The sequence below is a fragment of the Cherax quadricarinatus genome, chromosome 7, assembly GCF_038502225.1.
Source record: "Cherax quadricarinatus isolate ZL_2023a chromosome 7, ASM3850222v1, whole genome shotgun sequence".
Classification (NCBI taxonomy): domain Eukaryota; kingdom Metazoa; phylum Arthropoda; class Malacostraca; order Decapoda; family Parastacidae; genus Cherax; species Cherax quadricarinatus.
The window spans coordinates 13808794-13952972 of NC_091298.1; the positions used below are offsets into that span (position 1 = coordinate 13808794).

Sequence of the window (144179 nt, forward strand, 5' to 3'; positions counted from 1 at the left end):
CAATTTTAACCTTAGCAATGATGTATTACTTAACACAGTTGGTTGACTCTTCTGCGCTATGAATTAATCATTATTGGAAGGGAAACTGTGACTATTTCCTTTGTTTTCCTGTTAATATGACCTATTTTATGTGTTTCTAAATAATAATATTACCTATGAATGCCGGTTAATAGAGGAATCTTCAATCAAATGCCTGTACAATGTTCAGGACCCCAATGGAAATAAGTCACTCTGTCTGACTTTTTTAGGTTATCCCAGGTTCTCTACACATATGCTGCTATGTATGATAATTCTATGTAACTGTATTTGTGTATACCTGAATAAACTTACTTACTTACTTACTTACTTACTTACAGGCACCTTTAACAAAACAATCCCACCTATATATATATATATATATATATATATATATATATATATATATATATATATATATATATATATATATATATATATATATATATATATAATATATATATATATATATATATATATATATATATATATATATATATATATATATATATATATATATATATATATATATATATATATATATATATATATATATATATATATATATATATATATATATATATATATATATATATATATATATATATAATCATTGAACGAGAATTAAGCATTTTACATAATATATTCTTTCAATAAATATTAACAGTCTAACTCGTGTTTTTTAGCCTGTAGATAATACAAAATGTGCTACAAAAATGACCCAAAGTGAGTAAACTGTATTGGGTGACATCTTGTCACAACAGCTGGGTCGTGTTTTGCTTCTCAGTGTTCCTGCGCAAGGGTAAATAATTTATAGTATTTATTGACTAATTTGGCATATATTGCTTAGCATAAGTAACATAAGTTAGTGGCAGTGGCGCAGGTATATTGTAAGCCAGAGGTAGATGTTATAAGTGACCCTACACATGGCGTGGTTACTCAAAAAATTTTTGGAAATTATTTTGTCTATTGCAAATAATTTGTGTTTAGCAACTGTATGGGCTTTTCCATTTAAGAAAACTTTTGTATCAAATGTATCTTGTTGGAAAATAAAATTATTATTATTAGTAGTAGTAGTACTATTTTTTTATTTCTATTATTATTGTTAGTACTGTTATTATTATTATTATTATTATTATTATTATTATTATTATTATTTATTATTATTATTATGATTATTATTTATTATTTATTATTTATTATTTATTTATTATTTATTATTATTATTATTATTATTATTATTATTATTATTATTATTATTAAAAACTGAGTTTGGAGAGTTGAAGGAGGAGGTCTTGCTTCTCCAGGAGGAGATTAGGAGGCTGAAGGTCCACCTCAATGGGCCTGGGAGAGAGTGTGAGGTGGTTGGAGATGTGGGGAATGAGGCTTCTAGCAGTGAGGTGCAGTCTGTCTCTCACTGTGAGGAGGCTGTAGGTGGGGAGGTAGCAACGGGTACCAGCAGTGAGGTGCAGCCCAGCACCTGCTACAAGTGGCGAGTTGTTCACAGTAATGGGAGGCGCATCAGAGTAAGGAAAGTTAAGAGTGAAGATCTGAAGGTAGGAAATCGCTTCTCTGTTCTCCAGGATGAATGTACTTCAGTGGCCAGTGAAGGTAAGGGTACTACTGCCCCTGCTAATGAAGGTAAGCGCATTCTTGTGGTTGGTGACTCTCAGGTAAGATATGTTGACCGTGCTTTTTGTAATAGGAATAAGAAGATGAGAGATAGAGTGTGCTTCCCTGGAGCTGGTGTTGGGGACATTGTCAACAGACTGGATAATATCATGTCAGGTAATGGGAACAAGCCCATTATCTGTCTCAGTGCTGGTGGAAATGATATTGGGAAGGGTAGGAGAGAAGAGCTGCTAGATAAGTACAGGTCAGCTATAGATTTCATTAAGTCTAAGGGAGGGATCCCAATCATATGTAGCATCTTGCCTAGAAGGGGAGTAGGAAATGAATGGTTGTCTAGGGCAATTGGTGTAAATTGCTGGCTAGACAGATACTGCAAGGAACTTGCAATCCCATTCATTGACAACTGGAACAACTTTTATGGCAAACATGATATGTATGCAAGGGATGGGGTTCATCTCTCTGGGGCAGGGGTGGTAGCACTTGCAGACTCGATTGAGAAGGCCATTGGTGAAATGCCTATGATTTTAAACTGATGGAAGATAGAGGTATGGGTGTGTGTGGGAAACAAGCAGGTTGCAACACTAGGGTTGGAAACAGTAAATGTATAAAAGGCATTCAGCATGAAGTTATAAATAAAGACAATAGAACAGGTCAGAAAACAAAGGGGGACAGCAGAGGGCAGCAAGGGACTAGCTCCCTTAAGGTTTACTATACTAATAGCAGGAGTGTTAGAAATAAGATAGATGAGCTAAGATTAATTGCAAGTGCAGGAAACATAGATATTATTGCTATAACAGAGACCTGGCTCAATCTGAAAGATAGAGAGATGCCCTCTGAATGTCACATACAAGGCTATAAATTATTCCACACTGACAGGGTCAACAGGAAAGGTGGTGGAGTAGCGATGTATGTCAGAGACAATTTAAATTGTTGTGTTAGACAAGATATTAAATTAGAAGCGTCAGCCACTGAATCTGTTTGGTTACAGCTTCTCGAGGGCCGAGAAAAACTAATTTTGGGTGTGATTTACAGGGCCCCAAATCTTGATAGGGAGTGCAGTAAACTTCTATGGGACGAAATTCGTAAGGCATCTACATACGAAAATGTTGTGCTAATGGGAGATTTCAACTATAGACAGATTGACTGGAGCAATTTGACAGGAAATTTAGAGTCGGGTGACTTTCTTGATACGATCCAGGATTGTTTTTTAAAACAGTTTGTGACAGAGCCAACTAGGGGAAATAACCTCCTTGACTTGGTTCTTGCCAGTAGGGAAACACTAATTAATAATCTTGAGGTTAATGATGAGCTTGGGGAGAGTGATCACAAATCACTCAGTTTTAACATATCATGGAATTCCCCTAATAATGGCAATCAAGTCTCCGTCCCTGACTTTCGCTTGGCTGATTTCATAGGACTGAAAAATTACTTAGGTGGGCTGAACTGGAATGACCTGACTAGGGGTCAGGTAGGTGGTGATGGTTGCCGATATGATGCTTTCCAGGGCATAGTTCTAGCTGCTCAGTCAAATTATGTTCCAAATAGGGAAATCAGATCAAACAAAAATGATCCTAAATGGATGAACAATAGATTAAAATATCTGATTGGTCAAAAGAGAGGCATATATAGGCAAATCAAAAGAGGAGAGGGGCAATTAAGAAATCGATATATTCAGTTAAAGAGAGAAATAAAAAAGGGAATTAGAAAAGCAAAAAGAGATTATGAGGTTAAAGTTGCAAGAGAATCGAAGACTAACCCAAAAGGATTCTTTCAGGTATACAGAAGTAAGATCAGGGACAAGATAGGCCCACTCAAAAGTTCCTCGGGTCAGCTCACTGACAGTGATAAGGAAATGTGTAGAATTTTTAACACATACTTCCTCTCAGTTTTTACACAGGAGGATACCAGTGATATTCCAGTAATGATAAATTATGTAGAACAGGACGATAATAAACTGTGCACTATTAGGGTCACAAGTGACATGGTCCTTAGGCAAATAGATAAATTAAAACCTAACAAATCCCCAGGCCCTGATGAACTGTATGCAAGGGTTCTAAAGGAATGTAAAGAGGAGCTTAGCACACCTTTGGCTAATCTTTTCAACATATCACTACAAACTGGCATGGTGCCAGATAAGTGGAAAATGGCAAATGTGATACCTATTTTCAAAACAGGTGACAGGTCCTTAGCTTCGAACTATAGACCAATAAGCCTAACCTCCATAGTGGGAAAATTTATGGAATCAATAATTGCCGAGGCAGTTCGTAGCCACCTTGAAAAGCATAAATTAATCAACGAATCTCAGCATGGTTTTACAAAGGGACGTTCCTGCCTTACGAATTTATTAACTTTTTTCACTAAGGTATTTGAGGAGGTAGATCATGGTAACGAATATGATATTGTGTATATGGACTTCAGTAAGGCTTTTGACAGGGTCCCACATCAGAGACTATTGAGGAAAATTAAAGCACATGGAATAGGAGGAGAAATTTTTTCCTGGATAGAGGCATGGTTGACAAATAGGCAGCAGAGAGTTTGCATAAATGGGGAGAAATCAGAGTGGGGAAGCGTCACGAGCGGTGTTCCACAGGGGTCAGTGTTGGGCCCCCTGCTGTTCACAATCTACATAAACGACATAGATGAGGGCATAAAGAGCGACATCGGCAAGTTTGCCGATGACACCAAAATAGGCCGTCGAATTCATTCTGACGAGGACATTCGAGCACTCCAGGAAGATTTGAATAGACTGATGCAGTGGTCGGAGAAGTGGCAGATGCAGTTTAATATAAACAAATGCAAAGTTCTAAATGTTGGACAGGACAATAACCATGCCACATATAAACTAAATAATGTAGATCTTAATATTACGGATTGCGAAAAAGATTTAGGAGTTCTGGTTAGCAGTAATCTGAAACCAAGACAACAGTGCATAAGTGTTCGCAATAAAGCTAATAGAATCCTTGGCTTCATATCAAGAAGCATTAATAATAGGAGTCCTCAGGTTGTTCTTCAACTCTATACATCCTTGGTTAGGCCTCATTTAGATTATGCTGCACAGTTTTGGTCACCGTATTACAGAATGGATATAAATTCTCTGGAAAATGTACAAAGGAGGATGACAAAGATGATCCCATGTATCAGAAACCTTCCCTATGAGGATAGACTAAGGGCCCTGAAACTGCACTCTCTAGAAAGACGTAGAATTAGGGGGGATATGATTGAGGTTTATAAGTGGAAGACAGGAATAAATAAAGGGGATGTAAATAGTGTGCTGAAAATATCTAGCCTAGACAGGACTCGCAGCAATGGTTTTAAGTTGGAAAAATTCAGATTCAGGAGGGATATAGGAAGGTACTGGTTTGGTAATAGAGTTGTGGATGAGTGGAACAAACTCCCAAGTACCGTTATAGAGGCCAGAACGTTGTGTAGCTTTAAAAATAGGTTGGATAAATACATGAGTAGATGTGGGTGGGTGTGAGTTAGACCTGATAGCTTGTGCTAACAGGTCGGTTGCCGTGTTCCTCCCTTAAGTCAATGTGACCTGACCTGACTAGGTTGGGTGCATTGGCTTAAGCCGGTAGGGACTTGGACCTGCCTCGCATGGGCCAGTAGGCCTTCTGCAGTGTTCCTTCGTTCTTATGTTCTTATGTTCTTATATTAGTCTGTATGATAATTGTAATCACTTAAGTTAGTAGTATAACTTATGTGTATCTCTTCATACTTATCATAGATTAAGCAGATTTTCTCTATTTAATGTTCACGCAAACTGCTCAGTTTCATTATTCCTATTATACATCTTTATTGTAACTGATTTTTATGCATTTGAGTTACATAATTGCTTTAATTTTTATGTTTATAATTATGACTGATTTCTACTGTATCTAATTTGAAAACTAGGTGGAAAATAATAAGATATGATAAGGACTCCATTGGAAATAAGTTACTTTGGCTTTTATTTTAGGGTTATCCTCTGTAATTTACACGTTCCTGTGTAAAACAGTTGTAATCACCTAAAACTTATGTATTTGTAATTGTACTTATTTGTAATCGAATCGAATAAGATGACGAGAGCTGTCGTGAGATGGGAAGGAAGAAGGATAAGGAAGGATGGAAATGACTGGAAAAGGATGGGAAGGAGGGGAAGATGAGGAATCAAGGCAAGTGGCCCAACCACTTTGGGACATGTGGTACCGAAGTACTGGAGACGTAGATGGAGAGGCTTGAATGATGTCGTTACTTGGCTCACTAGGAGAGGATGGTGAAGGCAGCGGTAGGAGCTGGGAGTGTCAGAAGGCAGCAAGCAGGATGAATTGGTTATTGTCTTGAACCGTTTTTCAGTGCATTGAATTTTGTTCGAGAGATTTGTATCACACGTATGGGAGAGCTGTAGAAGAGTTCGTTGGTTTGGAGTTGGTGGAGTATCTGGTTGAAGGTAGGATATGGCCTTTTGTCGCTTTGGTACGTTGTAGTGTTGTACATAAATAAACTTACTGACTGCTAAGGTCAGCCTGAATCTGAAATAAAAATAAAAATAATAATGATAAAAAATAATTGTAATCTTTATTTCTAAAAGGTATATTATAGAATTGATACAAGATTAGGTAACATTATTGCCATACCATATAGAAAGCCCCTGTTTATGCAAAGCATTTTGGGCAGCCTTAAAATTTACTTAACACTACTGGATGATTAATTAAGCTGGTTTTACAAGTACGTACGTATGTATATCACAGTTTGCAGTCTTTGACATTAACGCAGACATTTCAGCTTACAATTATGACTTCTTTGGAATTTTTGCCTCCCATTCATTCTTCATGCACTATCTAACCCTTGCTTGAGTACATTAATTCAGATTTTGTTTAGTTTTATGAATTCAGCTTTCTTATAAAGCTATTCTATATAGTGTGATGTTTTGGGATATAATTGAAAAAAATGTATCTAAATCACAGAATGGGAGGGACTCAGACCCATGAGTTTCAGCCTCATCCCTTTTGTGATTTGTATGCAATTATATTATTGATTTAGCAAGTCATGAAAATGTGCCTGAGATTGAATACCATGCATGTTTTGTTTGTTATTCTTTATTCAGTGGTGCTTACAAAAAATGCACTATATAGAGCATCTTGTATATAGGCAAGCTGTATACAGAGGTATTATAGGGAATGAGTAATTTGAAATTTGAATTCATTAGTTACATAAATCACAATCATCACAGATATACTAATGTGAAATTTTGTGTTGACTTTAGATAGCGCTATATATCTTCCAACACTGGGCGACTTTAGCGTGATGGCGAGGTTTAACCAAAAATTTCACCCTTTCATCAAAATCTTCTGTTGTTATTTGTGATTTGGAACAGAATAGATGTAGTTTTGAATAATAAATGAAATGATACTTGTTTGCATAATACTGTGCTTATGGCAACTGTAATATGTCAGTACACCACTCTTGTTCTGCTGCTTACACTGTCACCAGTGATGTTGATGCTAACACCACTGATGCTGTTGATGTCAGTACCATTGATGATATCACCATTGATGCCAACACAACTGATCCTACTGCTGTTGTTGTTATGAAAAAAAAGGCCTCTTTGATGATCCCGTCTTTAATGCAAACTCTCACTATGAATTCTTAAATATTATTAATTTATTTATTTATACTGTATTTAAAAAGGTTCTAAACCCATATTGGTCACACAGGATTTCTTAACTTCTCTGATTTCCTACATCAACTGTAATCCTCTTTTTCGTTCTGCCGATGTCCTTTCCACTTTTGCCTCTCCCTCTCTGCAGTTTCTTTCATCTTTCCTATGTAACTTAGTGTATTCAGTTAATATATGCACAGTAAATCCTTGCTGTTAGAAACCTTTATTTAATGGATTTCTGAAATAACGGAGAAAATCCACTGGGTAAATTGCACTTTTAATGCATTTTTAACCCTTTCAGGGTCCAGAGGCCAAATTTCAAAGTGCGCACCAGTGTCCAAGAATTTTCAAAAAATAATTTTGTTATTTTTTCTTATGAAATAGTTGAGAATCTTTTTCTGAAGGTAATAAAACAAAAAGTACGAAATTTGATGGAAAATTGATGAAATTATGCTTTCGTGAATTTTGAGGTGTCAGCGATACTTATGCATCGGCGATTTTGGCGAATTTGACTCCCATTTTAGGCCAACTACCTTATTCCAGTCGACCAAATTCTTAGCTATTTCACTAGTATTACTTCTGTTCTATTGACTGAGCACAAGAAATTGCCAACTCAACTGTTTCAACTACAAAATATGTAAAGTGATGGGAAATTGGTAATTTGGCCAATTTAGTGCAAAGTTCAAAGTATTCCAATTTCAAAATAGGGTCCAGAATAAACAATGCAGTCATTTCTGGCACTAAACTAACATTTCCTCTATTCATTAGTTATGTTTTCAGGCTTTACAAATGAATTTCATTTTGATTTTTAATTCACATAATGAATTTTTATTCAAACCAAAAAATAGAAGATTTATTGTCATGCAATATTGTAATAATTGTATAAATAATATCAGCACATTTGTGAACGTATATTACACCCACCAGCTGGCGTGTATTAGACGTGTGAGGTCATTTGTTTACTCTTGAACATCGGAAAAAATTTAACGTTTCCGCTAATTTGAGCTCGGTTTCAAGCCATTTTCAGTACTAAAACCAATCAGAATAATTTTTATTTCTGTAATATATCTTCCATTCTATCAAGAGAGACCAAGTAATCGTAAATACAACTGTAAAAAACATACGAAAAAGCAAAGCAAAGTTGCTGTTTTAATCGACAATTACAGTCTCGGTTTTCTTTCTCTCATTATGCACTGTGTGCTGCAGGATTTGTTTTATGTGGTGACACACATACCACATAGATGTATTCTCTCATATCTAGGCCCAAATTTACTGCTCACAGCTTATCAGAGTGAGCTGAGCTCATGGCGTAGATCTACGGTTTGGACCCTCAACGTAAAGCCATAGATGTATGGCACGGACCCTGAAAGGGTTAATGTTTATTGTAGTACATATATCTATAAATAATATATACACCTGCTGTCCTACTTGTGACCTACTCGACATACGACCACTTGAATTATGACCATATTTTTTATGCCAGATTTCTGGGAAATAACCCTTTGACTGTCGCAAGCCCCTTTCTGAAACTATCATTCTATGTCGCAAAATTTTTGGAAAAAAGAAATTATTTTTTCTTATGAAATGATAGAGAATCTTTCCTTGATGGTAATGACACCAAAAGTACGAAATTTGGTCGAAAACTCACTGAATTACGCTCCCGCGAAGTTAGCGGTCTCGGCGACATATACACATCGACGATTTCGCCAACTTTGAGCCCTGTTTTTGGCCAATTCCTTTGTTCAAGTTGACCAAACTCATAGCTGTTTGTTTGGAACTCAATTTTTTCTATCAAGAAACCACCCATTTACTGATTTGAACTACCCAATAAACCGGTCAGAAATTGGCAATTTGACTAATTTCACGCAAATTAGAAAAGATGCCAATTTCTAAATAGGGTCCAGAATAAATAATGTAGACATTCTTGGCACTAAAATAACATATCCTCTGTTCATTAGTCATGTCTCTAGGCCCCTCTTATATTACTATTGCTTTATATTTTGATTTTTTATTTATACAAAAAATACAATATTTACTGTTATGCAGACTACTGCATTATTGTAAAAATGGTATAAATAATATCAGTGCTCTAGTGAAAGAATATTAGACTTACCAGTTGACGCGTATTGGACGTGTGGTGTGATTTGCCTACTCCTGAACATTGGTAAAAATCGAACATTTCCGCTACTTTGAGCTCAGTTTCAAGGTCGTTTTCATCGTGAAACTAATCAAAATCGTCTCTATTTCTGTAATATGTTTTCCATTTTATCACGTGAGACCATGAAAACGAAAATACAATGATAAATACACAAAAATACACCTCAAAGTCAGCGTTTTAATCCAAAAAAACGGTCAGTTTTTTTTCTCGTTATGCACTGCATGCTGCAGGATTTTTTTTTATGTAGTGTACACTGACCACACAGACCCATTCTCTCACATGTGGGCCTACCAGCTTTCTCCTGCTTGATTTGAAGCCGCTAGAATTTTATGCGCATTAATATGTCCGAAACACTGGCTCATAAGACGTATATATACGACCAAAACAGTTAAAGGGATAAACAACTGTTTGTGTTGTACACAGTGTTTATCCTGAACCTTATGGTATAAAATACAGTACTAACAGCATAAAAAGTAAAGTAAAAAATGAAATGCCAAAATAAAACATTAAAATAAAATCATTACAAAAGTGTGATGTTGATATTCAGTAGTAAGGTTCAACTTGCGTCCATTTTGACTTATGACCGGTTGGTCGGAACCAAGCTTGGTTGTAAGTCTGATGGTACCTGTAGAGTTCTATATCAGGTATACAGTAGAATGCTTTCGTGCTTTTCCTGTCTTTTTTTTTTTTTAACAATACAGTGGACCCCAGAGTTTCGTGATTAATCCATTCCAGAGAGCCTGCCGAAAGTCGAAATTCACGAAACTCGAAACCATTTTCCCCAAAAGAAATAATGGAAATAAAATTAATCCGTTCCAGACACCCAAAAATATTAAAATAAAATATATTTTTTTTAAATCAAATAAAGATTTACATACTGAAAACAATCAGAAATCAAGTACCTGCATATAAAAAAAAATAATAACATTACAATTACCTTTACTGAAGACTTCTGGGTGGATGGAAGACGGAAGGAGAATCTCCTTCCATTAGGACTTCAGGTAGCAAGTCCTTTTCTGGGGTTACTTCCCTTCTTTTAACCGTTTGACTGTTTCCGACGTATAAATACGTCTTACGAGCCAATGTTTCTGACGTATTTATACGCACAAATTCTAGCGGCTTCAAATCGCGCGCCAAAGGCCTGGTAGGCCTACACGGGAGAGAATGGGTCTCAGTGGTCGGTGTGCACCCTGTGAAAAAAATCTGGGACCTAGCGGTGCATTGTGGGAACGCCATGTTGTCAGTCCATTTTCACCATGCCTCTCGGTAAGAAGTTCCTCACTCCTCGGCGGATTGGAGGTCTTTTGTTCCCAAGTGATAGCTCTAACAGCGATGAAAATGTCAGTGACAGTGAATTCAAGGGTTTTCAAGTGAGTGTTACCGAAAAAAGTGCCCAGGATAACGTAAATAGTGACGAAAACCCAGATGACCCACAACCTTCGACCTCTGGTGCTGTGCCGGCTTGTTCACATTCACCTTCGCCTGTACCAGGACGAAAGAGGAAACTATTTGGTCGTGTACAACACCCTGATGATAGCAGTGATAGTGATAGTGATAGTGATAGTGATTTCAAGGTCATTGAAAGCAGTTCTAGTGACAGTGAGAGTGAATATTCCCCAGTGAAGCGCCAGTATGTACGACGTAGCATGAGGTCTGGTAGTGTTTCATATGTTGTTCCAAGGGGAAGGAGAAACTCTGGGAGCACATCCCGTGGCCCAACACCACGACCTGATAGTGAAGATGACGATATTGTAACAATGGGTATGAATGGTGACAGTGAGGGAGGAGGCAGTGGTGGTGATAGTGAGGGTGGCACAGCCCATGTGGCACCATCACCGGGCCACGCTACTAGCCACGCGGCTGACTCAGCAGAACAACCAGCCTCACCCTACCCCACACTGCCACAACCTGCACCACCACAACCTGCACAGCCACAACCACAGCCACAACCACGGTACAATATCCAGACCCCACCAGCAGACCGCATCTGGTATTGGCAGGACGGTGACGAGTTTGTTCCCAGTCCCCATGACTTTGATGAAACACAAAGTGGAATAAAGCCATCTTGTCCACTTGGGAACAATGCCAGTGAACTGGACTGCTTTGAGTTATTCTTCGATGAACCCCTGATGGACATCATTGTCAGGGAAACCAACACATACTGTGAATACACCATGGCAAATACAATTCTCTCACCAAAATCACGGCTACACAAGTGGAAGGAGACAACTGTGGCAGAGATGTACCTGTTTTTTGCCACAATAATGCTTATGCCACATGTGTATAAGCACACTGTCACCACATACTGGACAACAGATCGCCTGATTTCAACTCCAGGTTTTAGTGACATTATAGGTGTCAATCGTTTCCTGATACTGTTGCGTATGTTACACTTTTCAGACAAAACCAGGCCTGACAGAAGCGACAGGTTATATAAGATAAGAAATGTGTTTATGTACCTGAAACAAAAGTGCTGCATGTATTTTTATCCCTTCAGGAAGCTTGTTATTGATGAGTCCTTGATTTTATTCAAAGGAAGACTCTCATTCAAGCAATATATACCAAGCAAGAGGAAACGCTTTGGTATAAAGCTATTTGTACTGTGTGATTGCAGAAGTGGTCTTGTTTTAGATATTATTGTGTACACTGGCAGTAATACTTTGAGAGATACCATGAAGTTATTGGGTATCTCTGGTGATGTGGTTCGAACAATGATGGAACCATATCTTGGTAAGGGGCATATGTTATTTACTGATAACTGGTACACAAGCCCCTTACTCAGTGATTTCTTGCAAGTGAACTTGACAGACGTGTGTGGCACAGTGCGTGGTAATCGCAAACATATGCCAAGGTTCGACGCTGGCACTCGCAGAGGTGAGGTGCAAGCCTTTGCTGCCAATGACATCATGGCATTTCGGTGGCATGACAAACGTGATGTCACATTGTTGACATCAGTTCACACAAACGAAATGGTACCCAGTGGCAGGGACAACAGAGAGACCAATGAACCCATTCTAAAGCCTGCAGCTGTCATGGACTACAACCTCAATATGCGCTTAGTGGACAAATGTGACATGCAGATTGGGTTTGCAGACTGTGTACGCAAGAGTTATAAGTGGTATATCAAACTTTTTTTCCATCTTGTTGATATCTCTATGCTAAATGCTTATAACATATACAAGTTGAAGACCAACAAAACACCAAAATATGGTGAATTTTGCCTGTCAGTAATCAGACAAATAATTGCAAAGTACAAAGGAGCAACTCCTGCAATAGACCAGCGCCCACAGACGTCATCTCGTTTGAGGCCTGGTGATCACTACCCCATACAACTGCCTCCTACTACTGCCAAGAAAAATGCTCAGAAGAGGTGTTATGTATGTATGCATACCACAAAACGCCCACAAACACGCAGAGACACTCGTTTTATGTGTGAGGAGTGTGAAGTGCCCCTCTGCATATACCCATGTTTCAAAGAGTTCCACAAGCTGCAGCAGTTCTAGGAACGTGGTTAGTGACTGTACATATGTATATATATTATGGAACACTAGTAATAAACATTGTTTTGTATTGTTTGTGTAAACAAAGTGTATACACAAACTAATAGTGATAAAGTTTGTTCTGTTATTGTGTTGTAAATAATGAGTGTATATTTGAACAATGCACCTTACATTGGTCTCACAGGCCACATAAGTTACCTGGAAAAGAAAAATATTGAAAAATGCAAGAAACCTTTGAATTAGAGTAAATAAAAGAATACCGGGTGGGCGGCAGTCGCCGCTGTTGCCGTACGCACGTCAATTTCTGCAAACTTTGCGGCTCTATATCTCGGTAAGTACTGATGGCAAAAAATTTTTTTTAGGCTTAAAACACTAGTAAAAAATATTCCTAACATTTTCATAAGAAAAAATAATTTTTTTTTTTTTCGAATATTTGGCAACATAGAATGACAGTTTCAGAGAGGGGCCTGAAACAGTCAAAGGGTTAATGCCACTGGGAACAACTTGAGAGTCACTGGACCCCTGTTGCACAAAATATCTGTCCAGATAGGTCTGTTTCTGGCATTTCTTTATGATTTCCCTGAAGTGGGACAAGGTTTTGTCACTGAACATGCTGCAGATATGGCTTGTTTCAACTTGGTCAGGGTGATACTTTTCAACAAAACTTTGCAACTCATTCCACTTTGAACACATGTCCTTAATCACTGAAGAAGGCACCTCTTTCATTCTTTTCCTCCTCCTCTGAAGCAAGTTCCTCAGCTGTGGTCTGATGCGGTTCCAGTTGAAGCTCTTGCGGTTCGTCAGTGGTTAGCTCTTCCCTGTGGTCCTCCACCAACTCTTCCACATCTCTGTCACTCACCTCTAACCCCATGGACTTGCCCAATGCCACAACACCTTCCACAACAGGCAGAGGGTCGGCATGGTCAGGGTCTGCCTCAAACCCTTCAAAATCCCTCTGGATCGTGTTCTTCGCTTTCTTTACCAAAGGGCTTGCACTAGCTTTCCTTGGGCCCATGGTGACTTATTTAGCAGTTGCAATCACAAAAAAAAAATGGATTATTACGTATGAACCCGCGGGGTGATGGTCACGTGTTGATAAACAATGGCACACTGAGCGTGAATGGTGTGGGAGACTGGCTTTGTGTGCGCGGTGACGGGTGGACGGGTACCGGATGGTTGCCGAATCATGAGTCTAATCACGAAACTCAAGGCCAAATTTTGCCGCAAAAACTTGCCGAAAGTCGAATTTCATGAAAATCGATGCTGCCGAAATTCGGGGGTCCACTGTACTGTGTTCTGTTTTGATGAACACTCAGAGAATTCCCTTATTATTGTTATATCGAGGGTTTACTGTATCTGTAATATAGTGGTTTTCACTCCAGGAATAAGATCAATATGATTAAGGCATTTCACCCAGGATGTATAGGTTTTTATATTTAGTGATTCCAAGAAGAGTTTTTTATATGATTACACATCAGAGAACTGTACAGTATTTCTGATTTTAAGATATTTTGTTTTTTCAGATGTTCATCAAACCCTTCCGAATCAAGTCACAAACACAGTTAAAGGGATCAGATAGGTAAGATAACTTTTTTATGGGCCCTATATTGATGGTCATGTATTATTTTCTGATTATCTACTTAGTTTTTTTAAAACAAGAGGTCGTCTCCCACCAAGGCATTCTGTATACTATACAGTATTGTATATATTTTTATATATTTCAAATGTTTAGCATCATGTACATTTTAAGTTTCTTTCATTTGATCTGTATGTTGTCTCATTGCAGTATTTGAACGATTATTAATATATATTTTGTTAGGTTTAAGGCTGTCTTTTGCACAATGGTCATTAGGGCCACAATTTGCTTGTGAGCTAACATCAAGAGATTAAAATAAACTCTTAATGTATAGACATAGAGATATGCAGCTATTGGCATATACACCCTCATTATTCTAATGAGGGAAAAATGCTAAACCTGTAAGTCATATAGTATGCTGGAAATGGGCAGCAATCAGGTTGGACTGAAGGAAGGGAAGGACATATTCACTTGGCTAAAGAGGAGAGCAGTTATAACTGGATCATTATTTAAGTACCATGCTTTCTCATTGTTCTTCATTTGTTCAAGAACTCTTAGTTTTATTTTTTAACTTATTTTCAACTTCCTTTAATTATCTTGTAGTACAGTAAAACCTCGATTTAAATGACTCGTGGGGGAAGGGGGAAGGGCAAGTGACCAGTAATGGTGAGTGTGGTGGATAGTGATGAGATGTTTTTTTGCCAGGATCATAACAGTAACAGACAATTTTATAATCAATGATTCTGTCTGGTGATCCAAATCAGTTAACTCAGCGAATTATGTCCCATGTTTCTGAAGACCATTAAATCAATCAATCAGTCAAGTTTATTCTCTAGAAGGATTACAATGTGGGGTTTTTCAGATTTTGGATATTGTGTGGTTTACATGTTTTAAAATACTAATTACAGAGGGGGGTCACTAGGACACCTAGCATGGCTAGGCATTTCGGGCAGACTTAGATTAATTCTAAACTTTAAATTATTACAGATTATGGTATTAAGGCTAAGTGACTACATTATAGTTTGTAAGTTTAGCAGTGTGAATGCTTTTGTTTTGGCACAATACATAGTGTCTATATTGGAGTATCATAGGCAAGCTTATGACTAGTTAGGGTTCATTATTTTAAGATTAAGATTCATATTTCTGTGTTTATAGTCGATGGGTGAGTGAGTGTAAGTGTGAACCACCAGGTGGTTTACATGTAGTTAGTTGACGGGGTGTATCAGTGAGATAAGATGTTTTCTAACTGTAGTTTTGAAAGTGATGAATGTGTCTGCAGTTCTAGAGTTTTCAGGTAGGGTGTTCCAGAGTTTAAGCCCTTTGACACACATTGAATTTTTGTAAAAATTTAGTCTGGCATGGGGAATGTCATAGAGATGTTTGTGTCTGGTGTTATGCTTGTGGGTCCTGCCACAACTATCAAGAAAGCGTTTTAGGTCAAGGTTAATATTGGAATTTAAGGTCTTGTAGATTTGGATTGCACAGTAGTAAGTGTGGATGTTCTGAACAGGGAGTAAGTTTAGATCTATGAAGAGTGGGGGGGGTGTGTTGCCAGGGATGGGATTTAGTGATTATTCTTACTGCGGCTTTTTGTTGGGTTATTATTGGCTTTAGATGTGTTGCTGCAGTTGATCCCCAAGCACAAATAGCATAGGTGAGGTATGGATAAATGAGTGAATGGTATAGTGTGAGAAGGGCAGTTTGTGGCATGTAATATCGTATCTTCCGTTATAATGAAAGTTGCGTTTCTTTATCTTTCAGGAAAAAACTGCGAGCTGAATTGTCACAAGCATATCCCTCTCTATCATCTGAAGATCTGGCTAAGCTCATTCCGAGCAAGGATGATGTTACACTGGTGCGCATATATTGCTATAAAGGAGAATCGGTCAATGTTTACCAGGTAAAATTGGCTGTTAATAAGCTTTGCTGGTTTACTATGATAATTTTTTTTTATTAGTTTATGAAGTTTGGCAGTTTATTCAATAGATAATAAATTTTAAATAAACCTAAGATTTTGATGTGTATTAAGCATGTAAATACAGCGGAACCCCGAGTTTCATCCTTAATCCATTTCAGGAGCTAGGACTAAAGTTGAAACGTCCTGAAGTCGAAGCAGTATTTCCCATAAGAAATGATGTAAATCCAATTAATCCGTTCCAGACCCAGAAAATATTCACGAAAAATACATTTTTTGAAGAATAACTGTAGTTTTACATGCACAACACAGATAAATATATATACAGAGTACTTAAATTAGTAATACAATAAATAAATTAACATTTATTTCTTCTATTGTCCATGGGGAAGTGGAAAAGAATCTTTCCTCCGTAAGCCATGCGTGTCGTATGAGGCGACTAAAATGCCGGGAGCAATGGGCTAGTAACCCCTTCTCCTGTAGACATTTACTAAAAAAGAGAAGAAGAAAAACTTTATAAAACTGGGATGCTTAAATGTGTGTGGATGTAGTGCGGATGACAAGAAACAGATGATTGCTGATGCTATGAATGAAAAGAAGTTGGATGTCCTGGCCCTAAGCGAAACAAAGCTGAAGGGGGTAGGGGAGTTTCAGTGGGGGGAAATAAATGGGATTAAATCTGGAGTATCTGAGAGAGTTAGAGCAAAGGAAGGGGTAACAGTAATGTTGAATGATCAGTTATGGAAGGAGAAAAGAGAATATGAATGTGTAAATTCAAGAATTATGTGGATTAAAGTAAAGGTTGGATGCGAGAAGTGGGTCATAATAAGCGTGTATGCACCTGGAGAAGAGAGGAATGCAGAGGAGAGAGAGAGATTTTGGGAGATGTTAAGTGAATGTATAGGAGCCTTTGAACCAAGTGAGAGAGTAATTGTGGTAGGGGACCTGAATGCTAAAGTAGGAGAAACTTTTAGAGAGGGTGTGGTAGGTAAGTTTGGGGTGCCAGGTGTAAATGATAATGGGAGCCCTTTGATTGAACTTTGTATAGAAAGGGGTTTAGTTATAGGTAATACATATTTTAAGAAAAAGAGGATAAATAAGTATACAAGATATGATGTAGGGCGAAATGACAGTAGTTTGTTGGATTATGTATTGGTAGATAAAAGACTGTTGAGTAGACTTCAGGATGTACATGTTTATAGAGGGGCCACAGATATATCAGATCACTTTCTAGTTGTAGCTACACTGAGAGTAAAAAGTAGATGGGATACAAGGAGAATAGAAGTATCAGGGAAGAGAGTGGTGAAGGTTTATAAACTAAAAGAGGAGGCAGTTAGGGTAAGATATAAACAGCTATTGGAGGATAGATGGGCTAATGAGAGCATAGGCAATGGGGTCGAAGAGGTATGGGGTAGGTTTAAAAATGTAGTGTTAGAGTGTTCAGCAGAAGTTTGTGGTTACAGGAAAGTGGGTGCGGGAGGGAAGAGGAGCGATTGGTGGAATGATGATGTAAAGAGAGTAGTAAGGGAGAAAAAGTTAGCATATGAGAAGTTTTTACAAAGTAGAAGTGATGCAAGGAGGGAAGAGTATATGGAGAAAAAGAGAGAGGTTAAGAGAGTGGTGAAGCAATGTAAAAAGAGAGCAAATGAGAGAGTGGGAGAGATGTTATCAACAAATTTTGTTGAAAATAAGAAAAAGTTTTGGAGTGAGATTAACAAGTTAAGAAAGCCTAGAGAACAAATGGATTTGTCAGTTAAAAATAGGAGAGGAGAGTTATTAAATGGAGAGTTAGAGGTATTGGGAAGATGGAGGGAATATTTTGAGGAATTGTTAAATGTTGTTGAAGATAGGGAAGCTGTGATTTCGTGTATAGGACAAGGAGGAATAACATCTTGTAGGAGTGAGGAAGAGCCAGTTGTGAGTGTGGGGGAAGTTCGTGAGGCAGTAGGTAAAATGAAAGGGGGTAAGGCAGCTGGGATTGATGGGATAAAGATAGAAATGTTAAAAGCAGGTGGGGATATAGTTTTGGAGTGGTTGGTGCAATTATTTAATAAATGTATGGAAGAGGGTAAGGTACCTAGGGATTGGCAGAGAGCATGCATAGTTCCTTTGTATAAAGGCAAAGGGGATAAAAGAGAGTGCAAAAATTGTAGGGGGATAAGTCTGCTGAGTATACCTGGTAAAGTGTATGGTAGAGTTATTATTGAAAGAATTAAGAGCAAGACGGAGAATAGGATAGCAGATGAACAAGGAGGCTTTAGGAAAGGTAGGGGGTGTGTGGACCAGGTGTTTACAGTGAAACATATAAGTGAACAGTATTTAGATAAGGCTAAAGAGGTCTTTGTGGCATTTATGGAATTGGAAAAGGCGTATGACAGGGTGGATAGGGGGGCAATGTGGCAGATGTTGCAAGTGTGTGGTGTAGGAGGTAGGTTACTGAAAGCAGTGAAGAGTTTTTACGAGGATAGTGAGGCTCAAGTTAGATTATGTAGGAAAGAGGGAAATTTTTTCCCAGTAAAAGTAGGCCTTAGACAAGCATGTGTGATGTCACCTTGGTTGTTTAATATATTTATAGATGGGGTTGTAAGAGAAGTAAATGTGAGGGTCTTGGCAAGAGGCGTGGAGTTAAAAGATAAAGAATCACACACAAAGTGGGAGTTGTCACAGCTGCTCTTTGCTGATGACACTGTGCTCTTGGGAGATTCTGAAGAGAAGTTGCAGAGATTGGTGGATGAATTTGGTAGGGTGTGCAAAAGAAGAAAATTAAAGGTGAATACAGGAAAGAGTAAGGTTATGAGGATAACAAAAAGATTAGGTGATGAAAGATTGAATATCAGATTGGAGGGAGAGAGTATGGAGGAGGTGAATGTATTCAGATATTTGGGAGTGGACGTGTCAGCGGATGGGTCTATGAAAGATGAGGTGAATCATAGAATTGATGAGGGGAAAAGAGTGAGTGGTGCACTTAGGAGTCTGTGGAGACAAAGAACTTTGTCCTTGGAGGCAAAGAGGGGAATGTTTGAGAGTATAGTTTTACCAACGCTCTTATATGGGTGTGAGGCATGGGTGATGAATGTTGCAGCGAGGAGAAGGCTGGAGGCAGTGGAGATGTCATGTCTGAGGGCAATGTGTGGTGTGAATATAATGCAGAGAATTCGTAGTTTGGAAGTTAGGAGGAGGTGCGGGATTACCAAAACTGTTGTCCAGAGGGCTGAGGCAGGGTTGTTGAGGTGGTTCGGACATGTAGAGAGAATGGAGCGAAACAGAATGACTTCAAGAGTGTATCAGTCTGTAGTGGAAGGAAGGCGGGGTAGGGGTCAGCCTAGGAAAGGTTGGAGAGAGGGGGTAAAGGAGGTTTTGTGTGCGAGGGGCTTGGACTTCCAGCAGGCATGCGTGAGCGTGTTTGATAGGAGTGAATGGAGACAAATGGTTTTTAATACTTGACGTGCTGTTGGAGTGTGAGCAAAGTAACATTTATGAAGGGGTTCAGGGAAACCGGCAGGCCGGACTTGAGTCCTGGAGATGGGAAGTACAGTGCCTGCACTCTGAAGGAGGGGTGTTAATGTTGCAGTTTAAAAACTGTAGTGTAAAGCACCCTTCTGGCAAGACAGTGATGGAGTGAATGATGGTGAAAGTTTTTCTTTTTCGGGCCACCCTGCCTTGGTGGGAATCGACCAGTGTGATAATAAAAAATAATAAAAATAAATTAAATAAACATTTAAAATAACATTTACTTACCTTTTTTGAAGACTGTTGCTGGCATCTGGAAGATAGGGAGGAGTGAGGGAGCACTTTGTTTGTGAAAGGGAAATCCCCTTCCATAAAGACTGTTGCTGGCATCTGGAAGATAGGGAGGAGTGAGGGAGCACTTTGTTTGTGAAAGGGGAATCCCCTTCCATAAAGACTTTAGGTAACAAGTCATCTGGGGTTACTTCCCTTCTTTGTCTTTTAATGCCACTAGGACCAGCTTGAGTCTTTGGACTCTTGTCACACAAAATAACTGCCCAGAGTCCTCTGTTTCTGGCACCTCTTTAACATTTCCCTAAAATGGGACATGGTTCTGTCACTGCACTTGTTGTAGAGATGGATTGTTTCAGCTTGCTCAGGGTGGTATTTTTCCACAAAACTTTGCAACCTATTCCACATGCCACACATGTCCCTAATCACTGAAGAAGGCACTTCCTCCACTCCCTCTTCCTCCTCCTCCTCCTCCTCCTCTGAAGCAAGTTCCTCAACTGTTTCTTTGGGCCCAGGGTGACTTATTTCACATTTGCACTCAATAAACAAGCGCCAAACACGATGAATTAATTGTGAAATGTTTGGATGAGCACACAGGGTAATGTTCACTCGAAGATAAACAAGCAGCCAGACTGACTCACGACTGCAGGTGCGGGCAGGCAGACAGGTCTGGTATGTGGGATGAAACACGGGGCACAGTGCGAAACTTGGGACAAAATTTAGCCGAAAAAACAGTTCTGAACTCGAAGTGCACGATACTCAGGGTGGACGAAACTTGGGGTTCCACTGTAATTATGTAGTAAAAATAGATATGCAGTTTTGATCAATTATAGAAAGAAAAAGAAAGAAATTATCAGTCAGGATATCTTTAAGATGATATTTGCAGTTGCTGACATTATGAATGCATAAGTAAGATCAGTCAGCTGTAGTGGTGTGGCAGAGAAGATCGGTCAGTTGATTGATAAAAAAATTCTTTTGACATTGTAATTTCTGTATTTCCATTCCAATTTAAGAGGCCTGGTTTAAGACCAGGCCATGAGAACAGTGATCCTTGGAACCATTGGTTGATACATTACATGTCATTTATGCTGCTTAACCCTTGAACAAAAATAAAATGATAGTACTTGGCTAAAGTCACAACATACTGTACTAAAATTTCCTGAGATCTGCTGTTTTAGTCCTCCAAACAATTTCTGTGGTCAGGTGCAACTTTGTCTCATAATAACATAAGAAAGAAGGAACACTGCAACAGGCCTACTGGCCTATGCAAGGCAGCTCCAATTCTCCCACCGGCTTAAGCCAGTGCCTTGACCTATTACCAAACCAGTGGTTTCCTATATCCTTCCTGAATCTGAATTTTTCCAATTTAAAGCCAATGCTGCGAGTCCTGTCTATGTTAGGTATTTTTAGCACGCTATTTACATCCCCTTTATTAATTCCTGTTTTCCATTTATACACCTCAATCATAGGTCCCAAGTACCATTCGTCTCCATTCACTCCTATCTAACACGCTCACGCACGCTTGCTGGAAGTCCAAGCCCCTTACCCACAAAACCTCCTTTACCCCCTCTCTCCAACCCTTTCGAGGACGACCCCTACCCCGCCTTCCTTCCCCTATAGATTTATATGCTTTCCATGTCATTCTACTGTGATCCATTCTCTCTAAATGACCAAACCACCTCAACAACCCCTCTTCTGCCCTCTGACTAATACTTTTATTAACTCCACACCTTCTCCTAATTTCCACACTCCGAATTTTCTGCATAATATTTACACCACACATTGCCCTTAAACAGGACATCTCCGCTGCCTCCAACCGTCTCCTCGCTGCTGCATTTACCACCCAAGCTTCACACCCATATAAGAGTGTTGGTACTACTATACTTTCATACATTCCCTTCTTTGCCTCCATAGATAACGTTTTTTGACTCCACATATACCTCAACGCACCACTCACCTTTTTTCCCTCATCAATTCTATGATTAACCTCATCCTTCATAAATCCATCCGCCGACACGTCAACTCCCAAGTATCTGAAAACATTCACTTCTTCCATACTCCTCCTCCCCAATTTGATATCCAATTTTTCTTTATCTAAATCATTTGACACCCTCATCACCTTACTCTTTTCTATGTTCACTTTCAACTTTCTACCTTTACACACATTCCCAAACTCATCCACTAACCTTTGCAATTTTTCTTTAGAATCTCCCATAAGCACAGTATCATCAGCAAAAAGTAACTGTGTCAATTCCCATTTTGAATTTGATTCCCCATAATTTAATCCCACCCCTCTCCCAAACACCCTAGCATTTACTTCCTTTACAACCCCATCTATAAATATATTAAACAACCATGGTGACATTACACATCCCTGTCTAAGACCTACTTTTACCGGGAAGTAGTCTCCCTCTCTTCTACACACCCTAACCTGAGCCTCACTATCCTCATAAAAACTCTTTACAGCATTTAATAACTTACCACCTATTCCATATACTTGCAACATCTGCCACATTGCTCCTCTATCCACTCTATCATATGCCTTTTCTAAATCCATAAATGCAATAAAAACTTCCCTATCTTTATCTAAATACTGTTCACATATATGCTTCAATGTAAACACCTGATCTACACATCCCCTACCCACTCTAAAACCTCCTTGCTCATCCGCAATCCTACATTCTGTCTTACCTCTAATTCTTTCAATTATAACCCTACCGTACACTTTTCCTGGTATACTCAGTAAGCTTATTCCTCTATAATTTTTACAGTCTCTTTTGTCCCCTTTCCCTTTATATAAAGGGACTATACATGCTCTCTGCCAATCCCTAGGTACCTTCCCCTCTTTCATACATATCCCCCCTAATTCTACGCCTTTCTAGAGAGTGCAGGTTCAGGGCCCTCAGTCTTTCCTCATAGGGAAGATTTCTGATACATGGGATCAACTTTGTCATCCTCCTTTGTATGTTTTCCAGTGCATTTATATCCATTCTGTAATACAGTGACCAAAACTGTGCAGCATAATCTAAATGAGGCCTAACCAAAGATATATAGAGTTGAAGAACAACCTGAGGACTTCTATTATTTATACTTCTTGCTATGAAGCCAAGGATTGTGTTAGCTTTATTGCGAACACTATGCACTGTTGTCTTGGTTTTAGATTACTACTAACCAGAACTCCTAAATCCTTTTTGCAATCCGTAATATTAAGATCTACATTATTTAATTTATATGTGGCATGGTTATTTTCCTGTCCAACATTTAAAACTTTGCATTTGTCTATATTAAACTGCACGAGTCTATTCAAATCATCCTGGAGTGCTCTAATGACCTCATTAGAATGAATTGGATGGTATAATTTTGGTGTCATCAGCAAATTTGCTTATGTCACTATTTATTCATTTACTAAAAAAGAGAAGAAGAAAAACTTTATAAAACTGGGATGCTTGAATGTGCGTGGATGTAGTGCGGATGACAAGAAAAAGATGATTGCTGATGTTATGAATGAAATGAAGTTGGATGTCCTGGCCCTAAGTGAAACAAAGCTGAAGGGGGTAGGGGAGATTTGGTGGGGGGAAATAAATGGGATTAAATCTGGAGTATCTGAGAGAGTTAGAGCTAAGGAAGGGGTAGCAGTAATGTTGAAGGATCAGTTATGGAAGGAGAAAAGAGAACATGAATGTGTAAATTCAAGGATTATGTGGATTAAAGTAAAGGTTGGATGCAAAAAGTGGGTCATAATAAGCATGTATGCACCTGGAGACGAGAGGAATGTAGAGAGAGAGATTTTGGGAGATGTTAAGTGAATGTATAGGAACCTTGGAACCAAGTGAGAGTAATTGTGGTAGGGGACCTGAATGCTAAAGTAGGAGAAACTTTTAGAGAGGGTGTGGTAGGTAAGTTTGGGGTGCCAGGTGTAAATGATAATGGGAGCTCTTTGATTGAATTTTGTATAGAAAGGGGTTTATTTATAGGTAATACATATTTTAAGAAAAAGAGGATAAACAAGTATACAAGATATGATGCAGGGCAAAATGTCAGTAGTTTGTTGGATTATGTATTGGTAGATAAAAGACTGTTGAGTAGACTTCAGGATGTACATGTTTATAGAGGGGCCACAGATATATCAGATCACTTTTTAGTTGTAGCTACACTGAGAGTAAAAGGTAGATGGGATACAAGGAGAATAGAAGCATCAGGGAAGAGAGAGGTGAAGATTTATAAACTAAAAGTGGAGGCAGTTAGGGTAAGATATAAACAGCTATTGGAGGATAGATGGGCTAATGAGAGCATAGGCAATAGGGTCGAAAAGGTATAGGGTAGGTTTAAAAATGTAGTGTTAGAGTGTTCAGCAGAAGTTTGTGGTTACAGGAAAGTGGGTGCGGGAGGGAAGAGGAGCGATTGGTGGAATGATGATGTAAAGAGAGTAGTAAGGAAGAAAAAGTTAGCATATGAGAAGTTTTTACAAAGTAGAAGTGATGCAAGGAGGGAAGAGTATATGGAGAAAAAGAGGTTAAGAGAGTGGTGAAGCAATGTAAAAAGAGAGCAAATGAGAGAGTGGGTGAGATGTTATCAACAAATTTTGTTGAAAATAAGAAAAAGTTTTGGAGTGAGATTAACAAGTTGAGGAAGCCTAGAGAACAAATGGATTTGTCAGTTAAAAATAGGAGAGGAGAGTTATTAAATGGAGAGTTAGAGGTATTGGGAAGATGGAAGGAATACTTTGAGGAATTGTTAAATGTTGAAGAAGATAGGAAAGCTGTGATTTCGTGTATAGGGCAAGGAGGAATAACACCTTGTAGGAGTGAGGAAGAGCCAGTTGTGAGTGTGGGGGAAGTTCGTGAGGCAGTAGCTAAAATGAAAGGGGGTAAGGCAGCTGGGATTGATGGGATGAAGATAGAAATGTTAAAAGCAGGTGGGGGATATAGTTTTGGAGTGGTTGGTGCTATTACTTAATAAATGTATGGAAGAGGGTAAGGTACCTAGGGATTGGCAGAGAGCATGCATAGTTCCTTTGTATAAAGGCAAAGGTGACAAAAGAGAGTGCAAAAATTATAGGGGGATAAGTCTGTTGAGTACACCTGGTAAAGTGTGTGGTAGAGTTATTATTGAAAGAATTAAGAGTAAGACGGAGAATAGGATAGCAGATGAACAAGGAGGCTGATTCCCACCAAGGCAGGGTGGCCCGAAAAAGAAAAACTTTCACCATCATTCACTCCATCACTGTCTTGCCAGAAAGGTGCTATACACTACAGTTTTTAAACTGCAACATTAACACTCCTCCTTCAGAGTGCAGGCACTGTACTTCCCATCTCCAGGACTCAAATCCGGCCTGCCGGTTTCCCTGAATCCCTTCATAAATGTTACTTTGCTCACACTCCAACAGCACGTCAAGTATTAAAAACCATTTGTCTCCATTCACTCCTATCAAACACGCTCACGCAAGCCTGCTGGAAGTCCAAGCCTCCTTTACCCCCTCCCTCCAACCTTTCCTAGGCCGACCCCTACCCCGCCTTCCTTCCACTACAGACTGATACACTCTTGAAGTCATTCTGTTTCGCTCCATTCTCTCTACATGTCCGAACCACCTCAACAACCCTGCCTCAGCCCTCTGGACAACAGTTTTGGCAGTCCCGCACCTCCTCCTAACTTCCAAATTACGAATTCTCTGCATTATAATCACACCACACATTGCCCTCAGACATGACATCTCCACTGCCTCCAGCCTTCTCCTCGCTGCAACATTCATCACCCATGCTTCACACCCATATAAGAGCATTGGTAAAACTATACTCTCATACATTCCCCTCTTTGCCTCCAAGGACAAAGTTCTTTGTCTCCAGAGACTCCTAAGTGCACCACTCACCCTTTTCCCCTCATTCACCTCATCTTTCATAGAACCATCCGCTGACACGTCCACTCCCAAATATCTGAATACATTCACCTCCTCAATACTCTCTCCCTCCAATCTGATATCCAATCTTTCATCACCTAATCTTTTTGTTATCCTCATAACCTTACTCTTTCCTGTATTCACTTTTAATTTTCTTCTTTTGCACACCCTACCAAATTCATCCACCAATCTCTGCAACTTCTCTTCAGAATCTCCCAAGAGCACAGTGTCATCAGCAAAGCGCAACTGTGACAACTCCCACTTTATGTGTGATTCTTTATCTTTTAACTCCACGCCTCTTGCCAAGACCCTCGCATTTACTTCTCTTACAACCCCATCTATAAATATATTAAACAACCACGGTGACATCACACATCCTTATCTAATACCTACTTTTACTGGGAAATAATTTCCCTCTTTCCTACATACTCTAACTTGAGCCTCACTATCCTCGTATAAACTCTTCACTGCTTTCAGTAACCTACCTCCTACACCATACACCTGCAACATCTGCCACATTGCCCCCCTATCCACCCTGTCATACGCCTTTTCCAAATCCATAAATGCCACAAAGACCTCTTTAGCCTTATCTAAATACTGTTCACTTATATGTTTCACTGTAAACACCTGGTCCACACACCCCCTACCTTTCCTAAAGCCTCCTTATTCATCTGCTATCCTATTCTCCGTGTTACTCTTAATTCTTTCAATAATAACTCTACCATATACTTTACCAGGTATACTCAACAGACTTATCCCCCTATAATTTTTGCACTCTCTTTTGTCCTCTTTGCCTTTATACAAAGGAACTATGCATGCTCTCTGCCAATCCCTAGGTACCTTACCCTCTTCCATACATTTATTAAATAATTGCACCAACCACTCCAAAACTATATCCCCACCTGCTTTTAACATTTCTATCTTTATCCCATCAATCCCGGCTGCCTTACCCCGTTTCATTTTACCTACTGCCTCACGAACTTCCCCCACACTCACAACTGGCTCTTCCTCACTCCTACAAGATGTTATTCCTCCTTGCCCTATGCACGAAATCACAGCTTCCCTATCTTCATCAACATTTAACAATTCCTCAAAATATTCCCTCCATCTTCCCAATACCTCTAACTCTCCATTTAATAACTCTCCTCTTCTATTTGTAACTGAGAAATCCATTTGTTCTCTAGGCTTCCTTAACTTGTTAATCTCACTCCAAAACTTTTTCTTATTTTCAACAAAATTTGTTGATAACATCTCACCCACTCTCTCATTTGCTCTCTTTTTACATTGCTTCACCACTCTCTTAACCTCTCTCTTTTTCTCCATATACTCTTCCCTCCTTGCATCACTTCTACTTTGTAAAAACTTCTCATATACTAACTTTTTCTCCCTTACTGCTCTCTTTACATCATCATTCCACCAATCGCTCCTCTTCCCTCCCGCACCCACTTTCCTGTAACCACAAACTTCTGCTGAACACTCTAACACTACATTTTTAAACCTACCCCATACCTCTTCGACCCCATTTCCTATGCTCTCATTAGCCCATCTATCCTCCAATAGCTGTTTATAACTTACCCTAACTGCCTCCTCTTTTAGTTTATAAACCTTCACCTCTCTCTTCCCTGATTCTTCTATTCTCCTTGTACCCCATCTACCTTTTACTCTCAGTGTAGCTACAACTAGAAAGTGATCTGATATATCTGAGGCCCCTCTATAAACATGTACATCCTGAAGTCTACTCAACAGTCTTTTATCTACCAATACATAATCCAACAAACTACTGTCATTTTGCCCTACATCATATCTTGTATACTTATTTATCCTCATTTTCTTAAAATATGTATTACCTATAACTAAACCCCTTTCTATACAAAGTTCAATCAGAGGGCTCTGATTATCATTTACACCTGGCACCCCAAACTTACCTACCACACCCTCTCTAAAAGTTTCTCCTACTTTAGCATTCAGATCCCCTACCACAATTACTCTCTCACTTGGTTCAAAGGCTCCTATACATTCACTTAACATCTCCCAAAATCTCTCTCTCTCCTCTACATTCCTCTCTTCTCCAGGTGCATACATGCTTATTATGACCCACTTTTCACATCCAACCTTTACTTTAATCCACATAATTCTTGAATTTACACATTCATATTCTCTTTTCTCCTTCCATAACTGATCCTTCAACATTACTGTTACCCCTTCCTTTGCTCTAACTCTCTCAGATCCTCCAGATTTAATCCCATTTATTTCCCCCCACCGAAACTCCCCTACCCCCTTCAGCTTTGTTTCGCTTAGGGCCAGGACATCCAACTTCTTTTCATTCATAACATCAGCAATCATCTGTTTCTTGTCATCTGCACTACATCCACGCACATTGAAGCATCCCAGTTTTATAAAGTTTTTCTTCTCTTTTTTAGTAAATGTCTACAGGAGAAGGGGTTACTAGCCCTTTGCTTCCGACATTTTAGTCGCCTCATACGACACGCATGGCTTACGGAGGAAAGATTCTTTTCCACTTCCCCATGGACAATAGAAGAAATAAAGAAGAACAAGAGCTATTTAGAAAAAGGGGAAAAACCTAGGTGTATGTATATATATATGCATGTGCGTGTCTGTGAAGTGTGACCAAAGTGTAAGTAGGAGTAGCAAGATATCCCTGTTATCTAGCGTGTTTATGAGACAGAAAAAGAAATAGGTATCTAATCATTATCATAATCTATTCTGGAATTTTGCTAGTATCTTCCTGAGTAAAAACTGAGAGGAAGTAAGAATTGAAAATTTCACACATATCCTTAACACTGTCAGTGATCTGACCTGAGTTACTCTTAAGTGGGCCTATCTTGTCCCTAATCTTACCTCTGTATAGCTGAAAGAACCCTTAGCCTCATAATCCCTTTTTGCTTTTCTTATTCCTTTTTTTATTCTCTAATTGAATATTTTGATTTCTTAACTGCTCCTCTCCTCTTGTGATACACCTATATATGCCTCTCTATCCTCACTATCAGGTCGTGGTGTAGGGCCACGGGATGTGCTCCCAGAGTTTCTCCTTCCCCTTGGAACAACATATGAAACACTACCAGACCGCATGTTACGTAGTACATACTGCCGCTTCACTGGGGAATATTCACTCTCACTGTCACTAGAACTGCTTTCAATGGCCTTGAAATCACTATCACTATCACTGCTAACATCTGGGTGTTGTACACGACCAAATAGTTTCCTCTTTCGTCCTGGTACAGGCGAACGTGAACATGAACAAGCCGGCCCAGCACCAGAGGTGGAAGGTTGTGGGTCATCTGGGTTTTCATCACTAATTACGTTATCCTGGGCACTTTTTCCGGTTACACTCACTTCAAAACCCTGGAATTCACTGTCACTGACATTTTCATCGCTGTTAGAGCTATCACTTGGGAGCAAAAGACCTCCAGTCCGCCGAGGAGTGAGGAACTTCTTACCGAGAGGCATGGTGAAAATGGACTAACAACATGGCGTTCCCATAATGCACCGCTGGGTCCCAGATTTTTTTCACAGGGTGCACACCGACCACTGAGACCCATTCTCTCTCATGTAGGCCTACCAGGCCTTTCGCGCTTGATTTGAAGCCACTAGAATTTGTGCGTATAAATACGTCAGAAACATTGGCTCGTAAGACGTATTTATACGTCGGAAACAGTCAAAGGGTTAATCCAAAAACACGGTCAAAGTTTTTTTTTTCTCATTACGCACTGTGTGCTGCAGGATTTTTTTTTATACTGCGCACACTGACCACATAGACCCATTCTTTCATATGTAGGCCTACCAGCTTTCTCTCGCTAGATTTGAGGGCGCTAGAATTTAGGCGTACTAGTACGTCAAAAACCCTGGGACGTCAAAAACCCTGGGTTAATGAGATTAGATCAATATATTGAGAGCCTAAATCTGAAACAAAATTCAGTATTCAGAAAGAATTTGATATTAGTATTATTAGCATATTCCAGATTCTATAAACCTTGCAAATTTTGGGATCAACTGTGCAAAGAAAGCAATTTTGCTTGTTTCCTTTTGAAAGAGAATTAAAACGGCAGTGTCAGAACATAAATCAGAAGCAGTGGATTAAATAAAGAAAATTAGAAATATCACCATTATTCATAGTTGTCTTGCTGGAAACGTATTGACACCACAATCCAAATGACTCTCCTAGTCACAGTTGCTGACATGGTAAAATAAAACGAAATTCATTTTAAATTAAAATTCAATTATAAGAAGGTTAGATTAAAAAATTTAAATCATATTGTATATTATGCTGTATATCAGGCTGGAAAATGCTTCTATGGTCATTAGAATACAGTACATTATACAAATAATATTTACTGCTTATAAAAGTATGAATTTAATAAACCTTCAGGTACAAAAGGACCCTGTGTTCTTCATGCTTGAGAAGGACAAGGAAATTTACCCTACAGTTTACATGCTCTGGAGACACCCAGATCTTTTGCACATCTTTACCACACACGCACAGGTCATTGATGTCTTAGCAGGTGGAGCAGATCTCATGTTACCTGGAATTATTACAAAGGGGGAGGTAAGTTTTTTGAAGTTGAATTGTTACAAATGGTGAAGCCATTATAATAGGTTCCATTAAGCTATATAAATATATATGTACATATATTGTACCATAAATCTGCAAGATAAGCAGTGTTATTATGTTGTTTTGTATCGCTTTGTAATAATGTCTTTATATTGGTGTATTAGCAATCGATATTCATGATCTACTTGATGGTGACTAGACAGCTGTCTAACCAGTTTCCTCTATATTCATAATTTTTTGTACTTGTCTTTTGATGTATGTATGCCTTTTGCTTATGACATATGCTTTTGGGAAATTCTGAAGAGAAGGTGCAAAGGTCTGTAGATGAATTTGGGATGGTATGCAAAAGAAGGAAATTAAAAATGAACATAGGGGCTTTTTATATAGTAGTATGTCATTGATGTCAGCTAGGCCTGTATACCATGTACATTTTTTTTTTTTTTTTTTTTTTTAAACAAGTCGGACGTCTCCCACCGAGGCAGGGTGACCCAAAAAAGAAAGAAAATCCCCAAAAAGAAAATACTTAAATCATCATTCAACACTTTCACCACACTCGCACATTATCACTGTTTTTGCAGAGGTGCTCAGAATACAACAGTCTAGAAGCATACACATATAAAGATACACAACATATCCCTCCAAACTGCCAATATCCCAAACCCCTCCTTTAACCCTTTGAGGGTTTTCGTCGTACTAGTACGTCTTACGCGTAGGGGTTTTTGACGTACTAGTACTCATAAATTCTAGCGGCCTCAAATCTAGTGGGAGAAAGCTGGTAGGCCTTTATATGAAAGAATGGGTCTATGTGGTCAGTGTGCGCAGTCTAAAAAAAATCCTGCAGCACACAGTGCATAATGAGAAAAAAAAAACTTTAACCATTTTTTTTAATAAATCAGCGACTTTGCAGTGTATTTTCGTATGGTATTTATTGTTGTATTCTAGTTTTCTTGGTCTCATTTTATAGAATGGAAGACATATTACTGAAATTGAGATGATTTTGACTGGTTTTACAATGAAAGGTGCCTTGAAATTGAGCTCAAAGTAGCAGAAATGTTCGATTTTTACCAAACTTCAAAAGTAAACAAATCGTGCCAAGCATGCAATACACGTCAACTGGTGAGTCTAATATTCTTTCACAAGTGCACCAATAATATTTATATCATTTTTTACACTAATATTGCTGCACACTAACAGCACCTTTCAAGGCAGGTGAAATTGCCGACCTAGAAAATGTACAGAGAACTTTCACGGCGCGCATAACGGAGATAAAACACCTCAATTATTGGGAGCGCTTGAGGTTCCTAAACCTGTATTCCCTGGAACGCAGGAGGGAGAGATACATGATTATATACACCTGGAAAATCCTAGAGGGACTAGTACCGAACTTGCACACGAAAATCACCCACTACGAAAGCAAAAGACTTGGCAGACGATGCACCATCCCCCCAATGAAAAGCAGGGGTGTCACTAGCACGTTAAGAGACCATACAATAAGTGTCAGGGGCCCGAGACTGTTCAACTGCCTCCCAGCACACATAAGGGGGATTACCAACAGACCCCTGGCAGTCTTCAAGCTGGCACTGGACAAGCACCTAAAGTCAGTTCCGGATCAGCCGGGCTGTGGCTCGTATGTTGGTTTGCGTGCAGCCAGCAGCAACAGCCTGGTTGATCAGGCTCTGATCCACCAGGAGGCCTGGTCTCAGACCGGGCCGCGGGGGCGTTGACCCCCGGAACTCTCTCCAGGTAAACTCCAGGTAATGCAGTAGTCTGCATAACAGTAAATCTTATATTTTTTGTGAGAATAAAAATTCAAAGTGGAAAGCAAAAGAATATAAGAGGGGCCTTGAGACGTGACTAATGACTAGAGGAAATGTCATTTTAGTGCCAGGAATGTCTTTCTTGTTTATTCTGGACCCTATTCTGAAATTGGCATCTTTTGAAATTTGTGTGAAATTGGCAAAATTGCTAAATTCTGACCACTGTACTGGATAGTTGAATTTATAAATGGGTGGTTTCTTGCACCCATTCGATAGAAAAATGGAGTTCTAGCGAAATATTCATGTTTTTTGTCGACTAGTACAGTGAAATTGGCCGAAAATGGGGCTCAAAGTGGGCAAAATCGCCGATGCGTAAACATCGCCGAGACCGCTAACTTTGCGAGAGCATAATTCCGTAAGTTTTCTATCAAATTTCAAACTTTTGGTGTCGTTATGATCGGGAAAAGATTCTCTATCTTTTCATAAGAGAAAATAATTTTTTTTTTTTTTTAAATTTGGCCGACCCTGAGAACGACTTTCGGAGAGGGCCTGTCGACCCTCAAAGGGTTAAAGTGCAGGCATTGTACTTCCCATTTCCAGGACTCAGGTCCGACTATATGAAAATAACCGATTTCCCTGAATCCCTTCACTAAATATTACCCTGCTCACACTCCAACAGATCGTCAGGTCCCAAGTACCATTCGTCTCCATTCACTCCTATCTAACACGCTCACGCACGCTTGCTGGAAGTCCAAGCCCCTTACCCACAAAACCTCCTTTACCCCCTCTCTCCAACCCTTTCGAGGACGACCCCTACCCCGCCTTCCTTCCCCTATAGATTTATATGCTTTCCATGTCATTCTACTTTGATCCATTCTCTCTAAATGACCAAACCACCTCAACAACCCCTCTTCTGCCCTCTGACTAATACTTTTATTAACTCCACACCTTCTCCTAATTTCCACACTCCGAATTTTCTGCATAATATTTACACCACACATTGCCCTTAAACAGGACATCTCCACTGCCTCCAACCGTCTATTTTTAAAAAAATAATTCTTATAACACTTCTGCTTTGTAAAAACCTCTCATAAGCTACCTTTTTCTCTTTTATCACACCCTTTACTTCATCATTCCACCAATCACCAATCACATGTACCTGTAGTAAATAAAGATATTGTTATTAGTATATAGGAATGAGCTATGTGATGAGAGTAACCAAAAATTTAGATAATGAAAGATTGGATGTATGTTTAGAAGGAGGGAATATGGAGGAAGTGAATGTGAATGACAAAAAAAAAGAAAAGGTGGGTAGTGCATTAAGGAATCTGTGGAGACAAAGATTATTATCTATGGAGGCAAAAAGGGGGATACGTATATCAGTTTAGTGGTACCAACATTCTTATAAGGATGTGAAGCATGGATTTTAAATATTACAGTGAGGAGGAGGATGGAGGCAGTGGAAATGTTGTCTGAGGGCATTGTGCAGTGTGAATATTGTGCAGAGAATTTATAGCTTGGAGATTAGGAGGAGGTGCGGGGTTACTAAAACTATTATCTAGAGGTCTTTGGAGGGGTTATTGAGGCAGTTTGGAGGGTGTATAAATCTGTAGTTAAAGGAAGGGTGGAGGGAGGGGGAAGTAAAGGAAACTTTGTATGCATGGGGCTTGATCATCATTCTGGCATGTGTGTGTGTGTTAGGAATGAGTGGAGGCAAGTGCTTTTTATGATGTGCTGTTGGGGTGTGAGCACGGTAACATTTATGAAGGGATTCAAGGAAGTCCTTTAGTTTGACTTGATTCCTGAAGGTGGGAAATACAATGCATGCACTCTGAAGGAGGGTTGGTGATATTGCAGTATGGAGGGGCATCTGAGCTGTAATGTCAGCTTGCCTTTAGCAAGATAGTGATGGAGTGAGTGATGGTGAAAGTGTTTTCTTTTTTGGGTTACCCTACCTTGGTGGGAGACAGCTGGTGAGTTTAAAAAAAATATTTTTAGAGTTTGGCTTTTCCTTCAAGTTATTTGACTGTCAGTAATGATTTATGTTTTGACACTGTCATTTTCATCTTTAGCCTTCATATAAGGCAATACTATAGATTATACATTACGATTAATATTGGTAGATTATAATATATTTACATTGTCTTTGTAAATACATTGTAATAACTTCCTGCTCATTCTTATTACTACAGTTCAGTACCAGCTTAAAAAAATTTCCTGTGTAGAAACATAAAACACTGTTTTTGTTTCTTAAATATTCATTAATATATAGTGAATTACAGTACAGCCTAATTAGAAATGCTTGAGAAAGATACAGTCTTCAGTGTTTGACTGTGAATAAAAAAGTGTTGTCTGTAAAAAGCATCCTGCTTGCAGTACAAATATTATTTGCAAAAAAAAAAAAAAAAAATTGTACAGTATGGTGTTTTAATGGATTTTACGTGACATACTGTACCATTCAGGGTAATGCACTCCACAGATGAACCCGTCTTCGTATGGCAAGTTTGAGAAAGGCTTCCCTGTTGCAATCAACACTACAGACAACAAAGTTCCTCTTGCTGTTGGTGTCACTGCACATAGCTCAATGGATATGTATATGTGTGGAAGACATGGGAAAGGAGTTAGCATCTTGCATGTTTACAGAGATCAGTTATGGGAAATGGGTACCAGAAGTCCACCACCCAATTTGGGGCCACCTGACATAATGCTGAGTGGTCAGGTTATTTTAGGTTAGTGTTAGCTAATAATCCTGTATTATGGCTACTGGTACCCTTAATTTTTTCTTTCTATTATTTGTATGTGATAAATGTCAGAATAACTTACATTGAGGCAAAATGATTGAGAACTACTAAAGATTGACATTATTCTACTCTTATTATTCTTAACCAAACATTCTTAATTAATTTTTTAGTTATTCAACTTAGCTACTGTTGCACTTTCTTGCACATGTTCTCATGAGTAATTGTTGTATTCCCATATTGTCCTTCACAAACATATTCAAACTCTAAATGAATTTATCATTGGTTTTAACTCCTTGTATTGTACAGTATTAAGCAATTTTTACCAGTCTGTTATATTTTCATGTATTCCAGAAATTTATCCTGTAGCACCACAGTATATCCTTATCCTAAGATCTGTTAAAGTAACTTTACCTCCACATACTTCTCTCTCTCTCTCTTGCTCTTGACCCAGTAATATGGTGCATGTTGTTAATTCCTGCTGTGCTTTAAAGCATAAAGTTTTTGCAATCATACTTTAAAAGTTTTAAAAAGTATTCTATCAAGAGCACTAAATAATTTTCTTGTACTGTATATACTTTTTCATTTTTTCCCATTCATTATTCACCAAACACCAACAGATCTTATTTCTTAATGCTGTTTTCAACTTTTGCTTTCCAAATTGCTAGTTTTTGTAAACTATAAATGCTAAATGTAAGATTTTGTAAAGCAGTGAATTTTCTTCTTATCTACAATGTGTATTTCCATTTATTCGGTTAAATGTCATCCACATGAATATTAAGCTGCCATTTTTAATGTTCTTCAAGTACATTCTAAACTTTTCATTTATATAAATTCTCACGTATTATAATATATTGCTTTTACATACTTCGTTAAAGAGGTATAATTGTAATTCATTATCATATTCCTCTGATACAGTGCATGATGTATAAGGAAAATTATCATAGCTTTCATTATCTTTTAAAATAAAATACGTAATTTTCTCAGGTGAAGTTTTATCAATTACATTAAATTTTCAGAGAGTGAAGATGGTGCTGCAGAAATTATAGGTGATGGTGAAACAAATGAGAATGAAATTGTAAAGGAGCCTTCTCCAGAGCAGGTGATAGATGCTGTTCAAGAGCTGGATTTGGGAGATGATCAAACACCTGATAGTAGTAGCAGCCTCAGTCCGGAAACCAGCACGCCTCAAGAAGAAATAGTTCAAACAACTAGTAGGTTGGGAAGCAATTTATACATTGTATAGTATGCATCCTATTAATAGGAAATCTATTGCTTATAGAGGTTCCCCATGATCAAGAGCAAAACTTTAGGAAGTGATCATTCATCATTATTTTTTTTCAACAACTCTTCTTTTTAATATATAGTTGAGGGTTACTTCTTGAGGTTTCGTCTTTCTGTTTGCACATTTTCTTGTTCTCTCTCAGGCTACATGCTCTGCTGGGCTAAAACTCCCCTATTCTCTGTGAAGTCATTCTCTTATTAAAAAAAAAAAAATGACTTCCAGTATGAGTCACTGTATATATATAATTGTTGAAATGCAAACATCTTACGTATTGATTTTTCGTAAAACATTTTGAAAGGTGCTTAGCTATGAATTAATGCTTAGCAAATTCACTTTAAATATAATTGCAATTGCTATGGAAAATTATGCAGTAGTACTAGGAATCATTGACGATCCCTTTGGAAACTAAACCATGGCATATGCAATGAACTTATACAAGAACATACAGTCTCTACAGAGTATATGTCTAACCTAAAGGGGACCAGGTATGCTCCTAATAGTAAGTATGTATATACAGTAAATCTTCATATATACTTTCTATAGACTGGTTCAGTGGAACTAGCAATTCCATTTTTTTTTGCTACATCAGTGAAATTTGATGCAAAAGCAAGTTAAGCAGAAGCTCTTCATACAAGGCTCAAAAATGAATTCCAGACAAATTTGTCTTAAATAAATGCCTACCATACATGCATCAAATAAATGTATATGGGAATGGGCTTGTTGGTGGATGGGTCTATGAAAGACTAGGTGAACCATAGAATTGATGAGAAAAAAAAAAGTGGGTGGTGCATTGAGGCATCTGTAGAGACCAAGAATGTTATCCATGTAAGTGAAAGGGGGATTGTATAAGAGTGTAGTGGTACCAACATTTATATGGATGTGAAGCATAGGTTGTGAATATTGCAGTGAGAAGGCTGAAGACAGTGGAGGGGTTGCTGAGGTGGTTTGGACATTCGAGAGGATGGAGTGAATAGGATGACTTGGAGGGTATATAAATCTGTAGTGGAGGGAAGGCTGGGTAGGGGATGTCCTAGGAGAGGTTTGGGAAAGAGTGTAAGGGAGGTTTTTTGTGTGTGACGGGCTTGGACTTCCATCAGGCATGTGAGAGTATGTTAGGAGTGAGTGAAGGCAGTGTTTTTTGGGACTTGACGAGCTGTTGGAGTGTGAGCAAGGTAACATTTGTGAAGGGATTCAGGGAAACTGGTTAGCTGAATTTGAGTCCTGGAGGTAGGTAGTACAGTGCCTGCACTCTGAAGGAGGGGTGAGGATATTTGCTGTTTGGAGGGCCATCTGAACTGTTGTATCATCGCACCTCTGGTACGACAGTGATAGATTGAATGATGGTGAAAATGTTTCTTCTTTTTCTGGTTGTCCTGTCTCGGTGCGAGATGGCTGGTCTGTTAAAAAAAAAGTTAAACCACTCATTATGCATGTGTTACGTTCCTGAAAATTGGCGCCATGTGAAAGTTATTAATAAATTTCATATGCAAATTAATAAAATTGGCATGCAAGTCAATAGTTACTGCCTTTTAAAAACTTTTCAGTGACAGGCCCTGAAGTAATGGATAAGCTGTTGCTTCATTGCTTTCTGAAGGCTTGGAAAACCTCTGGAAAAAAGGTGGCACTTCCTATCCTTACCAGCAACTTTTACCGCTTGCACATGATTCCTGCTTGTCCAGATGGTACATCGCTGGATATTAAGAAGTCATCATATAAAAAATTGTCGAAGGTAGTTTTCTTGATAGTTGCATGTTATTATTACTTTATGTACTGGTGATTAAATTATTTCTTAATCCTTTAGCACCATTGTACAGTATGTACTGTACACAATTTTGCCTAGAACTGATGTATTGTACTGTGGTATAGAGGGTTGGACCCAATATTTTGTGGAGGGTAGGAGGGACTACATAAGTGATAAAATCTTACATTGTAAAAGAGAGAATATCTTTTGCATTATAACAGTTTTCTTAGAAACCCATATCTCTCTGATATCTCACATGTTCTACTCAGACTGAGTAGAAAATCTGTGCAAATTAAAGACCCAAAAATATGGACTTTTCTACCAGAAGATCTAAAAGTTCCCTATCTGCCAACTCCAATTAAAAATATTGTTAAAAAAATAAAAAAAATCCTGAATTTGGTGTAAACTTGTGTAGACCAATAATAAATGTCAAATACTGTACATCTAATGCAACTTGCTTATCCAGAGTCCATTCAGCATTCGTACTCAGAGCTAAGGATTATGAGTAATGAGGAAAGGCTAATGGCATTGAATCTAATGGCCTTGGAGGACAGAAGAATCAGGGAAGACATGATAACAACATACAAAATACTCAGAGATATTGATAAGGCAGACAGGGTCAGGTTGTTAATGAGGCGGGAAACTGGTACTCGGGTACAGCTGGAAGTTGGTTACAGATGAGTCACAGGGATGTTAGGAAGTATTTATTCAGTCTCTAAGGTGGTTGGAAAGTGGAATGACCTTGACAGAGTGTTGGAGGCAGATTCCATACATAGTTTTGAGAATAGGCATGATAGGGCCCTTGATGCTAGGAGAGAATCTGGAAATAGGAAAGTTGAGAGGCAAGGCCAGAAACTAAAACTCAACCACTGCAACTACATACAGGTAAGTACTTATTGTCACCATGGTATTTCTATCCCAAATAATTCAAATTATCAATACAGTTTTGTGTTGCTGTCATTTTACATTACATTTCTTTCATATCAAAACTTTTTAACCCTTTCACTGTTGGTGCCGTAACATTATGGCTTACAAGCCAGTGTTGGTGCCGTAGTACTATGCCAAAATTCAAGCGGTTTCAAATCTAGCAGGAGACAGCTGGTAGACCTACATATGAGAGAATGGGTCTGAGTGGTCAGTGTGCACAGTATAAAAAAAATTGTGCAGCATGCAGTGCATAATGAAAAAAAAAAAACTCCGGCAGTGTTTTTGGTTTAAAACACTTGACTTTGCGGTGTATTTTCGTGTGGTATTTATGGTCGTATTCTTGTATTCTTGGTCGCATTTGATAGAATGGAAGATATATTACAGAAATAGAGAGGATTTGAGTGGTTTTCCGACTAAAAGTACCTTGAAATTGAGCTCATAGTTGCGGAAATGTTCGATTTTTGCCGATGTTCAAGAGTAAACAAATCACACCACACATCCAATACATATCAAATGATGAATCTGATATTCTTTCACAAATGCACTGATATTATTTATACCAATTTTTACAATAATGCAGTAGTCTCAATAATAGTAAATCTTCTATTTTTTTGTGTGAAAAAAAATTCAAAATGGAAATCAAGCGTAATGTAAGAGGAGCCTGGAGACATGACTAATGAACAGAAAAAATGTTATTTTAGTGCTAGGAATGTCTGCATTGTTTATTCTGGCCCCTATTTTGAAATTAGCCTTGAATTTTGTATGAAATTGGCCAAATTACAAATTTCTGATTACTTTATTGGGTAGTTGAAATCAGTAAATGAGCGCTTTCTTGTACTCAATCGATAGAACAAATGGACTTCTAGTGAAATAGCTATGAGTTTTGTTGACTGGAATGATGGAATTGGCCAAAAATAGGGCTCAAAGTGGGCAAAATCGCCGATGCATAAATATCGCAGAGACCGCTAACTTCGCGAGAGCGTAATTCCGTAAGTTTTCCATCAAATTTCGTACTTTTGGTATCATTACCATCAAGAAAAGATTCTCTATCATTTCATAAGAAAAATAATTTTTTTTATTTTTGAAAATTTTTCAACACTGAGAGCAAGTTTGTGAGCAGGGGTCTCGGCAGTGAAAGGGTTGAGAGAGTTCCTGTGGAAAGATTCTTGAGTTTTTCACCAATGCAGTGCAGGCACTACTTTCCATTGTCAAACCTCAAGTTCAGTTAACTTCTTTCTCGAAGCCTCTTCTTAACCCTTTCAGGGTCCAGAGGCCAAATTTCCAAGTGTGCACCAGGGTCCAAGAATTTAAAAAAAATTTTTTTGTTATGTTTTCTTATGAAATGGTAGAGAATCTTTTTCTGAAGGTAATAAAACAAAAAGTACGAAATTTGATGGAAAATTGACGAAATTATGTTCTCACTAATTTTGATGTGTTAGCGATATTTATGCATTGGCGATTTTGCTGAATTTGACTCCCATTTTAGGCCAATTACCTTATTCCAGTTGACCAAATTCTTAGCTATTTCACTGGTATTACTTTTAATCTATTGATAGAGCACAGGAAATTGTCAAGTCAACTGTTTCAACTTCAAAATAAATTGATCAGAAATTGGTAATTTGGCCAATTTAACACAAAGTTAAAAATATTCCAATTTCAAAATAGGGTCCAGAATAAACAGTGCAGGCATTCCTGGCACTAAACTAACATTTCCTCTGTTCATTAGTTACATTTTCAGGCTTTACAAATGAATTCCATTTTGATTTTTTATTCACATAATGAATTTTTATTCAAACCAAAAAATAGAAGATTTACTGTTATGCAATATTGCAATAATTGTATAAATAATATCACCACATTTGTGAATGTATATTAGACCCACCAACTGGTGTGTATTAGACGTGTGAGGTCATTTGTTTACTCTTGAACATTGGCAAAAATTTAACATTTCTGCTACTTTGAGCTCAGCTTCAAGCCATTTCCAGTACTAAAACCAATCAAAATCATCTCTATTTATGTAATGTATCTTCCATTCTATCAAATGAGACCAAGAAATCGCAAATACAACTATAAAAAACATATGAAAAACACTGCAAATTCGCTGTTTTAATAAAAAAATATGGTCTGTTTTTTCTCTCATTATGTACTGTGTGCTGCAGGATTTGTTTTATGTGGTGCACACATACCATATAGATGTATTCTCTCATATCTAGGCCCAAATTTACAGCTCACAGCTTATCAGAGTGAGCTGAGCTCATGGCGTAGATCTACGGTTTGGACCCTCAACTCAAAGCCATAGAACTACAGCATGGACCCTGAAAGGATTAAAGAGAAAGCCAGATCTTTAAAGAAAAAAACATAATGTCATTGTTTTACTTTTTGTTCTGTGGCCATCTGCCTCCTTCAGTGTATAATTTTTAGGTCAGTAAAAACTGTTGACAGTTTTGCTTGCTGCAGGTGAATATAGAATTTCTTAACATAAAAGTCAAATGAGAAATTTTCAAGTAAATTCCTTGTAAATATTAAAGTTGTTTGTATATATTGCAATATTACATGTTAACTCCACAAGAAACACTAGTTTTCTAGTAGTGGTTAAGGTAAAAAACTGAAGATCTATGTAAAAAAAAAGATTAAATATTATATCAACTGCAAACTTTTTCATTTCAGTTTTTAAATTCAATGGCCAAGAAAGAATTAATCCAAGTGAAAGAGTTTCCTAAAGGGATAGAAAATATTACGGCAGTGAACTGGGCTCATGAAGACATAAAATCTTTTACTGTTGATCAGGTTAGTACAGTGGATGTGTAAAAAGTGTGTCCAGGTTATACGAGGCATTGTGCAGCTGAAAAGAATAAGCACCAAATTCAACCATTGGAGAGTATTGCAGGCGTGTGAGGAGAGCTGAGCTATGAAATTCAAGTTATCACACTTTATGGGGCTCTGAGCCTAGCTTAAAAATGCAGAAAATAATTCAGTAGAGCCCTACTTATACGGCAGGTTAGGTTTCAGGCTACCACTGTACAGCGGAAATTGCTGTAAAGTGGAACATCCTTTTTTTTTTACTTATAAATGCATATTAAGGCTAGATAACAGGTTCACACTAACATATATTAAGTTAGCAATAGAATTAGGCATTAAAAAACACAATAAAAAGTAAAATACGCACACACAGTACACTTGTTACTTTTTTTTTTTTTTAACAAGTCGGCCGTCTCCCACCGAGGCAGGGTGATCCAAAAAGAAAGAAAATCCCCGAAAAGATTTTTTTTTTTTTCAACAAGTCGGCCATCTCCTACCGAGGCAGGGTGACCCAAAAAGAAAGAAAATCTCCAAAAAGAAAATACTTTCATCATCATTCAACACTTTCACCTCACTTACACATAATCACTGTTTTTGCAGAGGTGCTCAGAACACAACAGTTTAGAAGCATATACGTATAAAGATACAAAACATATCCCTCCAAACCGCTAATATCCCGAACCATCAAAGTAGAATGACATGGAAAGCATTTAAATCTGTAGGGGAAGGAAGGTGGGGTAGGGGTCGTCCTCGAAAAGGTTGGAAGGAAGGGGTAAGGGAGGTTTTGTGGGCGAGGGGCTTGGACTTCCAGCAGGCGTGCGTGAGCATGTTCGATAGGAGTGAATGGAGACGAATGGTATTTGGGACCTGACGATCTGTTGGAGTGTGAGCAGGGTAATATTTAGTGAAGGGATTCAGGGAAACCGGTTAATTTTATATAGCCGGACTTGAGTCCTGGAAATGGGAAGTACAATGCCTGCGCTCTAAAGGAGGGGTTCGGGATATTGACAGTTTGGAGGGATACGTTGTGTATCTTTATACGTATATGCTTCTAAGCTGTTGTGTTCTGAGCACCTCTGCAAAAACAGTGATTATGTGTGAGTGAGGTGAAAGTGTTGAATAATGATGAAAGTATATAAAAAGAAAATACTTTAATCATTATTCAACACTTTCACCTCACTCACACATTATCACTGTTTTTGCAGAGGTGCTCAGGACACAACAGCTTAGAAGCATATATGTATAAAGATACACAACATATCCCTCCAAACTGTCAATATCCCGAACCCCTTCTTTCGAGTGCAGGCATTGTACTTCCCATTTCCAGGACTCAAGTCCAGCTATATAAAAATAATCAGTTTCCCTGAATCCCTTCACTAAATATTACCCTCCTCGCACTCCAACAGATCGTCAGGTCCCAAATACCATTCGTCTCCATTCACTCCTATTGAACACGCTCACGCACGCCTGCTGGAAGTCCAAGCCCTTCGCCCACAAAACCTCCCTTTCCCCTTCCTTCCAACCTTTTCGAGGATGACCCCTACCCCGCCTTCCTTCCCCTACAGATTTAAATGCTTTCCATGTCATTTTACTTTGATCCATTCTCTCTAAATGACCAAACCACCTCAACAACCCCTCTTCAGCCCTCTGACTAATACTTTTATTAACTCCAAACCTTCACTATCTCATTTACTCACCCCTGACTCTACATTAAGACTACAAATATTTTAAGGTAATTAATGAGTGAACTGTGTATGCATTTTATCGCTCTGGGATGCTTAAATGTCGTAGTATATTATGTGTGGGTGGAATGGCCTGGTATGGTAGCCTGCCTGGCTACCATACATACCACACCTGATTTCTTACAATAAATACTACTCGTCTCACCCTAGATTAGGACTACAAATATTTTAAGGTAAGTAATGAGTGTGAAGCATGGGTGATGAATGTTTCAGCGAGGAGAAGGCTGGAGACAGTGGAGATGTCATGTCTTAGGGCGATGTGCGGTGTGAATATAATGCAGAGAATTCGTAGTTTGGAAGTTAGCAGGAGGTGCGGGATTACCAAAACTGTAGCAGGAGGTGCGGGATTACCAAAACTGTTGTCCAGAGGGTTGAGGAAGGGTTGTTGAGGTGGTTCGGACATGTAGAGAGAATGGAGCAAAACAGAATGACTTCAAGAATGTATCAGTCTGTAGTGGAAGGAATGCGGGGTAGGGGTCGGCCTAGAAAAGGTTGGAGGGAGGAGGTAAAGGAGGTTTTGTGTGCGAGGGACTTGGACTTCCAGCAGGCATGCGTGAGCGTGTTTGATTGGAGTGAATGGAGACAAATGGTTTTTAATACTTGACGTGCTGTTGGAGTGTGAGCAAAGTAACATTTATGAAGGGATTCAGGGAAACCGGCAGGCCGGACTTGAGTCCTGGAGATGGGAAGTACAGTGCCTGCACTCTGAAGGAGGGGTGTTAATGTTGCAGTTTAAAAACCATAGTGTAAAGCACCCTTCTGGCAAGACAGTGATGGAGTGAATGATGGTGAAAGTTTTTCTTTTTCGGGCCACCCTGCCTTGGTGGGAGTCGGCCAGTGTGATAATAAAAAAAAAAAATAAGTAATGAGTGAACTGTATATGTATTTTATTGCTGTGGGATGCTTAACCCCTTGACTGTTGCAACCCCAAATCCTGAGGTGTCTCCTGGTGTCGCAAAATTTCTGAAAAAAAAGTAATTTTTTCTTATGAAATGATAGAGAATCTTTTCCCGATTGTAATGACACCAAAAAGAACGAAATTTGATGGAAAACTGATGGAATTACGCTCTCACGAAGTTAGCGACCTTGGGGATACTTATGAATCGGCGATTTTGCCCACATTGAGCCCTCTTTTTGGCTAATTCCATTGTTCCAGTAGACCAAACTCATAGCTATTTCTTTAGAACTCCATTTTTTCTATCAATTGAGTATACAAGAAACTGCCCATTTACTGATTTCAACTACCCAATAATGTGGTCAGAAATTTGCAATTTGACCAATTTCACGAAAATTAAAAAATATGACAATTTCAAAATAGGGTCCAGAATGAACAATGCAGACATTCCTGGCTCTGAAATAACATTTTCTTTGTTCATCAGTCACATCTCCAGGCCCCTCTGATATTACTCTTGCTTTCTATTTTGAATTTTTATTCAAACAAAAATAGAAGATTTACTGTTATGCAGACTACTGCAATATTATAATAATTGTATAAATAATGTCAACCCATTCATGACTGCATATTAGAATGGCTACTTGGACATTTATTGGAAAATGACATCATTTGTTTACTTTTGAACATCGGCAAAAATCAAACATTTCCCCTACTTTGAGCTGCATTTCAAGGTTCTTTTCATAGTAAAACCAATCAAAATCACCTCTATTTCTATAATATGTTTTCCATTCTATCATACGACAAAGAAAACGAGAATACAACCATAAATACTATACGAAAATAGACCACAAAGTTGGCATTTTAATTAAAAAACGGTCTGTTTTTTTTCTCATTATGCACTGCGTGCTGCAGGATTTTTTTTATATGGTGCACACTGACCACACAGACCCATTCTCTCACATGTGGGCCTACCAGCTTTCTCCTGCTTGATTTGAAGCCGCTAGAATTTGAGTATACATACGTCAAAAACAGTGGCTCGTAAGATGTATATATACGACTGAAACAGTCAAAGGGTTAAATGTCATAGAATATTATGTGTGGGTGGAATGGCCTGGTATAGAATATTATGTGTGGGTGGAATGGCCTGGTATGGTAGCCTGGCTGGCTACCATACATAGCACACCTGATTTCTTACAATAAATACTACTCGTCTCACCCTAGATTAAGACTATAAATATTTTAAAGTAAGTAATGAGTGTACTATATGTGTATTTTACTTTTTTATTGTTTTTTAATGCCTAGTTCTATTGCTAACTTAATATATGTTCGTGTAAACTTGTTACCTAGTATTTGTATGCATTTATAAGTGGGAGAAAAAAGGTGTGCCACTTTACCGCGATTTCCGCTTTATGGCTGTAGCCTGGAACCTAACCTGCCGTATGAGTGGGGCCCTACTGTATAGCGAGTTTTGGTCATAATTTGAAATGTCCGTATTAGCGGAAAGCCGCAAAGCGAAACACCATAAAGTGAGGCCCTACTGTATCTATACATTCCCACAAAGTCAAAATATTAAGGAATAGAGTTGTAAAGCAAAAGGACACAAATACAACTAATGTGACATTTTATTGTGGCAACGTTTTGCTCTCCAGGAACTTTATCAAGCCATAACGGCTTGGCAAAGCTCCTGGAGAGCGAAACGTTGCAACAATAAAATGTCACATTAGTTGCACTTGTGTCCTTTTACTTTACATATTGTCAGTAATTCTACCAACATTATTACAAGGAATAGAGTTGTTCATTTGGATTTTGGCTTTGGTGGAGCTTATTCTTTTCTTCAGCTGCTCAGTGCCTTTTGTAGTTAAGAAAACCATTACTATAACACAATGAAGGTAACAGTGTGTTTGAAGAATTTAAACACATTTGCAACAACTGGGTAGCTTTATTATGTAAACGTTTCACCAGCCAGTGACTTCATCAGTACAATACAGGGACAAACAGAAGACTGAAGAGGTTGAAGATGAGGTAATCAGTCCCTCAGCCTAGGAGCAGGCATTTAGTACCGTAATCTTGATGAATGTAAAACACAGAAGGAAGTGGGTTTATTTACTGGAGTCAAAGGAGCTACAGCAGATGAAGGCATTGTCACTGGTAGGTGAGATTTCCCAGTGGAAATAGGTCACACCCAAGAGTTGAGCCAGTGGTAGTTAGTTGTGGAGATGCCCTCTTTACCAAGATTCCATATTGTTATGTCTGACATGTATCATAATATCAGTGGTATATACTATTGACAAGTTGAAAGAATTAGACATGCAACAACTATCATTATTATGTAGATGTTTCACCAGCCAGTGGCTTTTATCTATAATGTACAGGGACTAAAACATGCATCTAATTCCTCAACTTGTCAGTATTATATACCACTGATGTAACAATGTATTTATTGCATTTTATGATGCTTATACATACTTTGATAAAGTTGAACATACACACATTACTTTAAGAAATGTTAAACTGTAGTCATCCTTATTGTTATTGTTGTTAGATTGAACTTTTAGATACCAAATTATTTGTTTAGTAAGTTTGCTGTTAAGTAGAGTAATGTAAATTCAGTTAGCTGTAATGGAGTGAAGTAAGGGCAGTTTTAAGTCTCATATTTTTCTTAGCATTTGTATCGATTAATTGAAGGGGCTTAGGCATGTGGAGTTGGCTGTCTTGTTGGCATCACTTGCTTGTGTGTGTTCAGGCAAGCAAATAATCTTCAATTACTGGCTTCCATCAAAAAAGCCATGAAACTAATATTAAAGATAGTAGGCAGTAGTGTCAGTTTTGCTTTATTTACTAGGTTTGTATTATCATTGTCATACAGTGTGACAACCCATAAACCCATCTGTGTTAAGTGTAGATGTATTTTGTAGACCATGCTGATACTATTAAGGTATTTTTATCTTATTTATAATTTTTTTTTTTTCAACAAGTCGGCCATCTCCCACTGAGGCAGGGTGACCCAGAAAAAAAAAAAATCCCCAAAAAGAAAATACTTTCATCATCATTCAACACTTTCACCTCACTCACACACAATCACTGTTTTTGCAGAGGTGCTCAGAACACAACAGTTTAGAAGCATATACGTATAAAGATACACAACATATCCCTCCAAACTGCCAGTATCCCAAACCCCTCCTTTAGAGTGCAGGCATTGAACTTCCCATTTCCAGGACTCAAGTCCGGCTATATAAAAATAACCGGTTTCCCTGAATCCCTTCACTAAATATTACCCTGCTCGCACTCCAACAGATCGTCAGGTCCCAAATACCATTCGTCTCCATTCACTCCTATCGAACACGCTCATGCACGCCTGCTGGAAGTCCAAGCCCCTAGCCCACAAAACCTCCCTTACCCCTTCCTTCCAACCTTTTTGGAGGACGACCCCTACCCCGCCTTCCTTCTCCTACAGATTTAAATGCTCTCCATGTCATTCTACCTTGATCCATTCTCTCTAAATGACCAAACCACGTCAACAACCCCTCTTCAGCCCTCTGACTAATACTTTTATTAACTCCACACTTTCTCCTAATTTCCACACTCCGAATTTTCTGCATAATATTTACACCACACATTGTCCTTAGACAGAACATCTCCACTGCCTCCAACCGCCTCCTCGCTGCTGCATTCACAACCCAAGCTTCACACCCATATAAGAGTGTTGGTACTACTATACTTTCATACATTCCCTTCTTTGCCTCCATAGATAATGTTTTTTGACTCCACATATACCTCAATGCACCACTCGCCTTTTTTCCTTCATCAATTCTATGATTAACCTCATCCTTCATAAATCCATCCGCCAACACGTCAACTCCCAAGTATCCGAAAACATTCACTTCTTCCATACTCCTCCTCCCCAATTTAATATCCAATTTTTCTTTATCTAAATCATTTGATACCCTCATCACCTTACTCTTTTCTATGTTCACTTTCAACTTTCTACCTTTACACACACTCCCCAACTCATCCACTAACCTTTGCAATTTTTCTTTAGAATCTTCCATAAGCACAGTATCATCAGCAAAAAGTAACTGTGTCAATTCCCATTTTGTATTTGATTCCCCATAATTTAATCCCACCCCTCTGCCAAACACCCTAGCATTTACTTCTTTTACAACCCCATCTATAAATATATTAAACAACCATGGTGACATTGCACATCCCTGTCTAAGACCTACTTTTACTGGGAAGTAGTCTCCCTCTCTTCTACACACCCAAATCTGAGCCTCACTATCCTCATAAAAACTCTTTACAGCATTTAGTAACTTACCACCTATTCCATATACTTGCAACATCTGCCACATTGCTCCCCTATCCACTCTATCATATGCCTTTTCTAAATCCATAAATGCAATAAAAACTTCCCTACCTTTATCTAAATAATGTTCACATATATGCTTCAGTGTAAACACTTGATCTACACATCCCCTACCCACTCTGAAACCTCCTTGCTCGTCCGCAATCCTACATTCTGTCTTACCTTTAATTCTTTCAATTATGGCCCTACCGTACACTTTTCCTGGTATACTCAGTAAACTTATTCCTCTATAATTTTTACAATCTCTTTTGTCCCCCTTCCCTTTATATAAAGGGACTATACATGCTCTCCGCCAGTCCCTAGGTACCTTCCCCTCTTTCATTTTTTATTATCATCACACTGGCCGATTCCCACCAGGGCAGGGTGGCCCGTAAAAGAAAAACTTTCACCATCATTCACTCCATCACTGTCTTGCCAGAAGGGTGCTTTACACTACAGTTTTTAAACTGCAACATTAACACCCCTCCTTCAGAGTGCAGGCACTGTACTTCCCATCTCCAGGACTCAAGTCCAGCCTGCCGGTTTCCCTGAATCCCTTCATAAATGTTACTTTGCTCACACTCCAACAGCATGTCAAGTATTAAAAACCATTTGTCTCCATTCACTCCTATCAAACACGCTCACGCATGCCTGCTGGAAGTCCAAGCCCCTCGCACACAAAACCTCCTTTACCCCTCCCTCCAACCTTTCCTAGGCCGATCCCTACCCCGCCTTCCTTCCACTACAGACTGATACACTCTTGAAGTCATTCTGTTTCGTTCCATTCTCTCTACATGTCCGAACCACCTCAACACCCTTCCTCAGCCCTCTGGACAACAGTTTTGGTAATCCCGCACCTCCTCCTAACTTCCAAACTACGAATTCTCTGCATTATATTCACACCACACATTGCCCTCAGACGTGACATCTCCACTGCCTCCAGCCTTCTCCTCGCTGCAACATTCATCACCCATGCTTCACACCCATATGAGAGCGTTGGTAAAACTATTCTCTCATACATTCCCCTCTTTGCCTCCAAGGACAAAGTTCTTTGTCTCCAGAGACTCCTAAGTGCACCACTCACCCTTTTCCCCTCATCAATTCTATGATTCACCTCATCTTTCATAGACCCATCCGCTGACATGTCCACTCCCAAATATCTGAATACATTCACCTCCTCCATACTCTCTCCCTCCAATCTGATATCCAATCTTTCATCACCTAATTTTTTGTATTCGTCATAACCTTACTCTTTCCTGTATTCACTTTTAATTTTCTTTTGCATACCCTACCAAATTCATCCACCAATCTCTGCAACTTCTCTTCAGAATCTCCCAAGAGCACAGTGTTATCAGCAAAGAGCAACTGTGAGAACTCCCACTTTATGTGTGATTCTTTATCTTTTAACTCCATGCCTCTTGCCAAGACCCTCGCATTTACTTCTCTTACAACCCCATCTATAAATATATTAAACAACCACGGTGACATCACACATCCTTGTCTAAGGCCTACTTTTACTGGGAAATAATTTCCTTCTTTCCTACATACTCTAACTTGAGCCTCACTATCCTCGTAAAAACTCTTCACTGCTTTCAGTAACCTACCTCATACACCATACACCTGCAACATCTGCCACATTGCCCCCCTATCCACCCTGTCATACGCCTTTTCCAAATCCATAAATGCCACAAAGACCTCTTTAGCCTTATCTAAATACTGTTCACTTATGTGTTTCACTGTAAACACCTGGTCCACACACCCCCTACCTTTCCTAAAGCCTCCTTGTTCATCTGCTATCCTATTCTCCGTCTTCCTCTTAATTCTTTCAGTAATAACTCTACCATACACTTTACCAGGTATACTCAAGAAACTTGTCCCCCTATAATTTTTGCACTCTCTTTTGCCCCCTTTGCCTTTATACAAAGGAACTATGCATGCTCTCTGCCAATCCCTAGGTACCTTACCTTCTTCCATACATTTATTAAATAATTGCACCAACCACTCCAAAACTATATCCCCACCTGCTTTTAACATTTCTATCTTTATCCCATCAATCCCGGCTGCCTTACCCCCTTTCATTTTATCTACTGCCTCACGAACTTCCCCCACACTCACAACTGGCTCTTCCTCACCCCTACAAGATGTTATTCCTCCTTGCCCTATACACGAAATCACAGCTTCCCTATCATACATTTATTAAACAAAAGTACCAACCACTACAACACTATATCCCTCCCTGCGTTTAACATTTCTGTCATGATCCCATCAGTTCCAGCTGCTTTACCCCCTTTCATTCTACGTAATGCCTCGCATACCTCCCCCACACTTACATTCTGCTCTTCTTCACTCCTAAAAGATGGTATACCACCTTGGCCAGTGCTTGAAATTACTGCCTCCCTTTCTTTGTCAACATTTAAAAGTTCCTCAAAATTTTCTCGCCATCTACCTAATATCTCCCTCTCCCTATCTACTAACTCCCCTACTCTGTTTTTAACTGACAAATCCATATGCTCCCTAGGCTTTCTTAACTTGTTTAACTCCAAATTTTTTTCTTATTTTCATTAAAATTTCTTGACAGTGCCTCTCCAACTCCATCATCTGCTCTCCCTTTGCACTCTCTCACCACTCTCTTCATCTTTCTTTTACTCTCCATATACTCTGCTCTTCTTATAACACTTCTGCTTTGTAAAACCCTCTCATAAGCTAACTTTTTCTCTTTTATCACACCCTTTACTTCATCATTCCACCAATCATTCCTCTTTCCTCCTGCCCCCACCCTCCTATAACCACAAACTTCTGCCCCACATTCTAATACTGCATTTTTAAAACTCATCCAACCCTCTTCAACCTCCCCACTACTCATCTTTGCACTAGCCCACCTTTCTGCCAATAGTCGCTTATATCTCACCCGAACTTCCTCCTCCCTTAGTTTATACACTTTCACTTCACTCCTACTTGTTATTGCCACCTTCCTCTTGTCCCATCTACCTCTTACTCTAACTGTAGCTACAACTAAATAATGATCCGATATATCAGTTGCCCCTCTATAAACATGTACATCTTGGAGCCTGCCCATCAACCTTTTATCCACCAGTACATAATCTAACAAACTACTTTCATTATGTGCTACATCATACCTTGTATATTTATTTATTCTCTTTTTCATAAAATATGTATTACTTATTACCAAATCTCTTTCTACACATAGCTCGATTAAAGGCACCCCATTTACATTTACCCTGGCACCCCAAATTTACCTTCTACTTCCTCCACAACATTTTTACCCACTCTAGCATTGAAATCCCACGCATTCATTCAACATTTCCCAAAATCTCTCTCTCTCTCTCCTCTACACTTCTCTCTTCTCCAGGTGCATATATGCTTACTATAACCCACTTTTCACATCCAATCTTTATTTTACTCCACATAATCCTTGAATTAATACATTTATACTCCCTCTTTTCCTGCCATAGCTTATCCTTCAACATTATTGCTACTTCTTCTTTAGCTCTAGCTCTATTTGAAACCCCTGACCTAATCCCATTTATTCCTCTCCACTGAAACTCTCCCACCCCCTTCAGCTTTGTTTCACTTAAAGCCAGGACATCCAGCTTCTTTTCATTCATAACATCCACAATCATCTCTTTCTTATCATTCGCACAACATCCACGCACATTCAGACATCCCACTTTGACAATTTTCTTCTTCTTATTCTTTTTAGTAATTATTACAGGAAAAGGGGTTACTAGCCCATTGTTCCCCGCATTTTAGTTGACTTTTACAACACGCATGGCTTACGGAGGAAAGATTCTTATTCCACTTCTCCATTGATATAGAAGGAAAAGTAATAAGAAACAAGAACTATCAAGATAAAATCAAAGAAAACTCAGATGAGTGTGTATAAATAAACATGTACATGTATGTGTAGTGTGACTAAGTGTAAGTAGAAGTAGCAAGACATACCTGTAATCTTGCATATTTATGAGACAGACAGAAGACACCAGCAATCCTACCATAATGTAAAACAATTACAGGCTTTCGTTTTACACCCACTTGGCAGGACGGTAGTACCTCCCTGGGTGGTTGCTGTCTACCACTCTACTACATCCTACTATATTGGCCGATGTGTTAATAAAAATAAAAAAAATTTTTTAGAACAATGGACTTTGTCAGATTTTCTCTGTTAAACCTGAAATCCATTAAATCAAGGTTTTACTGTACAGATCTTCAAAGATTTATACTTTATGCAAAAATGTTAAACTCCTGTGATTATGCTTATAGCAAGACTTATGCTACCAAAATGTACTCATCAGGGAAGGTGCACCTTCAGAGAGTAAGGTCTGCAGGCTTGAAAGAAAGAGTAAATTAAACAACATAGTATTTAATTTTATTTATTCATTGCCTTTCCAGGAGGAAACGAGCATAAAACCGGATATCAATAAAAAAGATAATTCACGAGCATTCATACCCCCACTCATAGAAGAAGTTAATCAGGTATCAGGAGATACAGTGCAGTTTTATAGAGCTAATGGTCTTAGGTATGTACTAAATGTCTGTTGCATGTACATGTACATAATGTTCAAAATAGTAACATTTATTCGTGTGGTACAGAAGGGTCTCACTTATACAGCAAGTTAGGTTCTGAGCTACTGCTATAAAGTGAAATATAGCCTTTTTTCACTTTCAAATGCATATAAAAGCCTGATAACATGTTTACACTATCATATATTAAGAGAGCAATAAAGCTAGGCCTTAAAAATGCATATACAGTACACAAATTGCTTACCCTAAAATATTTTCATCCTTAGCTTATAGTAAGTGGTGAATATATTTATTGTAGGAAGCCTAAATAAAGAATGGGTACAGTTGAAAACCCCTGCATTAATAAAATGCTGTGAAGGGAAGTGCTGTAAAGTGGGGCCCTCCTGTATTTAGGACTTCCCACAGGGTTCTCTGAAATAGTACCATACAATTATTTGTACTGCCACTCTCCTCTGTGTGTGTGTGTGTGTGTGTGTGTGTGTGTGTGTGTGTGTGTGTGTGTGTGTGTGTGTGTGTGTGTGTGTGTGTGTGTGTGTGTGTGTGTGTGTGTGTGTGTGTGTTTGTGTTGATGATTTTAGTTGCATATTTTTATTTTATGATACCTGATTATGAAGAAAACTAAAAAATTGTATGGAGGATCCACCTATACTGGAAAAAATAGTTTTGCTTTATCTCTGTTTAGTATTACAACTTAATAAAAAAATTATTGGTACACATTTCCTTGGTAAATAACAGTTGCTTTTTTCCGTTAAAAAATTCTGATTTGGTAATTTATTTTTCTGATATAATAAACAACAATAAATTTGTTTTGGGGGCCTTATAGTGCTTAGTGGATTTATATTATTGGCTTATCAATGATTAAATACAGTGGACCCCCGGTTAACGATATTTTTTCACTCCAGAAGTATGTTCAGGTGCCAGTACTGACCGAATTTGTTCCCATAAGAAATATTGTGAAGTAGATTAGTCCATTTCAGACCCCCAAACATATACGTACAAACGCACTTACATAAATACACTTACATAATTGGTCACATTCGGAGGTAATCGTTATGCGGGGGTCCACTGTAATTCTTATTCACATCTAATTTGTTTGGTTTGACTTAACAGTAAAGGTGATGTCTTAACAGTAGCAGAAGTTAGAAGCATTGTTACAGACTACATAAAAAGGAAGGGCCTTCAGAAAGAAGGACAAAAGTAAGTCAAATTTTTTACATTTTTTGGATATTTATAAGCATTGGTTAACCCTTTCACTGTTGACCCTGTAATATTATGGCTTGCTAGTCAGGGTCGGTCCCATAATAGTATGCCAAAATTCTAGTGGCTTCAGATTTTGCTGGAGAAAGCTGGTAGCTCTACATATGAAAGAATGGGTCTGAGTGGTCAGTGTGCATAGTATAACAAAAAATCCTACAGCATGCAGTGCATAATAAGAAAAAAAACTCGGACCGTGTTTTTTGTTTAAAACAGCAACTTTGTGGTGTATTTTCGTATGGTATTTATGGTTGTATTCTCATTTTCTTGGTCTTATTTGATAGAATGGAAGATATATTACAGAACTAGAGATGGGTTTGAATGCTTTACGGACTAAGAATAGCAGAAATGTTCAATTTTTGCCAGTGTTCAAGAGTAAACAAATCACGTCACACGTCCAGTAGGTGTCAACTGGTGGGTCTTATATGATTTCACAAGTGCGCTGATATTATTTATACCATTTTTACAATAATGCAGTAGTCTGCATAACGGTAAATCTTCTATTTTGTGTCAATAAAAATTCAAAATGGAAAGCAAGGGTAATTAATATAAGCAGGGCTTGGAGACATGATTAATGAAGAGAGAAAGTGTTATTTTAGTGCTAGAACTGTTTGCATTGTTAATTCTGGACCCTGTTTTGAAATTGGTCTTCATTGAATTGTGTATGAAATTGGCCAAATTACCAATTTCTGATCACTTTATTGGGTAATTGAAATCGGTAAATGGGTGGTTTCTTGTACTCAGTCGATAGAACAAAAGGAGTTTGGTCGACTGGAACAATGGATTTGGCTGAAAATAGGGCTCAAAGTGGGCAAAATTGCCAATACATAAATATTGCCAACACTGCTAACTTCACGAGAGCATAATTCCATAAGTTTTCCATCAAATTTCATACTTTTGGTGTCATTACCATCAGGAAAAGATTCTTTGTTATTTCACAAGATATTTTTTTTGACACTGAGAGCAAGCTTGTGAGCAGGGGTCTCGTCAGTGAATGGGTTAATACCTCTCGTAAGCACTGTTACACTTTGCTATAATATACCTGTAAAAAAAAAAATTCCATCTGAGATGCACCAGACAATTCACCATTGTTTAGGTTTCCCTCACTGTCTCTATTGGGGCTATAACTCGCTTTTGATATGCTAATCTGAGGGTAAGGCTGTTGCTCTTTCTGGATATATCAGTAATCAGTACATGCAAATTCTCTCATTTTCACTTATGGTATTATACTTTTTGCACATTTATTTGACACTGTTCTCTTTGCTTGTTATTAATATGGTGATACCAACAAAATATGCATAAAGACCTTTATGTAGTGTTCAGGACATTTATCAAGGGAAATGCTTTACCACTATTGGCTTTTTTCAGGCTTATACAGATTAAACTATGAACATCAAAATGGTATACAATACCGACAGGTTGGTAGGTAAGACACATAGGCAACAGTTAGGCAACTTTATTCCGAAACGTTTCGCCTACACAGTAGGCTTCTTCAGTCGAATACAGAAAGTAGGCAGGAACAGTAGAGATGTGAAGACGATGTAATCAGTCCATCACCCTTGAAGTCGTAGAATTTGAGGTTGTCAGTCCCTCAGCCTGGAGAAGTTCAGTTCCATAGTCAGGAACTATCTGAAGATAGTTCAGATAGTTCCATAGTCAGGAACTATCTGAAGATAGTTCAGATAGTTCCTGACTATGGAACTGAACTTCTCCAGGCTGAGGGACTGACAACCTCAAATTCTACGACTTCAAGGGTGATGGACTGATTACATCGTCTTCACATCTCTACTGTTCCTGCCTACTTTCTGTATTCGACTGAAGAAGCCTACTTTGTAGGCGAAACGTTTCGGAATAAAGTTGCCTAACTGTTGCCTAGATTAAACTATAAAAAAAAAAGGCAGGGGAATCTTATATAGTGGTCTAAGACAGGTTACACTTAGCAAGTGTGGTGGGACATGTGGAAGTCCATGGAAGCTACCTTTATTACCACCAATATAATCCCACAAATATCAGAGCTTTGGTGTTTCCAGACTCTTAGCCAATAGATTGTTGGCCATAGTAGGATCATCTGTCACATTTTACTTATTGCAGCTTGTCCCAACACAACTCATTGTCACCTATCACAGACCCTTGTTTTATTTTTTAGCTCACTCTGTATTAGGACTGAAAATGCCACTAGTGGAGAAACTTTTCCCTTAATAAATGTACTGAAAGATTTGTGTCCTTATCCTCATCAACCTTTAGTATTGGCCTGGGCCAGTGATCATAATTTTACTCATTTGAACTTTATATTTCTACACAGTCATGTCATATGCATTAAGTACCTAATTACCTGCAGACTATCTTTAAATGGTTCTGGGAATCATCTTGCTTGTGTCCTGGTCACAGACCAGGTCTCCTGGTTGATGCCCCTGTCATTCAGGCTGTTGATGCTGTTATACAGGTATAGGTAGTTTAATTTTGCAATCAGTAAGCTCATGAACAAGAGTTCTGCCACAATAACTAGAAAATTTATATTATAGTTGAAAGAACTCAAAAAGGGCTCTTAATTTCTTATATACTGTATGATATACAATACAGGACTGTATTATGGTATATTAATGTTTTTTACATAATGATATAGTATTGTAATGGTAAAGAAAATATAATATTTCAGAGTATATATTGAGCTATTATATTATGAATTCATATCTACTGATGATAATATTGTATAGATAATTTGCCTACCAAATTCTCTCCAGTAAAAGAGCTTATGTCTTAAATGTGTTGCAGAATGGTTACCCTTGATCCTCTTCTGCATGAAGCAGTAGTTAACAAGAAAGAAGGTTTCAAGGAAACCTTGCGATGGGATGAGATATTTTCTCGCATGTTGGGCAAGATGGCTCCAGCAGTAAGAATTACTAGACATGGCTCTGTCCCAATTATCAGAAAGGGCAAGTTGGAGCTGATAGAGTTGGCTGTGGCCAAAAGAAGTGGTAATAAGAAGGTTGGTATGCTGAGTCTGATTAGACATTAGTTTAACTTTCCTGTTTATTTTTTATAACAAACTATGGCACCTGAACTGTAGTATTGACACATCTCTGGCAAAACAAGTGACAGAGTGAGTGATGGTGAAAGTGTTTCTTCTCTCTTGCGTCGCCCTGCCTTAGTGGGAGATGGCTGGTGTGTTAAGAAAAAGACTATGGTATGTATCATGTTCTAATAATTGGTAAATAGACTAAAATAGTCATAACAAATAAGTAGAATTTAAAAAAAAAATTCTAAGCAAATTATACTTGCAGTAAACAGTAGAATTCTTAATAACTTGGACAAAATGAATTTGTGTTCATAGTGATGTCTGCTCTCTCATGTTGTTAGCCTCAATGTGCCAACCTGTCCTAACATAAAACAACACAACCAGCCAACATGTCCTCATCCAGCATGGCTTCTACTTCCCTCAGTAACACATCAACACACATTCTGTCATAGGTTCATGTGTGTAAATCATAGCTGTAGTATTGACAGGATTAGAAATAAAGCCTGTCTTGTTTTTCAGGTAACATTAGTATACAATGCCAGTTTATATGGCATTGATGAAGCTGAGTTTGCTCATCAAATCCAAGTTGGTGTTGCTGCCAGCACAAGTGTAGGACCTGCAGAACATAAGCCTCAAGGAACTACACAAGTTCTTGTTCAGGGAAACCAGGTTGCCTTTATTGGAAAGCTATTATTGGGTAAGTGTAGTTTTTTGTTTGGGGTGCATATTGTTGTTGCAGATAAAACATTACTTGATCACAGTTTACCTCTGAAATATTGTTTTTGGTCAGCATCATTCTCTTTAGTATTATCTACAGTATCCTGTTCATATTTTTTCCTTTCTTCATTTAGATCATATTTCTTTCTTTCAACACACCGGCCGTATCCCACCGAGGCGGGGTGGCCCAAAAGGAAAAATGAAAGTTTCTCCTTTTACATTTAGTAATATATACAGGAGAAGGGGTTACTAGCCCCTTGCTCCCGGCATTTTAGTTGCCTCTTACAACACGCATGGCTTACGGAGGAAGAATTCTGTTCCACTTCCCCATGGAGATAAGAGGAAATAAACAAGAACAAGAACTATTAAGAAAATAGAAGAAAACCCAGAGGGGTGTGTATATATATGCTTGTACATGTATGTGTAGTGTGACCTAAGTGAAAGTAGAAGTAGCAAGACGTACCTGAAATCTTGCATGTTTATGAGACAGAACAAAAAGACACCAGCAATCCTACCATCATGTAAAATAATTATAGGCTTTCGATTTACACTTGGCAGGACGGTAGTACCTCCCTGGGCAGTTGCTGTCTACCAACCTACTACCTAGGCAGATAGTATTTTTTTTTTTTTTTTCAACAGGTTGGTCGTCTCCCACCGAGGCAGGGTGACCCAAAAAAAGAAAGAAAATACCCAAAAAGAAAATACTTTCATCATCATTCGACACTTTCACCACACTCACACATTATCACTGCTTTTGCAGAGGTGCTCAGAATACAACAGTTTAGAAGCATATACATATAAAGATACACAACATATCCCTCCAAACTGCCAATATCCCAAACCCCTCCTTTAAAGTGCAGGCATTGTACTTCCCATTTCCAGGACTCAAGTCCGACTATAAGAAAATAACCGGTTTCCCTGAATCCCTTCACTAAATATTACCCTGCTCACACTCCAACAGATCGTCAGGTCCCAAGTATCATTCGTCTCCATTCACTCCTATCTAACACGCTCATGCACGCTTGCTGGAAGTCCAAGCCCCTCGCCCACAAAACCTCCTTTACCCCCTCTTTCCAACCCTTTCGAGGACGACCCCTACCCCTCTTTCCTTCCCCTATAGATTTATATGCTTTCCATGTCATTCTACTTTGATCCATTCTCTCTAAATGACCAGACCACCTCAACAACCCCTCTTCTGCCCTCTGACTAATGCTTTTATTAACTCCACACCTTCTCCTAATTTGTACACTCCGAATTTTCTGCATAATATTTACACCACACATTGCCCTTAGACAGGACATCTCCACTGCCTCCAACCGTCTCCTCGTTGCTGCATTTACCACCCAAGCTTCACATCCATATAAGAGTGTTGGTACTACTATACTTTCATACATTCCCTTCTTTGCCTCCATAGATAACGTTTTTTGACTCCACATATACCTCAACGCACTACTCACCTTTTTTCCCTCATCAATCCTATGATTAACCTCATCCTTCATAAATCCATCCACCAACACGTCAACTCCCAAGTATCTGAAAACATTCACTTCTTCCATATTCCTCCTCCCCAATTTGATATCCAATTTTTCTTTATCTAAATCATTTGATACCCTCATCACCTTACTCTTTTCTATGTTCACTTTCAACTTTCTACCTTTACACACATTCTCAAACTCATCCACTAACCTTTGCAATTTTTCTTTAGAATCTCCCATAAGCACAGTATCATCAGCAAAAAGTAACTGTGTCAATTCCCATTTTGAATTTGATTCCCCATAATTTAATCCCACCCCTCTCCCGAACACCCTAGCATTTACTTCTTTTACAACCCCATCTATAAATATATTAAACAACCATGGTGACATTACACATCCCTGTCTAAGACCTACTTTTACCGGGAAGTATTCTCCCTCTCTTCTACACACCCTAACCTGAGCCTCACTATCCTCATAAAAGCTCTTTACAGCATTTAGTAACTTACCACCTATTCCATAAACTTGCAACATCTGCCACATTGCTCCTCTATCCACTCTATCATATGCCTTTTCTAAATCCATAAATGAAATAAAAACTTCCCTTCCTTTATCTAAATACTGTTCACATATATGCTTCAATGTAAACACTTGATCTACACATCCCCTACCCACTCTGAAGCCTCCTTGCTCATCCGCAATTCTACATTCTGTCTTACCTCTAATTCTTTCAATTATAACTCTACCGTATACTTTTCCTGGTATACTCAGTAAACTTATTCCTCTATAATTTTTACAATCTCTTTTGTCCCCTTTCCCTTTATATGAAGGTACTATACATGCTCTCCGCCAATCCCTAGGTACCTTCCCCTCTTTCATACATTTATTAAACAAAAGTACCAACCACTCCAACACTATATAACCCCCTGCTTTTAACATTTCTGTCATGATCCCATCAATTCCAGCTGCTTTACCCCCTTTCATTCTACGTAATGCCTCACGTACCTCCACCACACTTACATTCTGCTCTTCTTCACTCCTAAAAGATGGTATACCTCCCTGGCCAGTGCATGAAATTACCGCCTCCCTTTCTTCCTCAACATTTAAAAGTTCCTCAAAATATTCTCGCCATCTACCTAATACCTCCCTCTCCCCATCTACTAACTCCCCTACTCTGTTTTTAACGGACAAATCCATACTTTCCCTAGGCTTTCTTAACTTGTTTAACTCACTCCAAAATTTTTTCTTATTTTCATTAAAATTTCTTGACAGTGCCTCTCCCACTCTTTCATCTGCTCTCCTTTTGCACTCTCTCACCACTCTCTTCACCTTTCTTTTACTCTCCATATACTCTGCTCTTCTTATAACACTTCTGCTTTGTAAAAACCTCTCGTAAGCTACCTTTTTCTCTTTTATCACACCCTTTACTTCATCATTCCACCAATCACTCCTCTTTCCTCCTGCCCCCACCCTCCTATAACCACAAACTTCTGCCCCACATTCTAATACTGCATTTTTAAAACTATTCCAACCCTCTTCAACTCCCCCACTACTCATCTTTGCACTAGCCCACCTTTCTGCCAATAGTCGCTTATATCTCGCCCGAACTTCCTCCTCCCTTAGTTTATACACTTTCACCTCCCTCTTACTTGTTGTTGCCACCTTCCTCTTTTCCCATCTACCTCTTATTCTAACTGTAGCTACAACTAAATAATGATCTGATATATCAGTTGCCCCTCTATAAACATGTACATCGTATTTTACTATGTATAATATCTTAACTTCAGCATTTTAAATTTTTATGTTTGGTTTATATTAAAAAAAAATTCCTCTTCTAGTAAAATTACATCCAAGATAGATGAATTATTGACTTCCCCCACTTAAGTTTTCTCCGATCTGAAACTTGATCTCAGAGATTTAAAAAAAAAATGATTTTTTCTTACGAAATGATAATCTTTTTCCGAAGGTAATGAAATCAAAAGTACGAAATTTGGTGGAAAACTTGTGGAATTATGCTCTCAAAAAGTTAGTGATCTTGGCGATATTTATGCATCGGCAATTTCACCCACTTAGAGCCCTATTTACATCCATTTCCATTGTTCCAGTTGACCAAACTCATAGCTATTTTTCTATTAATTCTTCTATTCTATTGAGTGAGTACAAGAAACCTCTCATTTACCTACTTCAACTACTCAATAAATTGATCAGAATTTGGTAATTTGGCCAGTTACATACAAAACTAAAGAATTACCAATTTCAAAATATGGTCCAGAATAAACAATGTAGACATTCCTGGCACTAAAACAACAATTTCTCTATTGTTTAGTCACATCCTCCTATATTTTGCTTGCTTTCCATTTTGAATTTTTATTCACACAAAAAATAGAAAATTTACTGTTATGAAAACTACTGCATTATTGTAATAATTGTATAAATAATGTCACTGCATTTGTGGACACACATTGGACTGACTAGTTGAATGTGTACTGGACGAGTGACAATTTGTGTACTCAGGAATATCGACAAAAATCAAACATTTCCACTACCTTGAGCTCAATTTCAAGCTACTTTCAGTCCTAAAACTAATCAAAATCATCTCTATATCTGTAATGCATCTTCCATTCTATTAAACGAGACCAAGAAACCGAGAATACAACAAAAACCATACAAAAATACACTGCAGAGTCGCTGTTTTAATCCCTTAACTGTCCAAACGTTGATCTATGTTTTCGCTGCTAGTGCTCCAAATATTTTTATTTTGTTTTAAATAGGGCAATTTTCTGTGTAATAACACCAAAAGAAAAAAAAAATTAGGGTCAATACTTGCCAAGATGTAAGGGCGCGAAGTTGGTGCTGGATGATCACATGACGGCAACGTGGAGTCCTGCCACTTGCAGAAATGTTACCGATATACCTTTTTTTTTTCATATTTGTTTTTTAGTTTACATTATTTTTGTTCTGATAATTAAAATTTGTAGGAGCTCTTGTGATTTTATAGCCAGTCTTCGTTCTGACACTAGTATTAGGTACAGAAATTGTAATCAGCCACAAGCACACTGACAGGTGAACAAGTTCATCTGCCTTGGTCACATACTATTGTCTAGAAATATTAGTATTTTAATTTTTATTTATTAACACACTGGCCGATTCCCACCAAAGCAGGGTGGCCCGAAAAAGAAAAACTTTCACCATCATTCATTCCATCACTGTCTTGCCAAAAGGGTGCTTTACACTACAGTTTTTAAACTGCAACATTAACACCCCTCCTTCAGAGTGCAGGCACTGTACTTCCCATCTCCAGGACTTAAGTCCGGCCTGCTGGTTTCCCTGAATCCCTTCATAAATGCTACTTTGCTCACACTCCAACAGCACGTCAAGTATTAAAAACCACTTGTCTCCATTCACTCCTATCAAACATGCTCATGCATGCCCACTGGAAGTCCAAGCCCCTCGCCCACAAAACCTCCCTTACCCCTTCCTTCCAACCTTTTCGAGGACAACCCCTACCCCACCTTCCTTCTACAGATTTAAATGCTCTCCATGTCATTCTACTTTGATCTATTCTTTCTAAATGACCAAACCACCTCAACAACCCCTCTTCAGCCCTCTGACTAATACTTTTATTAACTCCACACCTTCTCCTAATTTCCACACTTCGAATTTTCTGCATAATATTTACACCACACATTTGCCCTTAGACAGGACATCTCCACTGCCTCCAACCGCCTCCTCGCTGCTGCATTCACAGCCCAAGCTTCACACCCATGTAAGAGTGTTGGTACTACTATACTTTCATACATTCCCTTCTTTGCCTCCATAGATAACGTTTTTTGACTCCACATATACCTCAACACACAACTCACCTTTTTTCCTTCATCAGTTCTATGATTAACCTCATCCTTCATAAATCCATCCGCCGACACGTCAACTCCCAAGTATCTGAAAACATTCACTTATTCCATACTCCTCCTCCCCAATTTGATATCCAATTTTTCTTTATCTAAATCATTTGATACCCTCATCACCTTACTCATTTTTATGTTCACTTTCAACTTTCTACCTTTACACACACTCCCAGACTCATCCACTAACCTTTGCAATTTTTCTTTAGAATCTCCCGTAAGCACAGTATCATCAGCAAAAACTAACTGTGTCAATTCCCATTTTGTATTTGATTCCCCATAATTTAATCCCACCCCTCTCCCGAACACCCTAGCATTTACTTCTTTTACAACCCCATCTATAAATATAGTAAACAACCATGGTGGCATTACACAGCCCTGTCTAAGACCTACTTTTACCGGGAAGTAGTCTCCCTCTCTTCTACACACCCTAACCTGAGCCTCACCATCCTCATAAAAACTCTTTACAGCATTTAGTAACTTACCACCTATTCCATATACTTGCAACATCTGCCACATTGCTCCCCTATCCACCCTATCATATGCCTTTTCTGAATCCATAAATGCAATAAAAACTTCCCTACCTTTATCTAAATACTGTTCACATATATGCTTCAATGTAAACACTTGATCTACACATCCCCTACCCACTCTGAAACCTCCTTGCTCATCTGCAATCCTACATTCTGTCTTACCTCTAATTGTTTCAATAATAACCCTACCGTACACTTTTCCTGGTATACTCAATAAACTTATTCCTCTATAATTTTTACAGTCTCTTTTGTCCCCCTTCCCTTTATATAAAGGGACTATACATGCTCTCCGCCAATCCCTAGGTACCTTCCCCTCTTTCATACATTCATTAAACAAAAATACCAACCACTCCAACACTATATCCCCCCTGCTTTTAACATTTCTGTCATGATCCTGTCAGTCCCAGCTGCTTTACCCCATTTCATTCTACATAATGCCTCACAAACCTCCCCCACACTCACATTCTGCTCTTCTTCACTCCTAAAAGATGTTATACCTCCTTGGCCAGTGCATGAAATTACTACCTCCCATTCTTCATCGACACTTAAAAGTTCCTCAAAATATTCCCGCCATCTACCCTATACCTCTAGCTCCCCATCTACTAACTCCCCTACTCTGTTTCTAACTGACAATCTATTCATTCCTTAGGCTTTCTTGTTTATCGCACTCCAAATTTTTTTTCTTATTTAATCAAAATTTCTTGACAGTGCCTCTCCCACTCTTATCATCTGCTCTCCTTTTGCACTCTCTTCACCTTTTTTTTTTACTCTCCATATACTCTGCTCTTCTTATAACACTTTAAAACTATTCCAACCCTCTTCAGCCCCCCACTACTCACACTTGCACTAGCCCACCTTTCTGCCAATAGTTCCTTATATCTCACCCTAAGTTCCTCCTCCCTTAAGAACATAAGAACGAAGGAACACTGCAGCAGGCCTACCGGCCCATGCGAGGCAGGTCCAAGTCTCCTACCGGCTTAAGCCAATGCACCCAACCTAGTCAGGTCAGGTCACATTGACTTAAGGGAGGAACACGGCAACCGACCTGGTAGCACAAGCTATCACGTCCAACTCACACCCACCCACATCCACTCATGTATTTATCCAACCTATTTTTAAAGCTACACAACATTCTGGCCTCTATAACTGTACTTGGGAGTTTGTTCCACTCATCCACAACTCTATTACCAAACCAGTACTTTCCTATATCCTTCCTGAATCTGAATTTTTCCAACTTAAAACCATTGCTGCGAGTCCTGTCTAGGCTAAATATTTTCAGCACACTATTTACATCCCCTTTATTTATTCCTGTCTTCCATTTATACACCTCAATCATATCCCCCCTAATTCTACGTCTTTCTAGAGAGTGCAGATTCAGGGCCTTTAGTCGTCAACAGAGTAAAGTCCGAGGCAGCTACGGTGAAAAGCTCTGTTCCACAAGGCACAGTACTAGCTCCCATCTTGTTCCTCATCCTCATATCCGACATAGACAAGGATGTTAGCCACAGCACCGTGTCTTCCTTTGCAGATGACACCCGAATCTGCATGACAGTGTCTTCCATTGCAGACACTGCAAGGCTCCAGGCGGACATCAACCAAATCTTTCAGTGGGCTGCAGAAAACAATATGAAGTTCAACGATGAGAAATTTCAATTACTCAGATATGGTAAACATGAGGAAATTAAATCTTCATCAGAGTACAAAACAAATTCTGGCCACAAAATAGAGCGAAACACCAACGTCAAAGACCTGGGAGTGATTATGTCGGAGGATCTCAACTTCAAGGACCATAACATTGTATCAATCGCATCTGCTAGAAAAATGACAGGATGGATAATGAGAACCTTCAAAACTAGGGAGGCCAAGCCCATGATGACACTCTTCAGGTCACTTGTTCTATCTAGGCTGGAATATTGCTGCACTCTAACAGCACCTTTCAAGGCAGGTGAAATTGCCGACCTAGAAAATGTACAGAGAACTTTCACGGCGCGCATAACGGAGATAAAACACCTCAATTACTGGGAGCGCTTAAGGTTTCTAAACCTGTATTCCCTGGAACGCAGGAGGGAGAGATACATGATTATATACACCTGGAAAATCCTAGAGGGACTAGTACCGAACTTGCACACGAAAATCACTCACTACGAAAGCAAAAGACTTGGCAGACGATGCACCATCCCCCCAATGAAAAGCAGGGGTGTCACTAGCACGTTAAGAGACCATACAATAAGTGTCAGGGGCCCGAGACTGTTCAACTGCCTCCCAGCACACATAAGGGGGATTACCAACAGACCCCTGGCAGTCTTCAAGCTGGCACTGGACAAGCACCTAAAGTCAGTTCCTGATCAGCCGGGCTGTGGCTCGTACGTTGGTTTGCGTGCAGCCAGCAGCAACAGCCTGGTTGATCAGGCGCTGATCCACCAGGAGGCCTGGTCACAGACCGGGCCGCGGGGGCGTTGACCCCCGAAACTCTCTCCAGGTAAACTCCAGGTATCCTCATAGGGAAGGTTTCTGATACATGGGATCAACTTTGTCATCCTCCTTTGTACATTTTCCAGAGCATTTATATCCATTCTGTAATACGGTGACCAAAACTGTGCAGCATAATCTAAATGAGGCCTAACCAAGGATGTATAGAGTTGAAGAACAACCTGAGGACTCCCATTATTTATGCTTCTTGATATGAAGCCAAGGATTCTATTAGCTTTATTGCGAACACTTATGCACTGTTGTCTTGGTTTCAGATTACTGCTAACCAGAACTCCTAAATCTTTTTCGCAATCCGTAATATTAAGATTTACATTATTTAGTTTATATGTGGCATGGTTATTGTCCTGTCCAACATTTAGAACTTTGCATTTGTCTATATTAAACTGCATCTGCCACTTCTCCGACCACTGCATCAGTCTATTCAAATCTTCCTGGAGTGCTCTAATGTCCTCGTCAGAATGAATTCGACGGCCTATTTTGGTGTCATCGGCAAACTTGCTGATGTCGCTCTTTATGCCCTCATCTATGTCGTTTATGTAGATTGTGAACAGCAAAGGACCCAACACTGACCCCTGTGGAACACCGCTCGTGACGCTTCCCCACTCTGATTTCTCCCCATTTATGCAAACTCTCTGCTGCCTATTTGTCAACCATGCCTCTTTCCAGGAAAAAATTTCTCCTCCTATTCCATGTGCCTTAATTTTCCTCAATAGTCTCTGATGTGGGACCCTGTCAAAAGCCTTACTGAAGTCCATATACACAATATCATATTCATTACCATGATCTACCTCCTCAAATACCTTAGTGAAAAAAGTTAATAAATTCGTAAGGCAAGAACGCCCCTTTGTAAAACCATGCTGAGATTCGTTGATTAATTTATGCTTTTCAAGGTGGCTACGAACTGCCTCGGCAATTATTGATTCCATAAATTTTCCCACTATGGAGGTTAGGCTTATTGGTCTATAATTCGAAGCTAAGGACCTGTCACCTGCTTTGAAAATAGGTATCACATTTGTCATTTTCCACTTATCTGGCACCATGCCAGTTTGTAGTGATATGTTGAAAAGATTAGCCAAAGGTTTGCTAAGCTCCTCTTTACATTCCTTTAGAACCCTTGCATACAGTTCATCAGGGCCTGGGGATTTGTTAGGTTTTAATTTATCTATTTGCCTAAGGACCATGTCACTTGTGACCCTAATCGTGCACAGTTTATTATCGTCCTGTTCTACATAATTTATCATTTCTGGAATATCGCTGGTATCCTCCTGTGTAAAAACTGAGAGGAAGTATGTGTTAAAAATTCTACAGATTTCCTTATCACTGTCAGTGAGCTGACCCGAGGAACTTTTGAGTGGGCCTATCTTGTCCCTGATCTTATTTCTGTATACCTGAAAGAATCCTTTTGGGTTAGTCTTCGATTCTCTTGCAACTTTAAGGAGTGCCTCCGGCAAAAAAATGTAGCTTTTTTGTTTACCGTCCGATTTCCTCCAGTTTTGGTGCACAAGACAAAGTGTTTTCACTCATTCTTGAAAATATTTATCAAAAATATACCTCAAACGACAACTGAGAAAAGACTGAAAAAGACTGATTTTCTGAAAAATGTCCTTGTCTCAAAAATCATTCCTATATGGGACATCGTAAGGTTGTTTGGACACTTGGTGCCGAGAGAGCAATGCTTAAACTAATTTTAGGCAACGCCTTTTCTCTAAATAACGTATCTTTATATAAAAAAAAAAAAATTTTTTTTTAGTTCCTGGAATACTGCAAAAAATCTGCCCTTTACTCCCACATAACTCCGAAAGTATTTGAATATTTCCAAAATTACCTTTAACAAAATTAGAGAAACCATTATTCTACAATTTCTGTGAATATTATTCCATTTAATTAAGTAATAAATGCAGAAATAGCAACTGTAGAGGAATAAGTTACTTCCGAGATATAGGCCTAGAACGCCGGCCGGCCCACCGTCTCAAAAAAAAAAGTTTTTTTTCGCGAAAATCGCGTTTGTTTGGGTGTATTTCTTAGTAAACTGATGTTCTAGTGCAGTTATCCTCTTCAAAACACCGTTTTCTCTTACTCAGAGACCAAAGAATACGACACGGAGACGACATGGAGAGCAGTAACTCAATATTTATCGAAATATTCCCGATAATCTTTCGCCATATTATGGTCTATTTTTTTCAGTCTAGAGTATATAACATGTTTGTATGTTATTTAGAGTGTTTATTATATCATATTAGAACAATTCTGATAGATAAATAAGCTGTAGAGTTGATATATAAGCTGATATAAGCGTAATAATGAAGTGATTTCTCCTGGCGCGGCAACCCTTCCGCGCATTATGATATGATTAATGACTGTTGCTCAATCTAGGGATAAGCTCCGCCTTCAGTTTTATGATGCCAAGTACTCAGTTATTATATTAGAAAGTATAATGCAAGAAAAAGCGATAAAAAACAAGGAAAAATTTCCAAAATATATATGGGCTGTGAGCAGACTCGCTACCAATATCACCGTCACCTTACCTCATATAAATGACTGTAATTTCTTGTAGAAACGTCGTAGAACATTCATTCTGGTACCATTGTGTTGCCAAAGAGTTGAGCTATTTTTCAGTATATATAACTCACTATCCATATTTTTCCGATATTTCGGTGAGCGCGCGCGGAAATTTGCCGGAGGCACTCCTTAACACTCATAATCTCTTTTTGCTTTTCTAGTTCCCTTTTTTATTTCTCTCTTTAACTGAATATATTGATTTCTTAATTGCCCCTCTCCTCTTTTGATTTGCCTATATATGCCTCTCTTTTGACCAATCAGATATCTTAATCTATTGTTCATCCATTTAGGATCATTTTTGTTTGATCTGATTTCCCTATTTGGAACATAATTTGACTGAGCAGCTAGAACTATGCCCTGAAAAGTGTCATATCGGCAACCATCACCACCTACCTGACCCTTAGTCAGGTCATTCCAGTTCAGCCCACCTAAGTAATTTTTCAGTCCTTTGAAATCAGCCAAGCGAAAGTCAGGGACGGAGACTTGATTGCCATTATTAGGGGAATTCCATGATATATTGAAACTGAGTGATTTGTGATCACTTTCCCCAAGCTCATCATTAACCTCAAGATTATTAATTAGTGTTTCCCTACTGGCAAGAACCAAGTCAAGGAGGTTATTTCCCCTAGTTGGCTCTGTCACAAACTGTTTTAAAAAACAATCCTGGATCGTATCAAGAAAGTCACCTGACTCTAAATTTCCTGTCAAATTGCTCCAGTCAATCTGTCTATAGTTGAAATCTCCCATTAGCACAACATTTTCGTAAGTAGATGCCTTACGAATTTCGTCCCATAGAAGTTTACTGCACTCCCTATCAAGATTTGGGGCCCTGTAAATCACACCCAAAATTAGTTTTTCTCGGTCCTCGAGAAGCTGTAACCAAACAGATTCAGTGGCTGACGCTTCTAATTTTATATCTTGTCTAACACAACAATTTAAATTGTCTCTGACATACATCGCTACTCCACCACCCTTCCTGTTGACCCTGTCAGTGTGGAATAATTTATAGCCTTGTATGTGACATTCAGAGGGCATCTCTCTATCTTTCAGATTGAGCCAGGTCTCTGTTATAGGAATAATATCTATGTTTCCTGCACTTGCAATTAATCTTAGCTCATCTATCTTATTTCTTACACTCCTGCTATTAGTATAGTAAACCTTACGGGAGCTAGTCCCTTGCTGCCCTCTGCTGTCCCCCTTTGTTTGCTGACCTGATCTATTGTCTTTATTTATAACTTCATGCTGAATGCCTTTTATACATTTACTGTTTCCAACCCTAGTGTTGCAACCTGCTTGTTTCCCACACACACCCATACCTCTATCTTCTATCAGTTTAAAATCATAGGCATTTCACCAATGGCCTTCTCAATTGAGTTTGCAAGTGCTACCACCCCAGCCCCAGAGAGATGTACTCCATCCCTTGCATACATATGTTTGCCATAAAAGTTGTTCCAGTTGTCAATGAATGGGATTGCAAGTTCCTTGCAGTATCTGTCTAGCCAGCAATTTACATCAATTGCCCTAGACAACCATTCATTTCCTACTCCCCTTCTAGGCAAGATGCTACATATGATTGGGACCCCTCCCTTAGACTTAATGAAATCTATAGCTGACCTGTACTTATCTAGCAGCTCTTCTCTCCTACCCTTCCCAATATCATTTCCACCAGCACTGAGACAGATAATGGACTTGTTCCCATTACCTGACATGATATTATCCAGCCTGTTAACTATGTCCCCAATACCAGCTCCAGGGAAACACACTCTATCTCTCATCTTCTTATTCCTATTACAAAAAGCACGGTCAATATATCTTACCTGAGAGTCACCAACCACAAGAATGTGCTTACCTCTGTTAGCAGGGGCAGTAGTACCCTTACCTTCACTGGCCACTGAAGTACATTCATCCTGAAGAACAGAGAAGAGATTTCCTACCTTCAGATCTTCACTCTTAACTTTCCTTATTCTGATTCTCCTCCCATTACTGGTTACCACTCGCCACTTGTAGCAGGTGCTGGACTGCACCTCACTGCTGGTAGCCGTTGCTACCTCCCACCTACAGCCTTCTCACAGCGAGAGACAGACTGCACCTCACTGCTAGAAGCCTCATTCCCCACAACTCCAGCCACCTCACACTCTCTCCCAGACCCATTGAGGTGGACCTTCAGCCTCCTAATATCCTCCTGGAGAAGCAAGACCTCCTCCTTCAACTCTCCAACCTCAATTTTTAAAACACTGCAGAAGCAAGCTATGCTTTGTAACCGTCCACGCTAATCCCCAAAGCAGCTCAGGGTCTGTGACCTCACGTGACGACTGACCACTGACAACCACTGACCACTTAGTTTATACACTTTCACCTCTCTTACTTGCTTTTGCCATTTTCCTTTTGTCACATCCATGTCTTACTCTAACTGTAGCTACAACTAAATAATGATCGGATGTATCATTTGCCCCTCTATAAACATGTACATTCTGAAGCCTACCCATCAACCTTTTATCCACCAGTACATAATCTAACAAACTACTTTCATTACATGCTGTCATACCTTGTATACTTATTAATCTTTTTCATAAAATATGTATTACTTATTACCAAACCTCTTTCTACACATAGCTCAATTAAAGGCTCCCCATGTTCATTTACCCTTGACACCCAAATTTACCTACTACTACTACCACAATATTTTTGCCCACTTTAGTATTGAGATCGCCAACCACAAGTACTCTCTCACTTGGTTCAAAACTCCCCATTAACTCATTCAACATTTCCCAAAATCTCTCTCTCCTCTATACTTCTCTCTTCTCCAGGTGCATAAATACTTACTATAACCCACTTTTCACATCCAACCCTTATTTTACTCTACATAATTCTTGAATTTATACATTTATATTCCCTCTTTTCCTGCCATAACTTACCCTTCAACATTATTGCTACTCCTTCTTTAGCTCTAACTCTATTTGAAACCCCTGACCTAATCCATTTATTTCTCCCCACTGACACACTCTCACCCCCTTCAGCTTTGTTTCACTTAAAGCCAGGACATCCAGCTTCTTCTCATTCATAACATCCATAGTCATCTCTTATCATTTGCACAACATCCACTCACATTCAAACATCCCACTTTGATGGTTTTCTTCTTTTTCTTTTTAGTAGGCTATACGGGAAAAGGGGGTTACTAGCCCATTGTTCCTAGCATTTTAGTTGACTTTTACAACATCCATGGCTTATGGAGGAAAGATTCTTATTCCACTTCCCCATGGATATAAAAGAAAAAGCAATGAGAACAAGAACTATTAAGATAAAAAAAAAAAACTCAGATGAGTGTGTATACATAAATATGTACATGTATGTGTAATGTGACTTAAGTGTAAATAGAAGTGGCAAGGTGTACCTGAAATCTTGCATGTTTCTTCTTTCTTTCTTTCAACAAACCAGCTGTATCCCACCAAGGCAGGGTGGCCCAAAAGGAAAAACGAAAGTTTCTCTTTTTAAATTTAGTAATTTATACAGAAGGGGTTACTAGCCCTTTGCTCCTGGCATTTTAGTCGCCTCTTACAACACGCATAGCTTACGGAGGAAGAATTCTGTTCCACTTCCTCATGGAGATAAGAGGAAATAAACAAGAACAAAAACTAGTAAGAAAATAGAACAAAACCCAGAAGGGTGTGTGTATATATATGCTTGTACATGCATGTGTAGTGTGACCTAAGTAGAAGTAGCAAGACATACCTGAAACCTTGCATGTTTATGAGACAGAAAACTGAACACCAGCAATCCTACCATCATGTAAAACAATTACAGGCTTTTGTTTTACACTCACTTGGCAGGACAGTAGTACCTCACTGGGTGGTTGCTGTCTACCAACCTACTACTGTAGAGACAAAAAACATTACCCATGGAGGCAAAGGAAGGACTGTATGAGAGTATAGTGGTACTAACATTCTTTTATGGGTATGAAGCATGGATTGTGAGGCTGTGAGGAGGAGGAGCTCGGAGGCAGTCGAGATGTCGTATCTGAGGACAATTTGTGTTGTGAATATTACACAGAGAATCCACAGTTTGGAGACTAGAAGGTGTGGGGATACTAAAAGTATTATCCAGAGGGATGAGGAGGGGTTAGTGAGGTAGTTTGGACTTAGAGAAGATAGAGCAAAATAGGAGGGTGTAAAAGTCTGTAGTTGAGAGAAGGATGGGTAGGGGCTGTTCTAGGAAAGATTGGAGGGAGGGAGTAAAAGAGGTATGTGAGGGGCTTTGACATTCTGCAAGTAAGTAACTATATGTGTGTGTGTGTGTGTACACACACACTCACCTAATTGTGGTTGCAGGGGGTAGAGACTCAGCTCCTGGCCCCTGCCTCTTCACTGATCGCTACTAGGTCCCCTCTCTCTCTGCTTCCTGAGCTCTGTCATACCTCGTCTTAAAGCTATGTATGGTTCCTGCCTCCACTACATCACTTGCTAGGCTATTCCACTTCCTGATGACTCTGTGACTAAAGAAGTACTTCGTAACGTCCCTGTGACTCGTCTGAGTCTTCAGCATCCAATTATTACCCCTTGTTTCTGTGTTCCCTCTTTTTGGAACATCCTGTCTCTGTCCACCTTGTCTATTCCATGCATTATTTTGTATGTTATTATGTCTTCCCTGACCCTCCTGTTCTCCAGTGTCGTCAGTCCAATTTCCCTCAACCTTTCTTCGTAAGACATTCCCCTGAGCTCTGGAACTAGCCTTGTTGCAATCCTTTGTACTTTCTCTAATTTCTTGATGTGCTTGACCAGGTGTGGGTTCCAAACTGGTGCTGCATACTCCAGTATGGGCCTGACGTACACAGTGTACAGTGTCTTGAACAATTCCATACTAAGGCATCGGAATGCTATTCTCAGTTTGTCAGGCGCCCATATGCTGCAGCAGTTATCTGGTTGATGTGTGCCTCCGGAGACGTGTTCGGTGTTGTGGTCGCCCCAAGATCTTTCTCCTTGAGTGAGGTTTGCATCCTTTGTCCACCTAGCCTATACTCTGTCTGTGGTCTTCTTTGCCCTTCTCCAATCTTCATGACTGCATTTGGCAGAGTTGAATTTGAGAAGCCAGTTGCTGGACCACGTGTCCAGCCAGTCCAGGTCTCTTTGTAGTCCTGCCTGGTCCTCATCCGATTTAATCCTTCTCATTAGCTTCACATCATCTGCAAACAGGGACACTTCAGAGTCTATTCCTTCCATCATGCCATTCACATATATCAAAAATAGCACTGGTCCTAGGACTGACCCCTGTGGGACCCCGCTCATTACAGGCACCCACTGTGATACCTCATCACGTACTATGACTCGTTGTTGCCTTCCTGTCAGGTATTCTCTAATCCATTTCAGTGCCCTTCCTGTTATACACTCCTGATCCCCCAGCTTCTGCACTAATCTCCTGTGAGGAACTGTGTCGAAGTCCTTCCTTCTGTCCAGGAAAATGCAATCAACCCACCCCTCTCTCTCGTGTCTTACTTCTGTTACCTAGTCATAAAACTCCAGAAGGTTTGTGACACAGGATTTGCCTTCCATGAGTCCATGCTGGTTGTTGTTTATGGTGTTGTTTCATTCCAGGTGCTCCACCACTCTTCCTGATAATCTTCTCCATGACTTTACATACTATACACGTCAGAGACACTGGTCTGTAGTTTAGTGCCTCGTTTCTGTCTCCTTTCTTAAAAATGGGGACTACATTTGCCATCTTCCATACCTCAGGTAGTTACCCAGTTTCAAGGGATGTATTGAAGATTGTGGTTAGTGGCATGCACAGCGTCTCTGCTGTGTGTGTGTGTGCATGCGCGTGTGCGCGTGCACGTGCTAGATAGGAGTGAATGGAGGCAAGTGGTTTTTATTAATTGATAAGCTGTTAGAATGTGAGGGAAGTAACATTTATGAAGGGATTCAGGGAAACCAGTTAGCTGACTTGAGTTCTGGAGGTGGGAAGTACATTACATACACTCTGAAGTAGGGGTGGGGATATTGCAGGTTAGAGGGGCAATCTGAGCTGTAATGTCAGTGCATCTGCAGCAAGATAGTGATGAAGTGAGTGATAAGTTTCTTCTTCTTTTTGGGGGTCACCCTACCTCAGTGATCAATGGCCTGCATGATAAAAGTAAAAAGAATTATTTAAATGGTCATATTTTCTGTCATGTCTTGTACTCTATATCCTCAATTTGTATGTGGGTTCCATTCCTGAAAGTTGTCAAGTGCCATCAAAATGCACAAGGTGACGAGGTACTGCATAGGCAACACACATTAAAAATCTTTAGCTTTCATTTTGATATTGAATGCTATAATTTGTTTTTCCATGTTGATTAAATGTTTAGCTGTGGTGCACAGTCAGTGCTGCAAAAATAACATAGTGCAGGGTTGTGCTAAATAAGGACTTACTGTATAAGCAAATACTATTTTGTCTCCTTTCATATGCATCTATCACTAGAGTTTCTTCATTATATGCAATTTAGCATTTACCTCAGTTGCTTACAACAATTCATTCACCATATTGCTAATCTTTCTATTCTCCTGTTCTATTACTCCTCCATTCTACATATTGTTTATACAAAAAAATTTAATTTTTGTATTGCTTTTTATTTAATCTATTAAACTGTTTATACCACTCCTGTTCTAACCTCTTCAAAAACAACAGCATCTGTATTTTTATGTAATATTTTAGAAAGTGTGTGTTCATGTTTGCTTGATTGCTACAGTATACTGTACATACTTTTTTTTTTTTTTTTTTTTTAAGGGATTGTGCTCCAATTACTAGTCACCTTGTTTAACCACTGGTGTGACATGATGCAGCCTTAACCTCTTGAGTTTCATCATTTGCATTTGAATTAATTTATATGGTTCTTTTTTACCTCCTACTTTATTACACTTGCTCATAAACCTCATACTGGAGATGTATCTTATGTCACTATGGTTTATTGGGGCATTAATTTTTCAATTGAGCCTCTTTTGTGATTGCTTTTTTTTTTTTTTTTTTTGTACCAAGAGCATCCTACAGAATAGATTGAGTTGATGGATGAATGAGCTTATGTGCAAGCTAGAGAGAGAGTATTAAGGATTGTTTGAATTGCATTTTGGGTATAGTATCAAGATTAAGTTAGTGTGTGTTTTAAGACTTTACCATGGAATGCATTTAACAGTTTAATATTAATGTATATCAGATTGGAGGGAGAGAGTATGGAGGAGGTAAATGTATTCAGATATTTGGGAGTGGACGTGTCAGTGGATAGGTCTATGAAAGATGAGGTGAATCATAGAATTGATGAGGGGAAAAGGGTGAGCGGTGCACTTAAGAGTCAGTGGAGACAAAAAACTTTGTCCTTGGAAGCAAAGAGGGGAATGTATGAGAGTATAGTTTTACCAACACTCCTGTATGGGTGTGAAGCATGGGTGATGAATGTTGCAGCGAGGAGAAGGCTGGAGGCAGTGGAGATGTCATGTCTGAGGGCAATGTGTGGTGTGAATATAATGCAGAGAATTTGTAGTTTGGAAGTTAGGAGGAGGTGCGGGATTGCCAAAACTGTTGTCCAGAGGGCTGAGGAAGGGTTGTTGAGGTGGTTCGGACATGTGGAGAGAATGGAGTGAAACAGAATGACTTCAAGAGTGTATCAGTCTGTAGTGGAAGGAAGGCGGGGTAGGGGTCGGCCTAGGAAAGATTGGAGGGAGGGGGTAGAGGAGGTTTTGTGTGCGAGGGGCTTGGACTTCCAGCGGTCATGCGTGAGCGTGTTTGATAGGAGTGAATGGAGACAAATGGTTTTTAATACTTGACGTGCTGTTGGAGTGTGAGCAAAGTAACATTTTTGAAGGGATTCAGGGAAACCAGCAGGCCGGACTTGAGTCCTGGAGATGGGAAGTACAGTGCCTGCACTCTGAAGGAGGGGTGTTAATGTTGCAGTTTAAAAACTGTAGTGTAAAGCACCCTTTTGGCAAGGCAGTGATGGAGTGAATGATGGTGAAATTTTTTCTTTTTCGGGCCACCCTGCCTTGGTGGGAATCGGCCAGTGTGTTAATAAAAAAAAAATTAATGTATATTGTAGGTAGTAGGTTGGTAGACAGCAACCACCCAGAGAGGTACTACCGTCCTGCCAAGTGAGTGTAAAATGAAAGCCTGTAATTGTTTTACATGATGGTAGGATTGCTGGTGTCTTTGTCTCATAAACATGCAAGATTTCAGGTATGTCTTGCTACTTCTACTTACACTTAGGTCACACTACACATACATGTACAAGCATATATATACACACACCCCTTTGGGTTTTCTTCTATTTTCTTGCTAGTTCTTGTTCATGTTTATTTCCTCTTATCTCCATGGGGAAGTGGAACAGAATTCTTCCTCCGTAAGCCATGCGTGTTGTAAGAGGCAACTAAAATGCCAGGAGCAAGGGGCTAATAACCCCTTCTCCTGTATATGTTACTAAATGTAAAAGGAGAAACTTTCGTTTTTCCTTTTGGGCCATCCCGTCTTGGTGGGATACGGCTGGTGTGTTGAAAGATGATGATGATTAATGTATATACAGTGATCCCTCAATAATCGTCCGGCCTGAAAGTCGTCCATTTCGGAAATACAGTGGACCCCCGCATACCGTTGGCATCACATACCGTTTATTCCGCATACCGCTCACTTTAATTGCAAAAATTTTGCCTCGCATACCGCTCAAAAACCCGCTCACCACTGTTCGTCCGAGACGCGTCCAATGTGCGCCTTAGCCAGCCTCACATGTTCCGCCGGTGGCATTGTTTACCAGCCAGCCTCCGCGGTAGCATCCAAGCATACAATCGTAACATTTCGTATTATTACAGTGTTTTTGGTGATTTTATCTGGAAAATAAGTGACCATGGGCCCCAAGAAAGCTTCTAGTGCCAACCCTACAGCAATAAGGGTGAGAATTACTATAGAGATGAAGAAAAAGATCATTGATAAGTATGAAAGTGGAGTGCGTGTCTCCGAGCTGGCCAGGTTGTATAATGAACCCCAATCAACCATCGCTACTATTGGTGGTACAGCTGCTGCTGCTGCTGCTGCACTGTCAGCTGCTGCTGCTGCTGTAGCATCGTCTGCTGCTGCTGTAGCATCGTCTGCTGCTGCTGTAACACTGTCAGCTGCTGCTGCTGCTGTAGCATCGTCTGCTGCTGTTGTAGCATCGTCTGCTGCTGCTGTAGCACTGTCAGCTGCTGCTGCTGCTGTAGCATCGTCTGCTGCTGCTGTAGCATCGTCTGCTGCTGCTGTAGCATCGTCTGCTGCTGCTGTAGCATCGTCTGCTGCTGCTGTAGCATCGTCTGCTGCTGCTGTAGCACTGTCAGCTGCTGCTGTAGCACTGTCAGCTGCTGCTGCTGCTGCTGTAGCATCGTCTGCTGCTGCTGTAGCATCGTCTGCTGCTGCTGTAGCACTGTCAGCTGCTGCTGCTGCTGTAGCATCGTCTGCTGCTGCTGTAGCATCGTCTGCTGCTGCTGTAGCATCGTCTGCTGCTGCTGTAGCATCGTCTGCTGCTGCTGTAGCACTGTTGTTGGTGTGGCTTATTGAGAATATACCAAGAAACAATTAACCCCAGAGGATTTTCCACCCAGGATAACCCAAAAAAGTCAGTGTCATCGAAGACTGTCTAACTTATTTCCATTGGGGTCCTTAATCTTGTCTCCCAGGATGCAACCCACACCAGTCGACTAACACCCAGGTGAACAGGGAAAAATGCCTGGAACTAGTGCTCATATTGGTGAATTTAAAGCCAGCAAAGGTTGGTTTGAGAGATTTAAGAATCGTAGTGACATACACAGTGTGATAAGGCCTGTTCTGGAAGAAAATGCCAAACAGGACCTACAGTACTCAGGAGGAAAAGGCACTCCCAGGACACAGTGTCTCATCAGTCATTGCTGCATCTTCAATAAAGGTAAGTGTCATTTATTCTTCATTTAGTAGACTAGTACATGCACAATATATACTGTGCATGTACTACTCTACTATTGTGCATGTATCCTTCTCTTTGTGTGTAGGAAAATGTATATTTCATGTGGTAAAAAAATTTTTTCATACTTTTGGGTGTCTTGCACGGATTAATTTGATTTCCATTATTTCTTATGGGGAAAATTCATTCGCATACCGATTATTTCGCATACCAATGAGCCCTCTTGCACGGATTAAAATCGGTATGCGGGGTCCACTGTAGTCCTGTTTTTTCATCTAAATATTGGCTCGCAAATGGTCCGTTAACTCGCTGATCGTCCTTCGTCCGGGACGGGTACTCACGCTCTGAGCCGCCTGGGCCTGCCTTCCCAGCCAGTGTGTCATTGTTTACCAGTGAGTGATGGTCCCCTCACATGCTCCTACAAAATATTTCATAATATTCCATTGATTTTAGTGCTTGCAAGTGCTAAATAAGCTACCGTGGCTCCAAAGAAAGCTTCTAGTGCCAGCCCTTTGGTAAAGAATGTGAGAAACACATAATTTATGAAAAAGTTTGTAGAAAAATACAAAGATGGTGGTGGTAGAGTGGAAGCAGTTGTGATAGTGGTTGATGAACATAAGAAAGGAGGATCACTGCAGCAGGCCTGTTGACCCATGCTCGGCAGGTCCTTTACAATTCATCCCACTAACGAAACATTTTCCCAACCCAGTCGTCAATGCTACCTAAGAAATAAGCTCTGATAACTCTATCCACTCATTTGCAAGTCCCACTCATTTGCTTTCTATTGGTAAGCCATTTCTCTATCCATGCTAGAACTTTACCTCCTATACCATGAGCTGCCACTTTTTTCAAGAGTCTCCTGTGAGGTACTCTATCGAAGGCTTTACTAAAATCCAAATAAACAATATCATATTCCTTATCACTGTCAACTGCCCATACTGGCCCATACAAGGCAGGTCCTTATCAAAATGACCTCTACCCAAAGCTACCCAAGAATTTACTCCCGTACCCAATGACACAAATCAAACTCGGCTCCTCCAACTCATATATTTGTCCAATCTCTTCTTAAAGCTACCCAAGGTCCTAGCCTTGATCACCCTACTGGTAAGTGTGATGTTAAATAAGAACTTAAGAAAGTAGGAACACTGGAACAGGCCTGCTGGCCCATACTAGGCCGGTCCTTCACAAATCCAACCCACTAACAGAACAAATGCTGTTAAGAGTTGCACATGTCTAATTTAACAATGTGTCGGTTCTTTGAACCACTCATCTACAAAGAACAAATGCTATCCAAGCAATAAACTCAGGTGAAAGTCCAACTCAAATCCAACCCCTTTCACTCGTGTATTTATCCAACCTAAATTTGAAACTACCCAAGCCATAGCTTTTAGAACATTGGAAAGGAGGAACACTGCAATAAGCCTGTTGGCCCATACTAGGCCAGTCTTTCACAAATCCAACCCACTAACAGAACAAATGCTACCCAAGTAATAAGCTCAGGTGCAAGTCCGACTCAAATCCAACCCCTCTCACTCGTGTATTTATCCAACCTAAATTTGAAACTACCCAATGTTTTAGCTTCGATCACCCTACTAGGCAGACCGCTCCACTCATCAACTACCCCTATTACCAATGTTCATTTATACATTTTATTAGTGCCCTAGAGTCCTTATGGAGGGGGATTCCCCTTCCAAATAACCTCTCTTCCCTCTCTCCTCCTCCCTGTCTTCCATTCATCATCAACAGCCTTCAATAAAGGTAACTGTCATGTTGAATGTTCATTCTTTTGTGCATGTAAATCTATCTTTTAGGTAAAAATAAAATTATTGTTGATACTTCTGGGTGTCTGGAACGAATTAATTGGATTTACATTATTTCTTACGGGGAAAATTGATTCGAAAATCGTCCATTTTGATAATAGACCCACTTCCAGGAATGGATTATGGACGATTATTGAGGGACCACTGTATTTATTTTGTTTTCTTGTATTTAATATACTGTATGTAATTTTTGTATTTTCATTGTACAACAGTTTTCCTTATGCTTAGGTGTAATGACTACCTTTTGTATTACAGAAACTTACCAGTTACCGAGGAAGTACATCAGAGGTTTGGAATTAGCAGGGAAAAGCAAGAAATAATTTTTCTTGCAAATCATTCAGCCATTAATGGTCAGAATGTTTCTTTAATTCACATATTGATATGAAAGGTTTAATTTTATTAGTAAATGTCAAGGTACGGCATCATCAGTAAGTCAGAACAAGGCTTCAGAATTGGTACATTGCTAAAAAAAAAAAAAAAAAAAAACTGACTCGGTTCCAATTTATTTCATAGCATATTAACAGCAACTAGAGAACTGTTTTATCCATGAAGCATCATTGTCTTGCACTTCCTTGATTTAATAAAAAAGAATGAGTTTTTATACTATATTTTTTTATTAACCCCTTTTAATACATATGATTTCCATAAAAATATTTTCTAAAATTATAATCCTCTAATAGAATGTGTACCATTCTCACCAATTAGGTATGCATGTATTTATATTAGTTTTGTTACATTTGTAGATCATACACATTATACCAAGTAAAGTTTATTGTGGCAGAAATACTGGGGAAAGCACAGGAAGTAGGATTGTAAAAAAACAAGGTGGATTTAGGTAATAATGGAGCTATGTGGATCAAGGATTTGCATTAACTTTAAAGGGGCTGTTATGTACAGTAGGGAACCAACTTGCGATGTTAGTGCTCTCCAGAAAAATAATCTTACTCAGAACCTATTTTCCTGTAAGAAAAGATGTAAAATTAATTACAGTACAGTGGACCCTCAACCAATGGCTTTAATCCATTCCAGAGAGCTAGCCTTCAGTTGAATTAGCCATTAGTCGAATTAATTTTCCCCATGAGAAATAATGGAAATCCAATTAATCTGTTTCAGACAGCTGAAAGTATTAACAAAAAATATTTTTTTTAAAGATTAAATATACATACAGAAAACAATGACAAATAAATATAAAGCATATAAGCGACTATTGGCAGAAAGGTGGGCTAGTGCAAAGATGAGTAGTGGGGGGGAGGGGTTGAAGAGGGTTGGAATAGTTTTAAAAATGCAGTATTAGAATGTGGGGCAGAAGTTTGTGGTTATAGGAGGGTGGGGGCAGGAGGAAAGAGGAGTGATTGGTGGAATGATGAAGTAAAGGGTGTGATAAAAGAAAAAAAAAGGTAGCTTATGAGAGGTTTTTACAAAGCAGAAGTGTTATAAGAAGAGCAGAGTATATGGAGAGTAAAAGAAAGGTAAAGAGAGTGGTGAGAGAGTGCAAAAGGAGAGCAGATGATAGAGTGGGAGAGGCACTGTCAAGAAATTTTAATGAAAATAAGAAAAAATTTTGTAGTTAAACAAGTTAAGAAAGCCTAGGGATAGTATGGATTTGTCAGTTAAAAACAGAGTAGGGGAGTTAGTAGATGGGGAGATGGAGGTATTAGGTAGATGGCGAGAATATTTTGAGGAACTTTTAAATGTTAAGGAAGAAAGAGAGGCAGTAATTTCATGCACTGGTCAGGGAGGTATACCATCTTTTAGGAGTGAAGAAGAGCAGAATGTAAGTGTGGGGGAGGTACGTGAGGCATTACGTAAAATGAAAGGGGGTAAAGCAGCTGGAACTGATGGGATCATGACAGAAATGTTAAAAGCAGGGGGGGGATATAGTGTTGGAGTGGTTGGTACTTTTGTTTAATAAATGTATGAAAGAGGGGAAGGTACCTAGGGATTGGCAGAGAGCATGTATAGTCCCTTTATATAAAGGGAAAGGGGACAAAAGAGACTGTAAAAATTATGGAGGAATAAGTTTACTGAGTATACCAGGAAAAGTGTACGGTAGGGTTATAATTGAAAGACTAAGAGGTAAGACAGAATGTAGGATTCGGATGAGCAAGGAGGTTTCAGAGTGGGTAGGGGATGTGTAGATCAAGTGTTTACATTGAAGCATATATGTGAACAGTATTTAGATAAAGGTAGGGAAGTTTTTATTGCATTTATGGATTTAGAAAAGGCATATGATAGAGTGGATAGAGGAGCAATGTGGCAGATGTTGCAAGTGTATGGAATAGGTGGTTAGTTATTAAATGCTGTAAAGAGTTTTTATGAGGATAGTGAGGCTCAGGTTAGGGTGTGTAGAAGAGAGGGAGACTATTTCCCGGTAAAAGTAGGTCTTAGACAGGGATGTGTAATGTCACCATGGTTGTTTAATATATTTATAGATGGGGTTGTAAAGGAAGTAAATGCTAGGGAGTTGACGTGTCGGCAGATGGATTTATGAAGGATGAGGTTAATCATAGAATTGATGAGGGAAAAAGGTGAGTGGTGCGTTGAAGTATATGTGGAGTCAAAAAACGTTATCTATGGAGGCAAAGATAAGATAAGATAAGATTTCGTTCGGATTTTTAACCCCAGAGGGTTAGCCACCCAGGATAACCCAAGAAAGTTAGTGCATCATCGAGGACTGTCTAACTTATTTCCATTGGGGTCCTTAATCTTGTCCCCCAGGATGCGACCCACACCAGTCGACTAACACCCAGGTACCTATTTGCTGCTAGGTGAACAGGACAACAGGTGTAAGGAACCGTGTCGAAATGTTTCCACCCGCCGGGAATCGAACCCAGGCCCTCCGTGTGTGAAGCGGGAGCTTTAGCCACCAGGCCACTGGGCCACCAAAGAAGGGAATGTATGAAAGTATAGTAGTACCAACACTCTTATATGGGTGTGAAGCTTGGGTGGTAAATGCAGCAGCGAGGAGACGGTTGGAGGCAGTGGAGATGTCCTGTTTAAGGGCAATGTGTGGTGTAAATATTATGCAGAAAATTCGGAGTGGAAATTAAGAAAAGGTGTGGAGTTAATAAAAGTATTAGTCAGAGGGCAGAAGAGGGGTTGTTGAGGTGGTTTGGTCATTTAGAGAGAATGGATCAAAGTAGAATGACATGGAAAGCATATAAATCTATAGGGGAAGGAAGGCGGGGTAGGGGTCGTCCTCGAAAGGGTTGGAGAGAGGGGGTAAAGGAGGTTTTGTGGGCATGGGGCTTGGACTTCAGCAAACGTGTGTGAGCGTGTTAGATAGGAGTGAATGGAGACGAATGGTACTTGGGACCTGACAATCTGTTGGAGTGTGAGCAGGGTAATATTTAGTGAAGGGATTCAGGGAAACCGGTTATTTTCATATAGTCAGACTTGAGTCCTGGAAATGGGAAGTACAATGCCTGCACTTTAAAGGAGGGGTTTGGGATATTGGCAGTTTGGAGGGATATGTTGCGTATCTATATATGTGTATGCTTCTAAACTGTTGTATTCTGAGCACCTCTGCAAAAACAGTGATAATGTGTGATTGTGGTGAAAGTGTTGAATGATGAAAGTATTTTCTTTTTGGGGATTTTCTTTCTTTTTTGGGTCACCCTGCCTCGGTGGGAGACGGCCGACTTGTTGAAAAATAAAAATAAAATAAACCCTCTCAAACTTCTCCTTGATAGCTACAACAGAACACATGTACAACACAAGCCACAAAAGACTCTTCGACATCCTTCGTGTCTGTTTCACCCTGTTCAAAAATGCTGTGCACATAAAGGGCCCTAAAATCTGGAATTCATTAACTGAACCAGCAAAAGGGCCCCTGCCTGCCAGTTAATTTAATCATATTTAAAAATCATCTATGTCCCAAAATTAACCATACCAACACTATGCTAAATCATTCATCCTGTGTTAAACAACTCGAAAAATCCCAAAAAACTCAGGACCACTTGATTGATTTAAAGCATTAATACATGCTTAAAACTGTAGTGTTGTAATTTTGTGAATTGTAATACGTACTGTTATTTGTTTTTTGCCGCCTCACTACTGTAAATTTTATTCATAAAATTTCTGGCTACCTCACTTTAGTAATAAGGTAAAAAATGAATAATAATGATAATACAGTGGAACCTCGGTATACGACCAGCTCCCTACTCAAACAAAGCTCAGCACTCGACCAAACAAACACGACCTGCCAGAGCTTTGCTGTAAACTATTTCGCGTTTCTTCGCATTTTTTGGTCTTTTTTTGTATTGTATAAATAAGTCACTATGGGGCCTACAAAGATTAGTGATAACAGCCAACCAAAGAGAAAATTGGTTGGGATGAACGTGTTCGATACTCAGAGCGGCACTCGAACAGCCTTCTGGAATGAATTAAGGTCGCATGCCGAGGTTCTACTGTATTTTATTTTGACATGATACATAGTTGTACAAAGAAATATAATGGTTGAGCATACATGCCAAAAGCCCCCTTGTATGCAGAGCATTTCGGGCAAACTTAAAATTAACTTAAGATTAATTAAGCTATAACAGATTAAATGGTCATTAGGTGACTTACAGTGAGTACAGAGACTTGAGCATTAATAGGTAATGCTATATGGCTTTAATAGGTCTAGTAGAGAAGTTTAGTAGTGAATAATTACAGTTTTGAATTATTTTATAAAAATTACAGTACGTACGTATTGCAATAGAACTTAGTGAGTACAGAGACTTGAGCATTAATAGGTAATGCTATATGGCTTTAATAGGTCTAGTAGAGAAGTTTAGTAGTGAATAATTACAGTTTTGAATTATTTTATAAAAATTACAGTACGTACGTATTGCAATAGAACAATTTACAATATGAAGTACAAGTGAGTATTTAAAACGATGAAATTTGAACATTACAATTTTACAATAGAACACTTTAAACAACTTACTATATGAAGTACAGTGGTACCCCGAGTTTCGGCCATAATTTGTTCTAGAAGGCTGTTCGAGTGCTGTTACCAAATGAATTTGTTCCCATAAGGAATAATATGAGTTAGACTAGTCCATATCAGACCCCCAAAAATACACTTACAAAAGCACTTACAATAATACACTTACATAATTGTTTGAGTTGGGAGCTGTATGAAACTCGGGGTACCACTGTATTACAATTTAGTATTTAAAACAATGAAATCTGAACATCCAATTTTTGAAGTAATGAGTACATGGATGAACAATGTTCAGCACGATATTCAGTATTGAAATTGAGACATCATTGGTACTTTTTGTGTTGCTTTTGAACAAATGGTAGGCATTAAGTACAACTTTCCTGGTTAATTTTGGGTGATGAGGAAATTTCTAAGTAGGGCTTTAAACTGATTTGCAGGAAGGGGTCCTAAATTTAGTGTGTTCTGGTAATGAATTCCAGATCTTCGGGCCTTTTACGTGCATAGCATTTTTATACAGGGAGAGATGGACACGAGGGATATCAAAGAGTGATTTGTCTTGTATTATGGTTGTGTGTTCTGTTGTAGTTAGCAAGTAGGAGTTTGAGGTTTATATTTGATTACAGTGTTCTATACATGTAGTAGGCACAATAATAAGTGTGGATGTTTTATATAATGAGTAAGTTAAGACTCGTGAAAAGCAGAGGAGTATGCTATCTATTACAGGAGTTTGTAATCGATCACACTGTAGTGTTTTGTTGGGTTATTAAAGGTTTTAAGGTGATTTGCTGTGGTTGAGCCCCATTCACAAATACCATAGGTGAGGTAAGGGCAGACGAGTGAGTGGTATAGTGCAAGAAGAGCTGATCGGGGTACATAGTACCATATCTTTGAGAGGATGCCTACTGTTTTGAAGACTTTCTTGAATATTTGCTGTATGTGAGTTTGGAATTTGAGATTGCAGTCTAGGTAGAGACCTAGAAATTTGCCGTGTGTGTGTGTCTAGAAATGGGTGAACCATTTATCAGTATGTTTAGTTGTACATTTGTAGCTCTGTTTCCAAACAGCATAAAATAGGTTTTGTCTATATTGAGAGTAAGTTTATTGGTGGTCATCCAAGTAGATATTTTTAGTAGTTTGGCATTTGCTGTGTCTGTTAGTATGGTTGGGTTTGGGTGAAAGAAGACATAAGTAGTGTCATCTGCAAATAAAATGGGCTTAAGGAGTTCAGATGCGTTTGGGAGGTCATTAGCCCTTAAACTGTCGAAATGTAGATCTACGTTCACTCGCGTGGCGCTCCGAATATTTTGAAAAATATAAAAATATTTTTTTTTTAAATGAAGGGCACATTTTTTACATGTTACAGGATTAAAATTTTTTTTTGGGGTCGGTACTTACCGAGATATAAGACCGTGGAGTTGGCTCTGGATGCTCATCTGATGGCAACATCGACACCTGCCACTTGCAGAAGTGTTGCCGATATACCTTTTTTCTCGTTTTCATTTTAATTTATATATTTTTTATGTTCTGTTAATTACAATTTATAATAGTTCTTGTGATTTCATAGCCAATCTTTGTTCTGACACTAATATTAGGAACTGAAATAGTACTCAAATAGTCAAAAACACTCTGACAGGTGAACATTTACACCTGCCTGGGTTATTTACTATTGTCTAGAAATATATACAAAGTATTTATAGGTCCCAGCAATGTTTTAGATACCCTGGCATATACCTTAAAGCATGGTGTTATGAAAAGCATCCCTATACTGTTGACAGCCCAGTGACATTTGATAAATGCCCACTGCTCCAGCTAACCCTCGCTGTATTTGTTATCACTGTTACACACAAACATGTATTGTCTCTCTGTCTGTCTGTCTCTCTGCTTATCTGTCTGCCTGGAGTATACATATATCACACTCCTTGAAGAATGGTGTTATGACAACTGTCATCATCTCAGTGACATTTAATAATAAATGGGTGCTTGGGGGAACCCTGGCTTTATTTGTTTTCACTGATACACACAAACATGTTTGTCCATCTGTTTATCTATCTAACTGTCTATCTATCTTTGCCTGGAATTTTTGGGTTATCCTAGGTAATTTGCACTATGTATAATAACTGTACTTATGTGTACATGTGAGACAGAGATATAGATAGACATAGACAGATATATAGATAGACAGAGATATAGATAGACAAAGATGGAGATAGATATATAGACAGAGAGACAGCCAGTGACAGCCAAAGCAAGCCAGCCAGCCTGCCGAATACATAAGAACATTAGAAAGAAGGGACACTGCAACAGGCCTACTGACCCATGCAAGGCAGGTCCATGTCACCCCTCCCCAGCTTAGACCAATGACCCACCTAGTCAGGGCACATCCATTGAAGGAAGGAGCATGACATTAGACCTAGTAGCACAAGCAAGTCAGGTCCAACTCACACCCACCCACACTTACTCATGTATTTATCTAACCTATTTTTACTTTCCTCTTAAAATGGGAGTGTTAATGCGACATGGCATCAATGAATCCCTGGTGTTTTCCACGCTATTTGCTCTAGCTGGTGCTCAGTTGAACTGGTGCTCCCACAAGGTACTAAGTGCTCCCAGATTTTTTAAATACTGCACACACTAAGTGTACAGACCCATTCTGTCATGTCTAGGCGACTCAAGCCTATTGTGCCAAATTTGAAGGAATGAAAAATAAGACATTGATCTACGTTCGGAGCGCCACGCGTGCAAACGTAGATCTACATTTGGACAGTTTAAGGGTTAATGTCACATTTTAAGTAGTCCATAAGCATTAGTATTTGTTTGCCTAAATGCTCAGGCATGTCAGTGGCTTTGTACTTAACATTTTGTAAAATGTAAATAACAAATTGTAGCCTTTGCAAAGAAATTAAAATTGTATTGCATTTGTGGCATGCAAAGAGTACGTAACCTTTATTCGGCGCACGTACACACCCTCATTTACAGGCTATCTCCCCCAACCAGCGAACCAGGTTGCTAAGAGTTGATGATGGGGCCCCGTCGTTCAACTAGTGACCAGGTTCTAGCCAATAAGAAGATGGTTTTGGCAATCGCAGAGGTTATGTGGGTACCGCTCTCCTGTCTGCCCTTGTCATTCCCATTCTAGAGCTGGTTGAAGCACGGTCTGCTATCTTGTGGCTTCTATTTCTGCTTTGCTTACCGTGGAGTGCACTATACTTATCACTGTACATAGTGTACATATTGCTGTTATAAATTGGTGAAGGATAATATAAGTCTAAACTTTTTCTGTGTTTATTTGCTCCCATTACACCCGGGGTAACAGGCCATTTGGAATCCTGGGTTGTAATAGCATTGTATGCATGCTCTCTGCCAGTCCCTAGGTACCTTCACCTCTTCCATACATTTATTAAATAAAAGCACCAACCATTTCAAAACTATATCCCCACCTGTTATCAACATTTTTGTCTTTATCCCATCAATCACAGCTGCTCTACTCCCTTTCATTCTACCCACTGCTTCATGCACTTCCTCCACACTCACAACTGGCTCTTCCTTACTCCTACAAGATGTTATACCTCACTGCCCAATGCACAAAATCACAGATTCCCTATTTCCATCAACATACAACAGTTCTTCAAAATACTATTTCCTCTATCTTCCTGATGCCCCTAACTCTCTGTCTAATAACTCTTCTTTCCTATTTTTAACAGTCAAATCCATTCATTCCCTAGGCTTTCTCAACTTATTAATCTTACTCCAAAACTTTTTTCTTATTCTTAGCTCTCCTTTTACATTCCTTCACCACTCTCTTACCCCCTTTTTCTCTCCATATATACCTCCCTCCTTGTATTATATACTAACTTTTTCTCTCTTACTACACCCTTTAACTCATCATTCCACCAATCACTCTTCTTCCCTCACACACCCACTTTCCTGTAACCACAAACTTATACTGAACACTAATGCTATATTCTTAAATCTACCCCATACCTCTTCATTTTCACTGCTTATAGTCTCATTAGCCCATCTTTCTTCCAATAATTGTTTATATCTTACCCTAACTGCCTCCTTCTCTAGTTTATAAGCCTTCACCTCTCTCTTACTTGCGAAGTAAGTTTATTCAGATATACACAAATACAGTTACATAGATTGTCATACATAGCAGCATATGTGTAGAGAACCTAGGATAGCCCCAAAAAGTCAGACAGTGACTTATTTCCATTTGGGTCCTTTTACCTTATTATTATAATATACAGGTGATACTATCTTATTACTATTCTATAAAAGAGATAACATCTTATTATCGTACTGTTATGACTGACTACTACACAAGGGGTCATTAAGACTACCTACAAATAAAAAATCATTCCCCTCCCTTTCTGTAGCTACATTCATCAGGCACCTTTTGGCTCTCTTCTTGAACTGGTTCATGCTATGACTGGCTTTGACATGTGCAGGCAGTCTGTTCCATTCCTTTATTGCTGTACAATAAAACCCAAGGAAGGTTCCTTGATGTTTGTGAGGGGCTCTTGATTTAGAGAATTGGATCTGTGCTCCAGTTCCCCAAATTAAGCCTGAATGCCTTCCACATCCCCCCCAGGCGCTGTATAATCCTCCGGGTTTAGCACTTCCCCTTTGATTATAATAATAATAATAATGTACAATAAAAGGTGTTCGAAGCCTGGCCCCTAACTGTGGGTACTACAAAGTTGTGCTCTCTCCCCCTAGTAATATGATTGCTTTGGTTCCCAGCCTTCACAAAACTGGCAGCAAGATATTCTGGACACTGTTTGTGAGCAATTTTAGTTGTTTTACTCTGTCTTCAACATTCAGTATATCCAACTGCTGAAATTCATCCTGGCTTACATGCTCTCTCAGATCCAGGTCCAGGATGAATCTTACCATTTTGTTCTGGGTGATTGTGGTCTATCTTTCAGTTTTTTTTTTTGTCAAGGCAGAGTACCATGAAGAGCAAGCGTAATCCATATGACATTGTATAAGGGTTAGACATAGGGTCCTGCGAGTCTTAGTTGGTAGTCACTGTGCTTGTCTATAGGGGAAATTCAATCTGGCATTCACTTTCTTTACTACACTGTTCCCTATCAATTCTCCTGACATGCATGGGTCAAAGGGGATTCCCAGACATTTTACTGAGGAAACTGAGGTGATGGGCTCCCCATTACACTGGACATTAAAATTATTTACCGTTCTCAGTTTGTTTCGTGCCAGAGAGAATGGCTTCAATTTTCCCGAGGTGTAATGATAGTTTGTTGTCTAACCATTTGCTGCAGGACTCCAGTTCCAGTGTTAATACATTAGCTATATCTTGTGGGTCTTTACCTGACACTAACAGAGCACTGTCATTTGCATACAGTAGGAGTTTGCACTTGACACTGATAGGCATGTCATTAACATAGCATAGGAATAATAAGGGACCCGGAATACTACATTGGGGAACTCCACATGCTATCGGCAGGGGTTCTGATTCCGTTTTGTTGATTTTGACAATTTGTCTCCTGTTGCTAAGGTAGGACTTAAACCAGTCTACAGAACCTATACCGATAGCTTGAAGTTTCTTATATAATATATTGTGGTTGACAGTATCAAAGGCCTTTTGCAGGTCTAAGGTTACCATACCTATGAAGTTCCCCAATGACATTTAAGTTCTCATGTAATCCATCAAATTAATGAGGGAGGTGTCAGTTGAGTAAGATCTTCTAAAGCCCGATTGATAGCTATGGAGTATGTTGTTGTCATTAAGGTACTTAACTACTTGAGAGTACACCACCCTCTCTAGAATTTTGGATATTACACTGAGTATACTAACAGGCCTATAGTTACTTACATCAGACCTACTATTTTTCATGAAGAGAGGAGTAACTCTGGCCACCTTGAACCCCTCCGGTACGGTATTAGTGGTGATGGACAAATTTATTACGTGAGCAATAGGGATTGACAGTTCAGAAGCACCATCTTTCAGGAACTTAGATGGGATGTTAACAGGGCCGGTGCTGTTAGTGGGGTTTAACCTGCTTAGTTCTTTTTGAATAGTCATGAGATACACTTACTAGATGACAACTGTTTGGGGTTACCTCTTTATTGATATAGTATGTTTGAAACTTATCTGAGTCTGTGTTAAAGGTATTTGATGCAGCTGGTAGTTTACTTACTAGTGTTGGTGCAACAGATGTGTAGTAGAAATTAAAACAATTTGCCACCTTAGTTGTTTCGTGGCATACCTCGTTATCAATAGTGAGTACTATGTTAGAGCTATCTACTGGTTTATGGCTATACCCCAACTGTTTTAGTTGCTGCCAGAGCTTTCTGGGGTTATGCTTATACTCTTCAATTTTAGAGCAATAGTGCTTTGCCTTTGCTCCTTTTATAAGTCTCTGAACTCTGTTCCTCACCCTTTGGAATTCATTTAGTGCTGCAATATCCTGTCTGTTTGTTTTAAATATTTTTAGCAACTGATCTCTGAATTTCATATAATCTAATATCTCAGTAGTCATCCAGGGTTCAGTTCTACGTTTAATCCTAACCTCTTTAACTGGTGCAATATTATCAAGGATGGTAGTGAACACTGTTTTGAATTCTTCCCGGGCATCATTTACGTCTGTGCAACTTATCACTATCCATTCACAATTGCATAGCCTATTTACCAGTGTTGCTTTACTGTAGTTTCTAGTTGATCTCATTTTGATTGTCCTGTGTAGGCCTATCCTATCCCTAGTGATTTTCCCGGTACAGTAAATGATGAAATGATCACTAAGGCCTGTGGTAATGATGAAAACAGATATTGAAGTCTCTCAGTATTACTATCTCGCAATTGTTTTCAAGTCCGGACAAGACTGGAAAAGTGTTCTAAGAACTGGTCATGGGTAGGAGGGCGGTAACTAGTCCCTACTAAGATGGGTTTGGTCTTGGGAAGCAGCACATCAAACCATAGAATCTCCAGTTTATTGTTATTTAAATCAGGTCTTGGGTTGTAAGCTAAGTCATTTCTTGTAGGCACATACCCCACCACCTTTTCTGTTCCTATCTAAGCGTTTTATATTGTAACCTATTTTGACCTCGTCGTCAGTCACTGTATCATCCAACCAGGATTCAGAGGTGGATATTCCTGCCGCCCTAGTTCTGTTAGCTAAAATCCTAATCTCTGCCAATTTTGGAAAAAGTGATCTTGCGTTGACATGAATAAAGTGAGGCTTGTTTTCATAAAACAATTATAATCATCAATATATGGCAATGGGTCATTTATATTAAAATTAGGTAAATCAGTGTCATTGTGGAAAATAATTTCCCAAAATTATGTTGTGTAAATAAACCTGATTAATACTTTACTATTGCTCTAAAGTGTATTTTAAAGAATGAACCAACAGGGAAGCTCTGTGCCTGCGCTGACAAGCAGGGGAGAGATGCCATTGTTTTTGTATGTGATACAAGCATGTTAGTGTAATGTGCATATTTTTTGTCACTCTAGGGGTTATATTGAGGCTAAAACCTCTCAAATAGGAGCCGAAATTGTTGGAATTGCAGTCCTGCTTAACGTGAGAAATCAGACGACTGGACAGGACTCCGTAATTAGATGGAAACAGGATATTACCCCAGCTAAGTCATGTCTATATTTGTGTTAGAATTCTGGCCAGTAATTTCTTCATAAATTTAGGCAAGGGGGTTGGTAATATACACAGTAATCTCCAGACAAATGGATGAGTCTTATGATTATAAATTCTCCTTCTGTTACATAAATATGTATATGTAATTATTTATTAATTTTAACATACAGTCCACATATATAGATTAATGTTTACCATAATTCCTGGTAATGTATATTTCATTTGAAATTAATATAGGTCAAGAGTGACTTGTGGAGAGAAAAATTATGGTAGGTATCGAAGGGGGACATGTTTTTGTGACCAAGATGTCTTAAAATTCCTACTTGTCTCTGTAACTTTGATAAAAAAATAATTATCTTTGTTACCATTTATTGGTATGTACCTTATGAGTTACATCCGGGTAAATTTAATTTTCCACAGTCATCATTGCTAAAGGGTAACTGCACCAAAGTGCATTTGTTACACACAAAATGAATTCTGGCACCATTACTGAAATTGTACATACATCCGTTACGCACCCACCCCTTACACATTTTACATGAGGTGTCTTTTCTGTTCTTCTTTCGTATTTAGTGCAGTGTATGCACCTGTTTGGTGGTGTTTGATATAATAAGAATGGCTGTAATGTCTCACATTGGCCTATGTATGAATTACATATGGAGACCAGACCGTCATTATCACTGTCACTTATCTGTCTGTTTTGGCTCTGCACAATAGTGTGAGGTCCTGAATTAGGTTGGATATCACCACTTAACAGCGCTACTATAAGAGCTGTACTCACCTAATTGTGGTTGCAGGGGTCGAGACTCAGCTCCTGGCCACTGTTTTTGTTTGGGTATGCAGTGTTGCCATACCTTGCAGCAATAGTGACAAATACATTTCTGGTAGAATGGCAACTGTTGGGTTTTTACTGTCCAGGGTGCTATTACCCCATTCGCCTTTTCCAGCCCCAATGACTGATTTCCTTCTTCACAGAATTGCAGGAGAAAGATAAACAAAATTTTCGCAGCCTGTACCCCCCTAACGCCTGCCATTTTCACTCACTCTTTTAATCACACACAACAATATGCTGATTCCATTCTCCTTATATCTCATCTACCTTTTATTCTCAATGTAGCTACAACTAAAAAATGATCTGATATATCTGAGGCCCCTCTATAAATATGCACATCCTGAAGTCTACCTATGTCTTTTATCTACCAATACATAGACCAAGAAACTACTCTCTACCAAATATAGTTTACCTAATGTCAGAATTTATTTTTATTTTAGTTTAATATCTTGATTATGCACCCCACACCCATCCTGCAGGCGGTAGTCATACAATTACAGAGGCAAATAATGGGTCCAGAGACTGGGTCAAAATTTTGATAGCTGAACAAGTTACAATAATAATATAATATAATTGTTTACTACAAGTACATGCACAAGGTACAGAGGCCTAGCTGACATCAATGACATACTACTACTATACAGAAAGCCGTTTGTTATGCAGAGCATTTCAGGGAAATTAGGTCAGTTTTGTCCCAGGATACGGCCCACACTAGCATACATAAGGGGGATTACCAACAGACCCCTGGCAGTCTTCAAGCTGGCACTGGACAAGCACCTAAAGTCGGTTCCTGACCAGCCAGGCTGTGGCTCGTACTTTGGTTTGCGTGCAGCCAGCAGTAACAGCCTGGTTGATCAGGCTCTGATCCACCAGGAGGCCTGGTCACAGACCGGGCCGCGGGGGCGTTGACCCCTGGAACTCTCTCCAGGTAAACTCCAGGTAAACTAACACCTAGGTACCCATTTTACTGATGGGTGAACATAGACAACTAGTGTAAGAAATGGTAATTAACTATTTACATGTTTATATCTAGTTACAATCATAATGAGTTATTTATACAGACATGCATTAGGTCACCTAGGTAGTAGGTTGGTAAACAGCAACCGCCCAGGAAGGTACTACCGTCCTGCCAAGTGAGTGTACAACGAAAACCTGTAATTGTTTTACATGATGGTAGGATTGCTGGTGTCTTTTGTCTGTCTCACAAACATGCAAGATTTCAGGTATGTCTTGCTACTTCTACTTGCACTTAGGTCACACTACACATACATGTACAAGCATATATATACACACACCCCTCTGGGTTTTCTTCTTTTTCTTTCTAGTTCTTGTTCTTGTTTATTTCCTCTTACCTCCACGGGAAAGTGGAACAGAATTCTTCCTCCGTAAGCCATGCGTGTTGTAAGAGGTGACTAAAATGCCGGGAGCAAGGGGCTAGTAACCCCTTCTCCTGTATATATTACTAAATGTATAAGGAGAAACCTTCGTTTTTCCTTTTGGGCCACCGTGCCTCGGTGGGATATGGCCGGTGTGTTGAAAGAAAGAATTAGGTCACACACACGTGCACACACACAAAAAAACAAAGTTGAAGTGGTGATGTGTTAATTACAGTGGGTAAAGTCAGGGTATTTTTCCAGAATGAATGGTAATATACCACTGTGGATAAAATACTTTGACATTTTTTATTATAATAAAAAAGATCCACTAAACCTATAAGGGTCATACAGCGCAGCAGGGCAGATGATAGTGTAGGATTATAAAGTAAGAAGGGTGGAGTGGACATCAGAGGGAGAGTTAGAATGATATTTTCTGAACATTTATGAGCGCGTTGTTTCTGAATTTATTAATTTTTTTCACATTCCAGTACATAATGATGCAAGGTGTGACAATTATCCATCTGGCAAAATTTATGTTTTGTTTAGTCTACATGTGGTGGCAATTTAACCTCGGAGAGATACTGGTAACCCAGCTAGAGCCAGGAAGTAGTGACATTACTGGATGTTCCCAAGACACGTGGCTCCTCCTGCATGATAGAATGATGATAGATGGACTGAGTTATGTCACTCTTCCTCAGTATTAATTCAATGAAGTTCAGTTCATATATATATTTTTTTTAACACGTCGGCTATTTTCCACCGAGGCAGGGTGACCCAAAAAGAAAAAAAAAAAACTTTCATCATCATTCAACACTTTCACCGCCATTCATACAATTCATATTATTGTTCTTAAACTACTGATAGCCCAAGATTGTAACCTACCACCTCTGTCAGAAAAATGAACCTGTTTGTAAGTATGTAGTTAATTGGTTCCAAAATGACAGTGTTGAAAGTACAAAACCTCGCAAGTCAGGGGCCCTACTTTATGTGAATTTTGAAAAATACATGTACTTTTAGATGGCAGGGTTACAATGTAGCAGGTGTTGCAAAGGTATACAATAGGCATGGTAGGTTATTAAAATATATTTTTAAGACTAGTGAGAGTCAGGTGTGTAAATGAGGTTATTTTCTATCAAAAGTGGGTCTAGGATGTATATATGTGATGTTACCATGTATTTTAATATAATTTTATACTGGGCTGCAAAAAGAATGAATGCTCTTGTTTAGGAACTAAGTGATTGTAATACATTATTCTTTTAGGGCCACACTTTCTTGGGAAGCAGCTAGTGTAATCACATACACTGAAAAAAATTTCTTGTTTTTTAGTAAAAACTTAACCCAGAGGGAAAGCAAGATTTAATCCTGCATTAATGCTGCAATTCTAAGAGACTCAAATGCTTAGAGCAAGAGGCTGGTTACTCCATTTCTTGAATGTATCTAAATAAATATGCAATATTTTCTTTGAATTACCCTGATTTTGTTAAAAATTATGAACTAGTTAATACAAGGAGGAATTGCAAAATTTAGTGGTGTGGTACTGTGGGTGATATGGGAATTGAATATTATGGGCTGAGATTTGGAAAATTTTTGTCTTAAAGCAATACAACACTTTAAAAGTAGCATTTATAACAATTAGAACCATAATGAACTGACCAACTATGAAGCAAGGTATTTATAGTCTTTCTTGTGATCTAAGGGATTATTATTGCATTCATGAGGGAGCACTAAACCCATATAGTTCCTAGGGAAATGAGAGGCATTCAGGTTCAATCCAAAGAAAGGGGGGGCAGGTTGTATTCCTCAGATCAAGAGCCCCTCTTTGGCATCAAGTAACCACCCTTGAGAGGTTGTGATAGGAGTTTGAATACATATTCCAAAGGATTTTAGTAATTCCTTTGGATTCATTGTTGGTGTTGCATGTCATGTAATATTATTGCTTTTTTAGCCCTTAAAAAGGGTGTCTTGATGCTGTCGAAAGTCTTTTGATCAGAGGAACTGGAGCTATCCACCCTTTGCTAGATCAAAACTGATTACCTATTATTCCCTAGGCACTGTACTCACCTAGTTGTGGTTGCAGGGGTGATCCTTACAGGTTTAATGCTTTCTAATGAAAAATAATTATGAGTTACCTCATATTCCACAGGTGTTCTTATGAGACTAAGATCATAAGAACACCTGTTATAAATTTAATAATGATAATGTCTCTTGAATCATTTCCTCTCATTGATGATGATGTTGTAGGGTTTAGGGAAATTAAACAGCAAAGCATTGGGATCTTTTTTCAGGTCCCATTCTTCTCCTTCAGGAGCTGAAAAGGTGAAGTTCTGCAGCAATGCCGACAGGAAAAGATAGAGTTCCATGCGAGCTAAAGCCTCGCCTGGGCATACTCGCTTACCTGAAAGACCATTGCATGGGTTATTTGATATCTAGGGATGGGAAAGATTTCGGGCTCCAATAATAGCCACTGTGCTTGAAAAATACAGTAGATTATGTGGCATTAGAATTATCCAGCAATCTTGTTCAATTCAGCACCTCAACAAATAATGCTGAAAATTAATGTGCAACAACAACAACAAAAAAGAAAAACATAAAAAAGTTTACGTAATCATCCGGTGTTTTTGAAATTGTAGTGTGACTGAAAAACCTACATGCTTCCCGCTTCTTTACACCCCGAGAGCTGGATAATCAATTTTCTGTGGTATGAATGTTTTAGGTAGTTACTGCTATACAAATAAGTACAGTAAATCCTTGACGTTACAGATTTTGATTCAACAGACTTGAGAAATACGGGATAAAATTCAGTGAATTAACTGATAGAGTAATAACAGATGAAGTCTGTAGGTTACAGAATCGTCCACCACAATGCCCCTTACTAACCACCCGCTCTTTCCCCATCAGTCCATTACCTGAAGGGTTTACTCTTCTTTCAAATATTTACTACTGGTATCTAGAAAGAAATAACTATATTGGATAACAGGAATTGCATAAAACTTATCATTTCTCTAACAATGACACAATTTTATTTACCTGTGGAGAAGGGAATGTAACTCTCCTTCTTTGTGTTATATTTGCCTTGACTGTCGAGGAAGTGCTCTGGATAGAATTCATTCGGCTTCTCCCAATAGGCTGGATCCTTGTGGCACATCTCTTGGTTACCAATGATCACTGTGCCCTGTGAAATATACATTACTATCAGCTTTTATCATATCAGATTATTATAATAATTGGGAACTGCTGAACTTATAGGGGCCATATAGCACCTGGGAATGGAAAAATATACAGGTACCAGAGAAACAAATCTGAAACTAAAGATCCTCAAATAATCTGAAGATATTCCTCCCTTTGGATCAAAGCCTGACTTCCATCCATTTTCCAAAATCTGCATGATTGGTTTCATGCTTACCCATGTATGTAATAGAATAGGATTTTGCTGTTAGTACTCCACTTGTTACAGGTATTATATCCAGAGAAAAGTGCCTTGATGCCAATCAATTGCTCTTGATCCATGGATATGGAGCTAGCTTCTCCAGACAGTATGACACCTATAAGTTTGCTACTTTCCCATGAATTTAATAATAATGTAGGTAGTATAAGAAGCTATTTAGAAGTATTGGAAAAAACATTAATTCATAAGGTAACACCCTGGGATAACTTTGTAATACTATCTCCAAACAATAATTTAAAGGATAATTGTGTGAAACAAGAACAGGCTTGATCCTTCTTGGGAAAGACACAAAATTAGTGAATATAGGCAGTTAGAACATTTGCAGATACTATGCAAAAGCAGTGGTGGGCACAGTTCCGCTAATCCGCTAACCGCTAATAGCAGAACTAACTTTTTGTTTAGTGGATTAGCGTTTCTGCTAAATTCGGAAACCATTAGCAGACCAATTAGCTCCCGCTAAATAAAGTTCTGCTAACTTTGAGTCCACTAAAAAAAATTCATACGTTGTTGGCAGTCAGAAAGCAATGCCTTTTCAATGGTGCAAGTGTTTGTTCCTGTCTGCTGTGGGGGTTTCTCCAAGTCAGTCAGGCACGCTATTGGCTGACTATATGTAAATGTGACTTGTCAACGCAGCAGCAGCAGCATCCGAGCAATGTCAGCGATCACCAGGGTGCATTGTCACTTATCGTTATGAACAGGGGAAAAGTTTCTTTTCCGCCTGAGGGTGTTGTTGAGAGTCTGTAGCAGCTGTGGTTGAAGCAGAGGCTGCTCAGGCTGAGGGCTAGGAGTCACAGAACTCCTGGCCCTCTATTTTGTCCTCAAGTCAAGGGATATGAAGAACGCCAATACAGTGGACCCCCGCTTAACGATCACCTCCAAATGCGACCAATTATGTAAGTGTATTTATGTAAGTGCGTTTGTACGTGTATGTTTGGGGATCTGAAATGGACTAATCTACTTCACAATATTCCTTATGGGAAAAAATTCGGTCAGTACTGGCACCTGAACATACTACTGGAATGAAAAAAGTTCGTTAACCGGGGGCCCACTGTATTTTGTACCTCCGGTGTGTCATGTGCCAGCCCAAGGAGACCATCATCAAGGGAGAGGCAGCGAGCTTATACAACTTCATGTCACATGTTAAGAGGAAACACCCAGCGCATACCATCAAGTTTCAGGAGAGAATCAAGGCCGGATCTTCTCATAGAAAACACAGGCAATATTCTTGTGGTAACGCCACTAGCAGGAGCAGCAGCCAGTTGTCACTACCAAAGCACTCAGGACCACCCTTGGCGGAGCATTTGTTGCTGCTGGCAATAGCATCCGTCAGTCTGTGGTGGACATAAAGATTGTGGAGCCATTCGTCTGCAACATGCTACCGCTGCATGTAGTGGAATCCCCCACCTTTGTCAGCCTGATAAAGATGCTGAACCCCAGCAAGATGTTGATGTCCCGCCGCACCTTGGGCAGGAAGATTTTGGTCAGTCATAAACAGCTGGAGGAGTATCTTATATGGTATTTATGAGTTATAAGCGCTTATTAAACTACTACTATAGATTTTTTTATATTTTCTTAATTTTCGTGGGTACTGCAAGTTATGACAGTTTAGAAGTACAGTACCTTTCCCAGTATTGTAAAGTAAAGAAGTAAAACTACCTGTGTACTGTACTTGAGTAACTTTTCTCGGTGTTTACTTTTCAAAAATTACTGATGATGTAACGAGTAATGTATCATTATCAGATTGTAGTGAAGTAAAAGTAATAATGGACTTCAGTACTTAAGTAAAGGTAGTGAGCAATTTCAGTACTTTTTAAAATGTAAATACCGAAAAAAGTTGCTCAAGTACAGTACTCGAGTAGTCTTACTTCATTACTTTACAACACTGGTACTTATACTTGAGTATAAGTCTTAAAAGTAAAAGTAAAAGACCAAAAAACTAAACCAAATATGAATTCATGTGAAAAAGTTAGCAGTTAGCGTTAGCTTCCACTAATTTTTTTGGCTGTTTAGCGGTTTAGCGTTAGCGGAGCTAATTTTTTAGAGGATTAGAGGTTAGCGAAGCTAATTTTTCGGTTAGCTATGCCCACCACTGTGCAAAAGGTACATGTCTATATGGCAGAGCTTGCTGGAATAAACACAACAGAAAATGTGCGAATATGTTGAGAAAGAGAAAGTATTGCTCTGACAAAGAGTACAGGTACTTCCACCCAGTGATGTGCAAAGCTTCAACACAGTTCAGAGAATGTTATGGCCTGAGCAACCCGGACCATCATGTAAAAGGAATGCAGCACAACAGAGAAAGCAGAGAAAGGGAAAATAAACAGCAATCTTTTTTAGACAAAGTGAAATGATCAGACCAAAGAAAGAGGAAAAAAGGGGAAATGCTACAGATACGACAGATGTGCAGCACAATGGGACATACCAAACTAGGCATCAGCTCATCAGAGCAGGATACACAATCAAATGCAGTCAGTACTGGAGAAACCAAGAGTATGTACACCAGGGGCCATACCAGGTAGTGCATCACCAGTGATACTAACAAAACACACAGCAAAACAAAACGAAACATCCCAAATGGTAATTCCTGCTTCATATTTGCAAATATTCAGGGTTTGAAATCAAATAAAAATGGCAAAATTAGTCATGTCAGTTGGCTCCTATCAGTGCTCGTGTGTGTGCACGCTCGTGTGGGTGTATGACCCACTTAATATTTGTATCTATAACTCATTACAATTGTGACCTGGTGTGGACATGTCAGTGGCTCATTACTTTGTAATTTGTTCATAATTGTAACCATGTATAGGAGTGAGGATGATTCATTACCTTTGTAACTAGTTCATGTATCATAATTTTGGAGTCAAGTCCCTGGACCATTATGTACCTCTGTAATCTTTTGACTACCACCCACAGGATGGGTATGGGGTGCATAATGAAGATATTAAACAACAATCAGAAGTGAATGCCATATTTGGAGCATTTACAGAAACACATACAAAGGATGTTTTGGATGGAGATATAAAGATGGACAACTATAACATGTATAGATGTGATAGAATTAATAGATCACAGGGAGGAGTAGGACTATGTAAAAGATACTTTCATTTGCACAGAAGTGCTGAATTCTATGTATGATATGTAGTAGAAATCCTAGGCATTGAAGTTGAAAATAGGTATTTGGTAATTATCCTAGTACATATATAAACGTCCATCAGCAGCTGCTGAGGAATTGACAGATCAGTTAAGGAAGATAGATAGCTATCTAGATAGGCTAGAAAATCCCACACCAAATATTTTACCCCCTGGAAATTTTAATCTCCCTCATGTAAACTGTTGAGCACCCTGGCTCAACAGGCACATCCCAGGGAACTAATGAGGCTTTGTGAAAAGTATGCATTGAACCAACAGATAACTGATCCCACTAGAAATAAAAATACCCTTGATTTGATATTCACAAATAATGAGGAACTAATCAGAGACATAACAGTTACAAAAGCAATACAGCCTCTCCTCACATAGCGACGTACTCGTTTACCAATGCCTCGGACTTACAACGGGCTCTCTGACCAGTATGCTTACCTAAATGTATATTAGAGCTGATTTCCTCTATTCTGTTTATTACAATTTACAGTACACTACTGTATAAACATTTAAAAATACAGTAATACCCCGGTTTTTGTCCTTAATTCGTTCCAGAAGGTTGGCCGAAATCCAAAATGAACAAAAACCGAAGTAATATTTCCCTTATGAAATAATGTAACTCCAATTAATCTGTTTTACATACAAAAACAATGAGAAATAAATAGTATAAATGACTAATTTTAATGATAAATGAACATTACATACCTTTATTGAAGACTCTTGTTGGTGTATGGAAGAAGCCGAGAAGGGAAGAGGGAGTTGGTTATTGTTTGGAAGGGAATCCCCTTCCATAAGGACCTCAGGTATCAAAGCCCTATCCAGGGTTACTTCCCTTCTTTGTCTTTTACTGGCACAAGGGCCAGCTTGAGAGTCACTGCACCCCTGTCACACAAAAAAATCTGTCCAGAGAGGCCTGTTTCTGGTGTCTCTTAAGATTTGCCTAAAATGAGACGAGACATTGTCATTGAACATGTTGCAGATACAGTTTGCAGCAGTTTTGTTAGGGTGATAATTCTCCGCAAAACTTTGAAACTCACTCCACTTTGCACACATGTCCTTAATCACTGAAGAAGGTACATCCTCCTCTCTCTCTTCCTCCTCCTCTGAAGCAATTTCCTTAGCTGCAATCTGTTGTTGTTCCAGTTGAAGATCTTGCAGCTCTTCCATGGTTAGCTCTTCTCTGTGGTCCTCCACCAACTCTTCCACATCTCATACATTCTGGCGAGCTCAGCCACACGTACGCCACTTTCACATTTTGCTACAAGTTCTTTCTTGAATTCTATTGTGTTTCTCACCTTCTTTATCAAAGAGCTGGCACTCTGAACTTTCTTTGGCCCCATGGTGGCTTATTTCACAGTTGCAATCAATAAACAAGCACAAAAAACAATGGATGAACACGTGGAATATTGCTAATTCAATGAGAGACACAGGAAAACTGAGTCTGGTATGTGTGAGAAGTGGTGTCCCATGCAGCTGGATGCATCTGATACGGACGATTTCTGAGCGGATGTACGAAACCCGGGGGAAATTTTCACCCAAAAAATTGCACGAAATCCAAATTGTACAATTTCCACACTAGACGAAAACCAGGGGTCCACTGTATACCAGAAATGTTATAAATGGTGCAAAGTTGACATTAAAACAATATCAAAGATGGCTGACACCAACCCACTGCCATCAGAGTATGCCTCTCTCTTAGCGATGAATTTGTTTACCGACATGGTCTTAGGAATGGAACCCCGTCATTAAGTGAGGAGAAGCTGTATAATACTCTGATCACAACATCATAGAAGTTCAAATGAGTATTAACTCAGGGTTAGGGAACTGCATCACTAACGTTCAGCAAGTTTAATTTTAACAACCCCAGAATTGACTGGGAAGAAATAAACCAAGAGCTATCAGACAAGAGCTATTAGACATGAGCACCCTAAATCCCAACAAGTGCCTAGAGAGGCTGAATATAGATGCATACAAGGTATGTATGAAACATGTACCATTGAGGAAACCCAGATGATCAGATATATAGAGAGGGAGAACATAGGAGATGGTAGAGAAGAAGAAACCAGGTTACAGAATTGCTTAGTAAGTAAGTAAGTAAGTAAGTAAGTAAGTAAGTAACTAGGTGACCCGGTGGTCTGGTGGCTAAAGCTCCCGCTTCACACACGGAGGGCCCGGGTTCGATTCCCGGCGGGTGGAAACATTTGACACGTTTCCTTACACCTGTTGTCCTGTTCACCTAGCAGCAAATAGGTACCTGGGTGTTAGTCGACTGGTGTGGGTCGCATCCTGGGGGACAAGATTAAGGACCCCAATGGAAATAAGTTAGACAGTCCTCGATGACGCACTGACTTTCTTGGGTTATCCTGGGTGGTTAAAAATCCGAACGAAATCTTATCTTATCTTATCTTAAGTTTATTCAGGTATACACAAATACAGTTACATAGAATTATCATACATAGCAGCATATGTGTAGAGAACCTAGGATAACCCAAAAAAGTCAGACAGAGTGACTTATTTCCATTGGGGTCCTTTTACCTTATTATAATATTAAGGTTATAATATTATACTAAAAAGACAACACAATTATTATAATCAAAAAAAGTGTTAAACCATTAAAAACACAAACATGCTGCAACAGAGGAAAGATAGTCTTTGCCAAGAGATCACTGAATTAGAGCAAAAACTTAGGATGTCATACTTAACAGAACAAGCACAAAGGGAACAAAGGGCCATAGAGTATATTGCAAGAAACCCAAAATATTTCTCTTCCTATGCAAAATCCAAGCTAAGAACTACCTGTAGAATTGGACCATTACTGAGAGGAGATTCATATACTGATGACGAACAGGAAATGTGTGAAATCCTAAAAGAACAGTATGATTTGGTGTTCAGCAACCCACTAAATGATAGCAAGGTAGAAAATGCAGAAACATTTTTCACTCCAGCAGGCCACACAAATCAACTAACATGCCCGGTGGCCTGGTGACTAAAGCTCCTGCTTCACCCATTGAGGGCCCGGGTTCGATTCCCAGCGGGTGGAAACATTTTGACGTGTTTCTTTACACCTGTTGTTGTCCTGTTCACCTAGCAGGAAATAGGTACCTGGGTGTTAGTCGACTGGTGTGGGTCACATCCTGGGGGACAAGACTGAGGACCCCAATGGAAATAAGTTAGACAGTCCTCGATGATGCACTGACTTTCTTGGGTTAATCTGGGTGACTAACTCTCTGGGGTTAAAAATCCGAATGAAATCTTATCTTATCTTACCTGGAAAGTGCTCAAGGGCCTGGTTCCAAATCTGTGCAATGCCATAACAACATACTGGAGTAAGAGATATGGGAGGAAGTGCAAAATAAACCCAGTGAGGAGCAGGGGTGCAGTGGTGACAATAAGGGAACACTGTATCAACATTCGGGGTACCACATTATTCAACATCTTACCAGAAGATATCAGAGACACGGCTGGAACAAGTGTAGAAGCCTTCAAGAGAAAACTGTACAAGTATCTTCACCAGGTGTCAGATCAACCAAGCTATGATGGATATGTGGGGCAGTGGGCCTCCAGCAGCAACAGCCTGGTCGACCAGGCAAGCACCAAATGAGCCTGGCCCTTGGCTGGGCTCTGAGAGTAGTGAACTCTCAAAACTCTTCAAAGGTAAGGTATATCCTTCCAGGCTTAATCTTCTGACCTCCCCAACAGATGTGAATGTGACCACCCAGCCATGGAGGGTGACTCCAAATAATAAATGCAACAAATATGTTAGCTCATTGCAGTCACTGTGGGCATAATTTTTTTTAAGTTAAGCACTTAATTTTGAAATTTATTAATATGCTTTTTTTCTAAAGAATTAGGAAATTGGTGGCCCGGTGGCCTGGTGGCTAAAGCTCCCGCTTCACACACGGAAGGCCCGGGTTCGATTCCCGGCGGGTGGAAACATTTCGACACGTTTCCTTACACCTGTTGCCCTGTTCACCTAGCAGCAAATAGGTACCTGGGTGTTAGTCGACTGGTGTGGGTCGCATCCTGGGGGACAAGATTAAGGACCCCAATGGAAATAAGTTAGACAGTCCTCGATGACGCACTGACTTTCTTGGGTTATCCTGGGTGGCTAACCCTCCAGGGTTAAAAATCCGAACGAAATCTTATCTTATCTTAATGTGCTAATCTTTATTTTATATTCAACTATAAATGACTAGTGCATTGTGTATTTTTTATTTTGATCACTTTTATGTAGTATTGTGTAAGGGAGAATACCGGCGAATAAAAAAAAAAAAAATAGGTCTGTCCCATCGACACCATGCCTAACCCTTCTAGGGTAGGGTAGGTGCCTGAGCCCGAGCCTTTAGCTCATAAGACTGTCATTCCCATTAGGCCCCTTGGGGCGGGGATGGCAGACCAGAGAGGCCTAGCTTGTGGCTAGGCCTGGTGACAGTTGGTCCCAAAGATGAGGAGGTACTTGTGCCTCCTCCCATGGGAGACTTAGGTCTCAGACACTTCCTAAAGAGGGAGCCAAGGCCGGGCCACCACTTGGAAAAGGCCCGGGCCGGGAGAATACCGGCTAATCTTTAATAGTAAATAATAATAGGTCTGTCCAATGAGAACTTGCAGTAAGCATCTGCACCGTTGCTTATAGCAGTTGGCTTGTAGCCAGCAAATCACCTATGTATGGCCAGCTATGTATGGGCACATTTTGTTTAGTGATCTCAGTAGGACTAAGAGAGAGTATCTCTACATAGAAACAAGTGGTACTGAATGATGTGTACAGGAAGGCCCCGCTTATACAGCAGGTTAGGTTCCAGGCTGCTGCTGTACCTGGAGTTTACCTGGAGAGAGTTCCGGGGGTCAACGCCCCTGCGGCCCGGTCTGTGACCAGGCCTCCTGGTGGATCAGAGCCTGATCAACCAGGCTGTTACTGCTGGCTGCACGCAAACCAACGTATGAGCCACAGCCCGGCTGGTCAGGAACTGACTTTAGGTGCTTGTCCAGTGCCAGCTTGAAGACTGCCAGGGGTCTGTTGGTATGTATGCTGGGAGGCAGTTGAACAGTCTCGGGCCCCTGACACTTATTGTATGGTCTCTTAACGTGCTAGTGACACCCCTGCTTTTCATTGGGGGGATGTTGCATCGTCTGCCAAGTCTTTTGCTTTCGTAGTGAGTGATTTTCGTGTGCAAGTTCGGTACTAGTCCCTCTAGGATTTTCCAGGTGTATATAATCATGTATCTCTCCCGCCTGTGTTCCAGGGAATACAGGTTCAGGAACTTCAGGTGCTCCCAGTAATTGAGGTGTTTTATCTCCGTTATGCGTGCCGTGAAGGTTCTCTGTACATTTTCTAGGTCAGCAATTTCACCTGCCTTGAAAGGTGCTGTTAGTGTGCAGCAATATTCCAGCCTGGATTGAAACAGAGTGAAACAGGTTTTTTTTTCACTTTCAAATGCATATAAAAGCCTGATAACATGTTTACACTATCATACATTAATGAACAATAGAGCTAGGCCTAAAAAGTGCATGTACAGTACATACATTACTTACCTTAAAATATTTTCGTCCTTAGCTTGTAGTGAGTGGTGAATATATTTATTGTAAGAAGTCTGAATAAATGAAGAATGGATATATGTACAGTAATTGAAAACTGCTGTATTAGTGCAGAGCTGTGAAGTGCAGCTCGCCTGTATGTACTTCTGATAGAGTGATGTCAGCAAGGCTGACATTGTACCACTAGCTTCTGTGCAAAGGCACTCTTAGCACAGAAGCTAGTGGTACTGTCATTATTACAGAATAGTGATGTCATTATGGCTGAATGAGTGTACATTTGCACTGAAGTCATAAAATGTGTGCATTGAGAGTAGTATTGTGAGAGAATATACCTTTATACAGTAGCCAGTGGAACTGTGAGTGTGTATTTTATATACCTTTGGAATTTTGAATCCAGCAATTTGAGTGTCATTAGCTGCAAAGTGTGAAAGTCCAAGTGCCGTCACAGACACGGATCTGTTGACCTCACTGATCACTGCCTCCAGGTATGCCAATCTAAGGGATACACAGACATTAACAGCAGTTTTACTGATAATTATCACAGCATTTCCTAAATTTATGTGGTGAAGAAGCACCTGGAAAAAATGGAAAATTTAATTTTGTCTATGAAGGAAGCTGAACTCTTTTAGTGATACCTGTCCTTTCATATTACAACACTCATGAAGAGTCTTGAGGGCAATCACTTTTTCCTGGTCTTTAATAAACATGCTTCTTTAGGGATAGGATAAGAACAAAAGGCTCAGTATTGCTTGACTGAATCATCGTTTTTAGCTTATTGTGGCGAAGCTGAAGCAGCCATTAGAGGCTTGGCCTCCTCCCCTTTCAAGGGAGTTATTTTGATTCTTGTGGAAATTTATTTGGTCCCTAAAGTTCCACAGGACAGATACGGCGTACGAAGGGGTCCCAGCCTAGCTGTAATGGAACGGCTGAGCTGGGTGGCCCTTAAACCCACCCAAACAAAGCGTTCTCCCCGAGTTGGCGTGGTTGGTAAGCTTATTTAATTTATAGATTTACCCTTCAGGGAAGGAGTAGGTAGTTTTACTGGTAGTACACTAATATTAGGATCATTGAGGCAACTGTAGATAATAATAATGTAGACCTAAGACCTTAACATAGATAGTAATAGGCCGATAATGTAGGCAAACACTAGGTTAAGTTAGCTAGGGAGAACTGGCAGCCCTAGCTTGAATGACGAGGCGCGGGTCTTAAAGACACAATAGCATCCTTCTTAAGACAGACACCAACTGGACAAGACGTGCCGTGATCAGCAGACGTCGCCCCCCACGTGTCTTCACATTTGAGACCTAGGGAAATCTGGTAGAGGCACCTCGATGTACCGTAGATGACCTCCGTCAGGCCCATACAGTAAGACAAGACCTCCACTTTATCTCGTAGATTTCTGGCCAGTGTCTGGGGAGAATTGTGAGTGAGTTTGATCTGTGGGCCTGTGTTGCAGCTGGCAGTGCATGCCCAGTAAGTACCAGTGTCTCTTGGCAGTCTGGAAGCTAGTGTCCGTGTCTGCATAGCTATACTAGGGGATACATACCCTCTTGGATATAGGAATTTCTGAGGTGCAGGCAGGTCACTAATAACGATTGAATATTGCAGGAATTAAGGCTCCCGGTTGCACGTGGTTTCTGAGGGGAAGTCCAAAGGGGCTAAGGCTAAGCTTAGGGAAGTTGAAGATCAGGATATATGCTGCAACACCAAGTAAGTTAGTCCTTTATACATGCATGAAGGCGAGTTTCTTGCAACATCAATCATTTGTGAAAATCTGTCCTATAAGCCACTTGTGAGGCTGAGGTACCCACCTCAGAGCTCGGTGGCAACAGAGTTTGCCAGGGTAGGCGACTCACTTGGAGGCAGTCCACACAAATTTTCACAATTCTGGTGAAGGGCTCTTGATTCAAGGAATTGACACTATCGTTTTAATTTAAATTTGATTATCTCTCATTTCTCAGGTGACATGACTCCTATGGACTTAGTACAGTGAATTATTATTATAATAAAAAAGAAGCGCTAAGCCACAAGGGCTATACAGCGCTGCAGGGTAGGGAAGGAAGCGAGGGTATTGGGCGGCAGAAGGGGGGAGGGATGATCAGTAGGTTACAGAAAACAGTGGGGCAGGGGATAGTGTGGGGGTAGAGGGTAGCAAGAGATTGAGGTAGAAAGGGCTGAAGGCATCAGAGTTTGTGAAGTAAGTCAGCTGTTGTCAAAAAGTCAATGAGAGTCCGGATGAAAGGTGGGTCCATCAGCAAGAAGGGAAGGTAAAGAGAGAGCAATAGAGCGAAGACGACGATGGAGGTAAATTCTGCATGCTCATTGATAAAGTGGGCAGTCCAACAGAATGTGGCTGACTGATAATGGAGCCTGACAATTCTCACAGAGAGGAGCAGGGCGCCTCTCCATGAGATATCCACGAGTAAGACGAGTATGGCCAATGTGAAGATGGGAGAGAGTAGTCTCCCAACATCGACACTGGTGACAAGAAGACGGCCAGTAACCTATACTCGGTTTAATAAATTGAAGTTTGTTACCGAGCATAGTGAAGACGTTTCGCCATCCAGTGGCTTTATCAATACAAATTCTAGGACATAACTTGAAGACAGTAGGACTATATACAGAAGATGAGGTAATCAGTCCCTCAACCTAGGAGTAGGTGCGAAGAGCACCATAGTCGTGGATATTCTGGTGCTCTTCGCACCTACTCCTAGGTTGAGGGACTGATTACCTCATCTTCTGTATATAGTCCTACTGTCTTCAAGTTATGTCCTAGAATTTGTATTGATAAAGCCACTGGATGGCGAAACGTCTACAATAAAGATACCCAGATGTTGCGCTTGTGTCTTAATTTCATCTTGTCGGTATTATATACCATTCTTGCACAACCACCGAGCATAGTAGACCAACGTTGTTGCCAACGGGTGTGAAGGTGGGTAGCTATTGCAGCAAAATAGTCCGTAAATGGAATACCTCTATATGAAACTGGTAGGTCATGTACTGCTGACCGCGCAGCAGTGTCTGCCTGTTCATTGCCCTGTACGTCAACATGACCAGGGACCCAACAAAAAACAATATCTTTATGCTTGGTAAAGATGCGGCGTAGCCAAAGTTGGATACGAAGGACTAAGGGGTGAGGTGTATCAAATTTCCGTATAGCCTGTAAAGCACTAAGGGAGTCTGAGACAACCACAAATGATGACACAGGCATAGATGCAATACGGATAAGTGCTGCAAGAATGGCATACAATTCAGCAGTAAAAATACTAGCCGAAGATAGTAAATGCCCTCGTACGACGCTGTCTGGAAACACTGCTGCGAATCCTACGCCGTCAGAAGACTTAGAGCCATCTGTGTACACTGCAATGGCATGAGAATGAGAGTGGAAGTGGTCAAGAAAAGGAGAGCGGGAAGTGACCGTAGGCAGTTGGGCTTTCGAGTAAGGGAGAGAGAAAGAACAGACCCAAACAGCTGGAACTTCCCAGGGGGGTAGGGAAAAGTGAGATGCTACATGAACATAGAATGGTGGTAATTGAAGAGAAGACAAGAGCGAATGTAGGCAAAGAGAGAAGGGATGGAGTAAACAGGGGCGGCGAACAAATAGAGAATGTCTACTAATATCAGTGACCATTCTATAAATGTAAGGATTGCGGAGATCATGAGAGCGTACATAGTAGCACAGGCAATGGGCATCACGGCGATTGGATAAAGATGGAATGTTCGCTTCTGCATAGAGGCTCTCAACAGGGGAAGAGCGAAAAGCACCAAGGTATAAATGTAATCCTTGGTGATGAATGGGGTTAAGGTTAAAGAGAGTAGCAGGAGAAGCCGCTGAATAGATCTGGTCACCATAATCAAGTTTCGATAAAATGAGGGTGGAATGTAGGCGAAGGAGAGTTCGACGATCAGCTCCCCATGAAAGATGAGCAAAGGTTTTAAGAAGGTTCAGCCGGCTGTGACAAGTTGCCTTCAGAGAGGTAATTTGAGGTTTCCAGGATAACCTATGGTCAAAGAGGAGGCCCAGAAACCTGACTGTATCACGTTCAGGGATACGGGAGCCATAGAGGTACAAAGGATGATTGGAGATGACAGAGTGTCTAGTGAAAGTAATTTGGTGAGTTTTGGTGCTGGAAAATTTAAACCCATGTGTGGTGGCCCAATTGGAAACACGGTCGACCGCATGCTGGAGAGAAACTGTAATGAGGAGACAGTCAGTGCCTGCACAGACAATAGCGAAGTCATCAACATAGAGTGATGACCAAATATTTGATGGAAGACTAGAGGCCAAATCATTTATAGCAAGGAGAAAAAGTGTTGTGCTCAAAACACATCCCTGGGGGACACCTTCAGCTTGGATAAAGTCCGGGGAGAGCACATTATTAACCCGAACATGGAAATGCCTGTCAGTTGAAAAGTTCTTAAGGAAGGATGGTAGATTGCCTCGAAGGCCTAAGGAGTGGGCTTGGGCTAAAATATTATACCTCCAAGTTGTGTCATATGCCTTCTCAAGGTCAAAAAATATGGCAATAACTGAGTGGTTATTCGCAAAGGCATTACGAACATACGTATCCAAGCGTAGTAAGGGGTCTATGGTAGAACGTCTCTTACGAAAGCCATGTTGACGAGTGGAGAGACTGTTGTGTGTCTCTATTTACCAGGCGTTCCATCACCTTGCAAACTGCACTGGTAAGAACAATGGGACGATAGTGGGAGGCTTCATGTCCCGTTGTGCCTGGTTTGCAGAAAGGGAGAACAATGGCAGATTTCCACAGCTGTGGAAGAACTCCTTGTGACCAAATAAGATTGAAAAGGCGTAATAGGACTGCAAGGGCTGACTGATGTAAATGTTGTAGCATACTAATATGAATGTCGTCGGGCCCAGCTGCTGATGATCGGCAAGCTGAGAGTGTTGCCTCCAGTTCTTGAAGTGTAAAAGGCACATTATACTGTTCTTCTCTGAGAGAAGAAAAGTCCAAGGGTGCTAACTCTCTGGCAGACTTTAAGGAAAGAAACGAGGGGCATAGGTGGAGCCCCTGAGAAATACAGACCAGATGATTGCCAATTTCATTGGTAACATCTAGTGGGTTTGCTATATCAACACCGGCAACCCGCAGAAGGGGAGCCCGGTCAGGAGAATATTCACCACTCAGTTTTCGTACTTTTTTCCAGACTGCACTCATAAAGGAAGCAGAGGTGATGGTGGAGACAATCTCACCAGCAAGTGCGTTTAGCGTCACAGATGACACGGCGAGTGATCGCACGCTTCTGCTTAAAATCAAGAAGTCTCTCCATGGTTCTATTGTACCGGTACCTGCCCCATGTAGCGCGTTTCAAACGTACTGCACTAGCACAAGCAGGAGTCCACGAAGGCACGCATTTCTGAGAATGCCTGCCCAAAGTTTGGGGTCGCTCCTGTTTGTCTCAACTATTGGATCACTACGACAAGGTCCTAGATGCACTAGAAGACAAAAAGAATACAGATGTAATATATACAGACTTTGCAAAAGCCTTCGACAAGTGTGACCATGGCGTAATAGCGCACAAAATGCGTGCTAAAGGAATAACAGGAAAAGTCGGTCGATGGATCTATAATTTCCTCACTAATAGAACACAGAGAGTAGTAGTCAACAGAGTAAAGTCCGAGGCAGCTACGGTGAAAAGCTCTGTTCCACAAGGCACAGTACTTGCTCCCATCTTGTTCCTCATCCTCATATCTGACATAGACAAGGATGTCAGCCACAGCACCGTGTCTTCCTTTGCAGATGACACCCGAATCTGCATGACAGTGTCTTCCATTGCAGACACTGCAAGGCTCCAGGCAGACATCAACCAAATCTTTCAGTGGGCTGCAGAAAACAATATGAAGTTCAACGGTGAGAAATTTCAATTACTCAGATATGGTAAACACGAGGAAATTAAATCTTCATCAGAGTACAAAACAAATTCTGGCCACAAAATAGAGCGAAACACCAACGTCAAAGACCTGGGAGTGATCATGTCGGAGGATCTCACCTTCAAGGACCATAACATTGTATCAATCGCATATGCTAGAAAAATGACAGGATGGACAATGAGAACCTTCAAAACTAGGGAGGCCAAGCCCATGATGACACTCTTCAGGTCACTTGTTCTATCTAGGCTGTAATATTGCTGCACACTAACAGCACCTTTCAAGGCAGGTGAAATTGCTGACCTAGAAAATGTACAGAGAACCTTCACGGCGTGCATAATGGAGATAAAACACCTCAATTACTAGGAGTGCTTGAGGTTCCTAAACCTGTATTCCCTGGAATGCAGGCGGGAGAGATACATGATTATATACACCTGGAAAATCCTAGAGGGACTAGTACCGAACTTGCACACGAAAATCACTCACTACGAAAGCAAAAGACTTGGCAGATGATGCAACATCCCCCCAATGAAAAGCAGGGGTGTCACTAGCACGTTAAGAGACCATACAATAAGTGTCAGGGGCCCGAGACTGTTCAACTGCCTCCCAGCATACATAAGAGGGATTACCAACAGACCCCTGGCAGTCTTCAAGCTGGCACTGGACAAGCACCTAAAGTCGGTTCCTGACCAGCTGGGCTGTGGCTCGTACGTTGGTTTGCATGCAGCCAGCAGTAACAGCCTGGTTGATCAGGCTCTGATTCACCAGGAGGCCTGGTCACAGACCGGGCCGCGGGGGCGTTGACCCCCGGAACTCTCTCCAGGTAAACTCCAGGTATAGAATGAGAAGCTGCGGTTAAAACAAAGGACGAGAAGAGGTGCAAAAGCTCATTAATGGAGGACGAAGAAGGAACCTCACTAAAAACAGTTAGTTGTGAGTAAAGGTTCCAATTTGCCTGATCAAATTGCCAGCGTGGGATACGAAGAGGTGGTGAATATGAAGGAGAAGTGAGAATGATTGGGAAATGATCACTGTCATGTAAATCCAGGAGAACAGACCAGGTTAAGTCTAATGCGGCAGAGGAAGAGCAGACTGAGAGATCGATGCAAGAGAGAGTGTGAGTCCGAGGATCAAAATGGGTGTGAGTACCTGCATTTAAAACATGGAGGGGGTGGGTGGCAAGAAAAGCCTCTAATTGAATGCCACGGGAATCACAGTGAGATTCCCCCAGAGGAAATGATGGGCATTAAAATCACCAAGTAACAGAATCGGTGGCGGTAATGACGAAACAAGAAAGGCAATATCCGGAATAGATAATGCCCGAGAAGGAGAGAGATATAAAGAACAGCATATACCACCTATGCAAGTGGATATGGGCTGCTGTGTAATGCAGCAAAGTATGAACAAATAGCTGATGGTATGGAATATCAGTGCATAGAAGAAGGGTACTTTCATTAAAGGTCCCATCAGGAAAAGGATCTGAAGAATACAATAAATTATAGCCTGAGATGGGAGACATAACAGCAGAGTGTAAGTTTGGTTCCTGTAAGCAAACACCAACAGGGAAAAACTGGGAGAGTAACATCTGAAGCTCACCCCGATTACCCCTGAGGCCACGTATATTCCACTGTAAATAGGCCATGATTGGCAATGATAAAGATACTTGAAATCTGCAGGTAAGGGTTCCTACAGACTAGAGGGGTTAGAAAAGTCCACATGCGGAGGCAGTGGAAAACGTTCAAGCAGGGAAGGAATGGTGCGCTGTGAAGAAAGGAGTTGCGCAGATGGAGGAGAGGAGAGAGAAGGAACAGAGGGTGGATCAGTGTCCACTGATGGTTTGGTCTCTGCAATATATTCAGAGATTGCTTCAAGTGTTTTGGAATTCAGAGACGTCGTATGGGAGACAATATTGGAGATGGTAGGGGGAGGATGAGTAAAGAGTGGAACTGTAATGGACCGTACCAAGGTAGGGGGGGCGAAAGGGTGGAGGGAACTGGAGAAGAAGCGTGGAAGGGGACAGAAGAGGCAGAAACCTGGGAGGTGGCAGAAGAGGAAGAAACTTGGGAGGGAACAGGGGAGGTAGGTATAGTACAAGGAGGAGGGTGAACCTCTACACTTGTAACAGAGCCAGTGAGAGGGGAAGAACCCGGTACAGAGACAGGGAAGGTAAAATGAGGAGGTGGAGGAAGGGAAGGAGGAGTTAAAGGACCTTTTTTTGACTTCTGAGAAGTAGAGGGACGATTGGGAAGAGGTGTCGTACGAGATCTCGTCGATACTGAGGCTTGTGAGGGAGAACACGAAGAAGCAAGAACAGACTGAGGCGTTGAAGTAGGGACGTCTGAGCCTAGGACAGCAAAAGAATTAGATACAGGAGTGACTATGGGAGAGGTAACCACAGAGGAGGTTGCAGAAGATGGGGCCCCAGAAGTGGGGGGACGTTTTGAAACACGGGAATAAGAAACACGAGGTAGTCTCCCTTGGAGGCAGAGATGAGAAACTGCCATGGCATAAGGGAGACCTTCTGCCTCTTTGAGGTAATGGATTTCCCGCTCATTTAAGTAGACTTGGCAATGGTGAGAGTACGAAGGGTGAGCCTCATGACAATTAAGGCAAGAGGGAGGTCGATTGCAAGATGTATTTGAATGGTCATCGGCACCACAGACTGGGCATTCGGCTATAGATCTGCAATATTTCGCTGGATGGCCAAATCGCCAGCAATTTCTACACTGTTGCGGTGTAGGGATCACCTTTCGAACTTGTAACCAATGTCCTGCTACATAAACTGAGGATGGGAGTTCACGGCTGTCAAAAGTTAAACGAGCCACATTGCTAGGGTATCGTCTCCGCCCATGGGCAGGAAGAATATAAGTGTCTACCTTGAGGATTGGGAGATCTTGGAGTTCCAGCTGTTCAAGAATGTCATTGCCACATGTCTGGAAATTTTGTTGAACTATGGTATGGGGCAGAATGATGGTACCACTACAAGAATTGAGGGAATGATGTTTTTCAATAGTGACAGGAACAGTATCTATATGGGAAAGAAGAGAAAGATCATGAGCTTGGGTAGCATTCTGTACAGTGATGATGCACGTACCGCTCTTAAGAGCATGAAAAGAAATATCTTTACCAACATGGCATAGGAGTGCCTTGCCAATACTGTGGTCGGAAAGATAGGCGGTAGAGGAAGTCAGTCGTAAAGTGAAGAATTTAGTACATTGTGCAGTCTGAAACTGAGCATGGAAAGGGAATGCAGGACGTCTCGATCTTTTCTGAGAAGAACGAGAAGGTGGAGAAGTATCATCAGCAGGTAATTGTCGTTGGTGTTTAGGTGTGGGACTAGAGTTGGTTCGACGTGGAACGGGCCAGCGGTTCGAAAATTGCCGCACAGTAGAGGGAGAGGCCGGAAGCATAGTCAAAGGAGAGCGGAGGTCAGATAAATCAAACGAGTCAGTCGAGACCTCAGTACCTGAAGCGGGTGAGGAAACAGCACCGGCAAGAGGTAAAGAGGCATGAGGAGTGTCCGAAGAGTGGTCCAAAGACGAGGTGGGGTCAGAACAGGGTGCAGTATCAAGAAGGGGCCCGGGGGTAGCAGGTTCATGGATTGGGTTCTCCATGGTTAGGTTACTTCTTTCTTTTTGTTTTTAAGAAAAAAAAGAAAGAAGAGAGAAAATAAAAATATAAAAAGAATAAAAAAAGGGGGGACCGGGGAGGGATAGTTCCTAGGAGGAATGAAAGGGCCAGAAATCTCCCTCCATGCCCAAGAGGACCTCAGCACCGCAAGTAGCATTGATGCAGCATGGAACCTGTGCCATACCCTACCCATCATGCCAGTAAACCAGCAATCCGGGATAGCAACCTCACATCTGCTGAGCTACCTAGGTGGACAAAAGACAGGGCAGCCGGATATCCACCACAAAGCATACCTCCTTCGGCCACCGCCCCCAGAATCCGAAAGGTGGCTTCCAGAGATACATCCGTCACCCGAAAGACACCCAAAGCCACTCTCCGGGATACCAGAGAGGGATCGGGACATCCCCAGGTAATCCAGATTCCACGGTAAACTACACCACCGCCAAGAACCTCAACGGAATGGGATGGACTCCGGTACCCTTTTCCCTACCTAGGAACTAGCGCGCTTGTGGGAAATATCCCAAAGGCCAAAAAGAGGAAGGGCAAAAGGGAGGGGTGTGGAGGAGGAGGACGAAAGGGAAAAGGGGAGGATGGGATAGGGAAGGGGGGAATGGGAGATAATTAGGTTCGGACTGAGGAAGGAGACTGACAGGTCTAATTCCTCAGACCAAGAGCCTCTTCACCACGCCAAGGAGCCCCCCTTGAAGAGGTTAGTGCAGTGAAACCTCAGTACTCGAACAGCTCTGTACTCGTACAATTCCAGAACTTCGCTGTAAACTATTTCACGCTTCTTTGCATTTTTGGTGTTTTTTTTTATATTTGTATAAATAAGTCACCATGGGGCCTAAAAGGGTTAGTGATAATAGCCAATCAAAAAGAAAATTGGTTGGGAAAATCCATTCTGTACTTGAACAGATCAGCACTCGAATAGCCTTGTGGAACCAAATAAGTTTGAGTGCCGAGGTTCCACTGTATCTTTCCCATGAACTTCTTTTTTTCCCTAACACATTGGCCATTTCCCACCAAGACAGGGGTGACCTAAAAAAGAAGAAACACTTTCCTGATCACTCACTCCATCGCTGTCTTGCCAGAGGAATGCTAATACTACAGTTCAAAAACTGCAACATATCTCCAACCCTCCTTTAGAGTGCCAGCATTGTACTTCCCACCTCCCATGACTCAAGTCTGGCTAACCGGTTTCCCTGAATCCCTTTATAAATGTTACTTGCTCATATATGTGCTATAATAACCAAATTCTGTAAACTCAGCATTGTAATCCTTATAGAGAATAAACTTTGAATTGAATACTACTACCATCAATAATAATCAGCACCCATCTTGATATGATGTAGAGGGGTGAAAGTTTTGGTCAAACAATACTTGGAAGTTACTATTTAACTTCGTTACCTAACAGAATACTCCATTCTACTGATTACACAGCAACACAGTAAATGACCATGTAACCTGTCTTTGTAATACTCATTTGTACTAAATTGTTATCTGTTTTACAATAATTTTTGTACCACTGAATATATCATTGCTTAGTTAATCTTAAGTTAATTTTAAGCCTGCCCATAATGCTATGCATTCAGGTGGTTTTGGCATGCTGCATTTAAGTATATTATTTTGTACTTCACTGTATCATGTTCAGATTAATACATACATAAATAAATAAATAAATAAATAAAGTTTTGATACACATTGTCATAAACCTTGAAGACTGAAAAGAAAAATCCCCCATAAGCAGTAGAAAAGTTATGTATATATCGGATTTTGCCATTCCCAATCCCCAAAGTACTGTATGATCCCTACTGGCATAGCACTCTTCCCATGAAATAAATAGAATAAATTCTCTGGGAAGGGTTCCTCTCTCTACCCACAGGGTGCTTGCCTAAGTATCCATCACCTCTTGCCATAAATGGTGGGGATATTTCCCTTCTTGTTGATATTTGATAATGTGGCTGTTGACATGGGATTAATAATGGATATGGATTGTGGAATGTGTGAAATATTCTTTGAATAGTTTTACTTGCTTTGTGTTTATGATTTATGTAATATGAGAGTGAACTGGTCATGAGAGTAGCAAGTTAATGATGATAGTGTAAATCTGGTAATGTTAGAAGTGTAATATGCTGATAACACTGAATAACTAAACAGTTCCACAGCTTTGTTAATAAAAAAATAAAGAGAAGTGCATTACTGTACTGATAGAAGATAAGTGCATTACTGTACTGAGAGAAGATAAGTGCATTACTTTGGCTTGTCCTGTAGTGAGGGTAAGTTCGTCCTGGGCACAACGTCATCAATCTCTTTCTGCAGCCTGGTCTGAATATGTGGGTATTTGATCATGTACATGATAGCCCAGCGCAGTGTCTGATTGGTTGTCTCGCCTCCTGCAGTGAACAGGTCTGCCACTTGCACCCACAGGTCATCCTCTGTCAGGGTTTAATGCCACATCAAGCTTATGGAACCAGTCAAAATCTGCTTTTAAAAGGTACTGCTGCACAAATTATTCTTTCTCCACACACTCACCAAGGCAGGATGGCCCCACCAAAAAAGAAAAATTATCCTAACACATTCCAGAAGTGAACTGACATAATGCAAATGACCCTCCAAATTACACTATCCTTACCCCCTTCTTGAGTGCAGGTGCTGTACTTTCCACATAAGATAAGATTTCGTTCGGATTTTTAACTCCGGAGGGTTAGCCACCCAGGATAACCCAAGAAAGTCAGTTCGTCATCGAGGACTGTTTAACTTATTTCCATTGGGGTCCTCAAATCTTGTCCCCCAGGATGCGACTCACACCAGTCGACTAACACCCAGGTACCTATTTGGTGCTAGGTGAACAAGACAGCAGGTGTATGGAAACATGTCGAAATGTTTCCACCCGCCGGGAATCGAACCCGGGCCCTCCGTGTGTGAAGCGAGAGCTTTAGCCACCAGGCCACTAACCGGTTCTCCTAAGTCTTTTCCAAAATGTAACATGGCTCACACTATAGCATGTCAAGCCATAAAAATAATTTTCCCAACTCTCTCAAGTCTAACATGTTCACACAAGCCTGCTGGATGCTCGAGTTCCTAGCATTAGTCTATCCTAAAAAACACAAAATCAATTTTTTCTTATAGGACTGTGGAGAATTATAAAATTACCCCACCTCCCTCCAATCATTTTGGGGACAACCCTTATTCCTCTCTTCCACCCCAGATTTATACACCAGTGCTCTATGACCCTGGTGGGTTTAGCACTCAGTTTTGATTATAATAATAATCTAAACACCTGAACCCCATCAAACCCTTATTAGCCCTCTGTATTATATCTCTTGTAATCCACACTATCCTTTAATATCTATGCTCTGAATTCTCTACATAATATTCACTAGCACGTTAAGAGACCATACAATAAGTGTCAGGGGCCCGAGACTGTTCAACTGCCTCCCAGCACACATAAGGGGGATTACCAACAGACCCCTGGCAGTCTTCAAGCTGGCACTGGACAAGCACCTAAAGTCAGTTCCTGATCAGCCGGGCTGTGGCTCGTACGTTGGTTTGCGTGCAGCCAGCAGCAACAGCCTGGTTGATCAGGGGCTGATCCACCAGGAGGCCTGGTCACAGACCGGGCCGCGGGGGCGTTGACCCCCGAAACTCTCTCCAGGTAAACTCCAGGTATACATGCTCTCGAACATGGCATCTCCAATGCCTCTAGCTTCCTCTTAACTGTAACATGTGAAACCCATGCCTGACACCCGTGCATAAAGTGTTGGTAGTATTATACTTTGGTACATTTCCACTTTTGCCTCCATTGATAAATTTCACTGTTTTTTTTTTCCAGATTCCTCAACGCATCACCTACCTTCTTCCCCCTCGTCTATTTTGTGGGTCACCCTGGCTTCCATAAACCCATCTACTGATATACCCACACTTCAATTGCTGAATACATTTATTTCCTCAATACCTTCACTTTCCAATCTGATATCCAGTCTTTCTTTACCCGCTCTTTGTTACTCTCATCACCTTGCTCTTTTGTATGCTCACTTTTAACTTCTTTCTTTCACGAACTCTTAAATTCCTCCACCAACCTTTACAACGACTCTTCAGGCGCTACCAATATCTGTATGTACAGAATAATTGGGATTCAAACTCACAATTTGGGATTGCCAAACGTTTGCTTTAGTCCACTGCACCAAAAAAAATTATTGTAAGGTTTCACCAACCAGAATCCTGTGTATACCTGGAGAGGGTTTCGGGGGTCAACGCCCCCGCGGATCGGTCTGAGACCAGGCCTCGTGGTGGATCAGGGTTTGATCAACCAGGCTGTTACTGCTGGCCGTACGCAAACTAACGTACGAACCATTTGGTGATGGTCACAAACTGGGATGCAAAAATGTTTATGAAAGAGACCTGACCATCAATGAATAATTCTAGGCTAGTTCTTGTTCCTTCTGAATCACTTGCCAGTGAGATGAATTTCGTACTGAATGAATCTAGTCGGATTAAGGAATCAGGGATAAAGTATAAAACATGAAAGTGCAGTGGGCACTTGTTGATGTATTGAGGAAACTCACAAGGACACAGAAGCAGTGTAAGCAATGTGGTACTGGCAAAGATCTTAGAGATCGAAATACATATACAGTCTCTTACACTGTATTTGTCTCCATGTGGGTTTTCTTAATTTATAATAAAGTATATACTGTATTTCACAGAAAACTGCCAGGAATGTTGCCACTTACTGCTCATGGTGGACTCGGGATTGTCTTTCTGTGCTGCCATCTCGACCAGGTACATGTCTATGTAGTCCCTGGGGGCACTGGGGTTGAGGGATGCTTCATGATTATTCACCACACCCTGCAGCCAGAGACATGAACCATTACATGTCTGTGATATGAATGTTCTACAAATCGTTAAATGTTCTATGAAGAGCCTAATGTTCTGCTTTCAAATGGTCTACAGACACCCAAATATAATACACACATCAAAGTACAGATGTTCAAATTTCAAGGATGGTTATGTAGATGTTCAGAATGTGCACATGCACTCAAGTTAAGGATGATATGCATTTTCAAGTGTTCCTTGCAAACACTTCTAACGCCAAGCATTAGTGCAGAAATATTCTAAACCCAGGAATGAGATTACTGCCGTTCAAAACCCAGGAATGAAATTACTGGTGCTCGAAAGCTAAGAATGTTAGTTCAGGTGTTCTGAAGCAAGTATAATTGTATAGATATTTCTAAAGTTAAGAATAACAGCAGATTTTCTAAGGAAAAAAGTCACAGACATTCTAAAGGACACATAATATTAAAGTATGTACATATATAAACATTCTAGGTGTAATAATTCAACAACTGTTAATACAATACTGATCACAAACTGGTTTAACGCTTAGTTCTGATTATAATAATAATAATAATAATAATAATAATAATAATAATAATAATAATAATAGTAATGATCACAAAAGAATAACTAAATATTTAATAACAATTATAAATGTAAAGTACAAGGACACAAGTGCAACTAATGTGACATTTTATTGTGGCAACGTTTCACTCTCCAGGAGCTTTGTCAAGCCGTTAAGGCTTGATAAAACTCCTGGAGAGCGAAACGTTGCCACAATAAAATGTCACATTAGCTGCACTTTTGTCCTTGTACTTTACATATTGTCGGTAATTCTACCAACTTTATTACAACAATTATAAATACTGTAAATAGTAGCTAATACAATGTAAAATTTCAAGTATTCTTACAATAATATTATCTCTAATTTCAATAACTGAAAATGATACCTATAGAAATTATAATTATTATCTGTAGCAGGGTGCCTGATTGAAATAGGGAAGAGACCATGCTGACACAAGTCTGGGTCCTGAACGACTCACGAACTGAACACTCACGATGCACGAATACATGGTGGAGCAACTTATTCTCCCACGAGGGAGGTACTTCGATGTCAGTGAGGAGCTCTTGATCTTACCTGGAGTTTACCTGGAGAGAGTTTCGGGGGTCAACGCCCCCGCGGCCCGGTCTGTGACCAGGCCTCCTGGTGGATCAGCGCCTGATCAACCAGGCTGTTACTGCTGGCTGCACGCAAACCAACGTACGAGCCACAGCCCGGCTGATCCGGAACTGACTTTAGGTGCTTGTCCAGTGCCAGCTTGAAGACTGCCAGGGGTCTGTTGGTAATCCCCCTTATGTGTGCTGGGAGGCAGTTGAATAGTCTCGGGCCCCTGACACTTATTGTATGGTCTCTTAACGTGCTAGTGATACCCCTGCTTTTCATTGGGGGGATGGTGCATCGTCTGCCAAGTCTTTTGCTTTCGTAGTGAGTGATTTTCGTGTGCAAGTTCGGTACTAGTCCCTCTAGGATTTTCCAGGTGTATATAATCATGTATCTCTCCCTCCTGCGTTCCAGGGAATACAGGTTTAGAAACCTCAAGCGCTCCCAGTAATTGAGGTGTTTTATCTCCGTTATGCAAGCCGTGAAAGTTCTCTGTACATTTTCTAGGTCGGCAATTTCACCTGCCTTGAAAGGTGCTGTTAGAGTGCAGCAATATTCCAGCCTAGATAGAACAAGTGACCTGAAGAGTGTCATCATAGGCTTGGCCTCCCTAGTTTTGAAGGTTCTCATTATCCATCCTGTCATTTTTCTAGCAGATGCGATTGATACAATGTTATGGTCCTTGAAGGTGAGATCCTCCGACATAATCACTCCCAGGTCTTTGACGTTGGTGTTTCGCTCTATTTTGTGGCCAGAATTTGTTTTGTACTCTGATGAAGATTTAATTTCCTCATGTTTACCATATCTGAGTAATTGAAATTTCTCATCGTTGAACTTCATATTGTTTTCTGCAGCCCACTGAAAGATTTGGTTGATGTCCGCCTGGAGCCTTGCAGTGTCTGCAATGGAAGACACTGTCATGCAGATTCGGGTGTCATCTGCAAAGGAAGACACGGGGCTGTGGCTGACATCCTTGTCTATGTCGGATATGAGGATGAGGAACAAGATGGGAGCTAGTTTACCTGGAGTTTACCTGGATACGCATACAGTCTGGTTAGTACTGTGCCTTGTGGAACAGAGCTTTTCACCGTAGCTGCCTCGGACTTTACTCTGTTGACGACTACTCTCTGTGTTCTGTTAGTGAGGAAATTATAGATCCATCGACCGACTTTTCCTGTTATTCCTTTAGCACGCATTTTGTGCGCTATTACGCCATGGTCACACTTGTCGAAGGCTTTTGCAAAGTCTGTATATATTACATCTGCATTCTTTTTGTCTTCTAGTGCATTTAGGACCTTGTCGTAGTGATCCAGTAGTTGAGACAGACAGGAGCGACCTGTTCTAAACCCATGTTGCCCTGGGTTGTGTAAATGACGGGTTTCTAGATGGGTGTTGATCTTGCTTCTTAGGACCCTTTCAAAGATTTTTATGATATGGGATGTTAGTGCTATTGGTCTGTAGTTCTTTGCTGTTGCTTTACTGCCCCCTTTGTGGAGTGGGGCTATGTCTGTTGTTTTTAGTAACTGAGGGACGACCCCCGTGTCCATGCTCCCTCTCCATAGGATGGAAAAGGCTCGTGATAGGGGCTTCTTGCAGTTCTTGATGAACACAGAGTTCCATGAGTCTGGCCCTGGGGCAGAGTGCATGGGCATGTCATTTATCGCCTGTTCGAAGTCATTTGGCGTCAGGATAACATCGGATAGGCTTGTGTTAATCAAATTTTGTGGCTCTCTCATAAAAAATTCATTTTGATCTTCGACTCTCAGTCTGGTTAGCGGCTTGCTAAAAACTGAGTCATAATGGGACTTGAGTAGCTCACTCATTTCCTTGCTGTCATCTGTGTAGGACCCATCTTGTTTAAGTAGGGGTCCAATACTGGACGTTGTTCTCGATTTTGATTTGGCATAGGAGAAGAAATACTTTGGGTTTCTTTCGATTTCATTTATGGCTTTTAGTTCTTCCCGCGATTCCTGACTCCTAAAGGATTCTTTTAGCTTAAGTTCGATGCTTGCTATTTCTCTGACCAGTGTCTCCCTACGCATTTCAGATATATTGACCTCTTTTAGCCGCTCTGTTATTCTTTTCCGTCGCCTGTAAAGGGAGCGCCTGTCTCTTTCTATTTTACATCTACTCCTCCTTTTTCTTAGAGGAATAAGCCTTGTGCATACATCGAGTACCACCGAGTTAATCTGTTCTAGGCATAAGTTGGGGTCTGTGTTGCTTAGTATATCTTCCCAGCTTATATCGGTTAGGACTTGGTTTACTTGGTCCCACTTTATGTTTTTGTTATTGAAGTTGAATTTGGTGAATGCTCCCTCGTGACTAGTCTCATTTTGTCGGTCTGGGGCTCCACGCATACATGTCTGAACCTCAATTATGTTGTGATCTGAGTATATTGTTTTTGATATGGTGACATTTCTTATCAGATCATCATTGTTAGTGAAGATGAGGTCTAGTGTATTCTCCAGTCTAGTAGGCTCTATTATTTGCTGGTTTAAATTGAATTTTGTGCAGAGATTTAAAAGCTCGTGTGAGTGTGAGTTTTCATCAGAGCTGCCTCCTGGTGTTATTACTGCAACAATATTATTTGCTATATTCCTCCATTTTAGGTGCCTTAAGTTGAAATCCCCCAGGAGCAAGATGTTGGGTGCAGGAGCTGGAAGATTTTCCAGACAGTGGTCAATTTTTAACAGCTGTTCCTGGAATTGCTGGGATGTTGCATCCGGAGGCTTGTAGACTACCACAATGACTAGGTTTTGGTTCTCGACCTTTACTGCTAAAACTTCCACTACATCATTTGAGGCATTAAGCAGTTCTGTGCAAACAAGTGACTCTGCAATGTACAAGCCAACCATCCCCTTTTGCCTGTTCACTCTGTCACATCTGTATAGGTTGTAACCTGGGATCCATATTTCGTTGTCCAAGTGATCCTTTATGTGGGTCTCAGTGAAAGCCGCGAACATTGCCTTTGCCTCTGCAAGCAGTCCACGGATGAAAGGTATTTTGTTGTTTGTTGCTGGCTTTAGACCCTGTATATTTGCAAAGAAGAATGTTAGCGGACTGGTGGTATTGTTGGTACTGGGGGGGGATTTTTTTTCCGGCATTAGTATCTGTATCTGTTGGTTTGGAGTGGAGGCCATCGACTGTGGTTCCACTCCAGGAATGACTGGATTTGGTGGTATTACAACCAATAAATGCCTTTCACTGAAGAGGTTAGTGCCGGTCACTACTGTGACTACACAGTAACTGTGTACTCACAGTAACCAGTAACTGGACTGGAGATCAGGGGACTCACAGACCATGGAATCAAGTCTTAGCATTCTTGTCATTTTTTTTATGACTTAGGTTGCAACTTTTATCTGTTTTGAAATTCATACTACAGTTGTTGTCAAGGTATAGGCCTAGGAATTTGCCCTCATTATGTCTGGTAATTAGAGTGTTGTCGATCTTAATGTTAATTTGTGCATCTCCTGCTCTGCTACCAAACATAATATAGAAGGTTTTGTCAGTGTTAAGCTTAAGTTTATTGGCTGTCATCGAAGTCGATATTTTGATCAGCTCCTCGTTAACAATGGTGTTGAGGGTGGCAAGATTAGTGTGAGAGATGACATAAGTCGTGTCGTCAGCAAAGAGAATGGGTTTCAGGTGTTGGGATACGTTTGGAAGATCATATACATCAATGATCTTCCAAACGTATCCCAACACCTGAAACCCATTCTCTTTGCTGACGACACGACTTATGTCATCTCTCACCCTAATCTTGCCACCCTCAACACCATTGTTAACGAGGAGCTGATCAAAATATCGACTTGGATGACAGCCAATAAACTTACGCTTAACACTGACAAAACCTACTATATTATGTTTGGTAGCAGAGCAGGAGATGCACAAATTAACATTAAGATCGACAACACTCTAATTACCAGACATAATGAGGGCAAATTCCTAGGCCTATACCTTGACAACAACCTGAATTTCAGCACCCATATCCAACACATAACCAAAAAAGTATCCAAAACGGTTGGGATCCTCTCCAAGATACGATACTACGTGCCGCAAACTGCCCTTATCACACTATACCATTCACATATATCCATACCTCACCTATGCTATTTGTGCTTGGGGATCAACTGCAGCAACACACCTAAAGCCAATAATAACCCAACAAAAAGCTGCAGTAAGAATAATCACTAAATCCCATCCCTGGCAACACACCCCCCCACTCTTCATAGATCTAAACTTACTCCCTGTTCAGTACATCCACACTTACTACTGTGCAATCTACATCTACAGGGCCTTAAACTCCAGTATCAACCTTGACCTAAAACGCTTTCTTGATAGTTGTGACAGAACCCACAGGCATAACACCAGACACAAACATCTCTACGACATTCCCCGTGTCCGACTAAACCTTTACAAAAATTCAATGTATGTCAAAGGCCCTAAAATCTGGAACACCCTACCTGAGAACTCTAGAACTGCAGACACATTCATCACCTTCAAAACTACCATTAGAAAACATCTTATCTCCCTGATACACCCCATCAACTAACTACACGAATACCACCTGGTGGTTCACACTTACACTCACTCACCCATTTGACCATAAACAGAAATATTAATCTCAATCTTAAAATAATGAATCCTATGATACTCCAATACTGAAACTATGTACTGTGCCAAAACAAAAGCATTCACATTGCTAAACTCACAAACTAGTATTTAGTCACTTAGCCATAATACCAACTTACCTCATAATTTGTAATATTTTAAAATAAAGAATTAAACTAAGTCTGCCCGAAATGCCTATCCATGCTAGGCGTTCTAGTGGTACACTCTGTAATCATTATTTGACTACATGTAAACCACACAACAACCAAATTCTGTAAATTCGACATTGTAATCTTTATAGAGAATAAACTTTGAAAAAAAAAATAATTGGAACAGGAGTAAATTTTGTGATCATCTCATACTATGTCTTAGTTTCTGGCTTAATTAATATAGTTTGGGGTTTTTCTTTCCATAAGAGTTTGCAACTGATTTTTGGCAACCATCCTGCTGTGGTGTTATCATGCAATTCTTGTCAATGCTACAACAGCTGTTGTTCTGTAAGGCTATTCCTGCAAGCGTGCTCCATGAGTGAATGTGGTTTTGCCAAATTCTCCCCTTCAATTCATGATTACTGCTGAAATTCATGATGGATGTTACACACTAGGAAGGGTGCAAATATTATAGCTCTTAGAAAACATTTTGATTTGAATTTCAAACAGATTGCTGAAAATTTCAGCATAGCAAAGTCAACTGTTTGTTGGATTCTGAAGAGAGCTGATGACGCGGGTGTGTTGAGGAAGATGTGGAAGAAAACACAAGGCAACACCTCACGTATTCTATTCAAGATTGATGGACTGACCACATCGACTCATGGTTGAGGGACTGATTACCCCATTCTCCTGTTCTTCAAGTTTATCCTTTGTTTGGACTGATGAAGCCACTGTGTGGCGAAACGTTTCCTCAATAAAGATACCCAAGAGCTGCACATGTGTCTAATTTAACAACGTGTCGGTTCTTTGAACCATTCATCTACAATCCTGTCAGACACTGCAACTTCTTGGGATCTTAATACTTGGGAATTCTTCGCTTGCCTAACCCTTGGGCACGACCTACTTCCACATTGGACAAATGTGACATCACCTGCAACTGCTGCACCTCTCCTGCCATACAGTTTATAAGCTGCTTCTCCTCTCATATGCCGTATTCTATTCAAAATTGATGGACTGACCACATCGACTCAAAGTTGAGGGACTGATTACCTCATTCTCCTCCTGTTCTTCAAGTTTATCCTTTGTATGGACTGATGAAGACACTGTGTGGCGAAACGTTTCCTCAATAAAGATACCCAAGAGTTGCACATGTGTCTAATTTAACAGCAATTCTTATAAAAGCAAAGGGTAGTTGTATCGCTTATTAAATCAATTATCCTTTTTATCGGTGCCCAGTATTTTTCAAATAAACATTAATTTTTCAAATAAACATTAATTTTTCAAATAAACATTAATTTTTCAAATAAACATTAATTTTTCAAATAAACATTAATTTTTCAAATAAACATTAATTTTTCAAATAAACATTAATTTTTCAAATAAACATTAATTTTTCAAATAAACATTAATTTTTCAAATAAACATTAATTTTTCAAATAAACATTAATTTTTCAAATAAACATTAATTTTTCAAATAAACATTAATTTTTCAAATAAACATTAATTTTTCAAATAAACATTAATTTTTCAAATAAACATTAATTTTTCAAATAAACATTAATTTTTCAAATAAACATTAATTTTTCAAATAAACATTAATTTTTCAAATAAATGTCTTATTTCATCACTGTCCCTATTAACAAACACACTACTGTAATACTGTGTAATAAACCCTTAGAGGAAAAATAGAACTAAATTTTAGATATAATGTAGTTTGTTGGAGATACTCTACATTGTATGGGTCTTCAGTTTATGGAATGTCCTCAGCAGTTATACAGAAATATGGATTAGTATATATATTTGACCAACATTTTTAATAATTGCTATGGAAGTCATAATATTGTTTTACAAAAAAAAAAAAGTCAGTTGTAAACCAAAATGTTAGAATTATTGTCAAGGATTGCAAACTTTTAAGTTCTTGTAAACCCTTCCGGGTTTAGCGCATTTTGATTATTATTATTAATAATAATATAAACCAAATCAATTATTCATCCAGTGGTTATAAGTCTACTTTAAGGCTGCCCAAAATGCTTCTGCACCAACAATGGCTTTGTAAAACAATGCAATTTTTTTTAAATCAGTTGTAAATTGCATTTTGTATTTATCATCATCATCATTATACTGATGATGATGATGATGATAAGTGCATGTACAAGGTATACAGACCATAGCTAACATCAGTGATCTGGTGGTAAAGGTTTCACTTCACACGCTGAGGGGTCCGGGTTCGATTCCCGGCAAGGGTGGAAATATTGGACTTGTTTCCTTGCACCGGTTGTCTACGTTCACTCATCAGTAAAAATGGGCGCCTGGGTATTAATCGACTGGTGTGGGTCGCATCCCGGGACAAACTTGACCTAATTTGCCTGAAATGCTCTGCATAACAAGCGGCTTTCTATATAGTAGTATGTCATTGATGTCAGCTAGGTCTGTATACCTTGTACATGTACTTGTAGAAATAAAGATATTATATAGAAAGTCCCTTATTATGCAGAGCATTTCGGGAAAATTAGGCCAATTTTGTCCCAGTACGTGACCCACACCAGTTGACTAATACCCAGGTACCCATTTTACTGATGAATGAACATGGACATTAGGTGTTTTATAGAAACACGTCCTAATATTTTTCAGCCGTAGGAGGATCGATCCCCGGACCTCAGTGGATGAGCTGAGTGCGCTAGCTATCGAGCTACGGGACACCTCCAAAGTGTAGAAATTAAAACCACCACAGTGTCAAGAGAAACGAAAAAAAAAACCCATCATAACTTACGAGAACATAATCTCTGATCAGTGAAAACGTGCGGAGCATTGCTTCTACTCCAAGTTTCCTGGTAAGAAAGGCAGGAGAGATGTATGGGAGCCACGGAAACATATCAAATACCAAATTGCCACCTTGTGAAAGCTCGAAGGCTTCAGTGTTGAGCTTGTTGAAATTATAAACTTCTGGGTCGTTCACGTCAAACCGGATATCTGTAAATGGTTAGAATTACTGATAAACTCTGGCATCCAGGTGTTCAGACATACATGATATGTCTGTGCACCTGCGCCTGTCAAGTTGTCTTGATGCGGGTTGGAGGGTGGGGCTCTTGATTCAAGAAGCTGGACCTACCCTTCCTTGGATGGAACCTGATTGCTTCCCATTACCCTAGGTGATATGTGACCCCTACAGGTTTAGTGCAACCCCTGCTCACCTTTTCCGAGAAACGCTTCGCCCACCATGGGCTTTATTAAACTTATACAGAGACATCTTGCAGAGTGATGTAAAGAAATTCTGAAGCTGTCCTTGCCTCTCTCGGAATTATATATATATATATTTTTTCAACAAACCGGCCGTATCCCACCAAGGCAGGGTGGCCCAAAAAGAAAAACGAAAGTTTCTCTTTTTAAATTTAGTAATTTGTGCAGAAGAAGGGGTTACTAGGCCCTTGGTCCCGGCATTTTAGTCGCCTCTTACAACACGCATGGCTTACGGAGGAAGAATTCTGTTCCACTTCCCCATGGAGAAAGAGAAAATAAACAAGAACAAGAGCTAGAAAGAAAATAGAAGAAAACCCAGAGGGGTGTGTATATATATGCTTGTACATGTCTGTAGTGTGACCTAAGTGTAAGTAGAAGTAGCAAGACGTACCTGAAATCTTGCATATTTATGAGACATAAAAAAGACACCAGCAATCCTACCATCATGTAAAACAATTACAGGTTTCCGTTTTACACTCACTTGGCAGGACGGTAGTACCTCCCTGGGCAGTTGCTGTCTACCAACCTACTACATAGAATTATATATACACACACACACACACACATATATATATATATATATATATATATATATATATATATATATATATATATATATATATATATATATATATATATATATATATATATGTCGTGCCGAATAGGCAGAACTTGCGATCTTGGCTTAAATAGCAACGCTCATCTTGCCATATAGGACAAGCGAAAATTTGTGTATGCAATAATTTCGCCAAAATCATTCTGAACCTAACGAAAAAAATATATTTGATTGTGTTTGTTTAGTATTAAATTATTGTAAACAAATCTAAAATATATTTAGTTGAGTTAGGCTAAAATAAATTGTTCTTGTTATAATAAGGTTAGGTAAGTTTTCTAAAATTCTTTTGGTGCATAATTAAAATTTTTTACATTAACATTAATGGAAAAAATATATCTTTAAACGTATAAGAGAAAATTTCAGAAAGGACTTAATTTTAAATGAGTTCTTGCTAATTGACCAGTTTTACATATTCGGCACGACATATATATATATATATATATATATATGTCGTGCCAAATAGGCAGAACTTGCGATCTTGGCTTAAATAGCAACGCTCATCTTGCCATATAGGACAAGTGAAAATTTGTGTATGCAATAATTACGCCAAAATCATTCTGAATCTAACGAAAAAAATATGTTTCACTGTGTTTGTTTAGTATTAAATTACTGTAAACAAATCTAAAAAATATATAGTTGGGTTAGGCTAAAATAAATTGTTCTTGTTATAATAAGGTTAGGTAAGTTTTCTAAGATTCTTTTGGTGCAAAATTAAAAAATTTTACATTAACATTAATGAAAAAAATATATCTTTAAACGTATAAGAGAAAATTTTAGAAAGGACTTAATTTTAAATGAGTTCTTGCTAATTGACCAGTTTTACATATTCGGCACGACATATATATATATATATATATATATATATATATATATATATATATATATATATATATATATATATATATATATATATATATATATATATATATATATATTTATATATGTTTTGGGTATTGTGTGGTTTACATGTTACAGAATACTAATTACAGAGGGAGCCACTAGGACACCTAGCATGGCTAGACATTTCGGGCAGACGTAGATTAATTCTTAACATTAAAACCTTACAGATTATGGTATTAAGGCTAAGTGACTACATCATAATTTGTGAGTTTAGCAATGTGAATGCTTTTGTTGTGGCACAATACAAAGTGTCTATATTGGAGTACCATAGGCAAACTTATGACTAGTTAGGATTTATTATTTTAAGATTAAGATTAGTATTTCTGGGTTTATAGTCAGTGGGTGAGTGTAATTGTGAACCACCAGGTGGTTATCATGTAGTTAGTTGACGGGGTGTATCAGGGAGATAAGATGTTTTCTAATTGTAGTTTTGAAAGTGATGAATGTGTCTGCAGTTCTAGAGTTTTCAGGTAGGGTGTTCCAGATTTTAGATCCTTTGAAATACATTGAATTTTTGTAAAGGTTTTGTCGAACACAGGGAATGTCATAGAGATGTTTGTGTTTGGTGTTATGCCTGTGGATCCTGTCACAACTATCAAGAATGTGTTTTAGGTCAAGGTTAATATTGGAATTTAAGGTCCTGTAGATATAGATTGCACAGTAGTAAGTGTGGATGTTCTGAACAGGGAGTAAATTTAGATCTATGAAGATTGGGGAGGGGGGTGTTGCCAGGGATGGGATTTAGTGATTATTCTTACTGCGGCTTTTTGTTGGGTTATTATTGGCTTTAGGTGTGTTGCTGCAGTTGAACCCCAAGCACAGATAGCATAGGTGAGGTATGGATATGTAAGTGAATGGTATAGTGTGAGAAGGGCAGTTTGCGGCACGTAGTATCGTATCTTGGAGAGGATCCCAACCGTTTTGGATACTTTTTTTATGTGTTGGATATGGGTGCTGAAATTTAGGTTGTTGTCGAGGTATAGGCCAAGGAATTTGCCCTCAATATGCCTGGCAATTAGAGTGTTGTCGATCTTAATGTTAAGTTGCGCAACATCTGCTCTGCTACCTAATACAGTAGGTTTTGTCAGTGTTAAGTGTAAGTTTATTGGCTGTCATCCAAGTCGAGATTTTGAGCAGCTCCTCGTTAACAATGGTGTTGAGGGTGGCAAGATTAGGGTGAGAGATGACATAAGTCGTGTCGTCAGCAAAGAGAATGGGTTTCAGGTGTTGGGATATGTTTGGAAGATCATTGATGTAAATGAGGAAGAGCAGGGGTCCAAGGACACAATGTGGGGTTTACAGGTTTTGGGTATTGTGTGGTTTACATGTTATAAAATACTAATTACAGTGGGAGCCACTAGGACACCTAGCATGGCTAGGCATTTCAGGCAGACTTAGATTAATTCTTAACATTAAATCCTTACTGATTATGGTATTAAGGCTGACTACATCATAATTTGTGAGTTTAGCAATGTGAATGATTTTGTTTTGGCACAATACAAAGTGTCTATATTGGTGTATCATAGGCAAGCTTATGACTAGTTAGGGTTCATATATATATATATATATATATATATATATATATATATATATATATATATATATATATATATATATATATGTCGTGCCGAATAGGCAAAACTTGCGATCTTGGCTTAAATAGCAACGTTCATCTTGCCATATAGGACAAGTGAAAATTTGTGTATGCAATAATTTCGCCAAAATCATTCTGAACCTAACGAAAAAAATATATTTCACAGTGTTTGTTTAGTATTAAATTATTGTAAACAAATCTAAAATATAATTAGCTGGATTAGGCTAAAATAAATTGCGCTTGTTATAATAAGGTTAGGTAAGTTTTCTAAGATTCTTTTGGTGCAAAATAATAAATTTTTACATCAAAATTAATGAAAAAAATATATCTTTAAACGTATAAGAGAAAATTTTAGAAAGAACTTAATTTTAAATGAGTTCTTGCTAATTGACCAATTTTACATATTCGGCACGACATATATATATATAGATATATATATATATATAGATATATATATATATATATATATATATATATATATATATATATATATATGTCGTGCCGAATAGGCAGAATTTGCAATCTTGGCTTAAATAGCAACGTTCATCTTGCCAGATAGGACATGTGAAAATTTGTGTATGCAATAATTTCGCCAAAATCATTCTTAATCTAATGAAAAAAATATATTTCACTGTGTTTGTTTAGTTTTAAATTACTGTAAATAAATCTAAAATATATTTAGTTGGGTTAGGCTAAAATAAATTGTTCTTGTTTTAATAAGGTTAGGTAAGTTTTCTAAGTTCCTTTTGGTGCAAAAATATAATTTTTTACATCAACATTAATGAAAAAATATATCTTTAAACGTATAAGAGAAAATTTTAGAAAGGACTTAATTTTAAATGAGTTCTTGCTAATTGACCAGTTTTACATATTCGGCACGACATATATATATATATATATATATATATATATATATATATATATAAAATGATGTATAATGGTATGCAGTGGTAAAGAAAAACTGTGGTTTGTTAATATAGTGTTGATATAAGAAATAATGCAAGTCACAGAAATTAAACACCCATATTAATTTACAATTTCATGAAATGCAGAGCCAGCCATTAGAGTGCTGACCAAGACACGAGGAGTACATGGGCTGGAATAATAATAATAATAATAATAATAATAATAATAATAATAATAATAATAATTAAAAAAGAAAGTGACATTATTGAGATGTGAATGGAGCCAACACTCACCTGACACAATCTTCCATATAACATTGAGGACAGCCACATTAAGGGACCACGGGATGGGCTGGGCACTCCCAGTGTGCTTCCTGAAGTCCTCCACCAGACACTGTACTTCGTACTGGATAGCTTCCATCAGGCTAGACTTGCCCATACCCAAGTCCTTCAGCTGCCGGAGAGCAAACCGTCGGTTGCGGAGCGATGTTGCTCCATTACTGTTAGCCAAGCCTGTAGTGGCGCACTCGAATTGTATCAGGAAAACAAAGGTGAAATAAATTATTACTCTACATATAAGCTCATCTCTGAAATATCTGTGAAGTTCATTATGTTTCCCAAGCGTCTGAAGGAGAGCTGATAATATTTTTATTAAAGGAACAGATATCTACGGCAGATAATTTCTATTCAAAGATCAGATAATATCTATTAAAACAGCAGAGAATATATGCATTAAAATAACAGAAAATATCTGTAATACAGGGGAAAGATTACAGATGGAAGAGCCTGGTTGAAAACTTTATAAACTCCAGGTAAACAGATATCTACGGCAGATAATTTCTATTCAAAGATCAGATAATATCTATTAAAACAGCAGAGAATATATGCATTAAAATAACAGAAAATATCTGTAATACAGGGGAAAGATTACAGATGGAAGAAAAACTTTATCTCTGTATGTTCCGTAAAGTTGATTAAATTCTTAGAAAAATGTCTTATATATATATATATATATATATATATATATATATATATATATATATATATATATATATATATATATATATATATATATATATATATTTAAATCTAAATGTCCTAAAAAAATATTAAAAATTCCACAGAGAATAATGATTGTTGTCTATAGTCACATCGCACAAAAAGAGTAATTTTAATCATCTTATTAACTGGTTAAAAACTCACAAAATTGTCAAGTCGCAAATCGAAGATTTAAGGACACAATAAATTCAGGCCTTTCCTAGACGGGGGTATTTAAAATTTATAAAATCTAAAAGTTTTAGGCTATGTTCGCTGTATGACCCTTGTGGGTTTAGCGCTTAGTTATTATAATAATAATTCAGCTTGTGTTGACAGACCCAACACTCGTCATCTAACTTTGCTGTATGACCAAGTCAAGGTCACAAGTGAAGTGCAATTCTCCTGTATATAAGGCTCTTATTATTACCTTCCTCAGGGCCACGTCTGGGCCATCCATGACTAGGGTTTAGCCTTAACCAAAATGTCAGCCAATCTACAATAACAGTCACCTCACTGAACCTAGCCGATAAATTACGTGCTGTACCTGTACCGTGGCCTCTCGGATTGCCATCACTAAACAAGTCACCATACGACCAAGACTCGTGTCGAGGGATTTTCGACTGACAAATGCAATATCAACACCTAAATCTCTTCATTTTATCCTTGAGAATTGAATTCCTCTAGAACTGAATGCCTTGGATTGTATTCCTTGAGAATCATACAACAACATACTCGAAGTGGAGTATTGCTGCTTGAATTATGAAACGACTTGGAATACAGCACAAGTACCGAGATAAAGAATAAGTATGTGATAAGTGATAAGCTAGTATCATATCATGTTAGCATCATGGTGTCAGTACTGGAGGTGGTTATCTAGATCAGGGCAGCCAACCTTTTGCATTCCATACGTGTTTTTTTTTTTTGAGTCTAGTTCAGATGCGCCATATGGCAGTTGTACCCCCATTCTGTTCTTTAAATATATGTTAATATGGACATAATTTTGCATTTTAATGTAGAGTAAGTAATATAGTAAGTAATGTTACTTACTTTAATGAGATTTTTGAGTCTGCCTTGATTTCGCCAAGCTTGTAATGTCTGGGTTTAAAATAGTCATTGAGAACAGCAGAGAATTATTCAATTGAATCAGTCTCTTGCGACCTCAGTTTGTTTTTGATCAATTTCACTGATGTAAATGCTTGTTCGCATCTGTACGTTGTTCCAGAACAACAAATATAACTCTGGGCAAATTTTCTTAGTCCTGGAAAATGCTTACAGGATAATGATCGCCAAAAATTACTTTGGAAGCATTCGGGTCTGAGAGAAGCTCATTAAATTTTATTTTCAATATTGAATTTGTTTTCAAATCAATAAATTCCATTTGTATTTTATTAGGCATCTTCAAAATTTTTTGCTCACTAAAATGATTTTCAAACGACTCTCACAAAATTCTGATCTTTTCAATATATTCTATAAAATTGCCATTATCTTCAGCACATTCGCTCTATTCTTTAAAATGTGTAAATTGGCTTAAATCCTCATTTTCTAACTGAGAGGTAAAGAATTTTAACACCATCTTGAACGCAGTAATATCATTTACAAAGTTAGGAAATAATTTATTCTTGCACTGCAGTTTCAAATTTAGATCATTGAGATGGCTGGTAACATCAGTTAAAAATGTTAAATCAACATACTCCATATGTTGGCTATATATATATATATATATATATATATATATATATATATATATATATATATATATATATATATATATATATATATATATATATATATATATATATATATATATATATATATATAATTCATAGTTTGGGGATGTGGCGAGTTAAAGTTCAACACCGGACAAAACTAACAAGAAATGCCATACTGGTTAAATGTTATCTATCACAGAAGGCTTTTAGGATTCCAAAGAATGTATCTTCTATAAACTTCATCTGTAGCTAGTACATAATATTTTTAAGACAGCAGCAAGAGTGATAATGCTGCAGCAGCAGTAGTAATGCTAGTAGTAGTAGCAACATAATAGTAGTCACAATTATAGTACTGCTTCAAGGTAAACTGCCTAACATAAATTTACCTATCTTCTTGAAGGAAGTGAAGCTGTCGAACGTATAGAAGTCTGGGCGATCCTGCAGCTCTGGGTTCGAGAATGCCTCCTTGATCAGCGAGATGTTATTTAAGAAGACTATAGTGCGGCTTCCCACCCTCCACCTGACCGGATCTCAATGTTAGTTCTCTACGCTGTGCTCATGCAAACAATATATTATAACTTCCTCATACTCAGTCAGAATAATTATAATGTAATAATGAAAAAACTAAGCTCCTGTCTTGAGTTGCTACTTTCTAGAAAAATGTGGTCATGTATAGTACAGAAAAGGCTCTCTCCCGTCCCTCCGCCTTTCAAACGGGTGGCTTGATGCAGATAAGGTTCTTGATCCAGGGAATTGGAGCTACCCTCCCATTACTTAAGTCGAACCTGATTATCTCCTATAACTCAAGGGTTGTCTCCCACCTACTAAGGTGACCCTACAAAGAGGAAAACACTTTTATCGTCATTCATTCAATCCCTGTCTCGCCAGAGGCGTGTCCACATCACAGTTCATCTAGATAACCTTCCAGACCGCAACATCCCCACTCGTCCTCCAGAGTGCTGGCACTGTACTGAGGATCTTCAGTACTCAAGTCTGGTTAATCGACTTTCTTGAATACCTTGATAATTGCTACCTTGCTCAAACTCCATTATCACGTAAAATCATAAAAAAACAACTCAACTCCATTCCTAACACGTTCACCAATTCTCTAGCATTCAGAACCTCCTTTATGCCCTCCCACCAATCTTTTCTAGGACAACCACTACCTCTTCTTCTTTCCAACCCAGATTTATGAGCCCTCTTACTAATCCTATTTTTCGACAGCCTCTTTATGTGTACAAATCACTTCAACAACCCCTCCTCAGTCCTTTTAATAATACTTTTGGTAACCCTACACTTCATCTTAATTTCCAAACTATGAATTCTCGCCTCACATTGCCTTCAAACACATCATCTCACTACATCCATACAACAGTGTTCGTACCACTATACTCTCGTACCCTATGAATATATAACGACGACAATAATAATAATAATAATAATAATAATAATAATAATAATAATAATAATAATATAATAATAATAATAATATGGATAATTCACATTTGTCACTGGAAAGGAAATTAACAAAAGATTTAAAACCCTGTGTAAAAAAAAAAAACAAAAAAAAAAAAAGCCCACACCGAAGGTATCTATTGAGGAAGCCTGTTTTTTATTTTGATTAAGAACTATATTTGTATACTGTTAGCAAGATGTTTGAGGCAATAATAGAAAAGCAGAAAACTCTCCCTCAACTCTCTCCGGCTAATGCTAGCATGAAACAAGGTTTAAAAAAAAAATGCCCTATCATATAGCAAAAACAGCGTGGAATTCATAGGAGAGATTAAAAGAATGGATAGAAGGCATGGACTACAAACTACCTACATTGCTCATACAACTACTGATACTTCACTGCTGCCCACAGAGCTGTGTTTAGCAGTAGTAAATACAGCTCTGTGGGTAGCTCATTCTGATGTAGATACTGAACTGACACGTGGAGCTCACTAACTTCAGTTTACCTCAGCATAACATTTAGCTGAATTCTATCTATGCAAAGTGTTTGTTCAATTGGTTATTCAATAACTATATTGTCTTTGCAATTAATGTACAGTTGCAGCTAGCTGATTATATCATTCAGCTATAATTCTGATTGAAAAAAAAAGCTTTTATCCACATTTTTGTTGCATCACTTGCCACGGAGTTTCTACATTTGTTTTGGGTTATTGACTTCGTACTTTATATAGTTCTTCAACACGTAGTATATCAAAAACCTTCAATATCCTGAAGGTTTGATTGAAATCTTGTAGTTTCACTTCCCTGAGAGGAAAAAGGCTCAGTGTTCTGAGTTCTCGCGAGCTTAGTCGCCCTTCCCTGTACTCTCAAGTCTACATTCGTCTTTTATCTAATTTGGGAGCCTACACTAAACAACATATTCAAGATGAGGTCTAACAAGTTTGCATAATAGCGTCAATATTATTTCTGTATTTTTTTGTTTTTTGTAGTCTTTTTTTTTATATTTTATTTAAAACGTTACAATACAAGGTGGAAATTATATTAAAAAGTACACACATTTAGTTAAATCACAAATTCCCAATTTACCCTTACAAAAAATCACACCAGACACAAGTGTTCTGACACCCTATCACCACACACCATATACACCCAGTTATACCAGAATTATACCTCTGAAGGCTTAAACTTTTAACATAATTTCACCTCCCCTCCCGCAAAATATAACCAACACCAACCTGATTGCATCTTAACTTGACATTAAAGGATACATAGTAATTACACTATCATGAGTGATACAGTAACACCATAGACACAAATATTAATAACAATATTACAATGTGATAGACGCCTTTACTTAAACACAATGACACCTCAACCTGGTTAAAGAGAATACACTTCAAAAGATTAATTTTCTAAGAAGGTTGCAACAATAAATGTCGACTCCCAAAGGCAACTTATGTGCAATTATTTTAGCATGTAAACCCTATTCATTCAACATAGTATATAAATAAAAACATTATATTATGAAAAACATCAGAGAATACAAAGGTATAAAGTATAAACCCAGCCATGTAGCGGCTACACGCAAAAAATTCCATATTTCCCTAACACAGACAAAACAAAACAACTTATTGTGACAACTGCACCTAAACACAACTCACATCATATGACTTAAGACTGCTATGTACATAGATAAGAACATAATAATAAATCTAATTTGAATGGATCACAGTTGATAAATCCGCCTTAACATATCAGGCGAAAGAGTAATTCACATTACAAGTCCAAGTCCAACATGTATGTAGTCTCATCTCTCTATATATTAAAGTATGCTTATTATCTACACGTTATACTACAACATACTGGACAAGCAACTGTCCATCACTTCCAACACAATATACTGCCCTACTCCTCACTCTGCACAGTGATAGAGGCAAAGACCTTCCCCCCCTATTTATACCTTATCATCATTCACTACTACCTTGAAGGGACATGAATACTATATGAATAGTGTATAATCCATGACACAAGAAACTGGCCAGTTCCACAGGCATTATACACAAATAACCCGCACATAAAAGAGAGAAGCTTACGACGACGTTTCGATCCGACTTGGACCATTGACAAAGTCATACTAACCAGAAGTGGAGCAGGACGGCTATATATAGGCAGGAAGAGGTGGTGGTAGTAGTAGTAGTAGTAGTAGTAGTAGTACAAGAATGGTATATAATACCGACAAGATGAAATTAAGACACATGCGCAACACCCGGGCATCCCTATCGTAGACGTTTCGCCATCCAGCCAGCCACTGGATGGCGAAACGTCCACAACAAAGACAACCAGACAGGCGCTTGCACCCGTGGTCCATACATTATTCACTCACGCATCACTCATCCAACACACACGCAACATTTGTTGTCATCCATAACCAGGGAGGCGACCCAGTTTTCACCCATGACTTCGCTACCCCAGCAACATTCTCCAGGTTGTGCAAAACTGGTATACAATACCGACAAGATGAACGTTAAGACACTTGTGCAACATCTGGTTATCTTTATTGTAGACGTTTCGCCATCCAGTGGCTTTATCAATACAAATTCTTGGACATAATAAGGAAAACGAAGAACTATATACAAAAGATGAGGTAATCAGTCCCTCGGCCTTGGAGGTGGTGTTTAGAGCACCGTGGTTGTAGAGATTCTGAAGCACAGGCAAGGAGACTGGCGCTTATATAGGCGTCAGTGAAAGGGACGTGTAGCAGACGAAGGCATAGTCACTGGTAGGCGGGATTCCCCAGTGGAAGTAGGTCCTTCCCTACCAGTGACTATGCCCTCGTCTGCTACACGTCCCTTTCACTGACGCCTATATAAGCGCCAATCTCCTTGCCTGTGCTTCAGAATCTCTACAACCACGGTGCTCTAAACACCACCTCCAAGGCCGAGGGACTGATTACCTCGTCTTTTGTATATAGTTCTTCGTTTTTCTTATTATGTCCAAGAATTTGTATTGATAAAGCCACTGGATGGCGAAACGTCTACAATAAAGATAACCAGATGTTGCACAAGTGTCTTAACTTTCATCAACATTCTCCAGTCTTACCCTCCCCTCCCTCGTACATTACAAGTCTAATAAATTCTGTAACGTAAGTTGCCTATATCCCTCGGAAAAATCCCTCACCTACCTCCTCCCATAAATTTCCTTATTTCTACATACTATTTTATAGAACGTTGCCGCTAACACCCTCCTCTTCACCTCACTAATCTGTTTCTCCCGCAATCCCCACACTATATATATATATAATCTACCATAATACACCCCACAGCTCTGATGACACTTTCATCCCAACCCCCCACGTCGAGACTTAATGCTCTCAATACAGAAATTCCTTGACCTCCTATCCTATATATCACCCTATTTAACCACCCCTTGACACTCCTCAGTCCGTCACAAATATATACTACATGAAACGCCGACTCCTCCCCACCACATATCCCGCACCCCCCCCCCCGTCAACCACTCGTCTATCCCGTAGAACAGTGGTTCCCAAACTTTTTCAGCTTGTTACCCAATTTAACATGCCACATAAAGCATGTTACCCCTTTCACAAAATGTTGTTATTATTGATATATATGGCTAAACGTGAACGTATATAGCCTCGCATACTCCGCTAATCCTAGCAAAACCATTGAAAACGTAAGAACCACACATACATTATATATAAAATTAATAATAGCTACAAATTCACAGTAACAGTGGGTAAATACTAACTATATACTGCACAGGGCAGTACACATACATACCAGCTTATTGCTACCTCGGCTGATGCTCACAGATAAACTGACAGTGTGAAATAGAGGCAGCCTCAGGAAGTGAGTGACGCGTACTGTACAGGTCGATCTGGGCTACTGAGTGACTTTTGTCCTGAAGCATACTTGTCAAAATACTTTTGGGTTTCCACACACTTAGCTATATATTTCTTCTTTTCTAATACTGTATATTAGTTTTTGATGTTTATTGTTATTTGGTTTAACTTTATTACTTACTTATAATAGGTTTACTTTACAACTTTATATACTAAGACAAAGTTAACAATAATCCTCATACCGGGTACCGCATTGTTTTCTTGATTTTCAGAATTCATAACTTTTTTCTGTCACCCCTCCATTACCCCTCAAAAATGGTTAAATTACCCCCAGGGGGTAATTTACCCCCAGTTTGGGAACCGCCGTAGAACCACACCCGACGGTAAAATGCCGTGCAGAAAACGATACATTACATCCCGAACACGAGGTTGCAACCTCATCCTACTCAACCTATTCCATATACTTCCCCATGCATACATGGGGAAAATTCCCTCTACAGGTGCTACAACCCTCCCTGCTAACAATCTGCACAACCTACCTATTTTGACCTTTGCCGGCTCTCGATCCCACGCCATAGCCCTCAAAACAGTTTCACACTCATGCAACTCAACTCCTGTATATATCCGTTGCAATCTG

The 144179-nt window shown here is 39.4% G+C and overlaps 2 protein-coding genes across 8 annotated transcripts in view; one reads left to right on the forward strand and one right to left on the reverse strand.

The window, feature by feature from the left end:
- Window positions 1-716: 716 nt before the first annotated feature.
- On the forward strand, window positions 717-81694 carry eIF2D (eukaryotic translation initiation factor 2D). 4 transcript variants are annotated; one of them, XM_053773779.2, is made up of 15 exons: window positions 779-817; window positions 5709-6079; window positions 14473-14528; window positions 16287-16425; window positions 30459-30635; window positions 34878-35127; window positions 36156-36350; window positions 37966-38150; window positions 41757-41876; window positions 53278-53405; window positions 54520-54606; window positions 57002-57106; window positions 57436-57649; window positions 58199-58376; window positions 81347-81694. In XM_053773779.2, the coding sequence occupies exons 3-15, from the start codon at window positions 14473-14475 to the stop codon at window positions 81409-81411; spliced, it is 1899 nt and encodes a 632-aa protein (XP_053629754.1). In that variant the 5' UTR covers window positions 779-817; window positions 5709-6079; the 3' UTR covers window positions 81412-81694. The 4 variants fall into 4 exon arrangements, with proteins under 4 accessions (XP_053629753.1, XP_053629755.1, XP_053629756.1 ...); XM_053773778.2 differs by lacking the exon at window positions 5709-6079 and having other exon boundaries at window positions 717-817; XM_053773780.2 differs by lacking the exons at window positions 5709-6079; window positions 57002-57106 and having other exon boundaries at window positions 717-817.
- Window positions 81695-85489: 3795 nt separating this feature from the next.
- LOC128686746 (cytochrome P450 2L1) overlaps window positions 85490-144179 on the reverse strand; it is a 90034-nt gene continuing 31344 nt past the window's right edge. For 3 of the 4 annotated variants that reach the window (XM_070082302.1, XM_053773784.2, XM_053773782.2), the window contains exons 4-11: window positions 138615-138748; window positions 135776-135994; window positions 131000-131199; window positions 122205-122349; window positions 119729-119909; window positions 108332-108449; window positions 98867-99011; window positions 85490-98234 (exon numbers count right to left, since the gene is read on the reverse strand). In XM_070082302.1, the coding sequence (XP_069938403.1) occupies window positions 98050-98234; window positions 98867-99011; window positions 108332-108449; window positions 119729-119909; window positions 122205-122349; window positions 131000-131199; window positions 135776-135994; window positions 138615-138748 (1327 nt within the window). In that variant the 3' untranslated portion in view covers window positions 85490-98049. The remainder of the gene's footprint in view (window positions 98235-98866; window positions 99012-108331; window positions 108450-119728; window positions 119910-122204; window positions 122350-130999; window positions 131200-135775; window positions 135995-138614; window positions 138749-144179) is intronic. The other variant, XM_070082303.1, reaches the window with a different exon arrangement.

Coding starts and splice junctions, on each gene's coding strand:
- eIF2D (XM_053773778.2), top strand. CDS start 14,473: ATGTTCATCAAACCCTTCCGAATCAAGTCACAAACACAGTTAAAGGGA. Junction 16,426..30,458: donor AATCGGTCAATGTTTACCAG/GTAAAATTGGCT, acceptor ATAAACCTTCAG/GTACAAAAGGACCCTGTGTT. Junction 38,151..41,756: donor CATATAAAAAATTGTCGAAG/GTAGTTTTCTTG, acceptor TTTTCATTTCAG/TTTTTAAATTCAATGGCCAA.